Below are 124,369 nucleotides of genomic sequence, written 5' to 3' on the forward strand. Positions count from 1 at the left end.
GTACAGATGCATCTGTCCTTTGTCCTGTTTAAAAGGTGGACGTTAGAGGGTTAGTTATTTTCACTCAAATAGAATACTACAGGGAAATTAGCAGTAACACATCATCACCATTTTTGAACTCCTGTATTAAAAATAAGAATCATTTGTGTTTAAGAGGACCTACTCTGCTCATTTCAAACTCCATTTTTTAATTATTGAAATCTACTAGAGTAGCTTTGAATGACTCACAGTTCAAAATAATCCTTATCTTCTACTGGCCCTCACTTCTGAAACAAGCGGTTATAGCACCATATGGCTGCCCTCATGTCAAACAGAAGGTTTCACAGTCTCTATGACATCAGACAAAACCAAGGATGATAAAAAAGTACAGTGTTTAATGCAGGAAGATTTTGGCTCACATGGATTACTTGTACGTCTGCAGATCTTTGATGCTTTGCCCACATGTGACATTGGAACAGGACATACATTGCTATGAAAAATGATGTGCTCACTTCCTGATTTCTTAGTTTTGTGCATATTTGTCACATGTACATGTTTCAGATCATTGAACGAAGTTTAATAATATTTAAAGATATCCTGAGTAATTACAAAATGCAGTTTTTAAACGATGATTTTACTTATTGAGGGAGAAAAGCTGGCCAATCTGACCAGGCCAAGTTTGAAAAAGTAATTGCCCCTCTTGTTAAATCATGAATTAACAGCGATTGCCCACATTTTTTGGACAGCTGAAACTATTTCATTGCCGCACCTGGGCCTAATTACTGCCAGACCTGCTGAATCCAGAAAATCGCTTAAATAGAAGCTGTCTTGCAAAGTGAAGCAGGCTGAAAGATCTCGAGAGCAGTACATCACACCAAGATGTAAAAAAACAGCTGAGAAACAAAGTCATTGACATCTATCAGTCTGGGTTACAGAGCCATTTCTCAGGCTTTGGGGCTCCAGTGAACCACGTTGAGAGCCATTATGAAGAAACATGGAGACAACTCGGAACGGTGCCGAACCTTTTCCAGGAGCGGCCAGCCTACAAAAATTATTCCAAGATAGCGTCGACGACTCAACCAGGAGCTCACAGAAGAACCCAGAACAACATCTAAAGAACCTCACTTTTATTTGGTTATCTGACCAATTATATAGTCTGTGAGGCACTGACACTCCAGCTTAAGTAAAGAGTTAAACGCTTGCTGTTCAGTATTCATTATGAGGCCGCAGTGCTGCCCATAAAAAATCACTGACTGAAAATGACTGAACTGTGATTCCCGGAGAGATACTGCTTTGTTCTTCGTCCCCATCATGCCACCTGAGTTCAAAACAAAATCCTGGAAAAGTCCATGTTAAAAGTCTTAAAGTGTGCCAACAAACACCCAATTACGCAGTCAAGCAGCGTGGACATATTTGTCCATGATTTCATTCGGTTAATACCAAATTCATAATGCCATCTGTCTAGATTTGGTGTTTATGTTGATGGTCTTCTGATGTTGTAGCCCTTCCATCTCAACAGTATCTGCATAATTGTTTTGCTGTCAGCTGATTGTATGAATACTATTTCCCAGAAAAAGCTCTGCAAGTTTAGTTTGCATATAAATAACAGCTGGAAATTTAAAACCCATCATGTTACCCAGCATTGAATGTCCTGGGATGACTTTGGGACTATAGGTACAGCTGCCTGCTAAATGGCTTTGCTCACGTATTACAACATTTTGGTTAAAGAAAGTCTTCTTTTCTTTTGCACTGGACTGTAAAATTGTAAATTTGCAAACTGCAAACATGTGTTAATCATTAGATCTCCGAACAGTTTACATGTGTGTGTGAATTCCTTCCAGGAGAAATTCTGTGTTTATTATGACATAGCTGTAATTTACAGTAATGTTGTGTTGTAGTGTTTCATTTATAATTCTTTGGACATTAGATGACTCACATAGCCTGACAAAAACCTTCTAATTAACATTCATGGTTACAAAACAAAGCCACTAAACAAATAGGAACTCATCAACTTTACTTCTCTCGGTATTACTGACTAATCGAAATACTGATTTCAAGCAACAGCGCGATCTTTTAAATGTTTGCACTTGTTGTTCATTTGTAGAACATCTTTAAGCTAAGTTTTTAAAAATGCCGTAGCCCGTGTCCCAGCCACCAAATATTTGAATGCTTCAGAAATAATCGCTCTCAGATGACTGAGATTTCAATGTGGACATTAAGAAACCTTTCCAGAAACCACACAGCAGCATATCAATGCTGTATCAATCATGCCATATCTATCAAAGACAAACATGACTTTTGAGTCTGGAAACTGACAGATTTTGTTATGAAGTCAGTGTACCTCTCCTGGGGAGAGATGGGGAGGAAACTGACCAGGGGGAAGACCTAGGTGATTGTGAATGCAAGTGGCTTAGGGTTTGAGCAAAGAGGGGATTTTGTTGGTCGGTGGCTCGTTGTTAGTAGGAGCACTGAGTGGGATCTGACACAAGAAGACAAGAAACTTGAGGAAATAATCAGACTTCAGTCACACGCTAAATACATGTAAAGTTGGTAAGCAGAGGTAATGACACGATGAGATGCAGGTGTGCCAGGGAGGAACAGGTGGGCTGCTTCAAAGACATCCCTCATCTCCTCAATGCGCTGGTATGATACATAAAGCTAGTGTTGTGAAGTAGATTTTGGGGTAGGATTTTACATAATGTCTGCGAATGCAGCACTAACATCCACACCTTCCCAGCTGATAATTAGCAACCTTATAAGAAACAGCTGCGCTTCACTACCACACAGAGGCATTTGGCAGTCTTTTCCCATCCAAGGTGGCTGAGAGCGTTAGGCAGCTAAGCACTGCAGATCTCCTCAGGAAAGCTGCTCATTTTAGTATTGCCCTTTAGATAGTGGATTGTGCTGTACTGCTGGGGCCCGTTCTTCGTACGTCGCTTACTACATCCAAGATCAAATGACACATCCAAGACCAAATCATCGCGCTAACCGTGAGCTCACTAATCCGGTTCTCCGAACACACCTGCTGTTGACGATTAGTACAGCTGGATGAAGTAATGTGAGATCACTGGGTGTCGTAAAAGGGGCTACGCATCGATAGTAGAAACATTGATCGGCAACCCTCTGATTGGTCGGCGAAAATGTCGAAGGAGCGCGCTCGGTAATTTTCGGCAGCAGAGCAAGAACTCTTGAGTGAGGGATTTCAGGAGTTCCAGAGTTTAATCAGAACCCGAGGGAACACTGCAAAGGCTGCAAAAGCAAGGAGAGAGGGCTGGCAGAAAGTTGCTGACAAATTAAACGCGTAAGTAATTAAACATATTACATGACACCATATCATATTATATCATATCAAATCATATCCTCCTACACATTAGAGCCACAACAGGACCCACCAGAACATGGGAACAAGTAAAAGTGAAATACAAGAACATTCTACAGAATGGTAATATCTATCACTCATATTGCTGTCAGTCTCTTGAAAAGACACCCTGAAACAATCCCTGTGTTTGTGTATAACAGCAACCAAGAAAAGGGCAGAGCAACAAAAGACAGGTGGTGGTCCTGCACCCCCTCGTCACACCCCGGCAGAGGAGCTGGCCCTAAGGTTGAATGCCACCAGACCCATTGTTGAGGGCATCCCTGGGGGCAGCTCTTCCACAGACCAGAAGCCGGGGTGCAGTAGCAGCAGCACCTACATAACTGGTGAATGGGCTCATGATTCAAAAAATTTGATTGTTGCCTTAATGAAAATGCTATTCGTACTTTGACATTCATTGGCATTGTGGGTTTTCTTTGTGTGCAGTGTTACATGACACTCCATCACTTTTACCTGTTCCCATGGAAGGGGTGACTGGAGCATGCATAGTAAGTTGGGAGATTATTTTTATATATAGATATAGATATATATAGATAGATAGATATATCTGTCCCCACCCAATTGTACAGACCAATAGGCTGTACCACATCCCTTTGTAACACCATTGTGTTTCCATTGCACAGGACAGTGACGCAACCCTGTCAGATGACTGTGGTTTGGAGGAAGACCCTGTGAGTACATGCATGAATTGGCCTGAATTGCCATCTACTTGTGCACTGCCATGTGTGTCTGACTGCAGTATGATTTGCAGGCCAAGAGGCCGGCAGAGAGGCCTGCTGATACAGAGGTGGGCAGTGTTGTGATTAATTTTACTGCCTATATGACATGTATTTTCCCGTTAAATGTTGTCACTACAATTGAAACAGGGTGACATTCGTCTGCTCTACAAGAGAAGTCTCCAGCAAAAAATGGAGTATACTGAGCTGAAGAAACAAAAGCTCCTAGGTGAACTCGAACTTCAAGCTCTAATGAGGCAGAAACTTCAACTGGCATTCGAGTTGCTTCAAAAGGAACTTCAGAGTAAGTAAGAATACACTTTCATACGGAGCACTATTGGTGACCTTGCGTGACACAGTATATATGATTTGTTTTTCCAGGCAACTGATGACTGGCTTGTGTGTGATGAGACAGACAAAGATGCTCAAATAAACGTCAATAGAAAATATGTTATGTCATGATTTAATTATTCAAAATAGTGTTGCACAATTCTGTCCCGTGCAGCTCTGCCACTAGGTTGGTCCAAGTGCACTGGCTGGAGGTCATCATCAGGCTGCACCTCCACCATGGGAGTCCTCTCTTTTCTGATGGTGGCAATGTTGTGCAGTACGGCACATGCAACAATAATGTCACATGCCCTGTCAGGTGCAACCCTCAGGCGTTTCAGACACTGAAATCGTTCCTTCATTTGCCCAAAGGTCATTTCAATGCGTGCCCTTGTCCTGGCTAGAGCTGCATTGTAGTGGGTTTGTGGCCCAGGGTTGGGGTCAGGGAACGGTGTCATGAAGTACTGCCTGCATGCATAACCCCTGTCTCCGAGGAGAATCCCATCGTAGGCCCCTGTGTAATGGAGAAATGCTGTTATGTTAGGCCCGAAATGAGTGTGAAATATCAGAATAAGCCTCTTTTTCTTACCACGCTCGAATAATGTGCATAACCCTGACTCTCTGAAGATCCTTGAGTCATGCACTGATCCGGGCCATTTAGCTTCCACATTTGTGATATGGCACAGAGTCACACACCATCTGGGAGATTACATTATATGTGAACACACTCCTCGCATTATATATTGCCATCTGGAATGTTAGTATTACTCACCTGCACATTTATACTGTGGACCCCCTTTCAATTGACAAAATCCCCTTCATTGGGGCCTGGGGGGGCCTTGATCGCAATGTGTGTGCAGTCTATGGTACCAATCACATTCGGGAAGCCTGCGGACAATCGAGCTACAGTTACCGACATAGGTCATGATTGCATCACATTCACTATCGAATTTACTGTACCTGCAATGGCAAAAAAGCCCTGTTTGACAACCTGTGGTCTTAAGTGGCTTGGAAAAACCACAAACGCACCCAGGAAATGCTTGAGTGCCAGGTACACTTTGCGAATGGCCCGGCAGACAGCACTTTTGCCAACGTTCTCTGCGTCTCCAACAGCGTACAGAAACGTGCCACTCGCAAAGTACCGCAAGGCAATGCACACAGTTTGTGCAGTTGTTAATGCCCGACTACGGTGAGTGGTACTCTTAACATGGGGATCCAGCAAGTTGGTTAGGTAGATGATACCCTCACGGGAAAATCGGTATCTCTCTATGAGCACACTGTCGTGCTGAGCTAAAGGATCCTGTCTATCCCGCAATATACGTTGGATTCTGAAAACTCTCCTTATCACTCTTGCACCTTCCGCAATGGGTGGCTCGCGTACAAACGGACAGGACATGGCTGCGACAGACTTCCCACTTCCACCTTCGCTTTTATAGCCGTGGTCTCCCATCTTGATTACGCGGTGTAATTTGCTGTTACTACTCTGACATATGAGTTGCATCTGGCGTGATCACCTACATGACATAGCGTGATTAATAGTGCATTTCCCTTTTTTAGGAAATGACCTGTGTGACATCAATAACAGTATCAAGTGCTGCATTATCTTTAGTTACATTGATGATGTCTATTTCTGGTGAAACAGTGGTCGGATATCGCTGTTGCTTTCGTATACATGAGGCGGACATACCTGAGTGGCCGCGATCTAATCCTGTTTACATAAAGTAAGCCTGCTCCCAAGCAGGTTTACGCTTACGGCTCTGTTGCTATGACAGCAAGTCCCGGATGAGCTTCGGGGAACCGAACGATCCAGGATCACGCGAAATCGTCAACAATCAAATCCAGCTAACCTACTTAGCGACGTACGAAGAACGGGCCCCAGATGTCTTGTGCTCTTTTGTTTTGTTTTGTTGTGGCCTGTTGTCATCTTACAAACGTTTATGGACTGGCCTTGACTGACTCATGGTTTTATAAAGAACTGTAACTTAGGGTGTATTTGTTTTATGTATATCTCTTTTACTAATTTGTTTAACGTTTTATGGTTGTTGTTTTATTGCTTTAGTGGAGGTGCGGCCGCTTGTTGAGGGGCTAGGCACCTGAGGTGGAATCCCCTCCCCGATGCATGACAGTGTACACACCGGGCATAGGTAGCTTGCACCATTTAGATTTCAGTGTGAGTGACAGTGAGGTTTGCAGTGGAACTACATGGTGAGTAATTGGTGGCACCCTTGGGTACTCCTCTCTGTAGGGCCGGTCTCCACCGCTTTGTTTAGTTATTTTATCAAGTTGGTGTTTTACTCGGGTGGCAGCGAGCCTTTTTCCTTTTAATCATTGTTTGTTAATAAAGTGTTTTAATAAACTGTCTTGCAGACTCAGCCCTGCTACCTGAAGAACATCTCTGATTTTACAGTTCTATGCTTTTAGTAGTTTTTCTTAATAAATTCTGCCTCACCTCTGCTGTTAATAATGAGCCTGTGGGCTTTGGTAGCTAGTGTAATATCTACATTGGCTATAAAAATCTTTCCTGGGGTGTAACTCTGTCCCCAGGTGGCGTTGTCAACATCCCTTAGTCACCGTCCCTGGTTATCCCTCCTTCGCGCCACCACACTAGCAAGCAGGTGCCTTAAACATGACTTCTAATGGTCAGCAGGGGGCGACTCCTATGGTTATAAAAATAAATTTACAGTCCTTTCACTCTGTGGGGAAACAGCCCTCGACTCACTCGCTTTGTGACCTCATCATCATTTCCTGATGAGCTCAGTTTTTGTTTCAAGTTTTAATGAATAAAATACGAAGTTCATTTTGTGAAATATGAGTATTGTACAAGTCCGGAGGATAAACCAGGGTATAGCAACTTAGCTAACAACATGAGAATTGCAAGTCTGAGCTTGCAGTGTCCTTTGGTTCCTCTGTCAGATCCAGCCGTCTTTCATTGTATTCACTTTCAAAATGGCAATGGCAATTAACGGATGTCATGGATAAAGTAAGCAAACACAGTATTGTCAATGGAGAAATGTCTGAAATTCTCTTTCAGATTCTGGGTTCTGTGTGGGCTCTAATGTGAATGTCTATGTATGGAGACAACAGATTTGTGATTTTCATCAGTTCATCACAGTTAATTGCTGTGACACGAACATCACAAAGCGACTGCATGTAACTGCCAACCTGATTCTGCCTTACTGCCTCTTTATCGCTGTGTTGCCGTGCAAAAGTGACGGAGAAAGCGCCTGTCTGCGAGTAACTGTAAACCCTGTCTTTGAAGCAACCGTTTCAGAGGCAACAAGACTGGAAGGTCATTGCACATGCTCACAAACATTTGGGTTTCTCCAACCTCTGTTTTCTCAGATGTGACTGCAGCATAAGCTTGAATGAGCGAATGCCTAATTTGCATGAACTGCCTAATTTGAAGTCAAGCTACATCTATCTGGCAGTATACTTTGTAAGAGTGCATCATATTTTTTAATAGCTAACTGTATTTTTATATGTAAATCTACTCATATAAAGTAAGTAATAAAGCCCCAGTACACCTGCCAACAAAGACACTGCATGAATGAATGAATGTTTATACAGAAATGAAAATGTTTTTTTAAGAATATTTGAACTCTCAGCAGATTTCATGTGATTTTGCTGTTAGCAGCCAGCTTGGCAGATGAAACGTTCATGCTGTTGTCCTCCGACCGCTGCAGCTTGAAAACGAATTCTTCCCCTGCAGACTTATGTAACTTAATGCAGAGTAATCATTTCCAATTCAGTACCTTCACCACATAAATCATTAGTTACTCTCCTTCCAGCCAGACTGAGCTTTTCAGACCATGTTTGAGCTGCCGCACGATGAATCACTTCTCCGTCCGAACGCTTCTTTTCTTGGAGATCTCGACGAACCAATTCATTGTGCCCTTTGGTCAAATGTTCTCAGCAAACACGAAAGCTCTGATTTTATAAGGAAATCATAAATGTTTCATTTGATCTCAAAGCCGAAGACAGCCGTAGAGCGCCTCGCATCACTGTGACATAAACATAAAGTAATAAGACTTTGCTGTGGTTACTGCGTAAGGGTCAGCCAAGTGTTAATGTGTGCAACACTTAATGCAAAGTGGTTTACTTGCTGGAAAACATTATACCCAGCTCTTTAGTGACTGAAGAGCTGCCAAAACAAATAATACGTCTGTGCTTGTCCTACTTTAATCTGATTCATCAGCACATTTTCACGTTATGAGTTTGATTAAGACGTTGCAGAACACATGAGTCATCTTCTTTAATCAGTCATTAGGAGGATTTTATTTGCCGTTTTGCATTTACTGTTTTTTCCCCCAATAATAAATGCTAAATTATATTTTAAGTGAGTGGTGAGCTCTTTAGATTTGAGGTTTTCTATTTTCCACTAATTTAAAGTAACACTTAACATTTATCTTTAATTTATTTTGACCGCCTGAAGAGCTCCAGTGTTATTATTATGTTATAGTGATGTGTCAGTCGCGAACGAAATGGCTCTTAGAGGCGGGTCTTTGACGTGAACCACGCGAGCCGGCTCCTTATCGCGAGCTGTGGGGTTTTTTTTCTTTCTCTCACCCTCTCTCGCACTTTTTTTTTCCGCTTCACTCAGCATGCGAGCGTTGTGCTTTGCGCTGAGCAGAGGGGGGAGGGGCGGTAGTTACACTCGCACTAGCACGGGAACAGAGCGGGAGGGAGAGAGAGAGAAAGAGAGTCAGGGACAACAACGTCACATTAGAAATGTATAGTAATCATCCACAACTATTTTCAGTTGCAGATGCTAAAGGATTCAGAAAGTTTATTCATGCAGGCGCATATGACAGAGAATATGCATCTTCTTTTTGTTTTCATATTGTAATTTATATTTAATTGTGTTGTGGTTTGCAGTGTTTTGTGTTGTTTCACTTTAAATTGGTTTAAATGGAAAAAGCTGAAAATTTAAATAGTTAAAAGTTGAACTGTGACTAGTTGGTTGTTGTATTATATGATTTATTTATTACATTTTATGTGGAGTGACTAAATAAAAGTATATTTACGGTGGCCCCTACAGACAAAGCACGTACAAACTCCAAAACACGTAAAAACTCAAAACACGTACAAAACACAACAGAAGTGCTCCAGGATGCTAGGCGCAGTGTTGAGCTTTAGTTACCTAGTAGCTACACAAGCCAGCAAGTACCAACGACATGATTTGGTGTAAATGAACATTTTTTTTTATTATTTGAATATATATGAGTGCTTGTGTATAAATACACAAACCATACACATATGCTTTCAATTGTGTAATTTAAGTGATCTAGGTAGCTCTGTTTTGGAAGTTCAGTTAACTCTAGGAATGTGTTTTGGAGTTTGTATGTGCTTTGTCTCTAGGGGCCACCACATATATTTATATATAAACATATATAAATAAAACCACTTTTTTTTACATTAGTAATTCATTTTGTGCATAATTTTATATTATTTTTAATAATAAATTAACGCAACAAAACAACCTGAAGAGCCGGTTCGGAGCCGAAAGAGCCGGCTCTTTTTAGTGAGCCGAACCGAAAGAGCCGGTTCTCTAAAAAGAGCCGGAAATCCCATCACTATTATGTTGTAGGATTAGTCTAAAATGTGGCTTTCTGTTTCTTTTCCTTTTCTCTTGCACAAATCTGGATATATAAAATAAGAAAAACCGCAGTGTGTATGTGGATGATTTCAAATGTACATCTCTTTATTGGTCAAATAAATGTGTTTATTGATATATTTAAAAATATATAGTTTTACATTTTAATTTCAAGATAATGTTTAAGTTGGATGTCAGTGAATCACTCTTGGTAGTTTTCCTTCACTTCCTTTTGGTAGAAGAAAATCTATCCTGAGAATATCTGGAGATTCCCAGGTAGGAGAGGAATGCTGCCCATATATTGGCAGCAGAAAATTGATGCATTGTCATCCCTTTTCAAATACTAATAAATGAACCACTGAAAGGTTTCCAAACTATAGATCCAAGTTCTACATTTAAATTGAAAAGAGCTTATTTATTTTTATTTTCACGGATGCTGGGAGGTGCTGCCGATGGACTGATTGGTGAATTTTTTTTCCCCAGTCAGTTTATGATCTATGGCTAAGAAGAAGAGTAATCAGATTTATGTCAAGCTAACAAAAACTCCATTCAGACAGGATGATGTGTTGCCAGATATAGTGAGCCAAATGTCATTTTGATTTACAACTCCTAATTGGTCAGTGTGAAGCTGAAGAAACCCAGAAAACCACTTTTGATTTAGACCAAACAAAATAAACCATAGATCAGACTGAGAGAGTCATCAGACTGTTGGTCAGATCCAGGTCACGCAGGAACTACCCGGCGCTCTGTTAGCCAACTCCAGCAGCCAGCAGACACTGGCTACAACACAAGCTTGACAACAAAGAGGGTGTCTGAGGTTACAAATTTACCCCTAAGCATGAAGCCAAATGTGACAGCTCCGTAGCACTGTGATTTACATTTCCTGCAGCAGGACCAAAGCCCTGTGAAGATTAAGCCAATTATCCTGCTGATCATACTTATACATTCTTTTTGCAAAAATGTTGAAAGCCTGTTGAGCCTTTACTCATAAAATCTTTCTGGCTCATTGTTGGCCTCAAACTACAATCAGAACAACCTGTTTTCAGGAGCAAATGTTCCAAAGGTCAAGTCTATGAGGGGAAATTGATCAGTTCTGCAAACCCCACCTTGAAAGTTACTCGACCTTTAGAAAGCATTTCACTGCGAGGCCAAAAGGTTTCTAGAAACCACATTTTGAGGACTCGCCCAAGATGTCGGTGTTCTGCTTGCTGCAGTGTTGCTTGTTTGGAGCCAGAGGTGCTTTGAGCTAATGCTAGCTAGTTGAGCTCTAAGTTCTGGTTTCACCGTGAGGTGCCCAGGACACCAGTGACCCTCTGAAGCCATATGTCGCCAGTAGGATTGTCAGGTCTTCTGATCAGAGTTTATTGTCCTTCCCCAAATATAGACAACACTAGAGGTGGTAGAGCCTTTATAATAGTTGCCCTCTTTGTGTGGAAAACACCAGCCCTCAGCTGAAGCTCATCTTTTTAAACAGGCATTTTTTTTGTACTCAGTCTTTTTCTCCATTTTTTGCCCCTTGTGATTTTATCTTGTAAGGGGCTTTTTAAGTAAAACGTACTTACTCCCTCATCAAGCCACATCCAGAAACTGTACTTCTCCAAAACACAAGGTTGGATAGCTGCTAACTAGAGCTAAATATCAGGCAAATAAAACTGTAGAATTTCACACTGCATAACTGAAGCACAGATTTCTTGGAGAGGCTGCTGCTTGGAATGCTGCACGAAGATAAATGACAAGTGTGAGTTGTCCTCTGCGTCCTCATCACCAGACTGTAGGCTCACACATGTATAACAACTTTCTTAGCTTTGACCTCATCCTCTCGGGGGGCCACTACATGGACCTCAGCCTGTTGAATGTGCATTCACACTGCAAAGCAAGCTTTAAAAAGAAGAAGAAGGGAGAAAAAAAGCAGCTGGATTTACAGACAACATGAGCATATAATTATACACCAAGGCTATTTTGCTTGGAATTTCACTTTGAAACAATAACGGGTTATAATAAAAATGGCTTTGAGTGCATTTATGTGCTCGAAAGTGAGACTGTCACCTTTTAAATCTCGGTGAATGCAAAGATTTGTTGTTGTTGTTGTTGGTTGTGGTGTAACTTATCTTTCTCAGAATGTCAGGCTACATTAATCTGAGCAGAATAACTGGATCCCCCCCCCCACACACACACACAATTTGACAGCTACAAAGCAAAATATACAATGAGCATCACGTCTGCCTGCTTGTGTGAAACCTCCACTGATTCCATATTTCCCTCATTAGTCTGAAACGTTTCGAGCCAGGTCCATCTGCCTCCCATTAACGGTGACAGCCAGAGAGGCTCTGTGCTCAAACGGCCTCGGTGTACGCAGCTCATGTGAAAGCCTCTATAAAAAGTTTCCCGTTGATACCTTTGTGTCATGGAAAGTTGCAAATTTTGAGAGGGGTGGGGGCGGGCGTTGAGTTGTTTTTTAGCTAAGGCAATCCTGCCACCTACTGGTGGAGATGGGAACAATGGAAGCATTTTTTCTGTGTGCATATTTTTGACTGACAGTTATATATGTACAAAACTATCCATGCATTACACTTCTTCATATATGATTTCATTATAAAGCATGAATGTGTCTGTGTCCTGCCAGAGCTTCTCATTTTGTACATGAACCGCCCCACCAGTGCTGCAAGGCTAATAGAACGTTTTGTGTAAATACAGAAATACAGTCTTGAGTCACTGCTCAAAAATAAAAAAAAATTAAAAATCCCTTTCAACCACTCAGATGGTGGTGTGTGTGCTCCTCAAACTCGGGTCCTCTACCAGAGGTGTGGGCGTTTGAGGGTTCTGCATAGTGGATCTTAATGGTTCCTCATGGTGCACGCTTCTGGACAGAGACCTCTGATTTTGTGCCTGGAATCTGCTGCAGTGCAGGATCATCCTGACAGAGGGCAAAAGAAAAGACAGTTAAAGAGCTTTGAATGTACCACAGGAACTGTTCCTAAAGACTGCTCGAAGAAAAGGGGAAAAGAGACTTAATTACTTAGGGACAAACGTTTAAAGCATTTTTTAAGTTTAGTCTCTGTGTAGTTTTTGTGTCCCATGTGACTACTGAAATGACATTTACGGCTCTCACTCTCTATTGACCCAAAGCCTGCTCAAAATAACTGCTCAGTAACTGCCCTGGTGGTTCAAAGATGGCTTTTATCACTTTTACATTAAGACTGAGGGTATGTGTGGGAATAGTCTTATATGTGAAGGGCTGTGATAGGGAGGTCTTGGGCCCAATATGCATGACTCTGAACTTGGACTCAGAAAAGTGAGTCTTTATTTTAGCTGAACTAAAATTAAAGAGTCCACAGTGATTCAGAGAAAACACAAACCAAGGGGTACACTCATCGAAAGAAACGGGAACACAAAGCAGGAAACCATACAGCACAGCAGAACGAAGAACTACATGACAGAGAAAAGAAGCAAACTGAGGACTAAAGTACATATCAAGGTAAGGGCAAAGCAGAGCACCTGAGAAACACAGCTGAACACAATCCAAGTAATGAACCGAGGAAAGCAAACCTCAGCATCACGCACGAGATGAGACACGATTAAAATAAAAGAGAAAATAACATAAGACCAGAACAGAAATGGAAACACACAGAGACAAGACTGACTAAATACAGAGATGAGACCGGGACCAACTGGACACAAAAGCAATACTCCAAAGTGCTCTGAAATAATACCATACTGAAAAAAAGAAACAATATAAAACTAGAACCCAAAAATAAATTATAAACCCACAAAACTCAAACCACTGGGTCAATGGCCCATGACAGGTTGATGCTTTGAGGAGAATTTGTTGGTAATGAAGCACTGAAAGAATAAAGACACAATCACAGCACAATCACTCATTCTTTTGTATATGAACGCTGTCAGGAAGCTAATCAGGCACAGCGTAGAGATACATAAGAAGCCACTGAAGAAAACAAGTGAAGTGTGCACTGAGTCCAGAGGAGAGCTTCAGTTAGGCAGAAAGTGAAAACATCTGATTATAGCAGAGACGGATTTTAATAAAAATTCTACGTTTTTTTCCCCCACTGCGCTGATGGTAAAGGTTATAAACAAGTGAGGGGGTTTGAGTGTCCTCCTTGATTGATTTAATGGGTTTTGGCATGAGCTAAAGAGAACTTACTTCAAATTTCAGGGTAATTTGAAGCATTTTGAGAGTCAACTCAAAAGATCTGTTGCTTTTTATCATGCAAAACTCAACAAGCTCAAATGAAATCTCGCCACATTTCTGTTCAGGAACTGAAGCTCCCCTGAGGATGCGAGTGCAATGTAAGATTTTTGTCCAATAGAAACAACTTTTCTGCTCCAACCTCCGCCACTGATTGAACCCAGATGTCTCCAATGTCAGAATGATGGACTGACTCGTCTCTTCTTTGTCCTAAAATATGGTAGCGCTGGTGCTGTGCAATCGTGAAGCTCCCACACTGAGAATGAGCTCTGCAGCGCACGTGTTGATTGAACGTAGTGTTCTTGCTGTGCAGGCAGATGATGCACTGGTGGGGTCGGTGTTTGGAGGAAACATGTTCCCTCTGTGGTCGTGTTTATATCCCGACAGGATCTGATACACCGTGTCATGGCTGATTAATATGCAGGCCGTTCCAGCAGAACAGTTTTCATTTGTGTTTGTGGTTCAAACTTTCTACTTTCCACAGAGAAAGTGTGACTTTCACACCTTGCTTTTCCAACTAGGAAATTTTTGCTTTATCATGACAGCACAGATTCTGACAGGGAATACTGCTTGAACATACAAGGAATGTGCCATCCTGTTTTCAGGCCAGCTGTTTGCAGGGATTACCAAGTCGTTCCGTTGGGCTTCCCCTTTACTTTATAATATCTCAAAGATCGCTGGACTGCTGCTAAACTTTGGAAGGACATTCAGAGACCCTTTCACACTCCTTACACGGTTAGTTAAGAGAGAGATGCAGACTCACTGACAACCAAAGCCTTTCATCAGTTGCACTTCTGTCATCCTCACCTGGAAGATTAAAAAAATATTTTCCATTTCATATGTGTTTATAATAAAAGCTTTTCTAAGCATTTTCCACTCCCACTTAGTAAACATGGTGTTCACTCTTAGTAAACATGGTGTTGGAACAGACTCTGTATCTTCCCACGTGAAAATAGACTGCAAAAGCAAAGCCGTAAACACACAGATGTTGGCCTTGTTTGTACGTCCAATAGACACCCAATCAGACGTCTCCTCCAAGCGAGAAATATACACTAGTTTGGCCACGCAGTGTCCACGTAATATTACTGGACCCCATTTTTGACTCTCAAACAGCACTTTAGAAATCATTTTATTTTATTCATTTTTTCATAGTGAACTTTGTTTTCTTGGACTGATGTAAACATAACCTCTCTGCGCTCTGACGTCAGCATTATAACCCCACGGTGTGGTCCGATCAGTGTCTCGATGAGTTTGACCTTCTGGGGCTTTTTTCACTTGTCACTTTGAATAATGTTTACTTTGTGTTCAGAGTTTATGTTATAATTTTGAAGATTGAGAAATGCCCTGATCACGTCTAACTCTCAAGTGACCGCTATGGTGCACCCTGAGTGGAGGTTAGCTGTAATGAGGCCATGAAAAGGCAGATATTATCGATCCCAGCTGCTTCTCGTGTGCACACGTGGGTCAAATATTTCCAGCCTGCCTCGCTGTCGGAGCGCTCATCATCGGCGGGGCTTTAAACTTTATAGAGGCTTTGTCGTTAATGTTTATGCCTCGGTCACTTTGATTGTCGCACAGATTTATGGTGCTGCCGTGGCATCGTACCTACTTTAGTGTGTAGATTTATGAAAGGCCTCAGAGTGCTGCTCAACCTCCTGCTTCAGTTTGTCTCATCGCAGACACGTTTAATGCCCGCAGAATAAATTTAAATGTAATGTTTCATTTTCCGTCATTTATAATCTTTTAGTGGTGGGGAAACGGCAAGCCGCTCAAAAAACTCAAGTGATCAAAGAGCTTAAACTGTGAGGATGAAGTTTTTGCTTAGATGACGATAAGAACATGTTTCTGCTGCAGTTAAGTTCATGCAGGTGGAGGGAGTCAAACACATTTTTGTGACCTATGACAGCTGGGATAGTCTCCAGCTCCCCCACCCATGGATTCCTGCCTTGCATTTGAGTTTTTGTGTTTTTTTACTAAATATTCTTACTCTTGGTCATTAGTGTTCACCTGGCTGCTTGTCTTCTCTGTTCTTTTCTTTCACGTTCTTTGTGTCTCAGGGATTTTTGCCTTTCTCTTCCCTCTTTTCATTATTGGTCTCACCCTCGTTAGTTTCCTGGGTCCAGTCAGATTTCTCAAAGGCTGCTATCCTTTATCCTATAGCCTTTTCATGTCCCTAAATACACATCCCTGTATCAGTCTGATCCACCAGCAATGAGCTGAGGAATGAGGGAAGCGCAAGAGGAGAGTGGAGTTGAGGCAGCAGCATCTAATAAATTAGAGATCAAGGTGAATACAGGTGTTAGAGCCCAAATACTGCAGTTTTTTCTGATCTCAGATATAAAAGCGCTCATTACTTTCTGTTTATGGTCACTTTTAATTAAATCCACAATATGCACAATGTCAAGGATATTTTACCTTCACACTGCTTGTTTTCTATGAACCCACACTTTGTGCTTCAGGCTCTGTGCTCACTCTTTAAAACATGAATATTCTTTTGACTCTTCTTCTGCACAAAATAATCAGCTGAGCACATCAACTTCAGTCAAACACATTATCAGATCTGAGCTGGTAAATAACATAAAGTATAAAAGCAAAATGAAACACTGGTGTTGCCACAAAGCCAAGAGAGCAACGCAGGAGAAAAATCACATCTTGTGAATTCGTGAGTTTATACTTTTATTTGAGCGATTGATGCTTCTTTATAACATAAATCATAAAGGAGGTGTGGGAATAACCTCACTGATTCGCTCACTGAATATTTTCCATGATAAATACCATACATGTAACCTGTACTCGATTACTGCAGTTCCAGCAGTGTACAGTCTTGGCAGTAGATTAGGACCAGGTGTGAAAACATTTATAGAATATCTTCATCACCAGCTAAATACATACTCAATAAATTGCCAGGACATGCACTTTGTGCTGCAGATAGTAAAATACCCCTGAGCACTTATATCACACTTACAGATTGTAAGTAACAGAATCAGTGAAATGTGGAGCCAATTTAAACCAAACTCTGAAGTTAGCCTCCTGCAGAGCAGTTTGTAAGTTCATAGGAGTTCAATTGAAAGAGCGCGACCTTGGTGACAGTGAAAACTCTGACTTTTTGAGCACGCCTCTGAACCTGAATGATCTCTGTTTGGACCAAAACATGTTCCTGTATAAGCTTTTAATGGGGGACTTCACCTCAAAATCATATTTAAATGTTTGCTTCTACAGACAAAAGAAACGCCCAGCTGCTAACATTATTGTGAACCAAGTGTTTTTCATATCCTGTCACACGCACCAGCTTTCTTTCACAGGTACATGCACGCTTCTTCAGCACAGCTGAAGTCGGTGAGTGTAGGGGAGTTTTAAATGAGGACACAAAGGGAAGAAAACCTGCAACGGAAATCAAAATTTATCAGTCACGTTTATTTTTGGACAGTACAAAGAAGAGTCCTGTGACTTTCTGCATCTCTAACACAGTTTTCTATTTTAGTCAGAAACAAAATAAGAACCCCACAACCTTGAACCGAGCCTGACAGATTTATATGTGCAGCTTTTTGTTTAGACATGTTTACAATTCAAAGATGATGAAGAGGAGGAGCAGTATGGGCAGAAAACCACTCAGACTGAAGTGGACACTGTTCCTGTTTGATGCATTGAAGATGGCTTCGTCGGGAATGAAGTCGCCGTTTACGTTGCACTGACTGCAGCTGTCCCCGCAGAGTGAGCAGGAAGATATGCTGCTCCTCCACTGCGACGTGTATGCCCTCGCCATCCTCCGCCCTGCAGGAGGACGTGAAGGTTTAGAGATCAACGGTTTCAGTTTCTGCCTTTGTGTTTCTGCTGTTTCTTTTTAATGATTAAAGATGGAGGATGTTTGAGACGGGAAGGATGAAAACAAAATCACCAGTTTTAGATATATAGATATCTATATATAGATATATAGATATATAGATATCTATATATATATAAAAATAATGATTTTTATTTTCAGTGGTCCCTCGTTTATCGCAGGAGTTACGTTCTAAATATAACCTGCGATAGGTGAAACCTGCAAAGAAGCCAACTTTATTTTTTACAATTATTATAGATGTTTTAAGACTGCAAACCCCCTCACTACACACTTTATACACTTTTCTCAGACAGGCATGAACATTTTCACACGTTTCTCTCTTGTTTAAAAACTCTCAAAGTTCAAATCTTCATAGAAAAATAAGTCCAGTATTATGGAATGAAACCAAAGATCAAACCCTGTTTTCAGGTCCAGAACATGGGAATAGAGCAGCTGCCAGAGAATTGAACATTAATGGATCAATTGTACGAAAGTAAGGGAAGCAAGAAGAATGAGTTGAATCAAGTTTGACTTATCTGACTATTTTGCTTTGCTTAACCGGTGTGCCTTATGGTCCGAAAAACATCTACCTTCCTTTAGCATGTCCAGAAGTCCAACTTTTTATGCGATGGTAGCATCTTCCCCTGCCTTTTGGGTGCTACCACAGGTTCCTTTGACGGTGCAAAACACTTCATCGACATTGTTGTGTTCGTTAATTTGAAAACTTACAAACATACAGTACAGCACTTCAGAGTCTGCTAGCGATCGAAGATTTATGTAAATTTGACAAGCTGAACGCATTCTGTACTGTACAGGACCACGGCACAAGATTGACTGACAACGGTCTACAACCGATCAGGACGCAGAACAAAATGCACTGTAAAATAAATAAACAAATAAATAAAAGCATGCAAAATTGCCCCCCAAAAATCTGCAAAACAGCATGGCCGCAAAGGTGAACCACGTTATCCGGTTGTTCAGTCTGACGTCACTAGCCGTGTCTGGGTCTAAACTCCGCTGCAGGTCCATATATCAAACGATCACTATCAATCAATCAATCTTTATTTATAAAGCACTTTTCATACAGAAAAAATGTAGCACAAAGTGCTTTACATAGTTAAAAGCAGCCCACCCCACCCTCCAACTCACTCCCCACACTCTCAATACACATATATCCCCCTACCCCCACCCACACACACATACACACACGCGCACACTTAAAGAGTAAAAATTGGGCTGGGCTCGCATGAGCCAAGTGAGGAAACATTATAACAGGGAGCTGTCTGCACCGGGAGCCGGTCACAGACCGCAGCCTCCAGGCTGGGCACACAGCAGGAGGGAGGCCAAGGAGCCCCCCAGCCAGGCTGAGAGGACCCCAGAGACCCAGCAGCCACGGTCAATAACAGCCCCGGTGCAGAGAGCGCCTTCCGAGGAAACACTGGAGATATGACGCAATACGATATATACAGGGTAAAATGATAAAATAAATAAGAACAGGATACAATATAAATATAAATATAAATAGAGTAAGAAGATTAAAAAATGAATAAGAATAAAATCAAAAAAATATTAGGTAAATCCTAAATTAATAATAGAATAACAGGATAGAATAAATAAGCATAAAAAATAAATAAACGCTAAGTAAAAGCTAAATTAAAAAGGTGGGTCTTGAGCCTGTTCTTAAAAACATGTACGTTCTCTGCGGCCCTGAGCTCCTCCGGCAGGCTGTTCCACAGACGAGGACCATACCACTGAAAAGCTGCCTCTCCGTGAGTATGTGTCCTGACTTTAGGGACAATCAAAAGGCCAGTACCAGAGGACCTCAGGGTCCGCGAGGGTTCGTATGGTAAAAGCAGATCTGAGAGATAAGAAGGCCCAAGACCATTAAGACATTTAAAAACCAATAAAAGAACTTTAAAATCGATCCTGAAACACACGGGGAGCCAGTGCAGCGATTCTAAAACCGGTGTAATGTGGGCCCACCCTCTGGTCTTCGTCAGCACACGAGCTGCCGAGTTTTGCAAGAGTTGTAAAGTTGAAATATTCTTCTTAGGAAGACCAGAGAGCAGGGCATTACAGTAATCAATGCGACTGGTAATAAAAGCATGCATCAGCATCTCCGTGTTGGCCCGAGAGAGAATAGGGCGGACTCTGGCTATATTTTTTAGATGATAAAATCCAATTTTGGTTACATGTTTAACATGTGGGATAAAACCAAGCTCAGAGTCAAAAATAACACCCAGGTTTTTCACTTGTAGTGAAGGACATAGTGAAAATGCCTCTAATTTAGACAAGAGTTTCTCTCTCTGAGCCTCAGGACCGACAATTAAAACTTCAGTTTTGTCCTGGTTAAGCTGTAAAAAGTTTTCTGCCATCCAAGATCTTATATCCAAGATACAGTTAAAAAGGGCATCCATTGGTCTGGTGTCATCAGGAGACACGGAGATGTACAGCTGCGTGTCATCAGCGTAACTGTGGAAGTTCACTCCATGCCTCCTGATGACACTGCCGAGAGGCAACATATACAAATTAAAAAGTACAGGGCCTAGAACCGACCCTTGAGGCACACTACATGTCACCACTATGGCATTACTGAGAGTTGAAAAACTGTCTAAAGTCTTTCATCTTTAATAAAATGATCAGCATTCTGCTCTACCAGGTGTAACAATTGAGTTTAACATCCAGGCATCCATGAAAACGGAATTTATGACATTTGGAGTTAGAAGTTAGCAGGGAGTTAGCTCGCTAGCTTCTATCTAAATACAATATAGCAGAGGTGTGGACTCGAGTCACATGACTTGGACTCGAGTCAGACTCGAGTCATTAATTTTATGACTTTAGACTTGACTTGAAAAAATGTTCTAAGACTTGTGACTTGACTTGGACTTTTACACCAATGACCTGGGACTTGAATTGGACTTGAACCGGTTTACTTGAAAAGACTTGATATTTTACCCCAAATATAAAATTTAACATGCATATTATATAGAGATTGAAAATGTGACGTCATTCACGGGTAGAACCGCAAAGGATTCTGGGAACTCGTGGCAAGAGGTACTAGCGCACGCAGGCTTTCAATTGAAATCAGTTATACAGCGATAAAAAGAAACACAAAAATGTCAAGAAGCTGTTGTATGATTAACTGCAATAGCCGGTCGAATGACAGCCACGGGAAGCCGACGGGTAAAGAGATCGGTTGTTATCGGATTACGTCGTTGAAGAGAAATTGTTCGAGCCATGTTTCCGAAGTGACAAACAGGCGACAGATGGCCTGGATTGCAGCCAAGATCAAATATAACGTCCCAGAACACTCCAGCTCACAGGTTAGTCTGCTCCAAGCATTTACACAAAGGTCAGTGTTTTGTAGTAGTTAATACGTCATTTTCATAACATAATTGGTGATATAGGTTACAAGCAAGTCTGGCGCTGAACAGAAATTGTCACGCTATGCTCCTTTATTTATTGTGCATAAATAGTGAATTGTCCTGACACAATATTGCGTTTCGCTTCTGTTATTATGGTACATTGACAAAAACATATACTTTTATTCACAGGATAAAACAGGTTTTTTGTATCACTAATTGCCCAGTACGATTACAGCATACAGTATTATTGTCACTGCTACATTTCTGTGATGCTACCAGAAATTATTTCCACTACTAATTAATTATCGTTGAGCTCAAAGGTCCTATTAATAAACGGTTAACGAATGTGTATTTATGACGACGATTTGTGAGACTGGTAAACTTATGATACGTACGATGGTCTTTCGTTCTACACGGTGCATTTCAAGGTCCTGTACCCATCCGTCGGTAAACTGTACCTGGGCTTGTTGCAGTGACCGGAAGTTACTAAACTTCACGAGTGTATGCACTCACTCCAAGATCCGTATAATTATAAATATGCATATAAATATGCTACGATGAGATAGCTGACTTCATCTAACTAGCAAATGTTTTCCAGGCTACGTTGGTGATGCAGTTTTTTTTTAATGTGTATGATATTTTTGTCATGCGATTTTAAAGCCGGTCCTACAACCGCATCCAAGAATAACATGCAGCTTATCTCAGAACTGTCGGTGAAAATTATTCTTGGAGCTAGGTTTAATTGAGCTGCATTTTAAAGAGGTGCAATTTCACAATTTGTGTATATTTTCTAAGTTCACTATTTTGTCATGTGTTGAGAAAAACACAGATTTAAAAATTACATGGTCTAATATTTACATTTATCATATAACTGCAACATTCTTTTTTTCGTTTTTTTTAATGACTCGAAAGGACTTGAAATTCAAAATTTCAGACTTGTGACTTTACTTGGACTTTTACACCAGTGACTTGAGACTCGACTCTGACTTGCCTGACATTACTTGAGACTTGACTTGAGACTTGAGGATAAAGACTTGAGACTTGCAAAACAATGACTTGGTCCCACCTCTGCAATATAGCATGTCCTGACTGCGGGGTTTTGGAAACAAATTAAACCGTACAGCTCTGTTATCACTTCCAGCATAAATGAAGACAGAAAACTAAACAGCAGTGACGTTTGTAGGGTTACTGAAGTTGGGCTAGCTGGTATACAATGATGTGCTACGTGACCGCTAGTGACACAGCTATGTTAGCATAATATAAACAAGCTAACTTTTTTTCCACTCGATAAAAGTTAATGTGAGTGTTCTCGGTGGTCAGGAACAAATGTAATCGCATGGCAGGATGCTGTAAAAGGACCAAACTTCAGCCAGGAGAACAACTGAGATAATCCATCCACAATACGAGGTTAGTCATTCATGTACTGCTGCATGGGCTGGGCTGTAGTTACATACTAAGGTTTTAAAAACTGAGCTTAAATAAATGATTAGCGGTAATAAAAGCCGAGAGAGGTCAACAGTGATCACTGACTGTTTTAGGAGCTTTTTGAGATCAAATAGAATAAAATAAAAAACATTAAACATGTTAACAACACAAAAGCCATATTAAACGCAGACTACTTTAGGCCCGGAAGTAGGATTCGTCACGTCATCACTGAACAACCGGATAGCGAGGGACCACTGTAACTGTAAAATTTGGCGGCTATCAGTGAATTTTCAGTTTTGCAGTATATTTTAAACTGAAAATCATTCTTATATACTTCTGCTTTTTATATTTTTAAACCTTATTTTGATACCCAATTTATTGTTTTATCACAAAGCATGTAAAAATGTATTATTAAATTAAAATGTAAATGTTTTTTCATTACCTCACAAGCAGTAATGTCAAACTCAAAACTCTTTTATCTCAAGTTGGCTGGAGCAGCAAAACTACATGATAAATGTGTGAAATTACAGAGAAAGTTGGTTCATTGCCCAGACTGTCCTATAATTATATAAAATACACATTTTTGGTTCATTCAAAGAAAATTTCTTCTTCTTTCTTTCTGAATCCACTGTATAAAAGTGTACATTTTTAGACATTAAAAATGTAGAACTTTCTGTCATTTAATTGTTCATCTATTACTTATTTGTTTTGGTGTAGAGCACAGGTGTCCAACTCCAGGCCTCAAGGGCCGGTGTCCTGCAAGTTTTAGATATCACCCAGGGTCAACACACCTAAATCAAATGATTAGTTCATTACCAGGCCTCTGGAGAACTTCAAGACATGTTGAAGAGGTAATTTAGCCATTTAAATCAGCTGTGTTGGATCAAGGACACATCTAACACTTGCAGGACACCAGCCGTTGAGGCCTGGATTTGCACACCCCTAGTGTAGAGTGATGGGCAATGGGAGTGAGGGGGGTCATCAATAGGAAAAGCTTTAAAATACAATTAAAACTTCAAAAATGTGTGCACTCCTTCAAATTTTCCAGATTTCCTGATCCAGGGCGGATTGGAGTCTTTGCCAGGCCCATTATGGCACTGGGGCCTTATGTTTGACGCCCCTGTTCTAGAGAAAAAGGCTTGTAGCAATCATTCAGGCCAATACATTTTGTTTAATCACAGGTTTTTCGCGTGATTGGGTGAACACACAGTGCTAAACTCTTGCTAAACAAAAGCATAAAAAACTCATAAAACGTCAGTGGAGGTCCTCGGTGTGTTTACATGGACATGACAGGCTGTCCTGGTTTGGATCATACTGCATGCATTTTCCCCATATACAAGATTATAAAAACATCAAAACTGAAAGTAAAAAAATAAAAGTGGACATGTTCTGCTTTAGGTCCATATATTTCTACACAATCGTGCATTTTATTGTGTCATTTTGCTTCCGTTTACTACCACAGTGGATCAAACAGCCTCAGTGAGGTTAAAGTGCTGATTTTCACTTTGACTTTAATGAGCTTAATTACAATATTGCATTAACTGTTTAGGAATTGTTTTATACAGTCCCTCGTTTTCAGGGAAAAATGATAACAACTGTGTCCCTGTGCAAACAGTATACTGTTTAATTGTTATTTGTTCATGAACTTGAATGTGGTCTTCATATAAGCTTCATATAATGAGCTGAGTACACACAGAAGTGATCTCTGTGAGCCATAGGATCCAGCTCAGCCTTCAGACTGCTCTAAATGCTCTGTTTCAGGCAATTTTTTCTACTTTCTGCTATTTATGATGTTGTTAAGATAATACAGTCATCCCTGCCACACTGCTTTGGCTAGTTGCACAGAAGCCCCCCACTCCCAGTTTCCATTAACGGCGGACAACTAATCAGAATAGAGCTGGTTTATAAGGGAAAGAGTTAAAATAGTTTGCACCTCAATTCATTCTCAGTCTGAAACAATGTCACATGTATACAACGAATGAATACGTTTGAGAGAGTTTCCACCATGTTGTTACAACAACACTTTGTCTTTTGTGTTATAATTATATATCATTTTAAATAAGAGTTCTTTGATTTTATTGGGCAAAACACAGTATTTGCAGGGGAGAGTAAAATGATTATCCATTAATATAAGCATATGAGCGAAGTCTTACTTGGTTCGTAGTAATCATAGATGACGACCGTAGCTTCCTGGACTTTGGCAACTTTATACTCAATAATCAGAGGAATCTGGACACACATCTCCAGCGTTGTCACCTGGAAATAAATTTATAACTTAAGCTTCAGTATTTACACTCAGACACATCAGTGTTTGTGAGCCGCTCACTGAGTCCAGGTACAGGATGACTTTTCCCAGCTGCGTCTCCACTTTCTTTACAACGTCGTTAGTCTCGATGCCAACCGGCGACAGACTGAAGCCACTCAGCAGCCCCACCTCCATGATGGCCATTCCCGTTGCACTCAGGCCCAGACCATACACCAGCCTGCAGAGGACCACAACACCACACAAAGGAAAAGAAAAAAAAACATTTAAATGATATTCAAAATGTTATTCTAATCAAATCAAATTTTATTTGACTCTTAGCCTGTATTAAGTTTCTTGTAAATTAAAATAATAAATTTAATTGCTATAAAGTACTCCTTTATTTATCTTTGGAACTTTCTCAAGAGTATAAACATAATTAGGGTGAAATTTACCGACAATGATACATTTATTTAAAAAGAAGGAGCAATAAAAAATAATTTCTTGATGAACAGAAATTAATTTAAATGTTTCAGCAAACTTGTCAGAGCAAAGACCAAATAACCACAGTGATTAGAAGTTATCTGTGTATTGTTTTAGGCACTTTCCAAAAGTGAATAAATATATTTGGAGATGTATTGGTTTCAAAAAGGTTATTTCTAACAAATGTTTCAGTTTTTCTCGGGTCTGTTGTCAAACTGACATCTGGTGCTTTTGGCTGATTATGTTTTATTGTTTGTAAACAGACGATGATCGCTGGAAACGCTTCTCACACATCCTGCTGATTGCTGTGCTGATGAATCTGTTGCATCAAGCTGTTGGCATGTGAAGAAACAGATGCCGACCCGCTCACCTGGTGCAGATGTACAGATGTGCAGAGTTTACTTCGCTGTCGACCAGCTCGACGTACAGCTCAAACGCTTCCTGTTCGCCAGCTTCTCGCCTCCTTCTCCTCATCTCCTTGTTCCTGACGTTGTAGAAAACGTTAAGCTGAAGGAAGAGAAGAACCAAATTTACAGAATAAGAATGAGAATCACACAGAGGTTTAAAGGAAAAATGCAGCTTCTTTATTGTTTCTTTAGTTAAAAGTACTTGCTGTAAGTAGCTTCTGCAGAATTTCACTAAAGCTTTCTGCAGCATTGACCCAGTGGGCAGTCTGACATATGTGCTTCTGTTCTTTAACTTTTTAACTACCACAATTTAAGTGGCTTTGTTTTTGACATAATCTGAACAACTATTGTTCTTACTATTATACCATTCAGCAGACTGAACACAGACCAGCAGGAGGTGCTATTACACGAGTGACATGTCCTGTTACCTGAAACAAGGCGAGTCCACGACCTTCTGCTGTCACCTGCAGGATTAAACTTTCTTCTGGAGTAATCTAAAGCATAAAAAACAATCTCTATGTTTTTATTGACAGATTATTGCAGTTTTTTTTATTGCTGTGCACTAAACAACTGTTAAAAACTAAATTAAGTCCTTAACTGGACTAAAAGGAGTAGGCAACTCCTTTTAGAAGACTGACTCACACCAAGCAGTAAATCTTTTAGGGCATTTTTAGGAAATATAATATAGTTCCACGTTTTTCCTTTCAATATGAGGGAATATGACAGAGCTGAATTATCTGTATAATATTACATGCTGGATGTAATCATTTGTTTCACTGTTCCATGAACTCTGCTCTGATCAGTTGCTGACAGCCTTCAATAACCAGCCGATATCTGACTCATCCCCACAAATATTGCTGGATAATACTTCAGCCGCTGTTTTCCGATAACGCTGGCTCATCTGTGTACCTGTTGGCTCTGATGGAGCAGGTAGTTCTCGTTGTTGATTTGGAAGGAGGCGACAGTGGTCGAAGGGTCGATGTCCACCCTGATTGTGACGTCAGTGTCGTGCGACCCAATGCGAGCCGCGAACATAGACAAAGCCTGGAGAGCCACAACTGTGTCCTGAAATAAAAAACGAGACTCGCGGTCACATGGTACACGTAAGCAAACGTGTGTCTGTGATGTGGGGGATTTCAATCCCTGATGATCCTTTGCTTTGATATTCATTGCTAATTTCCTGTTTACAGCTGAGGATGGGAGTCTGCTATTCAGCACATGTCTGTGCATCTGTTTTAGAGAAAATCTTTGCCAGACAACGCCTCACTGGGCTTTACTCACTGTGCTGTATTCGGATCTACTGGCAGTTTCCCCATCTGCCTTGCATGTTCTGCATGTACGAGTGGCCATGTGTGCTAAGAGGTTAATAAGTCTTTAGTCACTACATACCCAGACGGCCACAGTTGCCCTCTGATGTGACATATAACCACAGTTGGGGACTTTTTTTTTTTAAACATGAATCCAGTTTAATCAGTAGAGAAAAAGTCCTTTATTTAGAGTTGACAGGGCCAACAAGTCTGTTTTATGTTTTGTTGGTGTTAAAAAGAAGATGATGCAGAAATCAAAAGCCTGTGTAGCTTTTTTTTCCCCCTGACGTCTTTGTTCCGGTTTATTTCATCCTCGCATGTCTGTAGTTATCATGTGGTTATTGTGTCCCTGTGGCTCAGGTGAACTTTACTCTCCCAAACTCCACTGCAGAGATTTGGAAAGAAGACAATCACAGTCAGTGATGTATGCCAACATTTGTGGCTCCAGTGACAATTCGGGCCAGCAGGAAGGTGGATTGAATCTAAATAAACTACAATTAGTCTGTTTATGGTGTTAAAGGAACAGGGCAGCCCTGTCCACTGATGTCTTTTTAATCATTTTTGGATAATGATAGAGCTCCATGGCACAGATAAACACAATGCATTAAGTTCTGCATGAGCTCTGCTTTTTGACACATGTAGTTTTTGACAAGTGTAGTCAGATGATAACAAAGAGAGGGAAGGTAGTCAGAACTGAGGGGATCGAACTACCAGAGGGCAACATTGCAGACATGGAGGACAGCTCCCAGGCCTCTGGTAGAGGACCCGAGCTTGAGGGATTAACCGCCCACAGAGGTGAGTGGGGAATGAATATATATATAGTAACGGAATACATGTACCAGCGTTACGTATTTAAAATACAAAATATGAGTAACTGTATTGCGTTACAGTTACCGTTTAAAAAGGTGATATTTAAAATACAGTTACTTTGTTGAAATAAATCGATTACACGGCGGTCTTTTCCTGTTTCAAATGTTAGGCTATACCCTCTCTATTTTTGGTAATTCCACGTGAAAAACCAATAAAAAAAATAAAAAAATAAAATAAAAAAAACACGCATGAAGAGACTCTAATGCCTGTGTCTCAATCTCGCGACCCATGTCACCCCTATTTCTATAATGACGTGAAAAAATTTTTTTTAAGGATTGGTACAATCTTAATAATTTGAAGATTACATTCATGTACTTCTGTTTGGAGTTAAGATCTGACCTGAGTGCTTCCAAATCCTCCTCTGTGGTTTCTTTGCTGGCTGAGCCACTTCATTAGGTTCAGACCCTCTGGGATTGAGTTCAGCTTGTAATGAGACAGCAACACGTAGGACGCCATCTCAATGTCAGATGAACGAGGTTGCCACGATGAGGACAGGCCGTCATCCAGGGAGAACCACATCGGCACACCGTCTGCTCACAGAAAGACAGGGCATAATTCAGATGATTTATTTTTAAAAAGAGAAGCAAGATGATCAAAAAATATCTGGGGTAAAGACTCCCACAAATAGCTAAAAGTCAAAGCCAAGAAGTGGATTATTTTTCCAGCCATGCTAACTCTCAGATAATTCAATTAAAATGCTGAGAAAGACACCAATAAAAGAAACAACATCCGATTCAGTCACTAAAATTACCAGAGGTGAGGCATAGGGACAGGCTTGTTTTCTAGGCCTCACCAAACTGACCTGGAGGTTGGAGCTTGGTCCTGTCTAGCTGTCTGCCACATTACCATTACAACAGAGTTTTCTAGCTATGAACTTTTCAAAATAAGAAATAATTATTTATAATAGTGATTTTTATTATACAGACTAATTAATCATACAAAGACTAAAGGACACCATTCTTCAAGTAAAACCACTGTATGATCCAAAAATGTTTTTAACTGAATGTAACAGTTCTGTTCACAATCAAACAATGTAGATTTGCATGAAACTATGAGAATGAGGTGCATGAAGTTATAACAACCCCCAGAGAAAGCTTATGTCCCCCAAATGTTAAACTGGCTTTTAAGACACAGCTGCTGTTGTACCTCTTATCTCAGCTCGTCCAGTCAGATTATTGAGTGCTGATTGGGCTTTGGAGCTCCCTGCCAAAGCCAGAGCGTAGGTGAGTAGACTGAGGCTGTAGTTGCTGGAGACACCAAGAGCAAGATGGGTCTCCAGGTACATCACGGCTGCAGACACCTTGGTCTCATACAGAGCCTGACAGATATGGAATAGGGCAGCAGTAGGTGAGACGACAGGTTGGTACAGGCACATGTAACAATGTCAGGCCAAATTAGATCTTACCCATGAATGTGAGGAAAACAGAGACTTTCTCTTTATCGATTGGTTAATGATAATAACCATAAGGCATGGTCAGTTTTGGTTTTTAAATTGATTTTTACATTAAAAATACTACAGAAGCCTAGATAATTAAAATGCACAAGAATGTTTTTTTGTACGTCTACTTGGTAACTCTTATAAAGTGAACACTGTTTAAGCTTCTTCAGCCTGTCCATTGTTGCTACTGCATCTGCAAGCCACTCTGCAAGGCACTTTGCAACCCATCTCCACCCCAGGTCATTGTTTTTATGCTTTTAAGACTTCTGTGGCATATCTTCTCCATTTATGCCTGCTCTGTTATGTGCTTGCTGCTTCCAAATATAAATGACTGCAGATGGAAAGTTTTGACTTCAAAATATGAGTCACCACCCAAACATGTGTCACAAGTTAACACAATATTTTGTTTATCCTAAAGTTCAGCAATTATTTTGTAACTACAGTTAAAAGTTACCATAATAAACAGAAAATGTATAAAAAGGAACTTAAATAAGGAGACACATAGCTCAATAAAATAGGTATGACAGAAAAATAATCTTAAAGAGTTAAAAGCCAATCAAAAATCAAATAACTAAAACTAAAATAAGTATTAAATATTAAAAATATTTCTAACTCAGCAAAGGAAAAGCTGAATATAAAATTGCTCCCCATGTTTCAGTCTGAGAGGCGGACCCACACTAATCTCTCAAAATGTCCCTGGAAAGTGTGCCTAAACAATGGCATCTCACCTTGACGCTAGCGTCTTCCAGCAGGGCGATGAGGACGTAGGCCGTGAGAGAAACAGGCCCGTCCAGGCCTCCCTGGAGCTCGGTGTGGATCACCCTGCCGGGCTCCAAGAAACTCCCATCATGCCCTTGCTGGCTGGCTATCCAAGCTGCCACACTGTGCAGCACGTTGGAATCAATGTTGATGAAGGGCCGTGCCTGCAGGAAACACCTCAGCACAAAAGCAGAGAGCCTGTGCAAAGAGACTACCTGCTATTAGTTTTCCTGAGTTTTTCAGTTATATGAGCATGTTACTGATGTTTTCTTTTAGACAGACCTGGTATATTTATCACATACCAGGTGCTTCCAGATGAGTCCTGCTCTCCAAAGGCGCTAAAGGAGCCATCTCCTCTCTGAAAGGTGAGCTCCCGCTCATAACCTGGTGAAGAGGACATCAGATGATGCGAAAAAAGGCAAAGACAAATGACAAATCTAGAGGTTCTTAACCTAGAGAAATAAATGAGATGTGCATTTTAAATGTGTTTATTCAACAGGGTGTGATCAGATGTTCCTAAAGTGTGAGGCACCTGGGGTATGAATGAATTTAAAAAAAAGAAAAAACAAACAAACTCATGGACACTGTTCACGTAATGGACCAGTATTTGACAGGGCTCCACACAAACGCAAAGCAGATGAAGCATCGCCAAATATGTTTCCAAACCAACTTTCTTCCAAGTCAAAGACTAGAAAATTTGATGAAACATATCTTGCCTTTGGCTTCACCTGCACAAGTGCCAAGGTATGTGGGGCGCCATTTGTAAAGTGAAACATGCTGAAATCAACGACAACATTTTTCCACATTTAACTCAAAACCTTACAAAAACATGTTTTTTGAGTCATTTTTCACAACATTTAGCATGAACATGTCCAGCGATTTTGGCTGGACATGTGCTGCAGTGATTGTGAAGTGGAGACTGCAGCTGCCGAGAGTCCACTACTGCTGAACCTTTGGCTGGCTGACAAAACGGATCTTTGGATGTTTTCAGCTAAATCGCTGGATGTCCTGGTAGACAAGAAGTGAGGCAGCTCATGGCGGTGAGAAGTGACCATCATTGGAAAGCAGACACAATCTGACCACTACCGGCACACTTTTGCACTGGAATTTTTCATAAAGCTTTTATTTTGGTATTTCCGTTGAGCCATACAATAAATTTGCATGTTAGCTAAATATTTAGTTTCCTGTAACATTTAGATTTAACATTTAGATTTAAATATAATATTTAGATTGAACATTTAACATCCATCCATTTTCTTCCGCTTATCCAGGGTCGGGTCGCAGAGGCAGCAGCCCAAGCAGAGAAGCCCAGACCTCCCTCTCCCCAGCCACCTCCTCCAGCTTATCCAGCCCTGCGATCCCAGGCCAGATGAGAGATATAATCTGTCCAGCGTGTCCTGGGTCTGCCCCGGGGCCTCCTCCCAGTGGGACATGTCTGGGAAAACCTCGCCCAGGAGGCGCCCGGGGGCATCCTTATCAGATGCCTGAACCACCTCAACTGGCTCCTTTCGATGTGGAGGAGCAGCAGCTCTACTCTGAGCCCCTCATCCGGAAAAGATTGGAGTGCGCACTCCGCAAAAACTGAGTTTTCGAAAATCTCCAACTTGACAGGAGTTATTATGTGTGGATGACGGGTCAAACGCATGCTTTATCAGCCTCTTTATGAAAACACCATGTAGGTGTGGATGTAGCGTAAAAGAGTTAGTAGTTTATTTTATTGCTACCTGTAATTTATTGCAGTTTACTTTTATTACTAAATGTTTGAGGTGCGAAATAAACTGAAATGGAGTTTGAAAACATATATGTGTGTGTGTGTGGTTGGAGGACGTGTTTGTGCTGGGGGAGATTTTCTTGTAAAACAAAGGGGGAACCTAGCAAAAAAAGAAACCACTGAATTAGATGTAGATGATGAAGATAAAGGAGAAAGAAATGTAGCAGGGCCAGGTTTAAATTAAAAACCATTACTATCTAGTGAAAGATGTAAAGATGTTAACACTATGGACCAAGCACAAGCTATAAATACCTGGATTTAGACTTGAACACTAGACATTAAGCTGCCTGCATGAAAGGACAGAGCACAGTCTACCTTTTAAGGAAGCTAAGGTCTTTAATGTGCAAACAAGAACACATTTTTACTAACAGTGTTACCATTTTCTTTGTGGCTAGCTATCTTTCGGAGAAGCAGCATCACAGCCAGTGACAGTTGGAGGCTGAACAAGGTGAGTAGGAAGGCTTTGTGCTGGGGACTACTCTGAAGCTCCTAGAGGGAATTATTGAATCAAGGAAGTAGGAAGAAAGAAAAGAATATATAATGACTCCAAGATCAAGCTACTTTGTATTCTATAGAGATTTAAAAAAAAGATTTTTCATATTTTTTTCCTATGAGAATTCAGACCTGGTTTGTGTAATCAAAAAGGCTTCGTAGCACTACCATGACTAGCAGAATTTAGTGTGTTTAATTTCCTTTTCGTGAAATTTTGTGTTGCTGCAGTACTGAGGACAGGGCTAAAAACATCAGTACTGGTATAGCAACTGAAACCTATCCTCTGGTAAGTTTCCAAATGTTCCCAAAACATTGTGTCTACCTCCACAATCTGTCATGCCAAAGTGAAAACACGAACCTCACTGGTCTCCTATTCAGATCAGATGCTGCAAAATCAAACCTGACGAAAAGAAAACTGAACCTACCATAAGGGAAATACAGCAACATATGCAAACAAGAGTAACTAGGTGTAACCAAAGACAAATAAAACATCAAAGAAATGGGTCTGGAAACCACACACAGTAGGAACTACAGTTGTTATCACTTCTCACATGAAAACCCCAATGCTTGTAAAGTAACTGATTAAAAGAAAACAAATAGTTATGTCTATAACTTCTGTTCCCTGAAGGAGAGGAAGGAGGTGAAACACATAAGTATGGGATATCATGCCCTCGTGTGTCTTGGCTGAAGAAACCTTTATTCACGCCTTTAAGGCAGATGACGTGTGATGACATGCGCACGGCCCCGCCTGCACATATAGCCGCTGTCATCATAGTCATCCCTCAGTTCGATAGCCGCTCTTCACCGAGCCAAACTGCTCAGTGGGGCCACCTTGTGTTGAGATGTCGCCTTTCTCACCCGATGGCACGGACATGGTCGGGGCTGAAAGCCGACAGCTCACCGATTCTGATGTTTCGGCGGGTCTGCGCTTTGTGTTTACGCCCTTTTTGCGCTGATTCTAAAGCTGTTAGTTTTATCTCTCTCCAAACTATATTGACTGAACCAGCAGCAAAAGAAGATCCAAACTACACTTCACATAAACATCGTCATGAATTCCCTCTTACTTTTGCTGTTTTGCTTCCAACATGATAAAAATCACACTTCATGCACAGCTCTCGCTCTCTGTGTACTTCAAGAACAGTTTCCTGTCTAAAAATCTGTTTTCTGCATTATTCGCTTGCTTGTTATGCACAGGTCTACCGTTTTTGGCTGCTGTTTTTTTTCCTTACTTCCGAAAAGAAAACCTAATTTCTGCTGTTCAATAGGCTTCTGAACAAATGTAAACTTTTTTAAATTATGCAACATGCTTAGCCGTGTCTCTAATAAAACCTCTGTAACTTCAGAGGTAATGTTCGTATGTTGATTCTTTCGTTTTTGATGTACTGCAGAATATTTTTATAAAATCCCAGGCCAGGAAAATCACCTTCATGTTTTTCTGCGTTTTATCTTCAGCTACTTTGACACAAAGGCATCTGCTGTGATGCTTACACTTTTGATAAAGTCTTGCGAGTGTCAGCCTCCTTTTTTATAGATACAAAAATATGTAAATGTACTGATCTGAATTATAATATTTCTGACTGTCTGAGGCAAAATTTCCCAGATTCAAATCTAATTGAACTGAATCGAATCGTGGATCGAATCGATTCGGGACCTTGTGAATCGGAATCAAATCGATTCTAGAAATCAGTGACGAAACCCAGCCCATATACACGCCCTGCAGAGCAGCCACCAAACCGGAATCGGACCACCACATCCTTAGTGAGCGGTAGACCCAGCAGAAAGGACGGTATGAGCCACTGAAGGGGCTGTAACGTCCAACCGATAAAACCGCAAAATTTTGTGTGGTGATGCCCAACTAGCTGCCGCACAAATATCAGCTACAGGCACCACTTTAAAAAGAGCCCACGAGGTTGCCATCCCCCTGGTGGAATGAGCTCTCACCCACTGGGACAAAGCAAGACCTCTGGTGCCATATGCCAGTGAGACAGCCTCTGTTTAGACAGAGCGAAGCAGACACACAGCTGGTCACATAAACGCACATTCTGAGTGCGTTCAATGTAGGTGCATAGCACACGCACTAGACAAAGAGAATGCATCCTCCTCTGCTCCTCAGATGCAAAAGGAGGGGAACAAATGCTCAGCAACTCAAACTCCATTGAGCTAATAGATGCAGGCATGAGCTTGGGAAAATAGGCAGCATTTGGACGCAATATGACCTTGTGGCCATCAGGTGCCGAAGCCAAAGCGAGAAGTAATGTAGTCTTATATGAAAGAAATTTCATATCCACAGACTCAATGGGTTCAAACGGTGGGCTACAAAGGACCTCCAGCACCAAAGACAAGTCCCAAGCAGGGACACTGGACTTAAGCACAGGTCTCAGCCGGCAAACCACTTTCAGAAAACGTATGGCGAGGGGATGTGCGCCTGGTGTCACCCCGTCAAAGTCAATATGACAAGCAGATATAGCTGCCAAATAAATCTTAATTGTCGAAAATGAAAGGCCCTTATCCAGCAGCTCCTGCAGGAATGTCAAAACATCCACAATAGTGGTCTGAAATGGGAGAGTGTGGCAGTCCTGGCACCATTGCTCGAAGGCTCGCCATTTGTAAGCATACAAGCCTCTTGTACAGTGGCTTGCAAAAGTATTCGGCCCCCTTGAACTTTCCCACATTTTGTCACATTACAGCCAAAAAAAAAAAAAAAAGAATCAATTTTATTAGAATTCCACATAAAAGACCAACACAAAGTGGTGTACACATGAGAAGTGGAACAAACATCATACATGATTCCAAACATTTTTTACAAATAAATAACTGCAAAGTTGGGTGTGCGTAATTATTCAGCCCCCTGAGTAAATACTTTGTAGAACCATGTTTTGCTGCAATGACAGCTGCCAGTCTTTTAGGGTATGTCTCTACCAGCTTTGCACAGAGACTGAAATTCTTGCCCATTCTTCTTTGCAAAACAGCTCCAGCTCAGTCAGATTTGATGGACAGCGTTTGTGAACAGCAGTTTTCAGATCTTGCCACAGATTCTCGATTGGATTTAGATCTGGACTTTGACTGGGCCATTCTAACACATGGATATGTTTTGTTTTAAACCATCCATTGTTGCCCTGGCTTTATGTTTAGGGTCGTTGTCCTGCTGGAAGGTGAACCTCCGCCCCAGTCTCAAGTCTTTTGCAGACTTCAACAGGTTTTCTTCTAAGATTGCCCTGTATTTGGCTCCATCCATCAACTCTGACCAGCTTCCCTGTCCCTGCTGAAGAGACGCACCCCCAGAGCATGATGCTGCCACCACCATATTTGACAGTGGGGATGGTGTGTTCAGAGTGATGTGCAGTATTAGTTTTCCGTCACACATAGCGTTTTGCATTTTGGCCAAAAAGTTCCATTTTGGTCTCATCTGACCAGAGCACCTTCTTCCACATGTTTGCTGTGTCCCCCACATGGCTTGTGGCAAACTGCAAACGGGACTTCTTATGGTTTTCTGTTAACAATGGCTTTCTTCTTGCCACTCTCCCATAAAGGCCAACTTTGTGTAGTGCACGACTAATAGTTGTCCTATGGACAGATTTCCCCACCTGAGCTGTAGATCTCTGCAGCTCGTCCAGAGTCACCTCTTGGCTGCATTTCTGATCAGCGCTCTCCTTGTTCGGCCTGTGAGTTTAGGTGGACGGCCTTGTCTTGGTAGGTTTACAGTTGTGCCATACTCCTTCCATTTCTGGATGATCGCTTGAACAGTGCTCCGTGGGATGATCAAGCCTTGGGAAATCTTTTTGCAGCCTAAGCCTGCTTTAAATTTCTCAATTTTATCCCTGACCGGTCTGGTGTGTTCTTTGGACTTCGTGGTGTTGTTGCTCCCAATATTCTCTTAGACAACCTCTGAAGCCGTCACAGAGCAGCTGTATTTGTACTGACATTAGATTACACACAGGTGCACTCTATTTAGTCATTAGCACTCATCAGGCAATGTCTATGTGCAAGAGATGTCCCAAAATGTGGGAAAGTTCTAGGGGGCAGAATACTTTTGCAAGCCACTGTATGTGTTGTGCCGAGAGAATCGACTGAAAGGGAACACCAACAGCTTTACTGACAAGAAAATTAGTTCAGAATTTTCAAACAAAGATGGGATTAACAAAGGCTAAAGTTCTAACCTTGGTTCGAATATCCCAGACAAGCCCCCATTTTTACAACCAGCTTTAAGTATGTATCAAGGAAGAAAATGTATTAAAAACAAACCTTAAAAAATAAAAGTTAAAGAGTGTGGGTCCCACTATGAATCTCCAACCTGAACATTTTCTGTATTTGATCTTGAATTTGACCTTTTTAATTAACAGATTTGAAAACATCCTCATAAAGCTAAAACTAATATAGAAATAGTAGCCACACGTTTGTCAGATATCCTTCTGTGGCATGTTAATGTAACATGGTGCATGACTTGTTGCTCTACCTTGCATCATGTAGTTTATGGCTTGGTCTGTGGTTTTCTGGCTATCCTGTCCTGTGGCGTCCAGATACTGGAGAACGTAGATGTTTGGTGCAAAGTTAATCATGTTCTGTTCCCCACAGCCATAAGGCATTTGGATCAGTGAGTCCAGACCACTGATGGATGGACCGAGGATATCACCTTCATCGAGATGGAAACAAGAAAAAGAAAAAAAAATTGTATTTAATGGAAAAACAGAGCATAGGTGAGTCATTTTAATTAAAATTTTCAAACAGTAGCTTTTGGTTTGAGGAGTTACATGGTATAATCCACAAATGCTTTTCATATCAGCAGCAAAATTTCCAGTTAAACTTCTTGCATTTAAAAAGAATAGAAGACAATAATGGATACTTATAAGTATAAGACATTTTCCGCCATGAAGAAAAAAAGATTTGCCACATCAAACCAATATTAGTGGGCTCAACTTAGCAACAGTTAAACGAGAGAAACATACTCCCGTTTAACTGGAGTTAAACAGTTCAATGTCTCTTGAGAAACACTCTAAACAACTTGTCCGGAACTGTTTTTATCATCTAAGAAACATTTCTAAACTCAGACTACTGGCGTCAAAGGCAGAACTTGAGATGATTCTTCATGCTTTTATCTCTTCTCGTTTGGATTATTGTAACGGTCTTTTTACGTGTCTCAACAAATCAGCTCTGGATCGCCTTCAGTCTGTACAAAATGCAGTGGCAAGACTTTTAACTGGTGCAAACAAGAGGTCACACATTACTCCAGTTTTGGCTTCTCTTCATTGGTTGCCTGTAAATTTTAGGGTTCATTTTAAAATTTTAGTTGTAACTTTTAGAGCTCTGCACGGTGAAGCTCCCCAGTATATCTCTGACCTGTTGAAACCTCATGCTTCATCCCAAGCACTTAGGTCTTCAGGTCAGAGGCTACTGGTGGTCCCACGTACTAGGTCTAAAACACGTGGGGATCGGGCTTTTCAGGCACTGGCACCTAGGCTGTGGAACTCTCTGCCTTTGTCTTTACGCTGTCTAGACTCTACTGACTCCTTTAAAAAGCAGCTGAAGACATTTTTATACAAACAGGCTTTTAATTAATTTTAACTTGTATGTCTGATCTTATTGTAAAGCACTTTGTGGTTTTTATCTGTGAAATGTGCTATAAATAAATTTTACTTACTAAATATAACTGCATAGTGCATATCAGTATAGCAGGATGCATGTTAGAAGTTTGAGGAAAGGTGGGATAATTATTTCTGTAGTACTTTGGAACAGTGGCGTTAATTAATATTAAAATTACCACAGTCAGCTTACCCTGGAGGGAGCATTTAACAAAAAAAATCTCAAAATTTTATGTATGTATAGGTGTGGGGTAAATTTTGAAGTTAGTTTTTTTTGGGGGTTTTTTTACTTAGGGATCAGTAAAAGGTTTTAGATGTTATCTCTGTACATGCTGTAAAGGCTGCAAAGGAAATTGGTGCCTCTTACCTGATCAGAATCAGCAGATTTTTTTTTTTAATGAACATTAGCATATTAAATGAGGCCATTTTACTTTGATTCTATTTGTAATTTTCTGAGCTTACAGGCCCTTGAAGTAAACTATTGAGGGTTGGAGTTTTATGCATTTTTAATTCAAATTTTTTTCAGCATTTTTAATCTCTTAGAAAATCATATGTCCAGGAGATATCCACATGACAATTTTAGGGCTGAAAAATGTATTCAAACTCTGTTAAAAACTGCAAAAACCAACATATGCAAATGTAACTTATTCCAAGATTGACAATCTAAATCATAATAACAATAATCTGCAGTAATTTAATATTTATGAGGAAGAGGAACAAAAACAATCACTGGTACCCTGGATGCTTAGTCTGTTTTTTGATAACTTACTGGAAGAACCCTTTAAAAAAGGAAAGAAATTGGTAAATTTTAAAAGAGCATATCACCACGATATGGGTAAAGTGGTGATTGTTCCACTGTCTTTTTCATCTTCTAAATTTCAGTCAAAAAGGCGCCTCCATAGTTTTGTAAGTTCAGGATAGTACTTTCTTACGATAATACACTACGCTCTATCCAGGTACTTCCCTCACCTGATGAAAAGCCGTCTGAAATAAACCATTTCCTGCTAAGTCCTACACGTGACAAAGGACATCTGTGGAATATTTCCAAACTTTCCAAAGTTTGTGTGTGAAAACAACTTCAGTAAACCTTATTTTTAGGAATTATTGTCTTCTGTTTTGTTGTTTACCATGAATCAGCCTGCAATCTCAGGTGATCTGAATCTGTTACTCAAGGTTTCTCCCTGGTGTGTTTACATACCGACAGCCATAACTGAAGCTCTCTCGCTGCCCTCCACAACATCTGGTGGGAAGGTAAACGTAACGTTTCTAGACAGGCTCATCCCTGCTGGTAAAAGCTCAAGCAGCAGGGAGGTGGAAAATGACTGTTCAAGACCTTCGGCCTGCAGGATGAATGGACATGCAAAAGATGAAGGCAAACAAAAATGGTGAGTAAGAAATGGGAAACGCAGAGCTGTGAAACCAGGTCAACATTTCTTTAGTTACAGTGGAGTAGATGGCGAGGATTGGTAACGTTAGCAGAGTTCCCTGCCTGTTTGTGCTTTAGATGGCTGACAGGCACTTTACAAACAGGATATACACGTTCAACTTCCACTGTCACAATTTCACAAGTTATTTTGTTATCTGTTAAAACCTGGAAAATGCTCCTTCTCAGTAAAAGCTAATAGAGAGATTTGGTGCCCCTCAGGCCTAGAGACCAATCAGTAACCCCATAACAAGATCTAGTCAGACTAAAGACTAACAATGTAGTAGTCTTATAACAGGCTTGATAATAACAGAAGTTCATAATGATAATAAAATCTAAGCATGAGAGTTAAAGTTCTACAAAAACAACAAATAAATGTATTTTTAAGCCAAATTAATTATTTGAACTGTTTTAGGACTGTGGAAATTTTTCACTGCGCACCTTAACTAACACTGTTGTGTGGACAGAGTCGGACACTGCATCCGAGTTGGCTTTCACAGAGATGGGGATCTCCCCGAGGACCAGCGGCCTGATGGGAACGAGGACGGTGGCTCCGCTTTCACTCTTCACAAACACCGGATGAACACCGGGCGTGGAGAGCTGCTCGTTGTCTGGGAAGACGAACTCGAAGGTCTCACTCTGTGCAACAGTGACGGTGACCTAACGACAAAGGCACAGAGTGATCACATTTAACGTGGCACAAAGGGAGTCGGAGGAAACCAAAGAGGCCTGTTCTTTCATGAAGGGTTTAAAGAACATATCAATTTTCAGAAATACTGATGCCACCTTAGATTATGGCAACTTGACACGTAAAGAACCCCCAATATACATTGGTTAAACAGAATTTCGCATTTAAAAAGACGCAGATATGTGTGGGAAAGGTCACATTTTAAGTGTTCTCAACACTCTCGGTTCAAAGAAAACAAAGAAACTCACCACTGATACCACCAAGATCCTGGACACTGAACTAAAAAGCAGCCACCCTTCTATTATACTGTCTGCTTATGGTTCCTCTAGGTGGCAGCATCTTACAAAAGTCTAACTCTGCTGTACTGTATTGTGATTTAATAATGTATGGCAGGCAGAAGCTGCCATAAGTATGCAACAATTAATTAAATGCCCAAAATTTATTATTACATAAATACATACAGATTATGATTACATGTAATAAAAATAAATATTTTATTTAAAAAAATTAATATGGGAAATAATTAATCTATAAATTTGACATAAATGTATATTTCTGACTTAATATTCTTTATTTGTTTTCTTATTGCCTCAAATCCCACAAATAGATAAATAATAGTTAAAAAACTTTACAAAATGAAATAAAAGTTATCATGATCAAAACTTAAAAAAGAAAGCACACACTCTTAAAATAACAACCGATAAAATAAATAAAAACAATAAAGAATTTTCCAAAGGTCAAAAGCTGTTTAACTATTAAAGAAAAGGTTTTCTCTTACAGTATACTTTGAGAAGTAATTCTTTGATGTCCATATTTATATTCCTATATATAAAATATAGGACATTCTTTAGACCACACAGTTGAACATTTTTTATTTTTAAACATGTACTTTTCTTTTTTCTAACTTATTCCTTTAATTTTATTTTTGGCAGTCTCCATAATAAAGCTAATTTAGCACCGTACCAAGGGTTAAAAATGACCCATTTGTCTAATGCTGGCAGACTCTTATATTAATGTACACTCTGCCTGTGTCTGAGGAGAAGCAGATTCACCTTCTGGTCCTCTTGGAGGTAGTTGAACAGAATGATCTCCAGCAGCAGCTCCTCTCCCCGGATGATGAAGGCCGGAAGATTTAAGGACAGGAAGAAATCCTGGAACACTGTCAGCTGCACGAAGGTTGCATAGAAAACCTGGTTACAAGAGATGCTAATGCTAACAGCTACTGCTCAGATTAATAAGCCAAAAAGCCATACTGTGAATAAATTTAATAATACAGGGTTAAAAATTAAAATGAATTAAATATATAAACCTTAATACCTCTGCTGGTTGCTCTACAATTCCCAGTCCCAGATTCTCAGACATCACAAAGGCAGTGGCAATCCAGGTTGTGATGCTGTCTGGTACAGTTAGCGCCATTTCCTTTGTGTTTGAATTACTGCAACAAACGGCAAAAAAAAAAAAGAAGAGAGAGAACTTTAAATTTTAAAAAACTGCATCTGACCCAACGGTTTCTGAAGAATCATACCGTGCAGGTCATCAGCTTTCTTACAAACAGTATGTTTGCTTACTGACTTAAAATGTTAGGTGTTGGAGGTGCGTTGTCTTTTGTCTTTGCAGGTTGGAGAATGGTTATTTGGAGAAGAAAAAAAAAAGTTCTTAAAAACTTAGATCCTGACCATTATCTATGAGATCTCTGACTGTTTGTGGCTTCACCTTCTTTGTGTTGTTTGAGCCTTTGTTTTGCACCACAGCTTACTCAGCGTTAGCTTGGTAATATCTTTTATCATTTCATAAATATGAATGTATATGGGACATCATCTCCTAAGGTTATATGCCAAGGTAACAGCAAAAATAACACCCACTCACATCCTGGGCCATTTAACCTCAATAAATCACATGATAGAGTGAGGCTAGGATTCACAATGGGTTCACCCAAAACCTTGGCTGATTGTGACTGTGGTGTGAATATGGCACGACGGGACCACAGATCGCAATTATGAGCCATTTATTTACATCTCATCACACCACAATACACACCGACCCCTGAGTCCCCATGTTTTAACTCGGTGGGCGTGATTAAGGATGCACGGCATCCACCCTCCCTGCACGGCACCGCAGACCACGTCCCACCACAGTGAGCCAAAACAGTTTTCACACCTTGGCTGTGTGATTAGGTAGAGGAACAATAGGGGGTCCAAGACCCTCTTGGGGACACTCCCATGGGGTTTAAAATCTGGGACTCTCCACCAATTACTCTTGGAACTGAAAAGCTTCTTGGATTAGAGGTGAAGCATCTTCAAGAAAACTTAAAGACGCCCAGACGCTTTTCTTTCCAAACTTAGACCACAATTACCTGGATCAGGGGTCAGCAACCTTTAACACCCAAAGAGCCATTTGGACCCGGTTTCCACACAAAAGAAAACACTGGGAGCCGCAAATGCTTTTTGACATCTAAAATGAAGATAACACTGTAATTATTGTTTTTTACTTTTATGCTTTGTGTGAACAACTAAGGTGTGTTGCTTATGAAATCTATGAAGTGCTACAGAGAAAATTACATTTAATTATGTAATTAACACTCTTAAAGAAATATAACAAAAGGAAAGACGCCCAACTGAACTAAAATGATCCATGTAGCAAACAAATACTGTTGTGAGCTGCCACCCTACTCGCCTTTGGGCTTTTGGAGCCTTGACCTGGCTTTTAAAAAAATAATTGGAAAAAAAAGCACTATACTGCTAAAGAAAAGAAAAATAGATATTTGCAAAATTCTGCCTAAATATGTAATTTACCTGGTTAACGTGTGTGGCGGGGCGTGGTCTGCAGCGCCACTACAGGGGAGTCGGACGCACCTGAGCAGCACCCGCAATCACCCCTCGCCACCTGAACGTCTGTGCTCTCTATGCTGTTGTGTTGGTATGTGTCGGGCTGTGTATAGCAACCGTGTGTGAAAAGTGGTCAATAAAGAGATGCTGAAAAGCGTGTTCATGCAAACATCGTCAGGCTTGCCATGGTACAATGGGACTTCTGCTCCTGAATGTCTGCGCACAGCGTCTGCAAATCGGGGCTGTACGAAGTCACTTTCATCTTTACGCAGGATTGTAAGCTGTCATCTGTGAGGCATGAGCAGTGTTTGTTTTTAACATAGTTTACCAAAGGTCAATAATTGGCCTACCTGGGGCTGAAAGTCTCGATAAATGCGTGGTGTTTCAGCGGATATACCAGCTTCCACGAGTGTGACGCTTATTTTGAGCGATGAAAAAAATAATAGAATATAATTGTATTCTTATATTTCAATATCACAATAATCTTCCAATTTAGAACTACAAGTTAAAAAAGAACTAACATAAATAAAATACACTTCAACTAAATACTTCTATTTTCCCAAACCACGCGGAGCCGCACTATAAGGACTAAAGAGCCACAGGTTGCCGACCCCTGACCTGGATGAATGAGAACCTTCACAGAGAACAAAAGTAGAGGCTTTTCCCAAACTATAAACATGTTTATTTCTGCTGTTAACTTTGGGGTCTGTGGATTTATTGGACATTAGAGGAACTGCATTTCTTGACAGCCTCTTGGCCTCACTTCTGCTAAGTGGACTGATTGAATTCAACATCTCCACCTGTTTTACTCCTGCTATTGTCATGGTCTCTGTGCCTGTTCGGCAGACTCAGTATGGCTACAAGTGTTTCTGTATATTTTGCCCCTTCTCCCTCCCCTCTCGCGCCCTGCGCACTACCGGGGCGGAGTTCATTGTGACTCCCGCCCATGGCTCCCGCACCTGCAAACAATCATCTGACCAACACTCTCACAGGCTCCCTACTTAAGGCTAGAGATGGCACGTACCACTTTTTTATGTCCGATACCGATATGATGAATTTGGATATCAATCCGATATAGTGTTTTTTTAATCAATAAAACTGTTTTTTAAATATCTTGCTGCATTTTGCCTAAGTTCATACTCAAGTTTAAAAAAACAAAACAAAAAAACAACAGCACTAAAGCTATTCTGTTATACCTGTATGCAAAAAATGTTTTCATAGTTCAGCAATACTGATCAATCTAATAAACTTAAACCTACACCATCCTCCCTATTCTGGTATTTTAAAGAGTACTTAAGTGCCTATTGAAACCCTATTAGAGTACCTAACTAATAGGGTTTCAACTCCCAGCAACAAAGAAAAAAAGAAAAAAAGAAAAAGGGAACCCTCCACCTCATGATGCTTAATTGACGTAATCAACTTTAATTTGATGCAGTGTGGGGGGGGGAAAAAATGCACAGAAATCTTTTTTTTTTTTTCAAGAAATATTAAATAGATTCAACATCTTTCTTCAACAGAATTGCAGACTGCACAGCCTTCCCAAAGGAAAAAGTACTATAGCTTACTAGGGTATATTAGACTTAACAGTTACTATATAGATTGGTAGCGAGGCTCCAAATGCTGAACCAGACCACCGACACCTCTCGCACGCCACAGCCGCTCTATCACGTGATGCATACTGCTTCAATGTGCTAAGGTTATGAGGCGAGTTACAGCGTGTCGCAAGTTTTGTGAGGCGCTTTCGTGATTTAATGGATCGGATTACATTTTTTATTTCTTTCCGATATCCGATCCAGTAATTTAGGTCAGTATCGGACCGATACGTAATATCGAATCGGTCCACCTCTACTTAAGGCAGCCACTGGGAATGCTTCGTCGCTGGATTATTGTGTAACCTTCGTCAGTGTTTCCTGTATTCAGCAGCTTTCTTCAAGTTTCTCTTTGAAGTGCTATTCTGATACCAATCTCCTCTTTTCATGCCTGACTCTGCATGCCCCACCCGAGGACCTGCTACTGATCTGTTGTGAATGTGGTGTGTTGGTGCGGTGTGAGCGCGAAAAGGAATCCCTGGGAGGAGAAGTCCTGTGTCTGAATTAACCGTGTGCGTTTTCCCCTCACTGCCCTCGTGACCCCTAGAGACCCCAAATCCCTTTCCTTCACCTGTACATAGTGGCACTCGGTGTGAAGAAAATAAACTGCCTTGATATTGCCTTTTGCAGTATTTTAAATGCAACTGTCTCCAAAATAATGTGACCTGTGTTCTTATATCAACTGTTCAAGAAAATTGTGCTTTGCGTGTGTGAAATTCTGGTGTCTGTGTGCTGCAGCCTTACAATTTACATAAAATTTGAAAACTTTTGTTTAAACTCTATTTTTCAATATGTAGAGTAAAGGTCACATGAAACAGCAGGAGGCAACTGTTTCTACAGTCTGACACTGAAATATCACCTGGTGTTTGTGTCCATCCAGATCCAGGTCTCTGGAAAGTACCAACGCACACGTTCCTTTTGTTGCTCTCCACGTAAATGCTCTGTCGCAGTAGTGTAAAACATTATCTCCCCTGCTGTTTAAAAAAAAAAAAAAGTATCAGTCACATTAGCATTACCGATCCACAATGTTTAAAATGTTTGATACTGTTTAACACTTACGGAAGTCGTGCATTATTTGATACGTTTTCAAACTGGCATCAGTGAAAACCACAAGATCACATGACTGTACAAAAAAACAGAACTATCATTACATATTATTCATTTTGAAATAAAGTGAAGACTGTCCATCTTCCCTCAGTGAAAAAGAGGAAAACCAAACCAAAACTCTATGTTATGAGTTATAAGTAATTACAGAAATATTACACATGTCAAAATATTAGAATTATGGCTTTAGTGTAGGTATAAGTGAGTTAAAAGCTCAGGCACCGACTGCTCTGAACACTCAGGGTCACAGTTGTTTCTACTCTTGGATCTGTTTGATATTATATCTGTAAATATGAGCATCTAGGGCACACAATGATCACGGAAGGCCCTCCCATGTCAGAGCCTGTTATAAGATAAGTAAGGATTATTTTGTGATTCAAACAATGCTTCTTGAGTCAAAGAATAGCTGAAAATGAGCAGAGTCACTAAATAAACAGAAGCGATGTCTCTCTGTGGAGGCTAACCTTGAAAACAGAGTGTGGATCCCCCATTTTTGGCGTTTCATTGTTGCCGTCAGCCATGGAATTGCCAAACTCCTTCATCTGCTTCATCACCTGAAAATATCACCAGCAATATAAGAGCTGCTACTGTTACACCCCATAAAACCGAACAAAGGAAACTGGGGACAGAAACATGTCTAATAAAAAAGTTCAGCCTTGTTAAACTGATACTTGGGTGGGGAGGCAGGTTTGTTTTCCCAGGTGAACATGAAAGGGATCATATACCAGGAAGCATATGATTATAAAAGGCAGAGAACATTTAGCTGGAAAACAATAAACTACAGAGGACCCCAAGGAGATATGGAAGCTTCTAGTATTCACAGGTTACACTGTTGTAAACAATAAAGCATGTTATGTGATCAACAACAGTCAGTACGAATGAAAAACAGATGAGTCAAGGCTCCAAGTTTGATCTCTCAAATTAAGGATCAGATTGAAGTAAGCAAGCTGCCTCACATGCTGATATTTAATTATTAACATTTTAAGAAACCAATAATTGTTTTAGTTTGAGAAGCTGAATTACATTTATACAAACTATCCTATCATGTACGAGGAAAACATCTCATCTTCTTCACATATCTCTTAACCTATTCACTTTAAAAACATTTTTCATAGGATTCAATGCAGTCTTCTGAACAATACTCAGTAAACCCTGATTGCCTCCATACGAATTAGGAGGATAAGGAACAGCCAACGTGCTGATTATCAAAAGTCAATGAGTTGCCATCAGTTCATCAGTCATCAGTTGTGAGCACCTCTGTAAAAGAAGACATTTTAGCAGCGTGCTGGGTATGTGTTAACACAATGCCAAAGTTATCCCAGGAGTACACAACCCAGTAAATTCCTTCCAAGGTCAGACTGTGCAATGCTCAGAGAAACTGCAAGATATCCAAGAGCTACATCTGAGACTCTGCAAGCATCGATTAGCAAGTTAAATGCAAAAGTTAATGACAGCGCACTTAGAAAAATACAGTGCTTTGCACAGTCAAAGTCTAGATTTAGATCTAGACTTTGACTGGGCCATTTTTTTTTAAACCATCCATTGTTGCCCTGGCTTTATGTTTAGGGTCGTTGTCCTGCTGGAAGGTGAACCTCTGCCCCAGTCTCAAGTCTTTTGCAGACTTCAACAGGTTTTCTTCCAAGATTGCCCTGTATTTGGCTCCATCCATCTTCCCATCATCTCTGACCAGCTTCCCTGTCCCTGCTGAAGAGAAGCACCCCCAGAGCATGATGCTGCCACCACCATATTTGACAGTGGGGATGGTGTGTTCAGAGTGATGCACAGTGTTAATTTTCCACCACACATAGCGTTTTGGCCAAAAAGTTCCATTTTGGTCTCATCTGACCAGAGCACCTTCTTCCACATGTTTGCTGTGTCCCCCACATGGCTTGTGGCAAACTGCAAACGGGACTTCTTATGGTTTTCTGTTAACAATGGCTTTCTTCTTGCCACTCTTCCATAAAGGCCAACTTTGCGTATGGACAGATTCCCCCACCTGAGCTGTAGATCTCTGCAGCTCGTCCAGAGTCACCTCTTGGCTGCATTTCTGATCAGCGCTCTCCTTGTTCGGCCTGTGAGTTTAGGTGGACGGCCTTGTCTTGGTAGGTTTACAGTTGTGCCATACTCCTTCCATTTCTGAATGATTGCTTGGACAGTGCTCCATGGGATGTTCAAGGCTTGGGAAATCTTTTTGCAGACCTAAGTCTGCTTTAAATTTCTCAATAACTTTATCCCTGACCGGTCTGGTGTGTTCTTTGGACTTCATGGTGTTGTTGCTCCCAATATTCTCTTAGACAACCTCTGAGGCCGTCACAGAGCAGCTGTATGTACTGACATTAGATTACACACAGGTGCACTCTATTTAGTCATTACCACTCATCAGGCAATGTCTATGTGCAAGTGACTGCACTCAGACCAAAGGGGGCTGAATAATTACACACGCCCCACTTTGCAGTTATTTATTTGTAAAAAATGTTTGGAATCATGTATGATTTTCGTTCCACTTCTCACGTGTACACCACTTTGTATTGGTCTTTCACGTGGAATTCCAATAAAATTGATTCATGTTTGTGGCTGTAATGTGACAAAAGGTGGGAAGGTTCAAGGGGGCCGAATACTTTTCAAGCCACTGAATGGGCTGTTTGGAAGAGCTGCCAGGATAAATCGTTTTCTCTTTAAATAGAAAATGCCAGTACAGCTTAGGTTTGCAAAGGTGCATCTGAACAAACCACAAGACTTCAATGTCCTTTGGATAGATGAGACCCAAGTGGAGATTTTTTGGTCAAAATACAAAGCACATTTGGGGAAAACCAAACGCAGAATATAAGCACAAACAACTCATAAAAACTGTCAGCACAGTGGTGGAGGGTTAATGGTTTGGACTTGTTTTGTAATCACAGGACCAGGCGCTTGTGACCTGAACTTCTCTGTATGCTAACCAATTCTAGAGTCAAATTTCAGGCCATCAGTCTGACAGCTAAAGTTTGGCACAAAAACAAACAGGAGAATGGTCCCAAGCAAAGCAGCAACAACAGAATGACTGAAAAAGAAAAGAATCAAAGTGTTGCAATGGGCCAATTAGCATCCAGACCTCAACCTAATTGAAATGCTGTGTTGGGACATTAAGAGAGCTGTGCATAAATGCATACCTGCAAAATTATGATTAAATGAGGCAAAATTGTAAAGTAGAACCGAATCAAGCAATTTAATCGTGAGATAACGTAATCCCTGGTTCTTTGATAACAGAGTGAGGTGTTTCACTATGGGAATCGCCTCGTGACCAACTACGGAAGCTCCAATGACACCACGTCTGTCTATGACAGACCTGTCGAGCCATGCTCAGGGCTCCGCCCCCTCATACTAACACGGCCGACCAGCTCCTCCTAACTCATTCCAAGCAGATTTCTTTCCGTGCCTAAGCAAGGAGGGAAGTGTTGGTGAAACACCTCACTCTGTTATCAAAGAACCAGGGATTACGTTAAGTAACCCAACGTTCTTTTTCTAATTTCGCTCGGTGTTTCACTATGGGAGATATGGCCCACTCCCGGATTGCGCCAGCTCCCGAAGCTACTCTCCAGTGCTACTCCAGGATCTCAGGTCAAACCTGAGGCACCAGAATCCAGCACCGTCTGAGCCAGGGATGACTGTGCAACATCCAGCCGATAAAACCGGACAAACGTGTGCGGCGTAGCCCAGCTTGCTGCCGCACAAATATCCTGGACTGATACACCTCTGAACAACGCCCAGGATGTGGCCACACCCCTAGTGGAGTGTGCTCGGAGTCCCGGGGGGGCCTGCAAGCCCTTACAGCTATAAGCCAGAGCCAAGGCCTCTACAATCCAATGAGCTAGTCTCTGGCGTGATACGGGCCTGCCCTTGTGAGGGGAGGCCCAGGAAACAAACAGCTGATCCGACTTCCTGAATCCAGCTGTTCTGTCAACATAAGTCCCCAAGGCCCGGACAGGGCACAAAGTGTTCAGCCTCTGCTCCCTCTCGGAAGAGAATGGAGGGGGGTGAAAAGCTAGGAGCTCTACTGTAGAGCACCTGTATGATGTTTCCAACACTTTAGGGACAAAGGCTGGGTTAGGCCTCAGGAGTGCTTTAGTGAGTCCCGGGGCCAGCTGTAGACAAGAGGGGTGAATAGACAGAGCCTGTAATTCACTAACTTGCTTGGCTGTGGTTAGAGCCAACAGCAGAGTGGTTTTAAGAGAGAGAAACTTCAACCCCACTGCCCCAATAGGCTCAAAGGGGTGGTGGGAGAGGGCGTGTAAAACGACTGACAGATCCCATAAAGGGACCAGTGGTCTAGAAACTGGGAGCGTTCGACGCGCCCCTCTCATGAAGCGACCTACAAGGGGGTGCTGCCCAGCAGGTTTATCACCAAACCCCACGTGGCAGGCTGAAATAGCTGCTAAATAGACCTTTATAGTGGAAAAAGCTTTCCTTTTGTCCAGCAAGTCTTGAAGAAAACACAACAGCTCCACCACTGAACACTGAAAAGGGATAATCTGCTTTTCATGGCACCACTCTTCAAAAACACGCCATTTACTGCTGTAAATGGAACGAGTGGAGGAGGCTCTGGCATTCTGAATGGTTTCAATAACCTTCGGAGGCATGCCTGCTGCCTTCAAATTCCACCTTTCACGGGCCAGGCCCAGAGAGCAACCTGGTCTGGATGGGGATGGTATATCTCCCCCCGCGCCTGAGACAGAAGGTCCCTGCAGATGGGGAGTGGCCATGGCTCGTCCACCAGAAGCTGGATGATTTCTGCTATCCAGTGTTTGGATGGCCACCGTGGAGCTATTAAAATCAGAGACAGCCCCTGATCCCTCACTCTGATCAGTGTTGGGGAGATCAGGCTGAGGGGAGGGAAAGCATACAGCAGAGTTTTTGGCCATGGATGGGCCAGCGCATCCACGCCCAGTGGCGCGTGTGCGTCTGACAGGGAGAAAAACAGGGGGCACTGTGTGTTTTCTCGCGAGGCGAAGAGATCTACGGCAGCCCGGCCGTATCTCTGCCAAATCTGCTCCACCACCTGTGGGTGAAGCCTCCATTCTCCGAACAGTGGATTTCCTCTGGACAGGAGGTCCGCCCCCCTGTTCAGAATTCCTGGCACGTGAGTTGCCCAAAGGGAGAGGAGCCGAGTGCTGCTCCACATAATTATTTCCCTGGCTAACCTGTGTAGCTGCCGGGAACGGGTGCCGCCCTGGCGGTTGATATAAGCAACTACAGTGGAGTTGTCTGTTTTCACTAAAACATGTTGACCCCGGAGATACGGCAGAAAATGCCGTAAGGCTAGGAGCACCGCGCGGAGCTCCAGCACATTTATGTGATTCAGAGTGAGTCTCTGTGACCAAACGCCATTCACTGCTCTGCCCATCATAGTTGCACCCCAACCTGACAGGGATGCATCTGTGGTCAGCGTCACCCTGGATGATACTGCCCCGAGCGGTACCCCCGCCGCGAGAGCTGTCGGGCTCCTCCAGGGCCGGAGAGCCGCGATACATGGCTGCGTTATTTTTACACCACGACTGAGATGTCGGCGAGGGCACAGCTGCAGAGAAGCGACCCACCGCTGAAAATCTCTCATCATAAGCAGCCCCAAGTGTACCACCGATATCACCGAAGCCATGAGGCCGAGGAGGCGGAGACAGAGTCGGAACCGCACGACTTTCCCCAGCTGAAAACGGGAAAGACAGTGAGTGAAGGATGCGATCCTCCGCTCTGAAAGTGCGATACGATAAGAGATGGAGTCTATTCTGAGCCCCAGATACTCTGTAAACTGTGCGGGTTTCAAGTGGCTCTTTTCCAGGTTGATAGTGAACCCAAGCTCCGTGAGGTGATTCACCACCACCTCGGAGTCTTTGATCGCCTGCTCGCGCGATCGTGAGCATATTAGATAATCGTCTATGTAAGAGAATATTCTGATGCCGCTGTTCCTTAACGGAGACAGCGCTGCCTCCACACATTTGCTGAACACCCTCGGAGCTAAGGATAGCCCGAATGGGATAGTTTGAAACTCGTACGCTACGCTCTGATAAGCGAACCTGAGATATTTCCTGTGTGGAGGATAAATGGCGATGTGAAAATATGCGTCTGATAGGTCGATTGTAACAAACCAATCGCCTGTGTGAATTGAGCGACAAAGCATCTTGTGTGTGAGCATTCTGAACGTGTACTTTCTCAAATGCTTGTTTAACACACGCAGATCCAGAATAGGACGGAGCGACGTTCCGTCCTTTTTCGGGATGAGGAAATAGCGGGAGTAAAAGCCCTGCTGAGCTTCTTCGCTCGGAACCGCTCCGATCGCCTGTTTGTGTAACAGGGAGGATATTTCCTCCTCCAGCACATTCGCTGAATCGCGACTGGCCACAGAAGCTAACACTCCGCCGAATCTCGGTGGTTTTGCCGCAAACTGTAGTCTGTAACCATGGGAAATGGTTGACAAGACCCAGGGATGAACTGCGCATGCGCGCCACTGCTCCAGCCGCGCTGCAAGCGGGCCTCTGAAGAAGCGGTAGAGTGACGTCACCCCTGTCTCCCGGAAGGAGTTGGGGCTCTCCCCCTCGGGAAGAGCGTGAGCTCACCCCGCTGGGAACAAAGACAAATTGCAGTGATTTTCTTTTGTTTTTATTTTGAAACTGGGGGGGACATTCTGCCCTTGGCAAACTGCCTGGCTGCAGAAATGCACGTTTTATTTCTTTTGTTACCCCCAAACCACAGTGAAGTGTCTGATGACTCTGGGCAGTGCTTGGTGACACAGACAGAGTGCTTAGAAGTGTTTGGTGACACTGCGCCATTTGTCCACAAGTCTGTCCTCCCTGAACTGGAGGAGGAGACTGAGAGGGTGCTCCTGGTGAACTGGAAACTTCCGGAGACCCTGAACTTTGGAGTGATTTGGTTACCCCTTCTAACACCTTCCTTCTATTTGGGGAAGAAAAGAGGGGTGACACAGAATGCTGCAGGTGTGCTAGGCTGACCGGGTGTAACGGCTTGTTCTTTGCAGCAACTGCTGCAAAGGAATGCTTGCCCCAAGGTCTTCGGTTCTCTACCTTGGCCTGGTGGGCACCCTGCTGGCCTCCTGCTCCTCTCTGCATTCTGACCCCACTCTGTCTCCCTCTCGCAGCTGCTGCTGTTGCTGCAAAGCCAGCTCTTGGCACCTGCTGGGGCTGAGAGTTAGGTTTTCTGGGTAAGCAGAGATTTAATGCTTCACCCTCCTGCTTTCTGCGGGTGCTTGTTTCTCTCATTCTCTCCAGGGCTGGGCCAAAGAGACCCTTGGTTGGGTCATAGGCTGCATCCATGACCTCAGCCTTCTGAGCATCACCTAGGCCTGACAGGTTTAGCCACAAGGCTCTCTCACCCGAGACTGCAAGGCCCATAACGCGACCACACCCTTGGACTGCTCCCCTGGAGGAGCGAAGAATGAGATCATTAACCACGCATATTTCATCCCAGAGGGCTGGGTTCGGGGAACCCGAGTCAAGCTGACGGCCCATGTCTTCCAGAATTTCTGCCTGATATGCTGATAGCAGTGTGACTGCATTAAGCGAGCATACTGACTGTGCAGCATATTTGTACATCCTTTGATAAATAGATGCCGTGAGGCGATCTATCTTGTTGGGCAAAGAAATGCTAGAAGAAGCTGAGATTGCCCTGCGGTTAGGGTGAAGGTGATACGCCACTGAAGGCTCCACTGCTGGGGGTTCGGTCAGCCCCAGTTCACCCATCCCCTGGATCTCAAGCTTAGAGCAGCCCTTGGTCGGAAGCTTGCTTTTAAAAGGGCTTGACCAATAGCGACTCATTTCTTTCATGCAGGCTGGGACTGCTGGCAGAAGCTGCTTTGATGGCGGCAAGGCTGGTGGGAGCCTCTTGCCGTCATACAGGTCGCGTTCTGCCCCTTCGGCATCCTGGGCGGCTGGCCATGGGATGCCTAGCTTGGCAGCAACCCGTTTGCAGACCTCGTACAAATTGCTGTCCACCAGGGGTGCAACTTCAGCCCCACTCGGTGGCCTGGACTGCTGGGGAGGAAAGGTAGAGTCATCCTCCTGTTCCTCATCCATGTCCTCCAGGTCGAGGAGGTCGGAGTCGGCATCGCCCTCCGCGTCCTCGCCACCCGGCTCGCCCACGTTTTGATCGAGGAGGTCCTCGAACGATGGGGGCATGAGCGGGGACTCTTCTTCCATCATGTCCGCCCAGCTTGTGGAGGCTCGCGGATGACGGATATCGCTCGTAGCAGTAGCAGCCGACAGGCAGGGGTCCTGACTGTTCGTTACTGCTACTCTCAGCCTCCTTTCCAGGACTTTCTCTGGCATCAAAGCACAGTGTGGGCATCCCTGAGGGTCCGCCAGTGAAGCCCGAGCATGCTTGGCACCCATACAGACGATGCACATTGGATGAGGGTCCCTGCCCGAGATGGTGGCACCGCATGATGCGGGGCACGGGCGGGATGCAGCCTCTTTAGCCTTCGGCTCCGACCTTTTGGCGGGAGTAGGAGCTGTAGACATGGTTAGCGGAAAGGGGTGAGACTAGGCTACACCAGGCTCGTCTCGACACGTTAGCCCGTAAGTAGCTAGGACTAGCAGCGGGTGTTAAATCCGATCTAGTCGTGGCGGGAGTCAGCTCGTCGTGACACGTTAGCTGCACTCCGCTAGCCAATATCGTTAGCAACTTAATGCTAACCGAACCCTAGGTCGACCAACAAGCTAATGCTAGTGAGACGCTAATGTGGTTCGTGGCCTGCTAACAAGTTAATGCTAGCCGGACACTGAACGAACAGCTCGCCATAATGCGTTAGCCCGAGTCACACAACGTCGGCTACCTCACTAACTAAAACCAGGAACCGCTGGGACAGCTCGCCTGACGCGGTTGCTGTTCCACAGTGCAACTCTAAGTACACTTCTTTCGAAGGACTTACTCAGCACGATCCAAACTGGAACCGGAAAAACTGCGTTCGGCGACGTACTCCTACACGGGACGCCTGAGAACTGTTAAGCAGCTAATCAAGTTAGCCTGGATGCGCTGAGGGAGCTCAAAGTAGTTTCTCACGGGAAGAAAGCGAGAATGAGTTAGGAGGAGCTGGTCGGCCGTGTTAGTACGAGGGGGCGGAGCCCTGAGCACGGCTCGACAGGTCTGTCATAGACAGACGTGGTGTCATTGGAGCTTCCGTAGTTGGTCACGCCGAGGCGATTCCCATAGTGAAACACCGAGCGAAGTTAGAAAAAGAAACGTAGTTTTACTGTCAAAACTTTTATTTTCACATGAATGTATACATACAGTTCTTATCTTAACATTTTACATACCGTCTCCGTGGTGATGTCATTGTCTGATCCCGCCCACTGCGTCGCCTTGTCAACCACCAGGATCCCGACTACTGAGTTGGGCTCCAGTACACTCACATTCAGGGTCACAGTCTCAGCTGGCCTCTTTACAACACTGCTCCAACTAAGCGACACCTGCCAATCACAGGTTGATTAGTCACAAATTTGCAAAAGTACCATTTTACTCGTTATTTCCTGTTATATATGTCCTGCTCTAATGGTGGATGTTCATATTAAACATGCACAAAAATTTTAAACCATAATGTAAAAATAAGTCATCTCTGTGAGCAAAAATGTGAGATTTCAAAATTCTGAGGTTTGTTTTTTGTTTGCTTTTTTTTTTTCAACTCTTTGATGTGTATGAAATCAGTGAAAAATAATGTGCCAAATGTGGTCATCTTAGGCGCAAACGTCCTGCCTACTAATTAGACAAAGTCAGCCTGAAAAGCTAAAAGCAAGACCAGTTTAAGAAAAATAATTATAATAATAATTATTTAGAACTTTAATAAAGTCAGGGAATAAGTCAGTTAGGATATTTAGGAGTTACGTATAAAGTTCCAGTCAGACCATCTTTTAACATAAGAAATATATTCACAATAATATAATAAAGAAATATTATTCCTGGTTGTGAACAGATAGTCACAGGATGTTCAGAGACACACACTAGCATTATGGCACAGGGCAGCAGAAGATATAAACCTCATTGGGATAAGAAATGGACTCCAGAGCAAGAAGACACCAGTTCATGTTACCTTTGCAGGTTGTTGTCTTTTCATGAGCTTTTAGGCTTTTTCACAAAATACAATATTTTGCTTGTTTTTCTAATTGCTAGATAGTCAAAGAAGGACACCAGGCAGAGGGCAAACGTATTTCTCCAACACTGACACAACTTTCATTCAACTATTCTTTTCTTTTTCTTCTTTTTTTTTTTACTAAGACTAGACATTGAGAAAAGATGACGGTTAGTCACTGCTGAAATGTTTGCTGGGAAATTATTATCATGTAACTTGGATTGTTTTTTCTTCACCGTTTTTTCCAACTTCATAACCTCATATTCACACAATTCAAGAGACAAATTAGTTTATTTTTCAAAGAAAAAAATGAAGAATGAAAAAATCACCTGGTTTTGTAAAAACTGCCTGATTGGCAGCTGGATTGCATCATTGATGACCTCTCCGCTGGGGTGCACACAGTAAACGATGATGCAGGCCAGAGGAGCCCAGGAGACTTCTGGGACCAGAGTCAGATCAGGAGAGCCTTTCCCGGCAGAAATCGCCTGTCCTCTTGACTTCACCTTTACACACAAGATACAGACGGAAGGTCTTATAAGAAGCTGGAAGCATACATTCGTCTTTCTTTGCTTACAGCAATAAACTGAATACTTAAAACTTCTTGTCACCACTACTGGAAAACAAACAACTTTCAACAGTTGGAAATGTGCTTTATTTAAATATTAATCAAATTAACTACAAATTTGACAAAGTGTAATAATATTTGATGCTTTTTTTCATACCAGGTAGTGAACCTCATTCAATGGAAAATTACTTTCAATGTGCAGCAGAAAGGGCGAACCAACCTGAAAGAAGGTCAAATGGTGACGTTACGTATGAGTATAAATGTTCTACAACCACAGTCAGTAATTGGCTGTAAATCTGTTTTTTGAAGATCTACACTGGACGAGTCATTCTAGAAGCCTCACCATCTTCACACAAGCAGTCACTTGGAAGCATTGTACAGCGCTTTGAGGGCCCCGAAAAGCGCTATATAAAATGCAATCCATTATTATTATTATTAACTAAGTTAACTTTAATTTGAATCATAGGCAGGACATAAAAACTGAATGTTTATAATTACTAAGCAAATGTAAATGAAACAAATTGTTATAATGAACTCAGTGCATGTGATTGAGGTGTGTTGAAAGGACATCTAAGGTAACCATAGACTATTTTGGCATATTACCTGCATGTTTACAATGCTGACACAAAGGTAATTTTAAATAGTCCCTTGTATTCTTCAGCTTTACCTCTGGAGGTGTGAAGGGTTTCTGAATCTGCAGGTAGCTCTCACTGGGGGATGTGTAGCTTCGCTGTATATATAGATTGCTATGGCTGTCCTCAAAAGAAGCCTGAGAAGAAAAAGAGATACCAAAGATTTTAAATGTAATTTGAAATCATGATCATGCTTTTGGGTTTAATTTCTGTTTTAGTTAACACGTAAATATTTTTCATATTAATTTATTTATCTATTCAAGTGTAATTTCTTTTGTACGTGATTTTCTTGTCAGGTGTGGATTTTTCACAGTAGATTACTTTATTCTTGCCTGTAGCTATTAGCACTCTCCACCTAGCAACTACAGAATAAAATAAGCCTTTAGCTTTTTAGGTACAATATGTGAGTTGTAAAATCCTGCTGCTAAATAAAAATACATTTAAGCAAATAAATGATAATATCACAAAAAAAACCCACACAAGATAAACAATATTAAACAAACATGTTGTGCTTTTTCTTGTTAGATATATGATAAAATCATTTTTCATTATACAGTTACCTTTAAAATTTTGTTTTGTGTTATGAATATAGTTAATGCAAAATAAATCTTTAAAAATCACATAATTCAGTTGATATTCAGAATTATCATAACACCCTGATATAATAAAGACATATATTCCAAATTTTTCACAAGTTATACTTAGCCTATTTTCTAAATTAAACTTAGAATTGAAATTAAATTAGCTTTCAGTTGGCCCCTGAATTGGTAAACACATAATTTTGTCCCTCTTCTATGCAGATGAGACACCAATTTATATTTCAGCGTAGTGCAATATGTCCTAAGACTTTAATGCATTTTGCCATTTCTTTCGATATAAATACATAATATTGAAAAAATATCAGCAGATGTCAATGATCTATCTACAGAGTATATTTGTTCAATTTAATGTTGACCAGTACATTTGAAATCATATGTTTAGCTGTGCAGTGACTCATTTGTTAATTAAAATTTAAATATAAAATTAAAAGTTAATTGAAAGTACTAATTCTGTAATTTTTTTTTCCAAAATTGGATCCTAAATTAAGAAATAAGCTGTGTCTGAAAGCAAAGGCTAAACAGATAAAGTAAAACAATAATAATTTTCAAGATTTCTTAACAGAACTAAAGGCCTTGTTACTTAATCCCACATCCAGACATTTTAAAGTCAAATTTTGAAATAATCTGTCTTATAATATTTAGTCAATGAGGGTATTATTGTATAACTTACATCAATACTGAGCATGTCTGTTTCACTCGTGATTTCAACGCTGAAAGGTATGAGTCCATCTGCAGGGACAGGAAACTTCATTTCTTTAGGTAGCATCTCCTTTGGACTTTCTGAAGTTCCTGAACTGTTCGATGTTTTAGGCTCCGTGTCTATCACCATGTCTCCGATCCAACCCCAAAATCTTTGCTTTTGCTGAATCACTGAAACTTCAACAAAGCTTTGGCGATCCTCCAGTGACAGTGGCTGATTGTTGTATGTAGATATTTTCAGCTACAAAATTAGAAAAAAAAATTAGCATAATTGTTTTACATTAACACTGGAATATCTGTTATCTGTACAGCTCAGACTCTGCATTTCACTTAAATGCTGCCTTCTTACCCTGGCGCTGAAGGTTAAAGAGGGCCTCAATAATTTGTGATATTCTTCAAAGGAGACTTTATATCTGGTTTTTGACAAACCTACTGTTGCCGTACTGTTATATGTAATGCCTGAAAAATGAGACGTAGTCACAGGAGTCAGCACCACAAACAAGAACAAAAGCTGGTTAGATTCCAAAAAATAATGTAGACTATCTCCCTGACTTTGTAATTAAAAAAAACTATAGCAGTTTAAAGTCCCACAGTAGAGAGCAAATGCAATGCATCTGGGAAAAAAAATACTCACAGCGCTTCACTTGTTTCCCATTTTGTCATGTTATAGCCTTATTATCATAAAATAGATTAAATTCATTTTTCACCTTGTCATTATGAGGTACACACAACACCACATAATGACAAAGTGAAAGAAGTTTGCTTAAAATTCTGGCAAATTTATCGTATGTCGTGATATTCAAAACGTGCAATGGTCCCATTAACACTATGCATCACATAGCTGTGTGTGCATGTCAGGCCAACCAAGCCACGAAGTCCTAGAGATTGTCTGTAGACCTCTAAAATTGTAAAGAGGCACAATCTGGGGTAGGGTACGGAAAAAAAGTATTGAAGGTCCGAATGAGCACACCGACTCCCCCCATCCAACCTAATGGTGCTTGTGAGGTTCTGTAAAGAAGAATGGGAGAAACTGCCCAGAAATAGGTGAGCCAAGCATGTGGCACCATAGCCAAAAAGACTCAATGCACTTCAACAAAGTATTAAGCAAAGGCTATGAATACTTATGTACATGTCATATTTTTGTCTTTATTTTTAATAAAGAATAAAAAAACTTTGCAGAATTTTCAAGCAAATGTTTTCACTTTATCATTACGGGATATTCTGTGCACAATTTGGGGGAGAAAATGATGTTTTAATTGTATGTAAATAATGTAAATATTGTAATACACACTAATTTCACAAAAATATGAGCTTGGACACTGCCTCGAATAAAACTCTACACCTGGAAATGCTGAAACTCAGAAGTTAGAACTACTTAAAACAATATATGAAATACATGCATACATAACATAACAAAAAGTAAAGAAATAAGCTGTAAATTGTCACTTCTGATCTGTACAACCAATCTTTTGGTATTTCAAGTTAACATTTATAAATAAAATCTGAATTACCTGTGAGGTATTCAGTCACATGAGCCACAACTGTTACGTCCTCAGCGTTTCCCTCGTAGTACATCATTTTGGAATCATTTCTCATTTGGAAATAATCAGGAGCATCAAATGTGAAGCTTTCAGTACCATCAATCTGATGAAAAGGAACACTGTTAATGTGTTAAATCTATGATGGTTAAGTTTAAATAAACTGTATATTCTCAAATGTTGTAATCAGGACAGGAGTTCTTCAGTCAAAAATGATTTAATCAATATAAAGAGAAGGTAATTAGTAATCTTAAGCGTGATATATTACATATATCATGCATGTTGCATTATTAGTTTACGAGACAGTATAAATGTATGTTTATACTACATTTAGAGATATTTTTCACTGTGTAGAAAACTTAATATTTAGAAAAAATGTAATTAAAAATGCTTTCAGTCTGTAATTTTATTTTAATAGTTTAAATAAAGAAAATAAACAAGTTCAGATAGTGGGAGAGCCTATAATGATAACTGTACAGCTGAATATTAAAGGAATAATTACACAATGATTCCACTGACATACGAACCTCTCTGTCCTCATAGTAAAACTCGACAGTACCGTGAACGTGATAAATGAACGTCATATTCAGGTGTCCCTGAACGGACTTCCCGTAAGTGTACCTGTGGATGGAAAGATCATAAATAATCCTGAGGAGCAACTTCATTCACACACAAACTGGATCAAAGCCAAGTCTCACTTTGCTGTGATGGAGCCCTCCAGAGGGTCCTCACGGTAAATGACATCCGGAGCATCGATCAAAACCTCAAACTTTGGCAGCACTGCAACCAAAAGATACACACACATGTTGGATATTCATATCTTGTGGGGACATCTAATTGACATAATGCTTTCCCGAGCTGCTTACCCTAATGAAATACGAATGCCTAACCCTAACCCAATTGTAACCCTGTTACTAAAACCACATTTTGAGTCTCAAAAATGCCTTCAAACTTGTGGGGACCAGGAGTTTGGTCCCCATAAGGACTGTTGGTCCCCACAAGTATAGTAAACTTCCTATTTTGGTCCCCACAAAGATATGAATACACACTCACACACACAAAATTAATATGTGTTTTTATTCTTCAAAAGGAGGAAGCTGTTCATGTAATGCTGGATAGAGAAAACATCCATACCATATTGAGCCACAGTGAAGTACTTCACACTTGAAATGTCCTGCAACACACAGAGGATCTTTATAACATCATCTCTCTTTGTTCTTTTTATAAGGAAAATCTATTCCTTCATTCTTTCACTCAGTCTGACTTTAACTGGTGTGTATAAATGTTACAGCCACAGAAGTCCCCTTCACATTCACAGCACGAGTTGTGAGTTACTGAAACTTAAGAGTTTTTTTTATGAAAGGGACTCTTGCCTGTGCTGCTATTTATCCATTCAATTGTTCCGATGGAATCTGCCCTGTTACAGAGTTATCCACTGCAGAGAGGTCCGATTACTCTCGTCTTTAATCACGCAAGATCAAATACATTTAAAAAACGCAGCAGTGATTTCTCTGACCAGAAATCACGCACAAATATCAAATAAAAATATCCAAGAACCAAAAAATATTTAGATTTTGTACTTTTGCTTGTCTCCAAAACAAAGGGTTAGGGTCACCAGTGATGAGAAGGTTAGTATAAATCAAAACTACGAGTAAATCAGGTACGAGCAACACTGACATACTCTTTGAAGCAAAGATGAATAAGTTAAAGGAAATGATTCCATATGTTTTTAAATGTCTTAATATATCTTGTTAGGGAATCAGCCTTATATTTTAATGCAAACCTGGAGATGTGGAGGTGAGACATTTTTCATACTGTGCATTAATTATAGGTTTCCTGTCAAACAGATTAGTGCCACTGACCGCATGAATGTCTTTGCACAAAAGATCTGACTTTGGCAGAAGCAATCAGTGGTCAGGTGGATTAGATTGAATTATCAGAGGCCTGTCCAGCTTAATTACCCTGCAGAGGTTCACCTGCTAAAGGACTTACTTTGACTGTAGCGATGATGGTCCACTGACCCAGAGGAGGGTTTTCAGACAGCTGAAACTCTTTGGACACAACGCCAAGGACGCTGTCTGCAGCCAGCCACTGCCTGAGCAGGTTTCCCCTCGGATCCTGGACCAAGAAAAAACATGCTGATCAGACGATTTTCAGAATTTCAGTTTGTGCTTTGAAAAACGTCCAGCAAGTTTACAGGCAAGTGACTGATTTAGCCACCAGTGCTGACGAATGCTAGTGAATGCTAGTGCAAAGTTCATGGCTGGAAATTCATTAATTAAAATGATGCTGATATGAATATGAAGCATGTGTAATAGAATTAACTCATAATCCAATCAACCAGACGCAGAAGTTGTCCAAGTAAAACTCCCCTGAGATCTTTTAAAAATAGTCTCTGATCTTGCCCTCTTGTCCTCTCTTTCTTCCATGGTTTTGGTACAATAACATCATTCTTACCCTGATGATGATGTCCACGGGGCTGATGAAGGGCTTCCCATCAGAGTGAATGGAAACAACTCTGATCTTCACCGCCTGCCCAGGTAAGTACATTACTTTGTCTGTTTGAATGAAGGTGGCGATATCTTCAACATCCAAGTGGAGCTTTGTGAAGCTGGAGAAAACCTGGACTTCTCCTCTGTGACCTTTGACCTCCAGTATGTAGGCCTCCCAGTGATTGGGCTCGCTGTCACTAATCTGCAAGAATTCAACATGGAAGGAAATTCATCAACACTTAAATGACAAACAGTCACATTATCATCTTAACAAATTTAATCTGGCATACAGAAAGAGCAGGTTTTGAAAACGCTCCAAGTTTAAAGTTTAAAGTTTCTCGGGTGTAATCTGAACCGTGGAGGACTGAGAGCTCGCCTGTGGTCCAGATGAGAGAATTAGCCAAAATCTGCTCAACATCCATTTGAATTTTACCTGATGGTGTCTGTTTGTGCTCTACAGAATCAGAGTTAAGCCTCTCCTCGCCGACCTGCTCTCAGAACAGAAAACTGGCCTTTGTTCTGGGCTCTGAACTTTTACCAGGAAGCTGCTTTTAGGGGCCACAAGGGGGCATCAAAACCCACAATTTCAGCTATGATTTTAAAGCTGAACTGTAAAATATCCTGTTTTCAAAAAGTAGTCCAAAGTGTTATTGTTTATTTTCTAATGATTGTGTGTCATATTTAAAAAGAAATAAGGCACTTATTAGCATAGTGGGACATAGTAAACAAGTACAGTAAGTGCAAACAAAAAATAAAACTGACTTGAATTGTAGAAAGCTCAGACTGACTTTACAAAGACTGACCTTTGTATTTGTTACAGAGGAATTTCTTACTTACAGGCGGCAAAGTCAGCAGTGTGGTTGAACCTTTAGAAAGAGAATTTCACAGTGAGATTAGAGCTATAATTAATTAATTGTAAATTAATTGTTAGTGGCAGATACTTACCCCCTTCAACTTTAACAGATTGTGAGGCCATTGTTAGGTTTCCACGAACAATGTGAGCAGATACAGTGACCGGTGAAGGGATCAGGATGGTGACTGATATAGATGTTGGGATTCCATGTTGGAGGGCTTTGGGAGCAAGGAGCAGGTAGGAGGGCTGAGGGTGGGGGCTGAGGAAAAAACCCATAATATATAAATATATTTGTTTACACCCAAAAAAACCATCATTAAGAATAACAAGTTGGTGTAGAAAACCTGAAAGGGCGAATGGAAACAGAAACCTTCCCCACTGTGAACATTTATTATTTTATTGGAACTAATTTATTATAAAAATATGTACTTACATTAGTTTAAATCTATATCTTTTAATCAACTTGTGCAAAAATGACTGTAAGGCAATAAAACATGTTTGTAAAAATAATGAAAAATCAGCTTAGATTCAATGAATTTTTAACACCACTCCTGCAGTTTTGAACTGACTTTTTATTTTCTAAAATGTAGGAAAATATATTTAAAAACTGTAGATACACAGATGAGCAGAAGAGGAAAAACACTCATGAAGAAGCAGTTTAAACTGTCCAGGTGAGTCCTGTAGTTCAGCCTGTGTGCTTACCCGTTTGTGGTTTTCTGGGCGGCGGTGAGAACGATGAGGCTGAAAATGCCCCACACCTGGAGACGCTCCATTTGTATCAATGAAATTCACTCCAGAGAGCTTCTCTCAGTACTGAAAGCAGGTAATATCAGTTTTTGCCTTCATACCTGCAGACAGTAACCACACCCACCTCCTACTTCTCATCATCATCATCATCCGATATCACCTGAAGAATTGAACCAGGATCGGTTTACCTGAATCCCACTGGGAGGCTTTTATTTCTTGTGCTCTGATTCAGGTCATAATGAGAGTAGAAACACATAAACAGGCAAATATTGACAGCAACAGTAGTACAGCATACCTCTCCTGTATATATATTTTTGTATCACCAGGGGCATCTAGTATCTGAACAGAGTCAACCCAAGACCAATGATTGGACAATTAGTTCACTACAGTTGTACCTGGAGGAAGGATTGTCGTCTCCTCTCCAGAAAAAACTGGCAGAACTGATCATCAGGTTTTACATTCTGGGAACCAGACCTGTAAGTGATCACAAAGTTAAAGCAGGTGAAGAAGAAAGCCCACCTGGTGTGTCTAGTGTTCAGTCATTTGGTGGCTTTGAGTTGAGCGAGGTTTATGTTTTTTGTTTCTGACCAAATTATTAATGGATCCTCGGCTCCCTCAAGCCAGCGTTTCTGCTCTTTGAGCTCCAGTTTCCAACAGTTTCCAGTCACTGTTGTCAGTGTTGCATTTAGCTGGGGAGAGACATGAGAAGCAGGAAAAAGGATGCATTTGCTCTCCTTTGTACTGAGATTAACTTGTGCAAATTTTAACCACGTGAAAAAAAATTACTCATAACCATCTCACAGACATAACATTATGTACAGCTACTTTCATTATCATTTTTTTTACTCTTTTTCTCCAATTGATCTGCGTTAAGTTCAGTAATAACTTCTTACAGTAATAAGTCCTACCACTAATTAATCTTTCAATCTTAAATATGATCAACCTCTCTCTAATAATTGGCTATGTACCACAGGCCTTCAAGCTAGCAGTAGTTAAACCGTTACTTAAACAGTCATCACTTGATCCAGAACTCTTAGGTAATTATAAGACAATCTCCAAACTTCCTTTTTGCTTAAAAATTCTTGATTGTCATTTATTATCTTACTAATATCATTTTAAATTATTGGATGTAACCTTAAAGCAAGGTTTAAATCAAGCCTGATGTTGTCACACACATTAAGGAATTAATCGCACTCTTATTAATTTAACACTGATATGAGATCAGTACTCGGTATCAGCAGATATCTTAAGCCAGAATATCTGTCAGAACTGGAAAAAGTTGCATTGAAGCAGCTTGTTGAGTCTCAGATGATGGCTGTGTAGCACTTTGATCTGCTTTTTAAATGAGAAATACAAATGATCTGACTTGGCTTGTTTCTCAATTACTGATCAGACTAAATAAATAAGGAATACAATGGTGTGAAAAAGTGTTTGCCCAGTGCAAAAACAAACACTTTATCCTGAAAAAGAAGGAAATTTGAACAACAGACAGAACTGGAGAAGACTCTTGATTAAGAGGTGAAATGTTTTCACAGAAACTGGCCAGTTGTCACAAAAAACTGTTTTTCCTAGGAAAAGGTCTAATGTTTTGCTTACCATCAAACTTGGATGATTCACTGATCATTGGCACAAATTCCAATTGTAATGGGAATCAGACACAGTGACTGAATTCCCACCAATAAGGGAACAAGTGGAGGTTTCTACACAAAGATCCTTTCTTACTGAACTGCAGCTCTCACACTTTAAGTTTTTGACACGGCCATGTGATCTTGCAGGGCTGCCGTGGTCCTTATGAAGATAGTACAAGAGTTCACATTCATTACAACTACAGGCCTCACTTAGTGAAAGTCAGTGTTCATGACTCCACCATAACATGGCCATAAAATGGCCTGCATGGCAGAGCTTCAAGATAAAAACCACTGCCACACACACACACACACACACACACACACACACACACACACACACACACACACACACACATATATACTGTATATATATATATAGAATAGGAAATCAGGAAGGGAGCAAACACTTTTCACACCATTGTATTTGGAAACTATAGGACTGAGAGATGGCTGTGACCAAATCAGCAGCTGTCCAAGTCTCCATGTGACTCTTGTTGTTATAGTAACAGCTGTGAAAGCTTTACCGATCTGGACTCTGTCAGGGTTGATGTCAAACACACTGATGCGCCCAACACTCCAGGAGCCATTGACCAGCAGCACGATGTTGGCTTTTGCTGTTGTATTACACTGAGCACATGCAAGAAGACAGTGGTGTTGGAAGGAGTCGAGGTTAGCGAGACACCTGATGCACAACAGATACCTGACATGAGGGCCTGTTTGGTCTTATTTGGACTGTTTATGGGTGAGAAAAGTGAGAAAAAGTGAAAGGAAATGCATCAGGAGGAGAGACAAGTGAGGAGTAGGAGTACATCACAACAACTCGCCCACTCACAGGAAGTGTGAGAGCTGTGGTTCAGTAAGAAAGGATCTTTGTGTAGGAACCTCCACTTGTTTCCTGATTGGTGGGGAGTCAGTCACTGTATCTGCTTCCCACTAAAACAGGAACATCTGCCAGGATCACCGCGTCATCAGGAGTCTGATGAGAAGCATAACATGAGACTTTTTCCTAGGAAAAAGTGTAAGTGTAAACAGAGCTCTTTGACACACTACAGTAAAGGGAAATATCCACTTTCGCATGACTAAAGACCCCTTTATCCAGCATCCAGCAAGATATCCCATATGGAAAAGAAATAGTAAAAACTTATTAAAGACTTGCATAAGATGTGGCCTACTTCATATAGTGAATCATATAAGGCTTATATGATTAACTCATGAAAGTGGCCACTTTCTCATTACTTTCATATATTGTTTTAGTAAGTATCCAAAACATGCAAGTTTCATTTATATAATTTTTCAAGGGATCTTACATCTGTTTTCACTCTTGTATGCTTTTCGCAGTTTTCACAGTTTCACACAAGACAGATACAAACTTTACGAGATTTATATATATGTTTTCCATATGGGATGCATTTATGGTGATACCAGTAAAGCTAAGTGCTGGCGTGGCTGCTTCCAAATGGGTAATTATGTGACACATGAGTTAATCAGTTGGTCAATTTCTAGACGTTAATCGACACTTCAGAACATTTTACTATGTTCTGCATGACACTCCAAATGACTCCAAATGAGAAGACAGAGGTGAGGGAACTCGAGCCATGCATTCCTAAATAATGTCTCTGTGAGGAGAAAATTGTTTAGAAGATAAAGAAACTCACAACTCAGATATCTATTTTTTACATGCGCATGGGCGGTCACGGTCCGATCTGCACTGCACCAAGTGTGCACAACAGATGTGACACAGGGAAACCGCCCAGGGCTTTCAGAGCATCCTTTATTTATACTTCAAATGAGCTTTCAAGGAAGTAGGAGTGGCATGTTCAGAATACAAAAACATTTCCATAAAAGGAGAAAACTGTTCACTTGTCTGCTGAAACAGGAGGTAGCTTGGTATGTATAGAAATTCAGACATTCCCATAAAAGGAGAGAGAGACCGTTAGCTTGTCTGTTAACACAGGAGGTAGTATCATATGTCACCGCATTCTTCTACACATATGGCTTCACTCTCTTTTCCTGTGGTGGTTCCAATTCACAAGCTCTTCTTCCTTTAAATGAAGCTACAACTAAACGAGACTTCAATGCTCACGTGGGTAACGACAGCGAGACCTGGAGGGGCGTGATTGGGAGGAACGGCCTCCCTGATCTGAACCCGAGCGGTGCTCTGTTATTGGACTTCTGTGCTAATCACAGTTTGGCCATAACGAACACCCTGTTCAAACATAAGAGTGTCCATAAGTGCACGTGGCACCAGGACGCTCTAGGCCGTAGGTCGATGATCGATTTTGTAATCGTATCAGCAGACCTGCGACCATATGTTCTGGACACTCGGGTAAAGAGAGGGGCTGAGCTGTCAACTGATCACCACCTGGTGGTGAGTTGGATCAGGTGGCGGGGGAAGACGCTGGACAGACCTGGTGCACCTAAACGCGTAGTGAGGGTGTGCTGGGAACGTCTAGCAGAGGCCCCAGTCCGCGAGATCTTCAACGCACACCTCCGGCAGAGCTTCAACAGCATTCCGAGGGAGACTGGGGACATTGAGTCCGAATGGACCATGTTCAGCGTCTCCATTGCCGAAGCTGCTGCATTGAGCTGCGGCCGCAAGGTGGTTGGTGCCTGCCGTGGTGGTAATCCCCGAACAAAATGGTGGACACCAGAGGTGAAGGGAGCCACTAGGCTGAAGAAGGAGTCCTATCGGGCTTGGTTAGCCCGTGGGACTCCGGAGGCAGCCGACAGGTATCGACAGGCCAAGCGGAATGCGGCTCGGGCAGTGGCTGAAGCAAAAACTCGGGTGTGGGAGGAGTTCGGAGAGGCCATGGAAAAAGACTTTCGGACTGCCTCGAAGAGATTCTGGCAAACCGTCAGACGTCTCAGGAGGGGAAAGCGGTGCTCTACCTGCACTGTGTATAGTGCTGGCGGAGCGCTGCTGACGTCGACTGAGAAAATTGTCAGGCGGTGGAAGGAATACTTCAAGGACCTCCTTAATCCCACTGACACGTCTTCCGAGGAGGAAGCAGAGTCTGGGGATGAGGGGAATGACCCGCCAATTTCCGGGGGCGAGGTCACTGAGGCAGTTAAACAACTCCTTGGTGGCAGAGCCCCTGGTGTTGATGAGGTCCGCCCCGAGTTCCTGAAGGCTCTGGACGTTGTAGGGCTGTCCTGGTTGACACGCCTCTGCAATGTTGCGTGGAGATCAGGGGCAGTACCTGTGGACTGGCAGACCGGGGTGGTGGTCCCCATCTTTAAGAAAGGGGACCGGAGGGTGTGTTCCAACTACAGGGGGATCACACTCCTCAGCCTCCCTGGGAAAGTCTATGCCAGGGTTCTGGAAAGGAGAGTTCGTCCGTTAGTCGAACCTCGGATACAGGAGGAACAATGCGGTTTTCGTCCTGGTCGCGGAACACTGGACCAGCTCTTTATCCTCTCCAGGATACTTGAGGGTGCATGGGAGTTTGCCCAACCAGTCTACATGTGTTTTGTGGACTTGGAGAAGGCATTCGACCGTGTCCCTCGGGGTGTCCTGTGGGAGGTGTTGCGGGAATATGGGGTGTCTGGCCCATTGCTACGGGCCATTTGATCCCTATACAACCGTTGCAAGAGCTTGGTTCGCATTGCCGGCAATAAGTCGGACTCGTTCCCGGTGGGTGATGGGCTCCGCCAGGGCTGCCCTTTGTCTCCGGTTCTGTTCATAATTTTTATGGACAGGATTTCTAGGCGCAGCCAAGTGGCGGAGGGCTTTCACTTTGGTGGCCTCAGAATCTCATCTCTGATTTTTGCAGATGATGTGGTTCTGTTGGCTTCATCGGGTGAGGGCCTCCAGCTCGCACTGGAACGGTTCGCAGCCGAGTGTGAAGCAGCGGGAATGAGGATCAGCACCTCCAAATCTGAGGCCATGGTTCTCAGCCGGAAAAGGGTGGAGTGCCCACTCCGGGTCGGGGATGAGTTCCTGCCCCAAGTGGAGGAGTTCAAGTATCTCGGGGTCTTGTTCGCGAGTGATGGGAGAAGGGAGCCGGAGATCGACAGACGGATTGGGGCTGCAGCTGCAGTAAGGCGGACGCTGCACCGGTCCGTCGTGGTGAAGAGGGAGCTGAGTGTAAAAGCGAAGCTCTCAATTTACCGGTCGATCTACGTCCCTACCCTCACCTATGGCCACGAGCTGTGGGTAGTGACCGAAAGAACGAGATCGCGGATACAAGCGGCAGAAATGAGCTTCCTCCGAAGGGTGGCTGGCCTCTCCCTTAGAGATAGGGTGAGAAGTTCGGCCATCCGGAAGGGGCTCAGAGTAGAGCAGCTGCTGCTCCACATCGAAAGGAGCCAGCTGAGGTGGTTCGGGCATCTGACAAGGATGCCCCCTGGGCGCCTCCTGGGTGAGGTGTTCCAGGCATGTCCCACCGGGAGGAGGCCCCGGGGCAGACCCAGGACACGCTGGAGAGATTATATCTCTCGGCTGGCCTGGGAACGCCTTGGTATTCCCCCAGATAAGCTGGAGGAGGTGGCTGGGGAGAGGGAGGTCTGGGCCTCTTTGCTTAGGCTGCTGCCCCCGCGACCCGGCCCCGGACAAAGCGGATGAGGATGGATGGATGGATGGATATACTCAAATTAAACTGTTATATTTCAAGACCATGGACAGCGAACATGGTTTTCACTGTGATCTCCAACATGACTGTTTTTAAAGGTGGAACTACACAGTTTCAGCTACACTTCGACAATACATAAGATGTCACGGAGATCGTGCATTGCACTTGTCAGATTAGGCTCATCACACTGAAATGAATTGACTGCGCTTTTTAAACACACCTGAAAAACTAACCACACCTATCAACGCTATTGTGCGGATTGTACTCACACACTAATTTAGTTGGAAACAGCAGCTCAGTTTTGTGGACTCACACATTTTACCTTTATCCACCAACAGTCAGCCATTCTACACACAAAGAGCCACAAACTGGTTTGTTGATCATGGGAGCCATGTTGTTTTTATTGATCCTCGGATCAACATAAAGAGAGTACATGAAGTAACTGTAATGTAGTCACATTTATAAACAATTTGAGTCTGAGTGCTCGCACCATGCAAACTCCACAAAGGATGAAACCAGGAGCTGGAATCAGGAATCTTATTGCTGTGAGACAGAAGTGTTAACCATGGTGGTGAAGCAGTTAGCACTGATCATAATGATCCTAAAAACACTGAAATAAAGATATGAACACGCAGACCGACACAGATGGAGTATTTTCAAGTGGCTGACTGGTTTTGGGGGAGTGGAAACAACTGAAGAAGAGGAGTTAAACTTTCTTCTGAATGATGCCCCCACCGCTCAAATGACACCTATCCATCTCCTGAAAGGAAGAGTTCAAAGACGAAGATAGAACTAGTTTGTCGTGCACATGGTAACCTGAACATCAAACATAGTGTCCATGCACTAAATAAAATGATGAATTTTTTTTGTTCTTTAATTTTTGTAGAAGAGGAAACACTCACGGGTGGTCTCGGTGCCCCTGAGAGGCTCGCTGCTCCGCTCGCCCACCACAGCATAAACATTGAGGACGTACTCAGTCAGAGGGTTTAGATTTTCCAGCACTACAGTGGTCACTGATCCCTCGACTTGCAGCTGAAACGATAAAGCAATGGTTCTTATTCTGTTGACCAGTGAACGAGTAAATGACAGGTGGATTTGATCAAAACCAAAGAATACTTCAAACCAACAGTTGGACTCACTTTTGGGATTTTGTGAGTGTCACAGTTCTGGGTCTTCAACACGGTTTTCAGTTCTGCATTAATTTTCTGTTTCTTATTGTGTGGCATTGGCCACTTTCTGGGCCAGGTTCTGTTCATAAGTTTCTGAAATGTAAAACTCTAGACTCAATGAGTCTTATGCAGCATTTTTATACACTGTTTATGCTCTGATGGGTGTATATTTTTATATTTGGGTTGTCACAAATAAATGAAATGAGAGTTTTGCCATCAGTATGAATTACATGTATTCTGATGGTGGGAGCTAAAAGCCTCTGGTCTCTGGTTACAAAATAACATAAAGGGGAGAGCTCATCTCACCTCCTTGGGGGGTCCTCCGGGTGCTATCGAGTAAGTGACGCGAAACTGGTCCACGGTGCCGTCAGGTGGAGTCCAGGTGGTGCGGAAGGAGCTCTGTTTCACCTCTGAGGTCACCAGGTTGGTTGGTGCCCCCAGTGGCTCATCGTCTGAATAAGAGACAGAGCACAGAGAATGGAATCCATCATGTTGACATCAAACGATGCAACATATCACATATCCTTTTATCATTCAGCTAAGCTAAGAGGATAATCTTCTGTTTTCAGTGCAGAATTGATTTGTGAATAACAAAAACAAAGTAATTTCTATTTCCTGTGTGTCATGTGTCGTCAGTTTCATTGCTGAAACAGGGTAAACGCTGCTGTGCCAATGAGTGCTTAATCTTTAAAGCCTGAACCATGAAATAATTGTAAGAATTTTCCATTTCTTTTGAAAATACAGTTTTTTTTAAAGCCTCTGATGAATCGGACTGGACAGCCGGAGAAAAGCAGCCAATGTATGAAGAAAAACTTGGAAAGTCCTGAAGAACGCATGGAAAGCTATTGCTAAAAACCACTTTAACAAATTATAAGAGTCAGGTTCCCCAGAAGGAAATCTAAAGGTATAAGAGTTGGCTCAAGACTTTTGCACAGTAACTGTATTAGTCTATTAGTTAGTATTAATTAGTAGATTTATCAGTGCTTTGCTCCACCGTCTTGTCTAAATATGGAAACCTCTGACTCAAAAACCAACAGAGCGATAATCGTTAAGCTAAAGTTGAGGGTTTAAAATTCACAAGCCAGTGGGTGATGTGACAATGATACAATGATATAGATATATATTTTTACTAAATGTACACTTATTAAATCACTTCAAAATTTCAGGAGATTAAGTTATTCAAGCTATATTAAAGGTTTTCTACACAACATTAATAAACAATGCAGTTTGGTTACTCTTTTAAGAATCAGCTTGATCAGTTTCATAGTATATGTACACATACAAGGAATTGGGCTCCAACTAATTTCCGACCTTTTGAAATCTTGACCAGTGCAAGATTTCATAAAAGTTATTGAGATGCTGGTCTTATAATTATCCAGTGTCTCCAACCTGAGCCCTTTAAGCTGTTGTACAAGTTGATTGTGAGGTCATTAACGATGTCCGGCAGGAACTCAAAGTCAGTGACGGAGTATACGTGACTCTCATCTGGATCAGAGGCGATGGACTTCAGCTCATTCTCATCAATATGAGCTATACCTACCAGAAAAATGCACGATCATATTGAGAATTACACATTTAAACAGAGACTAAGAACAAAAATAATATCAGTGTCTTCCAAATGAATCAGTCAAGCTTCACTCCTGTTAGCGAAGAACAGGAAACTGACGTTAAAATTGGTCAGTGCAAGACTGGAAACTCCTGAGATCTCTCTTTCTACTGCAACATTTAAATGCTGAGATTAGAATTTGCATAAACAACATAAAAGCGTGGACCCATTTTGCCTTGTAAGAACACTTCAGGCTAATGGTAGTGGTGGAAATGGTAGTGGGGCCCTTAGTACCAACTGAACCATCATTTAAATATCAAAGCATGAGTATTGTTGCTGGTGTTTTTTCTTTCTTTCTTTTTTAAATCACAGTCTGTAGCTCATTGCTGCTTTCCTTGCATTTTTTCCCTATGTAAACAACCAAGCTCACTAACCAACAGCATAGAGCTCAATGCCACTGTCTCTGAGTTTCTGTGAGACTCGGATGACTTCGTCCTGGGACCTTCCATCAGTGATCAGGATGCCAATTTTGCGGGAGTCTCCACGCATCCCCACATTAGGTTTGAAGTTGTTTTCAAGCATGTAGTTTAGAGCCAAGCCTACAACACAGCAGCAAAGATGTTTTACCAAGACTTCAGTTGGAAACATTGCGGTGGGGGGAGCCTAGCAATGCTGTTAAAAAGTCACCTGTCATGGTGTTTCCTCCTTTATGTGGCAGGTTGGCAATGGCATGCAGCAGGGATGCTTTGGTGGGGTGGGCGTTGAGGTGCCATTCAGTCCTTGGATCACCACTGTACTGAGTCAGACCTGCAGAAAACACATCCAATAATGTAGAACACCAAAGATACACAAACTCTGATCCTCAGCTTTTTCACAAAATAGACAAAATGATAACAACTACAAATAAAGAGGGACAAACAAAGCAACCTATTCTGCTTTTCCTTATTTTCTGCCATCTATACACTGTTCCAACGGTGGATGTTCAATGTAAACAAAGTTTTGAATAATGAGATTAGTGTACATACAAGTAATCCTTGTAAAGCCAGGCTTCAGACTACTCGAAATGTTTGGTACATGTTCAGCATAACGTAAAAGAAACCAGATATCCAGTCATCTCAGGCACAGAAGCCCCACCCACCTGCTGTTTAAATCATCTGCCTGTAAAGAACAGCCAATCAGAGGAAAGCTGACTTAAAGTAGTGATTCTGAAACTTCTTCTCGTTTGCCCCACTTTTTAAATGAATCAAATCAACCTTTACCGATCTGGACACTTTCTGGGCCAATGTCAAACACACTGACCACACGAGCAATGAAGTTGCAGACTGTTTTGAAGTTTACGCGTCCAACACTCCAGGATCCGTCAACCAGCAGTACGATGTCGGCTTTCGCTGTGGTGTTACACTGAGCATCTCCAGAGAGAGGTGGTGCTGTTGGGAGGAGGGGAGGTTAGTGAGACACCTGGTACACAACAAATACCCACCTCACCTATTGAGTCCCATTTTAACTGTTTGTATGTGAGAGAAAAGTGAGAAAGAGTGAGATGAAATACATAAGGAGGAAAGAAGACAAAGGCACAGAAAAGACTGTCGATTCTTTTCTCGTCAGATAACTGGCCCTGTGTTCTCAGTAGGAAGTAGCCTCTCCCACACTGTGATCTATGGCGCCACCTGCTCCCAAAATTATTTACATGTTCCTGCTCCAGGAAAAGGCTGCTCAGCTGTTCAAAACAAGTTAGGAGACGTTTTAGCTCTTTTAAGGGACTGCAGTAATAAACACAGTAGTCTAAAAAGCAGCCTCCTATCTGGTTTTCCTAATCAGTTTTCCTTGACGTCAATGGAAATCCAAATGAGATCAAGAAAAGGTGCAAAGCAGATCATATAAAAAAGAACCACTGTTCAAAAATACAAGTTTAGTACAATATTTGAAATTTTAAATAGATACTAATAAAGTGAAGTAAAATTTATTTCATATTGAGGTGAGCTGGTCATTCTATCCGCTCTTATTTTCTCTCTCTACAACAGCGTTTGGGAATTCTCATTCCCGACCATTTTCATTCTTTTGGTCACTACCCAAACCTCATGACCATAGGTTAGGATAGGGACGTAAATCAGCTGGTAAATTAAAAATTTCACTTTTATGCTCACTTCTCACTTCACCACAAAAGATCAGAGCAGTGTCCACACCACACCAATCCACGTGTAAATCTTTCACTCCACTTTGTTCTCCCTTGTGAGCAAGATAGAGATACTTGAAGTCCTCCACTCCACCCTTCTCCAGCTTAGAACATGGCCCCAGATTTGGGGGTGCAAATTCTCATTCCAATGCACAATGACTGAAAATAGCACAACTAAAGAACAATGGGCTGTGAGGCCAGTTTCTTGATCATTAATATTCAAATTGTCATGACCATTGATCAACAGCCACTGGTCAAAGACCATTGATCAATAACCAATGATCAGTGGCCATGAGTACCATTTACAGAGAGTTGGGGAATAGCTGTAATCACAGCATTGTAAGATGGTGAAAGGTGTGCCCTACATGGCTATTTCTAACTCTAAATAATAGTACAAGCCATGAAAGTAAAGTCATGATTGCAATGTTGAACAATTAAAGGGCAATAGCCTTTATTAAATCACTAAAAAATGTGCCACTCTACACTTCCTAAAAGAGTTATACAACAGATTCAAATAACTAGCTATAGCCTCTTGTCAGAAAAACTAAAATTGGGAAGTCTTTTCAGCTTTGTAAAGTGTTGAACAATGTATCTAAAGCTAACTGTGATGCTGGTCTAATGCTCCAGTTACTCATTACCAACCTGAGGCCTTTATGCTGTTGCACAAGTTGATTGTGACATTGTCAACGATGTCCAGTAGGAACTGGAAGTTGCTAACTAGGTACATGTGACTCTCGTCCGGATCAGAGGCAATGGACTTCAGCTCGTACTCATCATAACTTCCTATACCTGAGGGACAAATGATTAGGTTGAGAATTTCACTTCAAAATAGAGATTTCAAAACAAAAATAGCATATCAGTGTCTGCTAAATAAATCAATAAACCATCATTAAATAGGTACACTTAATAAAAATAAAAATCTGGATTTAAGAGGGAGCCATTAAAGAGAAGCCAATATAGGAGAAAGATGCTCTCTCTTTCTAGCCCATTAGATATATATAATTCAAACTACTGCAGCACAGTACTTGTAATACTTACAGCATCCTCTAATCACTATAATACATTATTATGGTCAACAGTATCAAACACTGCACTGAGGTCTAGCAGGACGAGCACAGACATCTGTGATGAGCTCTGAAACCTGACTGAAACTCTGGAATAAACCATTCCTCTGCAGGTGCTAATTTAGCTGTTTTAAAACTACCCTTAGCTTAGACAGCTGGGTGCTGAGAAAGCTGGGATTGAGGGAGAGATTGAAGTTGCCCCGGCTTTCCTATCACATCTGAGAGGGTAAAAAGTCTTATCATCCAGCCTTTTATGCTTAAAATGATGCACGGTATAACAGGGCTTTTCCATATTTTCTAACAGTAAACCATCTTTATTCTTGATCAAAGATATGATCAAAACATACGTTTGATTAACATGTTGAACGGGAAATGTAGTTTCAGTAGTGAAAATTACATTAATGTCTGGATTTTGTGTGCATAGACGTGATCCAGCTTTCACCTTGGAGAATCAGTGTCTGCAGGAATGCGAGGAACGTCTTCTGCTGGAATTTTCAACAGTGAACATCTTAGGTACCATCTTATGAACTGTTCATCTCACAGAAGACAAAGGGAAGAACACGGTATCTCTTCTTTGTCATGGTCCGCAGCCCGGCGTCTGAGGTGCTGATGGGATGCCCACTCCCGTGGGCGTGGCCGCTGACTCCACACCTGCATCCCATCCCAGGCGATCACCAGGTGGACCATTTAATCCTGCCCAGCCTGCTGCTCCACGCCAGTCCGTAATCGTCCTTCAGCGGTAACGCACACCTACAGGAAAGTCCTTAGGCAATCCTATCCGTGTGAACTAGTACTAACTCTGCCTTGTATACCCAGATCACTGCTCGGCGTGTTTTGAGTCACCAGCCTGTCCACCTGCCTGTCCAGAATTTGGATCACGATCAACCCCAGCCGCCTCGCCCTTTCTGGAGCTTCTCCCCACGGACCCTCACCCCTCCCTCCGGTTCCCTTGGCCCCGCTATCATCGTAAGACGCGTACACTACCTCCCCTCGTATGCTGCCGGTTTACCCGCACCCCAATAATCCTTTTTTCTTTTTCTGTTTCAGCCTCCCACGGTCCCGCTCTCGGCGTTTCCTGCGCGATTCTTCTCCCGGTCCCTCGGTTTCTCTGGTTCCGTGCGTTTTCTCCCTTCTACTCTCCTGGGACACTCTCAGTTATAATAAAGTTTATTTTTTCTCTCGTACCGCTGTGTGTGTGTTCTGCTCCTGGGTCCAGCTTGTGTGTTGAACTTCGGTTCTTGACATTCTTCACTTAACATTTATACCTGTTTACCCTTTTCCCCCATTCTCTTACTTGACGTCACATCTTCTCAGATGACATCTGACATGTTGACAGGTTTTTGCTGCTGTGCTGAAGTCAAAGTGAACTTTATTTATATCAGGAGTCAGCACAGAGACTACAAGCCCATTATCATCAATGGAGCTCCAGTGGAGAGGGTGCAGTCCTTCAAGTATCTCGGTGTCCACATCTCCTCAGACCTGACATGGTCTGCCCACATTCATGTCCAGACCAATTGTCCGCCCTTTCTATCTGCCCCGTGAGTTCACCTCGGTCATCGCCACGGCGGTCTACATCCCACCCCAAGCGGACACAGGTATGGCTTTGTCCGAATTACATGATGTGCTGAGCTCGCTTCAAAACAAGGACCCGGGCGCAGCCCTCATTGTAGCAGGAGACTTTAACAAAGCGAACCTCAGACAAGTCTTGCCAAACTTTTACCAGCATGTCTCGTGTCCAACGAGAGGGGATCGAATTTTGGATCACTGCTACACGCCATACAAGCAGGGCTACAAAGCTGTCTCACACCCGGCTTTTGGGAAGTCTGACCACAACGCCATCTTCCTCATCCCCCAGTATAAACAAAGCATACGGAGGGAAGACGTGACCACGAGGGAGGTAAAACGGTGGACTGCCCAATCAGAAGCTACGCTACAGGACGCACTCAACGACGTCGACTGGGACATGTTCAGAGCATGCGCAGTCGACATCAACGAGTTTACGGAAGTAGCAGTATGCTTCGTCAATATGCTAGCGGAGGAGATTATCCCCACTGCGAGAGTCACCACATTCCCAAACCAGAAACCGTGGATGGACAGATCGATCCGCACTGCAGTAAACGCCAGGACCGCCTCCTACAACGCGGGTCTCGCCACTGGCGATATGAGCGCCTACAAAGCGGCCTCATACGGCGTGCGGCGCGCGGTGAGAGATGCCAAACGCCGGTACCGGGAACGTGTGGAGTCCCACTTCCACCAGGGCGACACACGGAGTATGTGGCACGGACTACGCACCATTACGGACTACAAAGCCAGGGACACTGCGCCGATCAACGCCGACTCTGCATTCACCAACGAGCTGAATCAGTTCTACGCCCGTTTTGAGGTTAGCCAGGCGGCTAATGCTATCTACCGCCTGACTACCGAGGACAGTGACGTCATCAGCGAGAGACCGGTGACCAGCATCGCGGAGCATGACGTCCGAGCGGCACTGAGGAGAGTGAACACAAGGAAAGCGGCGGGGCTAGACGGCATCACCAGCCGTCTGCTGCGCTGCTGTGCTAACCAGCTAGCAGGTGTGTTCACTTACATCTTCAACGAGTCCCTGGCGAAGTCTGTGGTCCCCACATGCTTCAAAAGATCCACCATCATCCCTGTGCCCAAGAACAGCAAACCCTCATCCCTGAACGATTACCGGCCAGTTGCACTGACCTCGGTAGTAATGAAGGTGTTTGAGAGGCTGTTGAAGAACATCATCTCCTCCTCCATCCCAGACACCAAAGATCCGCTGCAGTTCGCCTACAGATCCAACAGATCCACAGAGGATGCCATCACCCACGTCCTACACACCACTCTCAGCCATGTGGACAAGAAACAGGGTAACTATGTGCGAATGCTGTTTGTTGATTACAGTTCAGCGTTTAACACAATAGTGCCCTGCAGACTGTTCACAAAGCTGAGGGATCTGGGACTTAACAGCCGTCTGTGTGCATGGGTGTTGGACTTCCTCACTGGCAGATCTCAGGTGGTGAGGGTGGGCAGGTGCTTCTCCAACAGCATCACCATCAACACAGGAGCACCTTAGGGATGTGTCCTCTCACCACTGCTCTACTCCCTCTACACTTCAGACTGTGTGGCCACCCATGGCTCCAACACCATTGTGAAGATTGCTGACGACACAGTGGTGTTGGGTGCCATCTCCAACAACGATGAGACGGCCTCCATGGATGAAGTGAAGAATCTGGCATCGTGGTGCCAGGACAATCACCTCCAGCTGAACGTCAGCAAGACCAAGGAGCTGGTGGTGGACTTCAGAAGGGGTCAGCACAGAGACTACAAGCCCATTATCATCAATGGAGCTCCAGTGGAGAGGGTGCAGTCCTTCAAGTATCTTGGTGTCCACATCTCCTCAGACCTGACATGGGCTGCCCACATTCAGGTCCAGACCAAAAAGGCTAGGCAGCGCCTGTATCACCTACGACAACTGAGGAAGTTCAGGGTCTCTCCAAAGATCCTCAGGATTTTCTATACAGGCGCTGTGGAGAGCATCCTCACACAGAACATGACATCGTGGTTTGGGAACAGCTGTGTGAAGGACCAAAAAGCTCTCCAGAGAGTGATCCATACAGCAGAACGCTGCTGCAGGGTTGCTCTCCCCCCGCTTCAGGACACCTACACCAGGAGATGCCGGACTAGAGCAGCGCAGATACTGAAGGACCCATCCCATCCTGGCAACAAACTGTTCCAACTTCTGCAATCTGGTAGAAGGTTCCGCATCTTCCGGGCAAGGACAGAGAGACTCAAGAGGAGCTTCTATCCCCAAGCCATCCGTGCCCTAAACACACACACCCGCCCTCTCACATCATCTATAATTGACTGAGACAGGACTCTCTTCTAGACACTAAACCAAGGCACAATGTACATTTCAATTCCTTTAATTTTAAATATGTTTATATTGTCTATCCTGTAAAATAGTCAGATGTCTATTCATATTAATGTACAGAATTCACCTGCTTGCTGCTACTACTGCACATTCACCCAATGTATGTATATATATATATATATATATATATATATGTATATATATATATATATATGTATATATATATATATATATATATATATATATATATGTTCTTCCTCTACACCCCCCCCCCCCCCCCCTTCCACATGTCGAGGAGTCAGGCTACATTTCACTGTGTGTTATACTTGTATAACTATGCATGTGACAAATAAAGAACCTTGAACCTTGAACTTGAACCTTGAACCTTGAAAAAGGCTAGGCAGCGCCTGTACCACCTATGACAACTGAGGAAGTTCAGGGTCTCTCCAGAGATCCTCAGGATTTTCTATACAGGCGCTGTGGAGAACATCCTCACACAGAACACCACATTCTAGTTTGGGAACAGCTGTGTTAAGGACCAAAAATCTCCTCAGAGAACGCTGCTGCAGGATTGCTCTCCCCCACTTCAGGACATCTACACCAGGACTAGAGGAGCACATATACTGAAGGACCTGCCCCACCCACGGGGTGACTGTAGCTCAGGTGGCAGAGCAGGTCAGCCACTAATCAGAAGGTCGGTGGTTCGATCCCAGGCTGCATCCTGGCTGCATGCCAAATATCCTTGGGCAAGATACTGACCCCATGTTTGCCTACACAGGTGGCGCCTGTGTCCGGCAGCCTCGCCTCTGTCAGTGCGCCCCAGGGCAGCTGTGGCTACAATGTAGCTTGCTATCGCCAGTGTGTGAATGTGTGTGTGAATGGGTGAATGACTGAATGTAGTGTAAAGCGCTTTGGGGTCCTATGGACTACAAATGCGCTATACAAATGCATTTACCATTTACCATCCTGGCAACAAACTGTTCCAACTTCTGCAATCCGGTAGAAGGTTCCGCATCATTCGGGCAAGGACAGAGAGACTCCAGAGGAGCTTCTATCCCCAAGCCATCCGGACCCTAACACCTCCCCACCACCACACACACACACGCTCTCTCACATCATCCAAGGTTGTTTTATTGTCAGGGTTAGAATTAGGTTATGGTTAGGTTTGGGCTAAGGGTTAGGCACAAACATTCATTTTTGATAGTTAAGTTTAGGGTAAGTGGCAAGGGAAAGCATTATGTCAATTAGATGTCCTCATTAGGATACGAAAACAGGATGTGCGTGCGCGCGTGTGTGTGTGTGTGTGTGTGTTTTTTTTTATGTGTAGGTGTGTGTGTAGGTGTGTGTGCGTGCATCATGCGTGCGTGCGTGTTTGCTGGGCAAGAAACATTATACAATCATGTTAGAGTGGCACCCAACTACCCAGCACATTATGCCAGGCCCACAATCTGTGCAGGTGGTGGAAGCGTTTCCTTGTATGGTGGCTGAGCTAGCTAGCACGAACCTAAGAGTAAGTGCATTTTGTTTCAAGTGGTGCAAGTTGTAGCTCATCACTGCTTAGCTAGTGTTACTTTTGTTTTCCCATTTAAACAATCAAGATCACTCACCAATAGCATAGAGCTTGATGCCTCTGTCTCTCAGGTTCTTTGACTTAAAGTAAACTTCATCTTGGGACTTTCCGTCAGTGATCAGGACACCGATTTTGCGGGAGTCTTCTCGCATGCCCACACTGGGATTTAAGTTGTTGTTACAGATGTATCTTAGAGCCCAGCCTACAAAATAGCAACAAAGAAGTTTTACAAAGAGTTCAGCCAGAACAGGTACATGTCACAATGCAGCAACAGACTCAAGCGTTGGATCAAGAAAAAAGTTGAACAGTTTATTTACAAAAGTCACACCAAGTGATATATACAAAATGTGCAGGGGAAAAGAGGTCCAGACATCCTAGGGCGGGGAAGGGCAACAACAATCCTCTTCAGTCACACACACGAGAATGTTCTCTTCAGTCACACACGCCACTCGATACACTCGTCATAACCAACATACATACGTCAGAACTCCAATGGAAAACAGGCAGGGACACGTCCAGGGAAATCTATGCACAAAAAGAGAATGAAGTCACAAACCAGGAAAATATATCAGGAACGAGATTAGCATGAGAGAGCCGGGCAACACTGACAAGAATCATGCAACGATCCAGCGATGAGAAACACCGACCTGCCATCTTAAATAGTCGCCAGAGAGCCAAGGTAGTGAGCAGCAGGTCCTTGTTACATACCTTGGTGCGCAGCAGCACAGACTACGTAGCTCGCCAGGCATGACGGCACCTGGGGAGATGGTGGTGGTCCAAGGGTACCTCGAAGGGAGACAATCCGGTGGCTAAGTAGATTAAGCGTACTCTATCCAGGGAAGACAGTGACTCCATACGGACTGGTTGGTTGATGCCACACAACGGAGGGCTGCTTCCTGTTCCTGGCTCATGCGTTCGGTTTGCCCATTGCTCTGCAGGTGGAAACCAGAGGATCAACTAACCCTAGAGCTCTTAGCAAAACAGAACACCTTCCAGACTCTTGAAGTGAACTACGGCCCTTGGTCGGAGACGATATCCTCTGGTATCCCATGAAGGTGGAAAACATGGGTAGTCAGGAGTGGGGCTGTTTCCAGGGCCGTAGGAAGCTTGGGTAGTGTGAGAAAAAGGGCAGCTTTAGAAAAATGATCAACAATGGTGAGGATGACTGTATTATCTGCCGAGGGTGGAAGGCCGATGACAAAGAGGGAGACCCAATCTCCCAGGTGATGGCTCCCACTGTGCAGGATGGAGGTAGGATGGGTGAAGCTTCACAGGACTCTTCAGATGAAGTAAACTGCCAGGAAAGATGAGATGACTGAGATGTTTTGCAGTTTGTAGATCGGTCAGGTTCTTGAGATCCATCCAAACAATGAATGGTGCCCCCACTCCTCCAGGGCGAGCTTGATCACCAGTAGCTCATGGTCTCCCACATCATAGTTTCGCTCTGCAGGTGATAACTGACGAGAAAGAAAAGCACATGGGCGGAGCTTACTGGGAGAGGACAGCCCCAATTCCAGTGTCAGAGGCGCAGGTCTGTTTGAAGCCCAAGCAAACCACTGCTTGAGCTGGCTGAAAGCTGCCTGAGCCAACTGGTCCCACTGAAAGAAGCTCTTGGGAGAGGTTGGGCGGGTTAAAGATATGGCTTTTTTGCTGAAATCACAGATAAATCTATGGTAGAAAGTGAAAGAAAAAACAAGGAACCATTGTAATTGCTTTCGGTTTCGTGTTCTGGCCAATCCAACACATCCTGTACCTTAACAGGGTCTGGTTTCAGGTTCCCCTGCTGGATGATGTAGGCCAAGAAACTGACCGTGTCAATGTGGAATTCCCATTCTTCACCTCTGACAAAAAGTCGGTTCTCCGGGAGACACTGGAGCACCTGCTTTACATGATTCTTGTGTTCTTCAAGCGATCTGGAAAAGATGAGGATATCATCTTGTGGTGGAGGTGTGGTCCCTGGCTCAGCTGCAAGGGAGGAGTGGTGCAGTGAGCTCAAAGGGGCGGTACCGGGAGGCAGGTGAGCCACAGGTGGTGGCGACACTGGAGCCTTACATGATTCTTGTGTTCTTCAAGCGATCTGGAAAAGATGAGGATATCATCTTGTGGTGGAGGTGTGGTCCCTGGCTCAGCTGCAGGGGAGGAGCGGTGCAGTGAGCTCAAAGGGGCGGTACTGGGAGGCAGGTGAGCCACAGGTGGTGGCGATTGACTGATGATGGTATTTCTTTCCGTTTCTCTATATAGTGAAGGCAGAGTCGAGTGGAGAGAGGAGAGAGCTGGACTGGAACAGACTGTTTTCCTTGAGTGCCCAACTGTCAATAAAAAGCAATAATAGTGAGCACAATCACCGTGTATGTCATGTACGTCTACAAGTGATGCCGAAACCCAGGAGTGGGGTGTCTGACCCAAACAATGAACCACCCGCCCAGCCTGTGCAGTTGTTGACACAGTTGTTGACACAGTTGTTGGCACAGATGCTGGCGGAGATGGCAATGATGTGCCAAGACTGGGCGGTGGCCCAGCGGGAACACCTGATTAAGCTGCAGGAACACTCAGACTGGCAGACCAGGTCCTGGAGTCGCTGGCGCCACCAAAACTATCTCCTCTGTCAGTAACGATGCACTGGATGGGGGACGGTGACGATGCCCATGTCTTTTTGGAGGCATTCCGTGCAATGACAGAGGCGTGCCAGTGGTCACAGCGGAGTGGGCCCAGCGGCCGATTCCACTACTGTAGGGGGAGGCTCAAACGGCAGCCCTCAGCCTACCGCCAACCTTGTGGAGCAGCTTCTTAACAAAGAAGCTTCTTAAGCCTCCTTTACTGGCGGGCGCGACCTTTTGGCTTAGCGGGGCAAACAGCGATAATGTGGCCCTTACAGCCGCAACACAAGCACTCACCAGACGTAAGGCGGCAGTGCTGTTCAGCTACAGTTATGTGGTGAGTTGATTGCAGGTGTGTTGGCCAAAGGCCAGAACCTCTGATGAGTTCTGCCTTGGCAGATGAGAGATAAAGCAGAGGAAAACAAAAACAAACAATGGAGTGTTTGATCCTTGAGTGACGCCGAGAAGGCACGGGAACCACGACAGTACAGTCATATGAGAAGATTACAAAGACTTGTTTTTTGTTTGTTTGTTTCTCTCTTGGTGTCAGCTTACTGTGATGGGGGTTTATAGTCCCAGGAGCTGTTTTGTTTTTGGCATGCAATTTACTCCTGGTAGGATCTCCCTACAAACAGATCCCAAGTAAGGGATCAAATTGAGGGGATTTAGAAAGCCTCTATAAACAGGAACTCCAGAGACCACATTACACTGATTGGGACAGGGTTCCATGGCCCTACTTGGAGGCAATACTGTGGATTGATTGGCAGCCAGCGGCAGAAGCTCTAGCGGTCTAATCCCCAATTGCCAGTGACTACAAGGACATGGAACATCACCACTCTAGTGTTGATAGAGCCTAAGCTTGTGCATGAGGATGAAAGATCCTGTCTAGATATAGTCAGACTCACCTCAACACTCCACTTCTGGAACCAGCTTCCTTGGAGAGGTGGTGGAAAGGAGTTGTATCCCTTGCCATATGGTGTCACTACACTTTTTTTTTCTTAGGGAAAAAGAGATTCAACTCTGCAGCTGCATGTCTTGTACACTCAGGTAAAGACAGGAGGAGAGCTGTGAACTGATCAATTTTGATGGTGAGTTATAAAAATCATCATGCCCAGACATATAGTGTGGGTGCACTGCAAGTGTCTAGCAGAAGCCCCTGTACTGGAGATCTTCAACTTCCACCTATCCCAAGGAGGCTGGATACACTGAGTCAGAGATCACTCCATGAATCCACAGGCAGCTGCCAAGTATAGCCCATTGTCATAGGCCTTTTGGAGACTATAGTGAGAGCTTCTTTTGCATTGCCAATAATAAGTCATACTCCTGCGGGCTGGACTCCATCAGGATTACATTTGTCACAATTCTGTTCACATTTTTATCGACAGAATTTCTAGGCACAGCCAAGGAGACAAGGGTGTTGGGTTTGGTGGTCTCTCCTTTTGCAGACGTTGTGGTTCTATTGACTTCATCAAACAATGACATCCAGTTGTCACCAAGATGTCTTGCAGTCAAGTTTGAATCAGCTGGACGAGAATTGGCCAGTCAAAGTCTAAGACTCAGGTTCTCAGTCATAAAAACTTGGAGTGCCCAATCAGGCTGTAACTGAGTAGCTGTCCTACATGTAGACGTTCAAGTATCTTGGGGTTATTGTTTGTAAGTCAGTGAAGGATGGTTGGTCTAGCATCTGTCATGCATATCCTATATCGGTAATTGTATTACTATTGCTATACACTATTGTGGTAAGTGTCCTAGTTGGACATCAACTAGCTGGACACGTCTAACTAGGACGAGGCCCCAGGGAACACTCAGGATGGTCTGGCATTGGCATTCGGGTCAGTTTAAATGCAGGAAGGACAGGTCTGTTGTGCTATTTAAAAAAATACCTGTCATGGTGCTTCCTCCTTTATAAGGCAGGTTGGCGATGGCCTCCAGTAGGGATGCTTTGGATGGGTGGGCATTCAGGTGCCATTCGGTCCTTGGGTCATCGCTGTACTGAACCAGACCTACAGAAAATACATCCAACAATGTAGCAAAACACCAAGGATACCCCATCTCTGACTTTCAGCTTCTTCACAAAATACAGGGAGTGCAGAATTATTAGGCAAATGAGTATTTTGTCCACAGCATCCTCTTCATGCATGTTGTCTTACTCCAAGCTGTATAGGCTCGAAAGCCTACTACCAATTAAGCATATTAGGTGATGTGCATCTCTGTAATGAGAAGGGGTGTGGTCTAATGACATCAACACCCTATATCAGGTGTGCATAATTATTAGGCAACGTCCTTTCCTTTGGCAAAATGGGTCAAAAGAAGGACTTGACAGGCTCAGAAAAGTCAAAAATAGTGAGATATCTTGCAGAGGGATGCAGCAGTCTCAAAATTGCAAAGCTTCTGAAGCGTGATCATCGAACAATCAAGCGTTTCATTCAAAATAGTCAACAGGGTCGCAAGAAGCGTGTGGAAAAACCAAGGCGCAAAATAACTGCCCATGAACTGAGAAAAGTCAAGCGTGCAGCTGCCAAGATGCCACTTGCCACCAGTTTGGCCATATTTCAGAGCTGCAACATCACTGGAGTGCCCAAAAGCACAAGGTGTGCAATACTCAGAGACATGGCCAAGGTAAGAAAGGCTGAAAGACGACCACCACTGAACAAGACACACAAGCTGAAACGTCAAGACTGGGCCAAGAAATATCTCAAGACTGGTTTTTCTAAGGTTTTATGGACTGATGAAATGAGAGTGAGTCTTGATGGGCCAGATGGATGGGCCCGTGGCTGGATTGGTAAAGGGCAGAGAGCTCCAGTCCGACTCAGACGCCAGCAAGGTGGAGGTGGAGTACTGGTTTGGGCTGGTATCATCAAAGATGAGCTTGTGGGGCCTTTTCGGGTTGAGGTTGGAGTCAAGCTCAACTCCCAGTCCTACTGCCAGTTTCTGGAAGACACCTTCTTCAAGCAGTGGTACAGGAAGAAGTCTGCATCCTTCAAGAAAAACATGATTTTCATGCAGGACAATGCTCCATCACACGCGTCCAAGTACTCCACAGCGTGGCTGGCAAGAAAGGGTATAAAAGAAGAAAAACTAATGACATGGCCTCCTTGTTCATCTGATCTGAACCCCATTGAGAACCTGTGGTCCATCATCAAATGTGAGATTTACAAGGAGGGAAAACAGTACACCTCTCTGAACAGTGTCTGGGAGGCTGTGGTTGCTGCTGCACGCAATGTTGATGGTGAACAGATCAAAACACTGACAGAATCCATGGATGGCAGGCTTTTGAGTGTCCTTGCAAAGAAAGGTGGCTATATTGGTCGCTGATTTGTTTTTGTTTTGTTTTTGAATGTCAGAAACGTATATTTGTGAATGTGGAGATGTTATATTGGTGTCACTGGTAAAAATAAATAATTGAAATGGGTATATATTTGTTTTTTGTTAAGTTGCCTAATAATTATGCACAGTAATAGTCACCTGCACACACAGATATCCCCCTAAAATAGCTAAAACTAAAAACTACTTCCAAAAACATTCAGCTTTGATATTAATGAGTTTTTTGGGTTCATTGAGAACATGGTGGTTGTTCAATAATAAAATTATTCCTCAAAAATACAACTTGCCTAATAATTCTGCACTCCCTGTATACAAAGTGATGAGAATTAAAATAATCAAAAATGTGATAAGTAAAGGAAATCTTGGAGCTGAAATTAGATCAGTGCTAATAAATTAGTTGGATATAGTGAATATTTGTTTTTAATTTTGTATTGCTGTGCTGTCATTTATTATCTTACTAATAAAAAACAACTCAGTAATTTTAAATACTTGGATGGATGTATTTGCTGGATAATATACTACAAATCAACCTTTTAAGCTCAAGTATTGATGTGGAAGATTAAAAGTCCTGATATCAGATTTGTACTCAGTATCAGCAGAGTACCCAAAGTACCAAAGTATCTGTATCAATCGGAACTGGAAAAGTTGCATCGGTGCCCTTTGATCTTCTGTTCTTAAATGAGTCATATAAATAAACTGACATGGCTTATTCTTTAATAAATGATCAGAAGAAATTTTAAGGGAGGAGGAGCTACAACAGCTTTTTTTTAAGAGGGGGCAGAACAAAGGCTCTGCATACAGTGGGGCAAAAAAGTATTTAGTCAGCCACCAATTGTGCAAGTTCCCCCACTTAAAATGATGACAGAGGTCATGTCATGATCCTGGGTCTGCTGACCCAGCGTTTTGTGTTTAGTTTATGTAGCCTTCAGGTTTCCTAAGTTCATCATAATCATGCCTAGGTGTTTCTAGTTATTTTCCCCTCGTGTTTCCACTATGTTAAGTCTCCCCTGCTTTTCATGTTTTTCATGTCTGTGGCTTATGTTGTCAGTTCAGGTTGTCATGTCTATATCTCACTGTGTTTCCTGTTTTATTGTGAAGAGGTCTGGTGTGTCTGTGTTCATCATGTTCAGTTACTCTCCCCCTGTGACGTAATTATGTTCATGTGTCAGCTGGGTTCCCCAGGTGATGCCACTTCCCTCATTATCCTCCTGTGTCCATTTAGTCTGTGTGCTCTCAGCCATTCTTTGTCAGGTCGTCCGTTGTATTCACCCGTTGTACTCGTCCGTTGTTTCCTATGTCTCCGCTCCAGGTATCCCTGTCAGTTTGTTATGTTTAGAGTTTTCTATGTTTTGTTTTAGTTCACCCAGTTTAGGCCATTGTTTAGTTTTCATCGATTCCCTATTATTTTGTACCCTCGTTTCTTGCCTTAATAAACGGCTTGTTTTGTTATTCATATCTCATTTCGGTCTGCGCTTGAGTCCTTCCCTGCAACATACGGTCTGCCCTAGCCAGACCGTGACAGGTCAGTAATTTGCACCAGAGGTACACTTCAACTGTGAGAGACAGAATGTGGAAAAAAAATCCATGAATTCACATGGTAGGATTTGTAAAGAATTTATTCGTAAATCAGGGTGGAAAATAAGTATTTGGTCACCTCAAACAAGGAAAATCTCTGGCTCTCACAGACCTGTAACATCTTCTGTAAGAAGCTTTTCTGTCCCCCACTCGTTACCTGTATGAATGGCACCTGTTTGAACTCATCATCTGTATAAAAGACACCTGTCCACAGCCTCAAACAGTCAGACTCCAAACTGGACCAAAGGGCCAAGACCAAAGAGCTTTCGAAGGACACCAGGAAAAGTATTGTAGACCTGCACCAGACTGGGAAGAGTGAATCTACAATAGGCAAGCAGCTTGGTGTGAAAAAATCAACTGTGGGAGCAATCATCAGAAAATGGAAGACATACAAGACCACTGATAATCTCCCTCGATCTGGGGCTCCACGCAAGATCTCATCCCGTGGGGTCAAAATGATCATGAGAACGGTGAGCAAAGATCCCAGAACCACACGGGGAGACCTGGTGAATGACCTGCAGAGAGCTGGGACCAAAGTAACAAAGGTCACCATCAGTAACACACTACAACGGCAGGGAATCAAATCCCGCAGTGCCAGACGTGTTCCGCTGCTGAAGCCAGTGCATGTCCAGGCCCGTCTGAAGTTTGCCAGAGAGCACATGGATGATACAGCAGAGGATTGGGAGAATGTCATGTGGTCAGATGAAACCAAAGTAGAACTTTTTGGTATAAACTCAACTCGTCGTGTTTGGAGGACGAAGAATACTGAGTTGCATCCCAAGAACACCATACCTACTGTGAAGCATGGGGGTGGAAACATCATGCTATGGGGCTGTTTTTCTGCCAAGAGGACAGGACGACTGATCCGTGTTAAGGACAGAATGAATGGGGCCATGTATCGTGAGATTTTGAGCCAAAACCTCCTTCCATCAGTGAGAACTTTGAAGATGAAACGAGGCTGGGTCTTCCAACATGACAATGATCCAAAACACACCGCCCGGGCAACAAAGGAGTGGCTCCGTAAGAAGCATTTGAAAGTCCTGGAGTGGCCTAGCCAGTCTCCAGACCTCAACCCCATAGAAAATCTGTGGCGGGAGTTGAAAGTCCGTGTTGCTCGGCGACAGCCCCAAAACATCACTGCTCTCGAGAAGATCTGCATGGAGGAATGGGCCAAAATACCAGCTACTGTGTGTGCAAACCTGGTAAAGACCTATAGTAAACGTTTGACCTCTGTTATTGCCAACAAAGGTTATGTTACAAAGTATTGAGTTGTATTTTTGTTATTGACCAAATACTTATTTTCCACCCTGATTTACGAATAAATTCTTTACAAATCCTACCATGTGGATTCATGGATTTTTTTTTCACATTCTGTCTCTCACAGTTGAAGTGTACCTCTGGTGCAAATTACTGACCTCTGTCATCATTTTAAGTTGGGGAACTTGCACAATCGGTGGCTGACTAAATACTTTTTTGCCCCACTGTATGATAACATGATGCAGTATACAATAGTAGCAGCAGTGAAAGCTTTACCGATCTGGACTCTGTCAGGGCCGATGTCAAACACTCTGACCAGGCGAGCGATGAAGCTGCGGATGGTTTTGAAGTTCATACGCCCAATGCTCCAGGAGCCGTCAAGCAGCAGCACGATGTCGGCCTTCGCTGTGGTCTTACACTGAGTGTCTGCACAGGCACAGTGGTGTGTGTGTGTGTGTGACATCGGTACACAACAGATACTCACGACAAATGTCTGTTAAGTCTTATTGTGTGAGGGAAAATTGAGAAAGACAGACAGGAACTACATCAGGAGGAGAGAGGAGTACATCACAAAAACTCACTATCAGAAAGCAGATTACATTACATAACACAAATAATTTGTCTCACAGTAGGATGTGATGCATAATAACGAACCTGATGTCTCACAGTGGTAAAAACAAATGACAAATATTCCAAATCCATTCTGAATGACTGTTGATCAGTCCTAAACCCCCTCAACTTTCTTTATAGAGCAGCATTTCAGAGTAATTGTTCTGCAGCATGTTAAATATGCCTTACAGCATCTCTGCCTGACCACATGGACCTGTAAAAAAACACTAAATTAAATCCTGCTGTGGATCCAAGATCTTGGAGTTGGGAAATCAGTCACTGTATCTGCTTCCAATTACAACAGGAACTTCTGCTAAGGATCAGCATGTCCTTTGAGTCTGATGGGAAGCATTGCATGAGACTTTTTCATAGGAAAAATTTGCATTGTAAATCTTAATAAACATGAAGCCACATTTAACTACACATTCAAGCTGCATTACTGCTCTCGGTAAGCTATATTTAGTGGATTAAACGTCTTTAAAAAATAAAAAGCTCCTCCCAGGAAATTCAAACTAGATTTAAGTTCTGATGGATTATCTGATCATCAAAACTCTTGCCTATGAGTTAAAGCAAAACACTTCACAGACGTAGTTTGCTTCAGTTATTATTTTAATGTAGACAAAAAGTGCAGTTACACACAGCAGGAAGAGGACAGACAGAGGTGAGAGGAGGTGGAGGAAGTCAGATGTGTTGGATCAAAGAGGAAGAGGAGGGGGAGGAGGAGCGACTTTACCTTGCTCCTGGGCCTGAGAGGAGGACAGCAGCAGTGCCACGAGGGCCACAACTGTTGCCAGAGAGAGCCTGCTCTTCATCTTCAGCTCTACTGGTCTCAGCAGCGCATGAAGGAAGCTGCAAGAGGAACCAAGGAGGCGGTAAGGCTTCCTCGGGGCTTCACAAAACTGTTAATCCTCCCTGAACGTGAACCTCAGAGCTCATTATTGCACCTTTATTTTCATTTAAATCTACATTATGCTTAAAACAACAAAACAACTCAGCTTTGAAGAGAAAAATAACTCACATAAATATTTCATGAGCAGCAATAAGATCACATGACAACCTTCTGTATGAAAGACTAAAATTCACCAAATTCTACAAAATATTTAAGAAAATCTTTTTTTCTGTCTCTACAATATATTCTTTTTCTGTCATTTCTGTGGCTCAGATTATTTCCTCTCAGAGTAAAGACATGCATTTAATATTTCTGCATGATGAGAAATATTCACTCATGAGGACAAAGTCATCCCACTGTCTTGCGTAATGGAGGATCAAGCCGTGGCACTGTACGCAATTACGCACAGCAACGGTGAGATATAATCCATATAAAAAAATGACAACAACAACAAAAAGTAATATTTCAGAATTTAAAAAGCACGCAGATTTTAAACAGGTGATAAATGAAGGCGTGTGAATCAATCCCCCTTAAATTGCACCCAAACAGAAACCTTCAGGCGCTGACCTTCAGAGGAGACGGACACAAATGTCGTTTGCTTAAACAAAAAGTCTTCGCTGTAGACTGCAGTCTTCTTCCAAGTGTGAAGAGTCTCCACACAATCTGCTACTTAACAGGGGGTGGGCTGCTCCCAGCTCTGCCGGCCCCGCCACAGTGAGCTCTTACGACATCCAGCCATGATGCTTCATTTATGGCACCGCTATTGTGTCTGTTTGTGTATCTGTTTGTCCACAGAAATTTGCTTTAAGCCAGTGCCAACCTGTTTCCGTGCAGTCTCCAGAGTTCTAACCGCAGCTTTTTGGACATGGATAGCACGGCCGAATGCTGATTGGTTGACAAGTGGGCAGGAACAGAGAAAGGACTGATGGTGGAGGAAAATTTGTCCAAAAAAAATAACAATACAATGAGATATCCCAGATATCATATTTAACGTACACACGCTTGACCTATATTTATATATTTTTCCACCTGCAATTAGCAAGCTGCGCCTGTTCTGTTAGTAAATTACCCAAAACTCATGTCTTAGTTTGTGATTAGGTGCTAAATTTCACTGCTCTTACAGTGGGGCAAAAAAGTATTTAGTCAGCCACCGATTGTGCAAGTTCCCCCACCTAAAATGATGACAGAGGTCAGTAATTTGCACCAGAGGTACACTTCAACTGTGAGAGACAGGATGTGAAAAAAAAAATCCATGAATCCACATGGTAGGATTTGTAAAGAATTTATTCGTAAATTAGGGTGGAAAATAAGTATTTGGTCACCTCAAACAAGGAAAATCTCTGGCTCTCACAGACCTGTAACGTCTTCTGTAAGAAGCTTTTCTGTCCCCCACTCGTTACCTGTATGAATGGCACCTGTTTGAACTCATCATCTGTATAAAAGACACCTGTCCACAGCCTCAAACAGTCAGACTCCAAACTGGACCAAAGGGCCAAGACCAAAGAGCTTTCGAAGGACACCAGGAAAAGTATTGTAGACCTGCACCAGACTGGGAAGAGTGAATCTACAATAGGCAAGCAGCTTGGTGTGAAAAAATCAACTGTGGGAGCAATCATCAGAAAATGGAAGACATACAAGACCACTGATAATCTCCCTCGATCTGGGGCTCCATGCAAGATCTCATCCCGTGGGGTCAAAATGATCATGAGAACGGTGAGCAAAGATCCCAGAACCACACGGGGGGACCTGGTGAATGACCTGCAGAGAGCTGGGACCAAAGTAACAAAGGTCACCATCAGTAACACACTACAACGGCAGGGACTCAAATCCCGCAGTGCCAGACGTGTTCCGCTGCTGAAGCCAGTGCATGTCCAGGCCCGTCTGAAGTTTGCCAGAGAGCACATGGATGATACAGCAGAGGATTGGGAGAATGTCATGTGGTCAGATGAAACCAAAGTAGAACTTTTTGGTATAAACTCAACTCGTCGTGTTTGGAGGAAGAAGAATACTGAGTTGCATCCCAAGAACACCATACCTACTGTGAAGCATGGGGGTGGAAACATCATGCTATGGGGCTGTTTTTCTGTCAAGGTGACAGGACGACTGATCCGTGTTAAGGACAGAATGAATGGGGCCATGTATCGTGAGATTTTGAGCCAAAACCTCCTTCCATCAGTGAGAACTTTGAAGATGAAACGAGGCTGGGTCTTCCAACATGACAATGATCCACAACACACCGCCCGGGCAACAAAGGAGTGGCTCCGTAAGAAGCATTTGAAAGTCCTGGAGTGGCCTAGCCAGTCTCCAGACCTCAACCCCATAGAAAATCTGTGGCGGGAGTTGAAAGTCCGTGTTGCTCGGCGACAGCCCCAAAACATCACTGCTCTCGAGAAGATCTGCATGGAGGAATGGGCCAAAATACCAGCTACTGTGTGTGCAAACCTGGTAAAGACCTATAGTAAACGTTTGACCTCTGTTATTGCCAACAAAGGTTATGTTACAAAGTATTGAGTTGTATTTTTGTTATTGACCAAATACTTATTTTCCACCCTGATTTACGAATAAATTCTTTACAAATCCTACCATGTGGATTCATGGATTTTTTTTTTTCACATCCTGTCTCTCACAGTTGAAGTGTACCTCTGGTGCAAATTACTGACCTCTGTCATCATTTTAGGAGTGGGTGAACTTGCACAATCGGTGGCTGACTAAATACTTTTTTGCCCCACTGTATTAGATTATTTTCATCATATTGAAATGAACTGACTGGGTTTATGGTTAAAGAATAGCAATAGGGATTGTCCTCACGCACTGTTTTACCCCATCTAGTAAATCTGGCCTTGAGTGGCCTACACCAGGAGATGCCGGACTAGAGCAGCGCAGATACTGAAGGACCCGTCCCATCCAGGCAACAAACTGTTCCAACTTCTGCAATCTGGTAGAAGGTTCCGCATCTTCCGGGCAAGGACAGAGAGACTCAAGAGGAGCTTCTATCCCCAAGCCATCCGTGCCCTAAACACACACACCCGCCCTCTCACATCATCTATAATTGACTGAGACAGGACTCTTCCAGACACTAAACCAAGGAACAATGTACATTTCAATTCCTTTAATTTTAAATATGTTTATATTGTCTATCCTGTAAAATAGTCAGATATCTATCCATATTAATGTACAGAATTCACCTGCTTGCTGCTACTACTGCACATTCACCCAGTGTATATACTATATGTGTGTGTATATATATATATATATATATATATATATATAATGTTCTTCCTCTACACCCCCCCCCCCCCCCCCCCAATTTTTGCACATGTCGAGGAGCGTGTCAGGCTACATTTCACTGTGTGTTATACTTGTATAACTATGCATGTGACAAATAATAAAGAACCTTGAACCTTGAGTGGTAAAATGTGAAACATTTTTGTTGGAGTCCTACATTTCACTCATGTGGTGGCTGTAGCTCAGGAGGTAGAGTGGGATTAGAGGTTGGCAGTTTGATCCCTGGCTGCTCCAGTCTGCATGCCAAATATACCTGGGCGACATACTAACCCCAAGTTGCTCTCTGATGCATCCATTGGAGTATGACTGTGTGTGAATATTAGATAGAAAGCACTTGAAAGCACAGAAGAAGGTGTTTGTATGAATGGGCGAATGAGGCTCTGAGTGCCCCAGGAGAGTAGCACAGCGCTATGTCCATTTACCATTTATTTACCTTTATCCACCAACAGTCAGCCATTCTACACACAAAGAGCCACAAACTGGTTTGTTGATCATGAGAGCCATGTTGTTTTTATTGATCCTCAGGTCAACAGAGAGAGAGTACAAGAGTTGTAATGTGGTCACATTTATAAATGTGTTTTGAAATGCCACAACATGAAACACGTAGTCCAACACAGATGGAGTATTTTTAAGTGGCTGACTGGTTTGGGGGAACTGGGACCATACGGCTGAAGCAGAGGAGTTAAACTTCCTTCTGAATGACGCCTCCACCAGCTCAAATGGCACCTATCCATCTCCTGAAAGGAAGAGTTCAAAGATGAAGATTAAAATGTACTTTTTTGTGCGCGTTAATCTGAACACCAAACATAGTTTCCATGTACTAAATAAAATGATGCATTATTTTTTGTTCTTTAATTTTGTATTAAGTTTTCTGTATAACCAACATTACAGACTGTAACATGTCCATACACCCAGCAGCAGAGAAGCAGAAGAGGAAACACTCACGGGTGGTCTCGGTGCCCCTGAGAGGCTCGCTGCTCTGCTTGCCAACCACAGCGTAAACACTGATGACGTACTCAGTCAGAGGGTTTAGATTTTCTAGCACTACCGTGCTCACCGATCCATTGACTTGCAGCTGAAACAATAAAGGATTGGTTCTTATTCTGTGACCAGTGAACGAGTTAATGAAGTATTCTTCGAGTTAATGAAGAATACTTCAAACCAACAGCTGGACTCACCTTTGGGATGTCGAGAGGACTACAGCTCTCACCTTTTAATCATTAGATGATTATAGTTTGCTGAGCCTAAATCTATTGTGCTGCGTTCATGAGCTGGTGACAGTGTGCTTATTTGTGGACAGAGAAGTGCACATGCTATGGACGAGCAGTCTGCCCTCTTAAACATTCAGGTTGTTTTACACATGTTTGGTTGGAGTCTTGCAACATGTTAATGCTCTGATGATGAAATTTACGTCACTTGGATAACGGATTATGTCACTGTTAAACATTGCCTTAGGCTGATTGATCCTTTCTAGCTACTGGACTTGGCTACAGAAGGATGAGCCAGTAGCAGTGTGAGTCTCTTCCACACTTCCTCTTTCTGTACAGCACTTAAGGTGTGAAGCTGGCACACTATTTCTTTTCATCCTCCCTCTACCGTGTAAGGTCCACAGTTACTGCTAAGTCCATCCCAGCCTCTTTTATTGTTTTTTGTTCATTAATATTGATTTGATGACATCATTAGGCCAACAAACAGTGCCACCATCTATTTTTAATTGTCCTTGTCCAGCGATTGTTAATGAATTATTAAGAAATATTCCTGACACAGAGATCAAGTCAGTCAGTACCAAACAGAAACATCACACTTTGTACTTTTTTCACCCCAGACAGGAGGGCTGCCACAAAGAGTTGGAAGTTTGAAGTCATTTGTTTCACTGCTTAATTCTGTAGCACCATGACAGGTGTTGAGACATTTAAACATTATTTTTAGTAGAACTCGATTAACGGGTTAAGTTTAACGATTCTCCTGGTGCAGCGTTAGAACAATCTACCAAAATAACTGATTTTGCACACGGGTTAGCGCATGGGTTAATGCTGTATATCCTCTGGGGTACATTTTCATATTTTGATTGTTAAAGATAAATTAAATAACAGCTTTGTCATCAATATGAATTAAATTTATTGTGACAGTTGAAATCAGAAACTTTCATACTCTTGTTTCAAACTAACATGAGGGGGAGAGTTTAATCTCACCTTCTCAATGCGTTCCCCAGCTGTCATCATGTAAGTGACATCGTATTTCTCCACGGTGCCATTGGGTGGAGTCCAGGTGGCACGAAAGGAGCTCTGTGTCACCTCTGAGGTCACCAGATTGGTGGGTGCCTCTAGAGTATGACATAAAAAGGAACGAAAGGACAGCATGTTCAGTATTTTCCTTTTTAAACCCACTACCACTCTGCCGCCATAAACCTGCCCTCGCTATTCTCACTCTTCTGACAGCGAGACTCCTGACCATCTGCTTCACTTAAAAACTGGGTTTTGGTTACACTTCCATGTGACCTTCACCACCAGTGATGACTAAAATGTCTAAAAATGACAGAGCAGTATTTAAATATTGATTTGTATAAAAAGCTTTGATCAGCTATTTACTTGTGAAAATTGCAGTTTTAAACTTTAAAATCTTACATTTAAATCACACTGCTGTAAACTTTCTGCTTCATTTGTTTTAAATCCTGGAACAACTGTTTGGATAAGTCACCCATTTGGATTTTGTTAAGGCTTAAAGTTAAGGATGTGGCCATTATGGCTAACGGGATGGTGCAGACACAGCGGTCGTAGTTACTAGCTGTCTCCACTTGGCTTCACCTATGCTAATTCAAATCACTAAAGTAGACCTCTAGAACAGCTTGCGCTGTTTGGTGCTTCTTGGAGCATTTTAATGAAATTATCTGCCGTGCAGCTAATTACAATAACAGACTGTCCCAGAAGTCTGTACTTCAGTTTTGGTGAGTTTGTTGTTCATAGCAAAACTTAGTTTATGTTTAGGTCCATGGATGCACCTCTATAAACGTAAATAAATAAGATGACCTGCTTATTCACATGTTTTATCTGTTAGTTAGCGCTCATTAGCAGGTATCTCTGCCTATGTTGTGAGCATGTACAGTTTATGGTTGCATCTTATTTGCATTAGCTGATAACTTCTCTCTCTTATCCAAATGTGGTCACTTCTAACTCCCATGACAAGCATAGAGGTAAAGTTGAAGGGTCCACAAACCAATGACTGACATCTCTGAGACAGCAATATTAATAAATCACTATTTGATTTAAGAAAATGTAAAATGTCTCAGAAGTCTTGTCCAGATCAGATGCAGACTAGATTCTCTGAGCAGCCTTTTGAAATACTGGCCCATCTTTAAGATTGTTCTGACAATGCTGAAATGGCTCCTTCCCTACCTGAGCCCTTAACACTGTTACACAGGTTGACAGAGAGTTCGTCAGTGATGTCCACCAGGAACTGGAAGTCGTAGACGTTGTACATGTGAATGTCATCTGGGTCAGAGGCGATGGACCTCAGCTCATACTCATCAGCGTTTTTTACACCTGTGAGAAAAATAAACCATGAGTTTGATGAAGGAAGATGACTAAAGTGGCTGCTGGTTGATCATTTTCAGCCCATTCTAGTAAAGTCAGGTACTTTTCCTGATTGCTGCATGCAGGTAGCAATCATCCAAAAGTTGAAATGTGTTTTCATTTCCTTTTCTTCAAACCAGTGAAGCTCACTCACCGATAGCATAGAGCTCGATGCCGCTGTCTCTCAGGTTCTGTGAAATTACGATGACTTCATCCTGTGACTTTCCATCAGTGATCAGGATGCTGATTTTGTGGGAGTCTGGACGCAACCCCACGTTGGGTTTGAAGTTGTACTGGAGAATATGGTTCAGAGCCATTCCTAAACCACAGTGAGGAAGAAGTTTCATTTATGTGTGCAGATAACAAAGCACTGCTTCTCTGTTTTTTAACCCTTCTGAAACAAACCTGACCCATCAGAAAGCTTACAGCTAGATCAGGTGATGCTGAATGTGTCCATTATCAGGGATAGGAATCGAGAACTGCTTCTTGTAATTGAATTCCCCAGAATTGTTAGTCCGCTTCCCTATTGATCCCACTTAGCGGTTTCTCTTACACATGCTCCACAATCAGCTGATTTCAGTTCACGTGCCAGAGGACGAAAACAGTGGCACAGTCTAAGAGTGTTGATATGGACATTACTCTTATTTTTATTGAACAATGGGACAAGAGTTTGATGGCAAAGTGGAGACTGCTTCTAGGAAAGAAACAGCTGGATCAAGCTGCTAACACAACTTTGGCTTGTTGCAAGTATCTGCACGGACAGCATGTTAATGCTAAGCCAGCCAGACAACATGCTAACACTAAGCTAGCCAAGAACCCAGAGTGAAAGCTGCGTGAATGCTGACCCCAACTTAGCAGGGAGATGCTGAACTTCAACAGGTAACAAACTGATGAGCTGTCAGGCTGCAGCCTTTTTACTTGTGCATTATGATCGCTTTAAAGTTAAACCCTTTATTAATCTCCATCCATCCATCTTCTTCTACTTATCTGGGGCCAGGGCACACAGGAAGCAGCCTAACCAGAGAAGCCCAGACCTCTCTCTCCCTGGCCACATCCTCCAGCTTGCCCGGGGGAACACCATGACATTCCCAGGCCAGCCAAGAGATTTTATCTCTCCAGCATGTCCTGATTCTGCCCTGGGCAGTAAAGGGGCAGCCTCCCGGTGGAACATGCCCAGAACACCTCACCCAGGAGGCATCTTTGTCAGAGGCCCCAACCACCTCAACTGACTCCTTTTGATGTATAGGAGCAGTAGCTCCTATTCATACAGCAAGGGAGCAAGGGACAAGCCAGCCACCCTTCGGAGAAAGCTAATTTCCGCTCCTTGCATCCACGACCTTGATCTTTTGGTCACTACCCAAACTCGTGAGGTGAGGGTAGAGATGTAGATCGACCGGTAAATCACTCAACTTCTTTCTTCCCCACAATGGACCGGAGCAGCATCCGCATCACTGCAGCCACAGCACCAATCCGTCTATTGATTGTCCACTCCATTTTCCCGTCACTCATGAACAAGACCCCGAGATACTTAAAATACTCCACTTTGTTCAGGAGCTCGCCCTGACCCGGAGTTTGCACTCTACCCTGTTCCGGCTGAAGACCATGGCCTCAGATTGGGAGATGCTGATTCCCACCACTTCACACTCAGCTGCGAACTGTTCCAGTGCGAGCTAAAGGCCATCACCAAGTGAAAGTCTTCTGCCACTTGGCTACGTCTAAAATTCTGTCCATAAAGATTACGAACATGTCCGGTGACCAAGGGAAGCCTGGAGCTCTTGCAATGGTTGTATAAGGACTGAATGGCCCGTAGCAATGAGCCAGACACCCCATAGTCCCAAAGCACCTCCCACACGACACTCCAAGTGTCATGGTTGAATGCCTTCTCCAAGTCCACAAAACACGTGTAGAATGGTTGGGCAAACTCCCATGCACCCTCAAGTATCCTCGAGAAGGTAAAGAGCTGGTCCAGTGTTCCATGTCCAGGACAAAAACTGCATTGTTACTCCTGTATCCGAGGTTCGACTAAGGGATGGACTGTCCTTTCCAGCACCCTGGCACAGACTTTTCCAGGGAGGGTGAGGAGTGTGATCCCCCTATAGTTGGAACACACCCTCCGGTCCCCCTTCTTAAAGATGGGAACTACTGCCCTGATCTGCCATGCATCATTGTAGAGACATGTCAACCAAGACAGTGCTACAACATTCAGAGCCTTCAGGAACACCAACAATGACGACACCGCCTACAGAGATGAGGTCCAGCATCTGACAGAATGGTGCAACTACAATAACCTTACCCTAAACACCAGGAAAACCAAGTAAGTGGTCATGGACTTCCTAAGACAAAAACTGATCCCCCTCCCCTATCCATAAAGGGTGACTATGTGGAAAGGCTGCCCTTCTTTAAGTTCCTCTGTACCCACATCTCCAAGGACCTATCTTGGACCACAAACACATCAGCCCTAGTGAAGAAAGCCCAGCAGTGCCTCCATTTCTTGAGGGTTCTGAGATGGAAGAGGCTGCAGACTGACCTACTAGTGTCCTCCTATCGAGCCACAATCAAAAGTGTGTTGATGCATGCCATCTCCATGTGGTATGCTGGTTGCACAACAGCCAATAAGAAGAGACTCCAGAGAGTCATCAGAACTGCAGAGAATGTGATCGGCTGTCCACTCTCCCCCCTGGACTCCATTGCCAGCTTGAGATGTCTCTCCAAAGCCAATGTGATTATAAAACCACCACCTCATCAACATCCTGCCCTCTGGAAAAAGGTTCAGATCCATCAGGTGCAAAAACAATAGACTAAAAAAAGAGCGTCTTCCTGTCAGCTATCACAACTCTCAATGCAAATTAAGAGTGTGAACAAACTTCTCCCACACAATCACTCTGTCGCTGCTATTGACTATGTTGCTACCATTCCATATGCAGTATTTTGGTCTTCCCTTTTTCTGTGCAATATTTTGGCCCCTGTGCAATATGTGCAATATTTTGGCCCCTGTGCAATATGTGCAATATTTTGGTCTGGCAGATGTGCAATTACTATCCCCATGCTAAATGACCATAGCCCTTCAATCCTTACTTATATATTATATTGTATTACTGCCTTTCTACGCACCAATATAATGTTTCTGTGACTCATACACTGTGTATATAGTTTACTTATTTATATATATTAGTGCTGTAAAAATTAACGCATTAAAGCAAATTAATCCGCCATCACGGTCAACACGATTAAAATTTCTAACGCATATTAACGCATCTGGAGTGCAGAATAACTCAAAATCCCTGAAATGTTTCTGTCAATGCATTTCGGGCAGTTTGTCCAAGCACCTTCACACACGCGCAAATGGGCTGTTGATCTGGTAGTGACTGCTGAACCAATCAACTCAATATGGAAGATGATAAACGCACATTGGCCCTCTCAATGGGAAATTTGAGTATGAAAAAAAATAAGAAGGAAAAGTTGACCGACATAAAGTATCATGCACATTGTGCATTTTCTTTCACCAAAGCGCTTCCATCATAAAATATTACATTGACGCAAAGCATACGTTAGTCGGGGATGCAGCTAGGACTTTGGCTAACGCGTCATCCAGCCTGCGACAAACCACTCACAGAGCATCGGGGACACAGTAAGTCTACCTCAAAAATATTAACTGACACAATTGCCAAGTAGATTGCAGACCTATTAATATACGTCCTATATTAATGCGAGAACATGCGCTTTACATAGCTTTGGTTCCTCGTTTCAAGGACTTGAAGTGCAAGAGTAACAGAGAGAGAGTGGATAAATGTTTACAGAGTTTTTTGTTGACGTGAATGTTCAAGATGTTTGATAAACATGTTAAGTGCATATATTTTCCCTTTTTTCTCCAGTCTGTTTCCTCATGCAAAAAGAAATGTGATTAATATAGAATAAAAATGAATTATATTAAAACCCCTCCATCACAACAAGGTAGCAATTCATAGAGGGACCTTTATTAATCTATGTGGGTGTATTTGAGTTGTAGGTATGGATTCCCATGGAAGATCATCATCTTGCAATATATCAGATTTTCCTTCTAGCTGTTCAATGCTCAGCTTCATCTCAGCTTCTGCTCCCAGTGTATTGTCGCTTTTAACTTGTACTACTTCTGTGTCTCTCCTTGGTTCACTTCTTCCTCATCATCCTGCTTATATCTTCACGCAACCCATTCACCTTCAACCGATAAAACTGAGTAATAACATAAAAGTCTTGTTGAATTATTACCTTGTATGCTTAGTGTGTCTCGCCTCTCTTTCAATCTCCATGAATTTTCTGCCCTGCTGCATCTCATTAACTTTGTGTCTACTCTCTCCGGTAGTTTGTCCATTGTCTTTCTCATACCTGTCTGAAGTTTCTTCCTTTTAAAAGTGAGCTTATCGTTCTCCACTGTGGCTGAGTCTCACACCAAGGGTTTGGCCCTATGTAAAGTGCTTTGAAAGCACAGTATATACAAATGAATTAAATTTGTCTCCCACACTGGCACCCATGTCAGTGATAGCAAGGCCAAAGTAATAAAAAAAAAAAAACCTGTCATGGTGTTTCCTCCTTTATATGGCAAGTTGGCAACAGCATTCAGCAGGGATTCTTTGGTGTGGTGGGTGTTCAGGTGCCATTCAGTCTTTGGGTCACCGCTGTACTGAGCCAGACCTGCAGAAAATACAACACTAGATAAAGCAATTCTGATTTGGTGTTAAATAGCTTATTTCAGACAGAGCTTAGGGTTAGATTAGGGTAGATTTAATTGTGACTCATGCAAAGCTACTCTAGTAAATTTAAAAAATAAAAATGGGCAGATATGAGCAGAATATCTTGAGATTACAAGAGGTTCAGGTTAGGCAAATACTGAGAGACAGCTGTCTGGAGGAAAACATCCCTCCATGTGAGTCTTGTTGTTATAGTAACAACAGTGAAAGCTTTACCGATCTGGACTCTGTCAGGGCCAATGTCAAACACGCTGACCAGGCGAGCGATGAAGTTACGGATGGTTTTAAAGTTTTTGCGCCCAATGCTCCATGAGCCGTCGACTAGCAGCATGATGTCAGCCTTTGCTGTGGTCTTACACTGAGTGTCTGCAGAGACTGTGGTGTTGGGAGAAGAGGAGGTTAGTGAGACACCTTATCAATAGGAAATTTCTACTTTTGCATGACTAAAGACACATTTGGTCAATAGATCCAGAGCTCAGGAGTAATCTAATGTAGCTCTAAAAGGAGCTAATGAAGACATATGCTTATAGTGATGCCATTAAAGCTCAGTGCTGTAGCATATGAGGGGGTCAGTTGTGCAGTTTATATATGTTCATGTCAACACTTGATCAAATATAACTCTGCTCCACATTACACTCACACTGAGATAGTAAGGATAGTGCTATCCCTGTGTGAGTGTAATGTGAGGCAAGCATCTCTATATAATTTCATCCAATCGTAATCATCTGTGCCAAGTTTCAGTCCCAAAGCGACAGCGACTTCAATTCCGCGTGAGAACATATAAATCAAAGTCTTGGCACTAATCTGATCTCTGACTTCAATGTCAGAGATCAGAGAGCGTCTGCTCTGCAGGCCTGCTAACGAGTGCGGTGAGAAGTTTTTTGGCGGCTTTTACCAGAAGGATCTAGAGGAGGAGATTTGGGTTCATCCGTGAGGGTCGGCTTTTCATCTCCTGCACACTTTAAACTAAAAAAAAAAGCTCTATTATATTTTTGCATTTAAAAAAAACCAACAACAAAAAAACCCACACACAAAATAACAACAAGTTGGATTATAAAATCTATAAAACTAACCTAAGTGGTAAACCATTTACCAATATTTACTTTTTTAACTCCAAACTGAGATGTAACTTTACCCCTTAAGAGATTCCCTTTGAAGGAGTTTTCTCTGAAAACAATGTGTTTGTGTTCAGTGTTACTCAGACAAAAGAAAATTGTAAGTTTAGTAGATACACTATAAAACGTTACATTAGCTTAAAGTGCTAAAACACAGATTTGGGAGGTTTTACCTGTTGTTTTACAGCATGCCTGCTGTAATCAGAATACAATCGGCAATCATTGTACCAATGTAGACTACAAAAGTTTATTTTTGGAAAAGCTTTACGGTTTTTATTACTATGCATCAACCTTGTATCCTGTATTCAGCTAGCTAAGTTGCTACCTAAACATTAGCACTGTTTATGTGTTTAACACATATACACAAAGTCTAAGCACAGAAACACAACTTCCGCACATCAAAATGAATGATTTTAGTGTAAAAATGTACATTTCTATCAGTCTTTGTGCAATCATAAAGTAATATGGAAGAACACTGTAAAAAAGGTTAGTAGTCTACTTTCATGTACTGTATCCAGTTTGCTATAGCCTTCCTGTAGGAACCCATAACCTGTATTTTCATAGCAAGTTGTTAGAGTCACTATCTAACCCTTATCTTTAACCACATTAATTTTTTTGTTTTTTTACCACAGCAGATCATCTGCCTCCATCTCACACTATCCCTTACATCTTCTCTCACATCAACCCTCTGAATGTCCTCCATGAAACTTGTCTGTGGACTTCCTCTTTTCATCCATTCATCTCTACCATACAAAGAAAGATTTATAAGTTAACAGAAATGCTGCTGTCTTCTCTGGGCCGAAGCTCTTTTAAAATGGACTAAGACAAAGTGTCATAATTTGGCTATGCAGCAGGCAGGAAAGGACCCTAGCACAGACTCAGAGAGGTGAAAGTAAACTAAAAAAATAAACCACAGCTTTATTTATATGAATAAAACACACAGGGAAGCACGTGGAGAAACACACAACCATAAGGGAGATCGTCAAAGGAGCTTGCAAAGAAAAGCGTCTGGACTTCTTTAAGTTGCTTGAAGACGTTTCACCTCTCATCCGAGAAGCTTCTTCAGTTCTAAGGTCAAATGGTGGAGAGTCCCAGATATAAACCTAGTGGGAGTGACCCCCCACAGAGGGACAAAAGGACCCCCTGATGATCCTCTAATCGCCTGAGCCAAGGTGTGAAACTGGGCGTGGGTCCCAATCAGCCAGAGTTTCGGGTGTGTTCATTGTGAAACCTGGCCCCACCTTATCATGCGAATTGCTTGAAGAGGTGAAACGTCTTCAAGCAACTTAAAGAAGTCCAGACGCTTTTCTTTGCAAGCTCCTTTGACTACGATGACCTGGATGACTGAGAACCTTCACAGACACATAAGGGAGATCACGACACAGAACTGTGGGAGACGCTGACATAAATACACAGGAGGATAACGAGGGAAGTGGGAACACACGGAGAACACAGCTGACACAAATTAACATGACACCACAGTGGAAGCACATCTAGACACACCAAACACAGAACCACGAGACCGTCACAGTAAAACAGGAAACGGAGGAACACAAGACTGACACGTGAGTTTGACAGAGGAGTGGAGGAAAGGCAGACAAGAGGGAGCAAGGGAACAGGAAACAGGAAAGAGGAGACATGAAGGGTAACATACAATGGAACACAAGGAGGAAAACATGCACAGAAGAGGGAAACAAGGCACAAACACATACAGTGGGGCAAAAAAGTATTTAGTCAGCCACCGATTGTGCAAGTTCCCCCACTTAAAATGATGACAGAGGTCAGTAATTTGCACCAGAGGTACACTTCAACTGTGAGAGACAGAATGTGAAAAAAAAAAATCCATGAATCCACATGGTAGGATTTGTAAAGAATTTATTCGTAAATCAGGGTGGAAAATAAGTATTTGGTCAATAACAAAAATACAACTCAATACTTTGTAACATAACCTTTGTTGGCAATAACAGAGGTCAAACGTTTACTATAGGTCTTTACCAGGTTTGCACACACAGTAGCTGGTATTTTGGCCCATTCCTCCATGCAGATCTTCTCGAGAGCAGTGATGTTTTGGGGCTGTCGCCGAGCAACACGGACTTTCAACTCCCGCCACAGATTTTCTATGGGGTTGAGGTCTGGAGACTGGCTAGGCCACTCCAGGACTTTCAAATGCTTCTTATGGAGCCACTCCTTTGTTGCCCAGGCGGTGTGTTTTGGATCATTGTCATGTTGGAAGACCCAGCCTCGTTTCATCTTCAAAGTTCTCACTGATGGAAGGAGGTTTTGGCTCAAAATCTCACGATACATGGCCCCATTCATTCTGTCCTTAACACGGATCAGTCGTCCTGTCCCCTTGGCAGAAAAACAGCCCCATAGCATGATGTTTCCACCCCCATGCTTCACAGTAGGTATGGTGTTCTTGGGATGCAACTCAGTATTCTTCTTCCTCCAAACACGACGAGTTGAGTTTATACCAAAAAGTTCTACTTTGGTTTCATCTGACCACATGACATTCTCCCAATCCTCTGCTGTATCATCCATGTGCTCTCTGGCAAACTTCAGACGGGCCTGGACATGCACTGGCTTCAGCAGCGGAACACGTCTGGCACTGCGGGATTTGATTCCCTGCCGTTGTAGTGTGTTACTGATGGTGACCTTTGTTACTTTGGTCCCAGCTCTCTGCAGGTCATTCACCAGGTCCCCCCATGTGGTTCTGGGATCTTTGCTCACCGTTCTCATGATCATTTTGACCCCACGGGATGAGATCTTGCGTGGAGCCCCAGATCGAGGGAGATTATCAGTGGTCTTGTATGTCTTCCATTTTCTGATGATTGCTCCCACAGTTGATTTTTTCACACCAAGCTGCTTGCCTATTGTAGATTCACTCTTCCCAGTCTGGTGCAGGTCTACAATACTTTTCCTGGTGTCCTTCGAAAGCTCTTTGGTCTTGGCCATGGCGGAGTTTGGAGTCTGACTGTTTGAGGCTGTGGACAGGTGTCTTTTATACAGATGATGAGTTCAAACAGGTGCCATTCATACAGGTAACGAGTGGGGGACAGAAAAGCTTCTTACAGAAGACGTTACAGGTCTGTGAGAGCCAGAGATTCTCCTTGTTTGAGGTGACCAAATACTTATTTTCCACCCTAATTTACGAATAAATTCTTTACAAATCCTACCATGTGAATTCATGGATTTTTTTTTCACATTCTGTCTCTCACAGTTGAAGTGTACCTCTGGTGCAAATTACTGACCTCTGTCATCATTTTAAGTGGGGGAACTTGCACAATCGGTGGCTGACTAAATACTTTTTTGCCCCACTGTATACACAGCAGGGGCCACAGAGGGCAAAGACACGAGAGGAGCCAAAATGCACAAAAGCTAATATAGAATAAACTTGGGATTACCTATATGAACCTTAAATAATAAACCATAAAATGGTATAAAAACATAAGAAACTCAAAATGCTGGGTCGAAAGGACCAATAACCATGACACAAAGAGGGAAACTGTTATGTGATCAGATGAATCAGAAGTGATTTAAAAAAAAAAAAAAAAAAAACATGGACACCATATTCCCCAGACTAAAGAGGAAAGGGAGCGCATGTTAACAGCACTCAGTTAAAAAATGTGCATTTCTGACAGGATGAGGAGGGTTTAATGCCCTTAGAATTCGCACCTTGCACATCTGGAAAGGCACCATCAACGCTGAAAGGTATTTACAAGTTTTAGAACAACATGTGCTCCCATCCAAATGTCTTTTTAAGGGAAGGCCTTCTGTGATCCAGTGTTATTTGTATTCCTTGATTATTGCTATTCATGGTTTTGAGTTATCTTGATGGTTTTCTGTTTAAATGTTAAGTTTGTTGTGTTTTTTAGCTTTTAGTTTATGACCTCCCTGTGTTCCATGATTCATGTCTTGTCTCCATGTTCCTTGTTCCCTCAGTCATGTCTCCCCGGTCAGTCATGTCTCTCTGTTTCACTGTCTCTGTGTTAAACTTCCTGTTTTACTTTGTCGGTTCCTTGTTTCATGTCAGTGTATCTAGTTTCGTTTCCCATGTCTAATTAGTCTCAGCTGTGTTTCCCTCCTGTTTCCCATTCCCTCGTTGCGCCCTTGTGCATTTAAGCCATGCATTTTCCTTGTTTTTTTCTGTGTTGCACCCTCACTATGCTGTGTGTTTCTTCCCTCAATGTGCCAAGTCGACTCCTAGTTTTGAGTTCCTGGTTTATTTTCTAGTGGTTTAGTTTGAGTTTCTTGTTTCTAGTTTCTTCTTTTGCTTTGTATTTGGATGTGAGGTTTTACAGCATTAAAGCTGCCGTTTTGAGTTTACTCAAAGTGTAGGACTAATAAACTCTTTTGAATTTATGAGTCCTACATCTGGCTCTCGTAGGTGTGCAGAATTTCCATAGAACTCCACCTGCTGCTCCGCGAGCATCCAAACCTCGTCCACTTCAGTTGGGAATCCTCCTGCGCACTGGAGGCACAGCTCAATTCTGTCCCCCGGACAAAGCGGTGCTTACGCCGCCGACACTCTTAATTCACTGAGCAACTGCCAGTGGTTAATGAAAATGACTATTTTTCTTTTGCTCTTCTCGACATTCAAAACTGTTCATCGTGGTGGAAAAGGTCTAAAACCTATTTTCGCTGCATCCGAGCCTGCTCCCCTGCCTCACTCTGTTCCTGTTCCTGGTCCAGCCTTCACCTACACCGGAGTCAGTTTCCCAGGTGAGGGGGGCTAGGCCCTGGTTGGTCCCTGCTCTATTTTCCAGGCCAGCTGAGGCTCTGCTAGTCCCTGCACTTGTACCAGCTTCTCAGGTGGGGACGGCAGCTGCCCAGCTGTTGCCACTGTCTGTTCCAGTCCCCAGGGTGAGGGCGGCCAAGAACCAGTTCACTGCTGCACCTGTACCTATTCCTTGGGTGGGAGTGACCGGTGTCCCCTCTCCCGGCACCTGTGCCGGTCCCTGAGGTGAGGCCTGCCAGGACACAGCCAACCTCCGAACCCATACCTACTCCTCGGGTGGAGTGGCTAGCACCCGGCAAGGGCCTTCACCTGTTAATGTCTCCACTGGAGGCTCAGGTGAGCTTGTCCAGACGTTTCTCTCATTTTCTGGGAGCTCAGGAGAACTGGCTCAACCACCACTAAACCACTGCTTCTATCTCTAGCTCAGTCACTAGCTCAGGAATCTGCTCAGCCACCTGGTCAGTCATCAACTCAGCCACCTGCTAAGCTGTTCAACCAGAGGTCTCCGCACCTGCTGGCTCTGCGTCTGTTCCCGGTGGGGGCTCAGGTGAGCCGCACCTGCTGTCTGTTCCCATTGGGGGCTCGGTTCCCATCTCTGCTGGTGACTCTTGAGAATGTGTCAAACCATCAACTCCATCAACCACTCAACCACCAATCAACTGCCTGTGGTAGCCACTCCACCATCAGTTGGCCTCCGGATCTTCTTTGCCTGCGCTGCCACCGTTTTCCACGCTGTCGGCCTCCAGATTTGATTCACCCACAACACTGCCACCTTCCTTGTTATTTGGACTCTTGTGCCTAGTTTTGTGCCTTGGACTCTGTTTATTTTCTTGCTTGTTTTACTTCGATGGTCCCTTGTTTCATGTCCTTGTATCTATTTTTGCTTCCCCTTGTCTTATCATATCTTATCATATCTAATTAGTCCCAGCTATGTTTAAGTGTTTTAGTTTGTTACTTGTTTCTAGTTTCTTCCTTTGCTTTGTATTTGGATGTGAAGTTTCCCAGCATTAAAGCCGCTATTTTGAATTTACTCCTCTGTTTATGAGTTCTGCATTTGGGTCATCATGCCTGCCACACAGCAAACCATGAGAAATCCTGTTCACAAGTTATAGAAATAATAATAAGTGTGCCTTTTGGCATAGGCGCACTTAATGAGTTCTGCTACCATAGTGTCCATCTAAGCCTTTTCCTGTTGATTGTCTTCTTCACTGTCGCATATTTGTTGTTTCCTTTTAAATGAAATCCTCTACGTATGGCATGAAATAACTCTGAAAGCTTACCTGAGTTTCTCTACAACAATTGTGTTAACGTCGGGGCCGATAAAGAGCTCCTTAAGGTCAATATTATTCCTTGAGTGAAAGGTGACTTTATAGCCACTGACATCCCCAGGTGCTGGATCCCAGGACACTCTGAAACTGGTCCTGGTGGGCTCTGAGGTCAGAAGGTTCCAAGGACTCTTGTACGGTGACACTGAAATAGAAGAAATCAGCAGGAAATTCAGGACAAACTAACCTAGAACTAAACTCGACACAACTCCAACTCTTGGCGAAGGTTTTTAAGGATCAGCCACGCCACATTCAAGCCAGTTTCTCATTAGTCCATAATACAATTCCTTGAACCCAGTGTCGACCGTTAGGAAGCCCAGTGTCATGCTGTGTGTTAGTAATGCTAGCGTGTTATTGAGCACGTGTTTATCTGTGATTTTAGTGTTCTCGTGAGGAGGCGCTGCAGCACCTGTGGTGTGAAAAATACTCCTCTTAACAAGTAGTTTAAACTTGAAGTCAGTCCATGAAATTTTTGGTGGTAAAACGGGAAAAAAATCTGCAACTTGGAACAAAGAAACATATGTTTTTCCAAGGCACCGTGACTTGGTGTGAGGTTTCTCTGAGAAAGTGTGAATAAATCATCAAATATACCAGGTTTATCCACTGCCTGGAAAATACATACAATTCTTCAATCTTAAGTACTGAGGATTAAACCCTGGAGGCTACACATCCTCACACATCGTTAGTGTGGGCCTCAGATTTACTTTTCCTCATCATGTAAGATCTCCTTTAAAATTAGAAGCTTACAAAAATTGACTTTGAATGAGTGACTATGTGCCCATTGCATCCAGCATCTACTGAGAACATCTGATCTCAGTAGACTTGAACTTTACTAACTATGGATAAGCAGGGCTTCTACATTTTTAATAAGGGACCACCCAACAGCAGATTTTTTTAATCGTTCAGTTCCAGCAGCGATCATATTTTTAGACTGAGCACAGGTATAAACGTCTTGGCTAAGATGGACATGTTTCTGCAGTGTGCTGTCTCTCAGAGGGTTGAACTATGGACCAACATACGTGTCGTTCCTACTCCTTGCTTTGCTTTTCCTTCGCTGCGCTTGTAGATGGGCAGAACGGTGATATTGTATGTGGTCGCAGGCTTCAGATTCTTCATGATGGTACAAGTGGCCTTTGCAGGGATTTTCTGGACCACTTCTTTGCCTCCGTTGTGGGGAACGTACTTCAGCCGGTAGTTGAGCAGCTTGCCCAGCGCCGGCGTCCACGTGACTCTCATGGTTTTCTCTGTCTCGTCTGACACTCTCAGTCTTTTCCCATCTGCAGAGCCTGAAAACATAGAATGCACTTTTAATACTGCAACAACATAATTCAGTATCGTTAAAGAGAAACTAGTTGTACCAGTTCCCCTTTAAATTGTTCCTGGGGAAACCTAAACAAAGTATATTTGACTTATCCAGGGTTTGTTTTAAAGTAGAAACCTGCAGGGCTGAAAAATGCTCAAATCTGCAGTTCCCCCGATGCCCACTTGGGGCTGGCTCCAAAAACGAGTCACATCACAAATAATGTGGCTTATTGTGGCATTAACTGAACTAGCAGCCCTTCTACTAAGTCTACTCTAGTTCATAACAACTCAGATGGTGATGCAATAGTGTTAAAATTGAGGCTTCAAAAAGGATCCCATAAATTAGTGGGTAGCAAGTATTCAGTGTTCAAAAGCCAACCACTGACATCTATGAGCCAACAATATTAATGAATCACTACAATAGTGCTTTGAAAAAAGGAGGATACAAAATTTGGATCCTTCTTTAAACTTGTTCTGATAAAATCTGTACAGGTGGTGAACACAACAGAAAAACCTTTTATTGTCATTGTACATGTACAATAAAACTTTGGGATAAGTCGATAACAACTGTTTGGATAAGTCACCCCTTTGGATTTTGTTAAGGCTTAAAGTTAAGGATGTGGCCATTATGGCTAACGGGATGGTGCAGACACAAGCGGTCGTAGTTACTAGCTGTCTCCACTTGGCTTCACCTATGCTAATTCAAATCACTAAAGTAGACCTCTAGAACAGCTTGTGCTGTTGGTGCTTCTTGGAGCATTTTAATGAAATTATCTGCTGTGCAGCTAATTACAATAACAGACTGTCCCAGAAGTCTGTACTTCAGTTTTGGTGAGTTTGTTGTTCATAGCAAAACTTAGTTTATGTTTAGGTCCATGGATGCACCTTGATAACATTAAATAATTAAGATGATCTGATTACTCACTGATTATTTACTCAGTGTTCTGAGCATGTACATTTTATGGTTGCATCTTATTTACATTAGCTGACAACTTCTTTCTCTTATCCAAATGTGGTCACTTCTAACTCCCATGACAAGCATAGAGGTAAAGTTGAAGGGTCCACAAACCAATGACTGACATCTCTGAGACAGCAATATTAATAAATCACTATTTGATTTAAGAAAATGTAAAATGTCTCAGAAGTCTTGTCCAGATCAGATGCAGACTAGATTCTCTGAGCAGCCTTTTGGATTACTGGCCCATCTTTAAAATTGTTCTGACAATGCTGAAATGGCTCCTTCCCTACCTGAGCCCTTAACACTGTTACACAGGTTGACAGAGAGTTCGTCAACGATGTCCACCAGGAACTGGAAGTCTTTGACGTTGTAGATGTGAATGTCATCTGGGTCAGAGGCGATGGACCTCAGCTCATTCTCATCAGCATTTTTTACACCTGTGAGAAAAATAAACCATGAGTTTGATGAAGGAAGATGACTAAAGTGGCTGCTGGTTGATCATTTTCAGCCCATTCTAGTAAAGTCAGGTACTTTTCCTGATTGCTGCATGCAGGTAGCAATCATCCAAAAGTTCAAATGTGTTTTCATTTCCTTTTCTTCAAACCAGTGAAGCTCACTCACCGATAGCATAGAGCTCAATGCCGCTGTCTCTCAGGTTCTGTGAAGCTAAGATGACTTCATCCTGTGACTTTCCATCAGTGATCAGGACGCCGATTTTGTGGGAGTCTGGACGCAACCCTACTTTGGGTTTGAAGCTGTTCTTGAGGATATAGTTTAGAGCCATTCCTGTACCACAGTGAGGAAGAAGTTTCAGTTATGTGTGCAGATCCCAAAGCACTGCATGCTGCTTTTCTGTTGTTTAGCCCTTCTGAAACAAGCCTGACCCATCTGAGGGAAACAACAAGGAATGCTTCTCTGACACTTTGCTCCACAAATGAGAGGAATAAATATGGCCCTTGTCAATGTATTTTTACCTAAACTGAAAGAATCTCCAAAAGTTGAATCTGTTCATCTGGACTTAGTGTTTTTGTGGGAGAAACGTTTCGTCACTCATCCAAGTGACTTCTTCAGTCTCAGCTGACTGTTTCTCCAATCTTATAAACAGTACATTTGCATAATGACTGAAACCAGCCCACTGAAGGAACAATGGGCTGGGAGGTCAGTTCCTTAATCTTAATTATGCAAATTCCCATGAGAATTGATCAACAACCACTGACCAAAACCCACTGATCAAAGACCATGAGTACCATTCACAGAGAGTTGGGGAATGGCTGCAATCACAGCATTGTAAGATGGCGAAAGATGTACCCTTGGGCCCCCTCCTTGATTCAGAGATGGTCTTTCCCTTTTCACGTAAATGGCCTCCTTGACTCCGCGCTCAAACCAGCGTTCCTCTCTGTCCAGGATGTGCACATCCTCATCCTTGAAAGAGTGTCCACTGGCCTGTAGGTGTAAATATACTGCAGAGTCCTGGCCTGACGAGGTAGCTCTTCTGTGTTGTGCCGTCCGCTTCGCCAGAGGTTGTTTGGTTTCCCCGATGTATAAATCCTGGCAATCCTCCTGGCACTTAACAGTGTACACTATGTTACTCTGTTTGTGTCGGGGGACCCGATCCTTGGGGTGGACCAATTTTTGGCGCAGCGTGTTTTGGGGTTTAAAAGCCACAGAGACCCGGTGTTTAGAAAAAAGTGCGTCTCAACTGCTCCGATACTCCTGACACATATGGGATCACTACAGGTTTTTGCTTGGGCAGTGGTTGTCCTTCTCTCCTGGATTAGCTGGAGCTTTCTTTAGGTGCCTTTCCCGCTTTGACAGAAGTCCAGCTGGGATAACCACATTTACTCAGGGCCTTCTTGATGTGCTGTTCTTCTGCCTCCCTGGCCGCTGTGTCAGTGGGGAAGGTGTTCGCTCTGTGTTGTAGCGTCCTGATGACACCCAGTTTGTGCTCCAGTGGATGATGAGAGTCAAACCTTAGATACTGATCCGTATGTGTAGGTTCACGGTACACGTCAGCTTTTAGATGTCCCCCATTACTGATGGAAAGCTTTAAAGGAGACTAAATCTTCAGCCTTCGGGGATTTATCATATCCATCCTTTTAGAGGCCTCCTGCTATCCCAGCCAAGCACTTTACCCTTAGGCTGCAGGCTTGTGGTTCCTGGAGTTTCTAAAAGGAGATCCTTCAGCTATCAGACCCCTCTCCTATGGAACCAGCTGCTCATTTGTGTTTAGGATACGGAAACTGTCTACTTTAGGATTAGGCTTCAAACATTTCTTTTTCAGAAACCTTACTGTTAGATCAGGTGATACTGAATGTGTCTTTAACTTTTCCTTGATTAATTTGTGTTTGAATGGAAGCTATCGATTCCTATGGAAGCGCATCATCTTCAATATATCAACTCCAGCCCTCCTGCCAAATTTTAAGCTCAGTTTCTGCTCCCAGTTCTTCTTGTTAAAAGGGAATCTTTCTTTCCCACAGCGTCCAACTCTCTGTAACATACTTCAACCTCACTGTATAAAGTGCCTTGAAACTATACTTGTATAAATTGTGATATAACAATGAATCAAAGTTTGCTCCCAAGCTGGCCCCTAGATCAGTCTGAACCCTGTGAGTGCTGGTAGTGCTGGTAAAAATGATAATAATAATAATAATAATAATAATAATAATAATAATAATAATAATAATAATAATAATAATAATAATAATAATAATAATAATTTTAAATTAAAAATTACCTGTCAGCGTGTTTCCTCCTCTATATGGCAGGGCGGCAACAGCACGCAGCAGGGATTCTTTGGTGGGGTGGGCGTTAAGGTTCCATTCAGTCTTTGGTTTATTGCTGTACTGAGTCAGACCTGCAGAAACAATGTAGAAAAACACCAAAGATACAGCAACTCTGACTTTTCCAAAAATATACCAAGATATGACATTTTAAATAATTAAGTCAACTTCAAAAAATGCAACCAATTTCTTTTATCTAGTGTGTAATTTTACTTCTTTAAATTGATTTGTTCTCAAAAATAACAGCAGCATGCAGCACCCTGTGACTCAAAGACTGATCAGAACATCAATTCAGTAGATTTCAGACACCAGTGTTTAAATTTAGCCTGATGTTGTCACACATCTAAAACAGTTACTATATTATTGTTGTTTAATGTATGAATTTCTCACTTTTGTTCTCACAGTACAGAATCCAGCTTATTACTTTAAGTTTTTTAAAGTACTGATTAGTACTCAGTATCAGCAGATACTTTGAACCAAAGTGTTGTTATCATTCCATCATGGCATCTCTAATATCAGCTGCTTGCTCGATTTTCTGTTTTTAAACGTGTCAGATAAATAAACTGACATGACTTGTTCTTTATAAACTGATCAGAAAAAAATTAAAGGGAGAAGGAGCTGCAACAGCTTCTTTTTTTTTTTTTCAAACGATGAACTGAGGGGCAGAACTAAGACCCGATGTATGATAATACGATACAGTATACGATAGCAGCAGTGAAAGCTTTACCAATCTGGACACTGTCTGGGCCGATGTTAAACACGCTGACCATGTGAGCGATGAAGTTGCGGATGGTTTGGAAATTGATTTGGCCAATGCTCCAGGAGCCATCAAGCAGCAGCACGATGTCGGCCTTCGCTGTAGTGTTACACTGAGTGTCTGCACAGAAACAGTGGTGGTGGTGGGGTGGGCAGTAGTGGGGGGGGTCAGACATCTGGTACACAACAGACACAATGTCTTTAAAGTCTTATTGTGTGAGGGAAAAGTGAGAAAGAGTCAGAGGAAATACATCAAGAGGAGAGAGGAGTACATCACAAAAACTCAGAAAGCAGATTTACATTACAAAACACAAATAATCCACACACCTAACACACTGTGTAACCTATGCCCCTGTTTAAAATTTAAATTTCACATGTCTCAGTGTAGGTTGTAATGCATAATGACAAACCAGATGTCTCACAGTGGAAAAAACAAAAATCCTCACAAATATTCCAAATCCACACTGAATGACTGTTGATCAGTCCTAAACCCCCTCAGCTGTTTTTAAAGAGCAGCATTTTAGCATTATGTTTCTGCAGCATGTTAAAAATGCCTTACAGCAGCTCTGCCTGACCACATGGACCTGTCGAAAACACTGAATAATGGATCCAAGGATCCATTTTTGGATCCTGCTGTGGATCCAAGGATCTCAGAGTTGGGAAGGCAGTCACTTTTTGTCTTTTTCGAGTTACAACAGGAACTTCTGTCAAGGATTAGCACATCCTTTGGCTCTGATGGGAAGCATTACATGAGAACCTTTCATAGGAAAAATTCTGACTGTAAATCTTAATCACAAGCACAAAGCCACATTTAACTATACATTCAAGTTTAAGCTGCATTACTGCTCTCAGTAAAATGGTAAATGGCCTGTATTTGCATAGCGCTTTTCTAGTCCCTAAGGACTTCAAAGCGCTTTACACAATCAGTCATCCACCCATTCACACACACATTCACACAGTAGGCTATATTTAATGGTTTAAATGTCTTTTAAAAATACAAAATAAAAAGCTCCTATCGTGAAAATAAAACTAGGTTTAAGTTTTGATGGAATTATTGGATCATCATACGCGTGAGATAAAATCTGAAGTTTAAGCAAAACACTTCACAGGCACACGTTCGCTTCAGTCATTATTTTAATTTAGACTAAACGTGCAGCTACACACAGCAGGCAGAGGACAGAAAGAGGAGAGGGGAGATGGAAGAAGTCAAATGTGTTGGATCAAAGAGGAGGAAGAGGAGGAGGAAGAGGGGAGGTGGAAGAGCGGTTTTACCTATCTCCTGGGCCTGAGAGGAGGACAGCAGCAGTGCCATGAGGGCAGCAACCACTGCCAGAGAGAGCCTGCTCTTCATCTTCAACTCTGCTGGTCTCAGCAGTATGAAGAAAGCTGCGAGAGAAACCAAGGAGGCAGTCAGGCATCCTCTGGACTTCATGAGACTATTATTACTCCCTGAACATGAACCCTCAGATCTCATTAATGCACCTTCATCTTCATTTAAATCTACATGATGCTTAAAACAACCAGAAAACGCAGCTTTGAAGAGAGAAATATGTCACATGATTATTCCACGAGCAGCAATAAGATCACATGATAAGCTTTATTGTATATAAAAGACTAAAATTCACCAAAATCTACAAAATATTTAAGAAAAGAATCTTTCTTCTGTCTCTGCGTTATTTTCTTTTTCTCTCCTTTCTGTGGCTCATATTATTTCCTCTCAGAGTAAAGTCATGCCTTTAATATTTCTGCATGATGAGAAATACGCTCTATACTCCCAGCCGTTATTACGATCTTCTGGTCAGTTACTTCTGGCCCAGCCCAGGCTCTGTCTGAAGACTAGGGGTGATCGTACTTTTGTAGCACCAAACCTCTGGAATAATCTTCATGCTACCATTCATGCCTCTGACTCCATTCAGTCCTTTAAAGCACGCTTGAAAACTTACCTATTCAGCCTCGCTAATTCTCAACGCTCATTAACTGCCGTATCGCTACTCATTTCTCTGGATAATCATGATTTCTCCCCATCTCTACTTACTAATGCTTTTTGCTTGTTTCCTCTGTTTTATCTATTTTACCTTGTTTTAACGGCTTACTGTTCAGTGTAAACGTGCTATATAAATGAAATTGTATTGTATTGTGTATTGTCAATATTCACTCCTATTAGGACACAGTCTTCCCACTGTCTTGCGTAATGGAGGATCAAGCCATGGCACTGTGCGCAATTACGCACATCAGAGATATAATCCGAATGAAAAACAACAACAACGAAAACAACAAAAAGTAATATTGCAGAATTTAAAAAGCACACAGATTTTAAACGGGTGATAAATTAAGGCGTGTAAATCAATCCCCCTTAAATTGCACCCAAACAGCTGACCTTCAGATGAGATGGACACAAATGTCTTTTTCTTAAACAAGCGTAAAATTTAAAAAGTCTTCGCTTTAGACTCCGGCCAGAGAAAAGTGGGAGTGAGGTGGTCGGTCCTAGACTGCAGCCTTCTTCCAAGTGTGAAGAGTCTCCAAACAATCTGTTACTTAACGAGGAGGTCGGAGGGGCGGCTGCTCCCAGTTCTGCCTGCCCCACCGCGAGCTCTTACGACATTGTCCGTTTTTGTAGATGTTTGTCTACAGAGATGAGCTTTCAGCCAACGTTAACGTGTTTCCGTGCAGTTTCCAAAGTTCTAACCGCGCCTTACTGGACAATGCCGAGTGGTTGAGAAGTGGGCAGGAACAAAGTGATGGTGGAGTTCAGGACTGGGGAAAGAATTATTAAAAAATATCAAAAACGCAGAGGATAATTTTTAATGTCAGTTTCCCTTCAGGGCAGAATAAATACGAGTTTCACCACTTATTAAAAAGGTTGGGTTTAAACTGTTGTGCAGCTGCTTTTTATTTTAATATCTGGATGAGTGAAAAGTGATCTAATGAAGGCTGGACACTGGGTCAATAAACAATGCTTTTTAAACAGTGGCTTAATTCCTGCCACCTTAAAAGCCATGGAGATCGATTGATCACATTAAGATCAAAGAATTAATTTTCAGTTTAATTCAATTCGATTTTACTTATACAGGGCAAATCACAACAGTTGCCTCAAGGCACTTTATATTGTAAGGTCAAGACTCAATAATACAATAATACAGTAATACAAAAGAAACAGAAAAAACCCAAACAATCAATTAACCCTTATGAAAAAGCGCTTTGGCAACAGTGGAAAGGAAAAACTCCTTTTTAACAGGAAGAAACCTCTGTCACAATGAGGGGAGGAAAACAGGAAAACTCATGCTGTGGAAGAGAGTCAAAGATTGATAATAACTAAAACTTTAAAACCCTAACTATATGATCTAAGGCTCTTGTGTTTCTTAGGAAACACAAGCGAGCCTACAGTGTGGGAGCGAAGTGCTCTAATAGGGTGATATGGTACTACAAGGTCATTAAGATAAGATGGGGCCTGATTATTTAAGACCTTGTATGTGAGGAGCAGGATTTTGAATTCAATTCTGGATTTAACAGGAGTGAAGGGAAGCCAATAAAGGAGAAATCTGCTTTCTCTTTCTAGTCCCTGTCAGTACTCTTGCTGCAGCATTTTAGAATAGAATAGAATAGAATAGAATAGAATAGAATAGAATTCAACTTTATTGTCATTGCACATGCACAGGTACAGGGCAACGAAATGCAGTTTGCATCCATCCAGAAGTGCTTTAGTGATATAGATATATTACAATATATATTAGCAATAATATAGATATGTGAGTATATTACAGAAATGGGTCTATTATGTTATAATGTACACGGTATGAAGTATGTTGTGAATATTCTATAACTATAAGTATGTACAGGCTGTAGCGAGTACAAGCTATGTACAGGCTATGAACAGGATATAAATATGAAAAACTATACAGAATATGAAATAAATAACTTTACAGAATCTGAGATATACAGCTATACAGAAATGGGAACTATGGAAGTTGTAAACAGTTGTAGCATTAAAGATTATCGAATGTACAGAATGATTATTTACACAGAGCTATACAGTAGTTTAGATCAACTGAAGACTTTTCAGGGAGTTTTTAGGACATCCTGATAATAATGAATTACAGAAGTCCAGCCTGGAAGTAATAAATGAATGAACTAGTTTTTCAGCGTCACTCTGAGACAGGATATTTCTCATTTTAGAGATATTATACAAATGGAAGAACGCAGTCTTACATATTTGTTTAATATCTTAATTGGAGGACATATCCTGGTCAAAAATGACTCCAAGGTTCCTCGCAGTGTTACTGGAGGCCAAGGTAATGCCATCCAGAGTAAGAATCTGGTTAGATACCATATTTATAAGATTTTCAGGGCCGAGTACAATAACCTCAGTTTTATCTGAACTTAGAAGCAGAAAAGTAGAGGTCATCCAGGTCTTTATGTCTTTAAGACATTCATGCAATTTAACTAATTGGTGTCATGGTCCGCGGCCCGGCGTCCGGGGTGCTGTTGGGATGCCCACGCCCATGGGCGTGGCTGCTAACCCCACACCTGCATCCCATCCCAGGCGATCACCAGGTGGACTATTTAATCCTGCCCTACCTGCTGCTCCACGCCAGTCCGTAGTCGCCTCTCAGCGGTAACGTACACCTGCGGGAAAAAAAACCCTTATGACAAATTGTCCATTGGAATTGACTCTGTTTTACCCTGTGTACTCAGATCACAACTCGGCGTTTTTGCGAGCCACCTGCCTGTCCACCTGTCCGCCTGAGATTCGGAAGCACTATCAGCCTCGCCGTCTCGACCCTTTTGGAGCTTCGGTTCATGACAATTGGTGTGTGTTATCTAGCTTCGTGGACAGATAGAGCTGGGTGTCATCTGCATAGCAGTGAAAATGTTTGCTATGCCTTCTGATGATACTAAGGTCCTAGCACTGAACCCTGTGGAACTCCATCATTAACCTCAGTGTGTGAAGAGGACTCTCCATTGTCATGAACAAATTGGAGTCTATTACATATATAATTTAAACCACTGCAGCGCAGTACCTGTAATACCTACAGCATGCTCTAATTGCTCAGGATATTATAGTTGACAGCATCGAACGCTGCACTGAAGTCTAGTAGGACAAGCACAGAGATGAGTCCACTGTCAGAGGCCATAAGAAGATCATTTGTAACCTTCACTAAAGCTGTTTCTGTGCTGTGATGGGCTCTGAAACCTGACTGAAACTCTTCAAATGAGACATACATTAGTATTTCCACCATGTTACTTGTTGAACTTCTACAAGTAACTGCGGTTTATGGGAAAGCTTCAGCCCTTGTTACCCACCAAACTATTCCCATTTACTTGTCCCTGTCTGGTAATCATGAATTCTTTGGGTTTGAATATCCTTGTGCTGCTCTGACTCTTGGACATTCATGGCTGTAGGTTTACATCAAGGTCTGGCAGAGGTGTTTAGAAAAGAATAAAATCTTTCACCTCACTGACTGTATGACTGCTACTGATTGTTTTTATGTGGTGTACCCCTTCCCTTCAACCGTTTGTGCAACCATCCTTACTGGAACAAGAGGCTATGAAGAAATCTAGCTTGGATTTTCTGGTTATAGGTAAAGTAAGTAAGTAAAATTTATTTATTAAGCGCTTTTCACAGACAGTCACAAAGCGCTGTACACAAATATTAAAATAAACAATACAACCAACAGACTCTGAGTCTATGAGCGGAGATGAAGAGCAGCAGTGTATTTTATAAGAAGCTTGGATAAATAATCTGGAGCCTAGTCATTATTTAGTGCTCTGTATGTTAAAACAAGAATTTTAAAGCGAATTCTAAACTCTATTGGGAGCCAATGTAAAGAATATAAGATGGGAGTAATGTGAACACGCTTGGTAGAACGAGTTAGTAGCCTGGCTGCTGCCTTTTGTATCGCCTGGAGGCGAGAGAGAGATGATTTATCCAAGCTAGTAAACAGGGAATTACAGTAATCTAAGCGTGATGACACAAATGCATGAATCAGTTTTTCCAGTTCAACTGAAGAGACCATATGTCGCAGTTTAGAGATGTTTCTTAAATGATAGAAACAGGAACGAGACAAAGATTTTACATGAGAGTCAAGGCCCAGAGAAGAGTCAAATATTACTCCAAGATTTCGAATATTTGACTTGACAGATGAACAGAAAGAGGTAAGAACCTGACTAATGTAGCTCAGGAGGAGCTATGATCATGGTCTCGGTCTTGTTGGTATTTAGAACGAGGTAGTTGCTTGAATATAAAAATATAAAAAGAAAATAATAATGGACCTAAAACTGAATCCTGTGGGACCCCACAGGTCAGGGCAGCAATGTCAGAGGTGAACCTGTCAGTCCTAACAGAAAAGGTCCTGTCTGATAAATAGGAAGAAAACCAGTCTAGGGCAGAGCCAGATACACCAGCCAAAACCTTGAGCCTGTTAAGTAGGATTTTGTGGTCGATGGTGTCCTGCCACAAGAGGGAGGTATATTCAAACAGTAGCTTCTGGATAACACTGTTTGTGGCAGTCAAAAGAGACTAATTTTAATGTTCAAGCAAAATGATCACAGAATAATTCCCTGCATCAGATGCCATTAACAGATCATTATAGACTTTTAAGAGAGCGGTCTCTGTAGAGTGCTGCTTTTGAAGCCCAGACTGAAAAGGGTCAAGAATGTGTAATTTACATAATAGAGACCTGAACCGATTTTCAACAATTTTTATGGTATAATGGTGTTATACATCCATCTTCCTTTCCTCTTGCTGCTTTTTTCCTTGTGGCAAAAATGAATAATACACTATGGCATTTTATAGATTACTGTGGAAATATATCTAGCACAAGTAGTCAGTTCCAAATTTTGAAACTACAACATTTTTCCAAACTGGATCTCCATAAGGTCTATCACCCACTCCACATAAGCCAAGTGGATGATTTTCTTAACAATTTCATCTTTTTCACCAATTACATTCTTAATATTCCTGTAAGTTGGAGGGAATCAGTCAACAGGTGAGGTTAGTCTTGCAAAGGCTCTTGGAGAACAGGCTGTATACGAGTCATTTGTGAGTATGTTGACCAAACATGTATTTAGTCATGAAAAAGTACCTATTTCCCATTTCTATGGTGTGTCAGAGCTGTTTACACTTAGACTTTTTTCCTATGAAAAAGATTCGTGTTGTGATTCCCATCAGACTCAGATGACACGCTGAACCTGGCAGAAGTTCCCGTACTTGCAGGAACCACACACAGGGACAGACTTCCTCGCTAACCTGCAGCTCTCACACAGCAGGCTTTGATTCAGTTTTTTCGACAGGTCCAGAGCTACTTTAAGGCATCTTTAACACACTGCAGAAACATTGTTTTCACTCTCTGTGAAATTTACTATGTTGCTCTTTAACAGAGCCGGCCACTAAAATGTGGCCCTCATAGATAGTACAGGAGCACACATTCATTACATTACATACATTACACATTCCTGACTGACACCCCCATCACCTCTGTGGACTCATTCCGCTTCCTGGGTACCACCATCACCCAGGACCTGAAGTGGGAGCCCACCATCACCTCCGTCATAAAGAAAGCCCAGCAGAGGATGTACTTCCTGAGGCAGCTGAAGAAATTCAACCTGCCAACACGGACGATGATGCAGTTCTACACTGCAATCATCGATTCCATCCTCACCTCCTCCATCACCGTGTGGTACGCTGGAGCCACTATCAGGGACAAACAGAGACTGCAGCGTGTTGTGCGCTCTGCTGAGAAGGTGATTGGCTGCAGACTCCCATCTCTGCAGGACCTGTACACCTCCAGGACACTGGGGCGTGCAGCTCGGATCTCAGCTGACCCTTCTCACCCTGGACACAGTCTGTTTGACCTGCTCCCCTCAGGCAGGAGGCTCCGGTCCATTCGCACCAGAACCTCTCGCCATAAGAACAGTTTCTTCCCCTCTTCTGTTGGACACATGAACAATAACCATATG

At 42.5% G+C, this 124,369-nt stretch overlaps 3 protein-coding genes and 2 long non-coding RNA genes across 9 annotated transcripts; 2 read left to right on the forward strand and 3 right to left on the reverse strand.

The window, feature by feature from the left end:
• Window positions 1-2,784: 2,784 nt before the first annotated feature.
• On the forward strand, window positions 2,785-4,723 carry LOC143412793 (uncharacterized). Of its 2 annotated transcripts, none has more exons than XR_013093331.1 (7): window positions 2,785-3,280; window positions 3,354-3,681; window positions 3,782-3,843; window positions 3,979-4,026; window positions 4,107-4,142; window positions 4,222-4,375; window positions 4,453-4,723. It is a non-coding gene; the product is annotated as an uncharacterized LOC143412793 (long non-coding RNA). The 2 variants fall into 2 exon arrangements; XR_013093330.1 differs by having other exon boundaries at window positions 3,354-3,421; window positions 3,499-3,681; window positions 4,222-4,723.
• A 12,865-nt stretch (window positions 4,724-17,588) lies between these two features.
• Window positions 17,589-64,214, reverse strand: cd109 (CD109 molecule). 4 transcript variants are annotated; one of them, XM_076874178.1, is made up of 33 exons: window positions 63,968-64,213; window positions 63,358-63,524; window positions 63,250-63,278; window positions 62,378-62,614; window positions 61,913-62,038; window positions 61,055-61,094; window positions 60,619-60,700; window positions 60,448-60,541; window positions 59,894-60,026; window positions 58,732-58,841; window positions 58,354-58,623; window positions 57,120-57,221; window positions 56,610-56,672; window positions 56,217-56,390; window positions 55,079-55,231; window positions 46,244-46,333; window positions 45,735-45,798; window positions 45,535-45,646; window positions 41,579-41,696; window positions 41,314-41,427; window positions 40,015-40,233; window positions 39,349-39,490; window positions 37,028-37,204; window positions 30,614-30,695; window positions 30,281-30,509; window positions 29,261-29,432; window positions 28,454-28,644; window positions 26,847-27,002; window positions 26,366-26,431; window positions 25,901-26,037; window positions 25,132-25,288; window positions 24,959-25,061; window positions 17,589-17,966 (listed from the first exon to the last, which is right to left on the reverse strand). In XM_076874178.1, exons 1-33 carry the CDS (start codon window positions 64,036-64,038, stop codon window positions 17,755-17,757), a joined length of 4,392 nt encoding a protein of 1,463 aa, XP_076730293.1. In that variant the 5' UTR covers window positions 64,039-64,213; the 3' UTR covers window positions 17,589-17,754. The 4 variants fall into 4 exon arrangements, with proteins under 4 accessions (XP_076730293.1, XP_004561182.2, XP_076730294.1 ...); XM_004561125.3 differs by having other exon boundaries at window positions 45,535-45,649; XM_076874179.1 differs by lacking the exon at window positions 26,847-27,002 and having other exon boundaries at window positions 45,535-45,649; window positions 63,968-64,214.
• Window positions 64,215-70,583: 6,369 nt separating this feature from the next.
• Window positions 70,584-92,571, reverse strand: LOC101479748 (collagen alpha-1(XII) chain). The gene is made up of 13 exons (XM_004561053.5): window positions 92,432-92,571; window positions 91,709-91,824; window positions 90,643-90,792; window positions 86,094-86,213; window positions 81,651-81,815; window positions 75,742-75,888; window positions 74,186-74,353; window positions 73,614-73,733; window positions 73,361-73,525; window positions 72,770-72,916; window positions 71,687-71,832; window positions 71,114-71,243; window positions 70,584-70,971 (listed from the first exon to the last, which is right to left on the reverse strand). Exons 2-13 carry the CDS (start codon window positions 91,785-91,787, stop codon window positions 70,961-70,963), a joined length of 1,548 nt encoding a protein of 515 aa, XP_004561110.1. The 5' UTR covers window positions 91,788-91,824; window positions 92,432-92,571; the 3' UTR covers window positions 70,584-70,960.
• Window positions 76,763-77,304, forward strand: LOC106674934 (uncharacterized). The gene is made up of 3 exons (XR_001341688.3): window positions 76,763-76,902; window positions 76,980-77,129; window positions 77,211-77,304. It is a non-coding gene; the product is annotated as an uncharacterized LOC106674934 (long non-coding RNA).
• Window positions 92,572-95,632: 3,061 nt separating the features above from the next.
• LOC101474883 (collagen alpha-1(XII) chain-like) lies at window positions 95,633-119,061 on the reverse strand. Its single transcript, XM_076874181.1, has 16 exons — window positions 118,791-119,061; window positions 117,686-117,799; window positions 116,385-116,534; window positions 115,612-115,731; window positions 113,499-113,663; window positions 113,168-113,314; window positions 111,637-111,903; window positions 110,573-110,762; window positions 104,338-104,408; window positions 103,659-103,817; window positions 103,267-103,386; window positions 98,873-99,037; window positions 98,542-98,688; window positions 97,342-97,472; window positions 96,095-96,224; window positions 95,633-95,886 (listed from the first exon to the last, which is right to left on the reverse strand). The coding sequence occupies exons 2-16, from the start codon at window positions 117,762-117,764 to the stop codon at window positions 95,876-95,878; spliced, it is 2,052 nt and encodes a 683-aa protein (XP_076730296.1). The 5' UTR covers window positions 117,765-117,799; window positions 118,791-119,061; the 3' UTR covers window positions 95,633-95,875.
• Between the last annotated feature and the right edge of the window lie 5,308 nt (window positions 119,062-124,369).

The sequence above is a fragment of the Maylandia zebra genome, linkage group LG15, assembly GCF_041146795.1.
Source record: "Maylandia zebra isolate NMK-2024a linkage group LG15, Mzebra_GT3a, whole genome shotgun sequence".
Classification (NCBI taxonomy): Eukaryota; Metazoa; Chordata; class Actinopteri; order Cichliformes; family Cichlidae; genus Maylandia; species Maylandia zebra.

What these genes read in the sequence shown, in the direction of transcription:
- cd109 (XM_004561125.3), bottom strand. Translation starts at nt 64,038, where the DNA reads ATGGAGCGTCTCCAGGTGTGGGGCATTTTCAGCCTCATCGTTCTCACC. An exon ending in GCCCAGAAAACCACAAACGG is followed by an intron (nt 63,525 to 63,967) that starts GTAAGCACACAG and finishes TTTTTTCCTCAG; the next exon opens with CCCCCACCCTCAGCCCTCCT. An exon ending in ACACAACAGTGTTAGTTAAG is followed by an intron (nt 39,491 to 40,014) that starts GTGCGCAGTGAA and finishes TTCATCCTGCAG; the next exon opens with GCCGAAGGTCTTGAACAGTC.
- LOC101479748 (XM_004561053.5), bottom strand. Translation starts at nt 91,787, where the DNA reads ATGAAGAGCAGGCTCTCTCTGGCAACAGTTGTGGCCCTCGTGGCACTG. An exon ending in CATCAAGCTCTATGCTATTG is followed by an intron (nt 75,889 to 81,650) that starts GTGAGTGATCTT and finishes TTTGTCCCTCAG; the next exon opens with GTATAGGAAGTTATGATGAG. An exon ending in CATTGAGCTCTATGCTGTTG is followed by an intron (nt 72,917 to 73,360) that starts GTTAGTGAGCTT and finishes TTTTTCTGGTAG; the next exon opens with GTATAGCTCATATTGATGAG.
- LOC101474883 (XM_076874181.1), bottom strand. Translation starts at nt 117,764, where the DNA reads ATGAAGAGCAGGCTCTCTCTGGCAGTGGTTGCTGCCCTCATGGCACTG. An exon ending in CATTGAGCTCTATGCTATCG is followed by an intron (nt 113,315 to 113,498) that starts GTGAGTGAGCTT and finishes TTTTTCTCACAG; the next exon opens with GTGTAAAAAATGCTGATGAG. An exon ending in TCCTCCTCTAGATCCTTCTG is followed by an intron (nt 103,818 to 104,337) that starts GTAAAAGCCGCC and finishes CCAACACCACAG; the next exon opens with TCTCTGCAGACACTCAGTGT.